Source organism: Lygodium microphyllum, chromosome 10 (assembly GCF_053477565.2).
Source record: "Lygodium microphyllum isolate KBCC chromosome 10, Lygodium_microphyllum_v1.1.10, whole genome shotgun sequence".
Taxonomy (NCBI): Eukaryota; Viridiplantae; Streptophyta; class Polypodiopsida; order Schizaeales; family Lygodiaceae; genus Lygodium; species Lygodium microphyllum.
Window position 1 is genome coordinate 12,542,829 of NC_141144.1, and position 144,179 is coordinate 12,687,007.

A 144,179-nucleotide genomic window follows, 5' to 3' on the forward strand; every position below is an offset into this window, starting at 1 on the left:
AACGCCACAATCCTCAACTTTAACATCATTCACATTGGTGATCATACAATGTAAAAACATAATAGCAATTGCTCCTCCATCAAATCGTATAAAAAGTTCCATTCTGCATCTATGATCCATGTTACTATGTGTTATCTTCAATAGAGAGTTTTTAATGATAGCTTTTGAAATTAATGTGAACTAAGAAGTTTTAGCAACCTGTCAATAATATTCATGGATAATGTTCAAATTCATAATATTTTGGGTCATAATTACTCCAAGTCAATTTGTAACTTAACTTTTGCATTACTATGTGAAATTGTACATTTTAGTCAAATTGAGCTACTATTTTTATCTACTTACGCTAATTGTTGAAGATATGTAACTAGAGTAGATTTTGTAGTAACTTAGAAAGCTAGCTTTGTAATTTTTCCAAAGACCTAATTGTAAATAGAAAATTTAGATTTCCATGCTTCAAATGCCATCATAGGATTCCCAAAGTGTTAAGAAGAGGATTGAGAAGTGAGATAAGAAAGTGCAAAAGAGAGAGAAAATTGCAAAGAGAATATACGATGAGCGGAGAGAAAGACTAGAAATATATGAGAGGAGAGAGAGAAACCATGAAAGCTATGAACAAGAAGGTAAGATGAAGAGATTGTATTTGTATTGTTGTAAAGTGATGAAAAATTACAAGTATGCTAGTCTAGTGTGACAATGAATTATTAATAAGACTATCCCAAAAATGTGTCTTTCTAGCTTCCTACAATCCATCCCTTCTTGAAGGTTTTTTTCCACAAAAACAAAATTACAATGGCTAAAAAAGATAGATAGAATAGTGTACTATTCTTTTTGCAGCTATACAAATGATGGAAAATGAATGAGCACAATCAAATATTTTGATTATCAAATATTTTGATTGAAATGAAGAAATAAAGAGAAGCCTCTACCATGTACACCATTTAGATGTCTTCAAAAGATGATTTGAGCCTTTAGATCTTCAAGAAAAAGTCCATGTAGTTAGTAGACAACTTGTTAGAACAAATAGGCCTTGCTAGATAGAAATAGTCATAACTCTTGAAAGAGTAATCCAAATGAGGCATGCCACATGTTAAAATGTGGCTCTTGAAAAGTACATTGATCTTATGTAGGGGGCGTTTTTCAAAAAATTAGGAAAAATAAAAATTATTCTAAAACAAATTGTTGTTTAAGTCCTGTGTGCACCAAAATTTGCTTGTTTGGAGCTATGCTTCCAATAGTGCATCCCTTAAATATGAAAACTCATCTAAAATAGAACCGAGTCTCTCAGAAGCTTTTACGAGTGGCAAACCTCTCCATTTAGTTAAGTACTCAGTAATAGATTGGGAATCAAGCTTCTAATGTTGTCCTATGATCTCCTCAGGGATGTATTCTATGAGACCTTCTTCATCAATGGAAGGTAGACTGTAATCATGGGAGGTAGCACATTACGAATCTTAGTGGAAGAGGTTAGTTCCAATCTATATGCCAAGTCTCCTATACGATTCAAGAGATTATAAGGTCCATAAAATCTTTGAGCAAGTTTATTACTAGAACCATCTTTCAAGGTAGAATAATGAGACTTGGGTACTTTCAATATAACCCACTCTCCTTCTTGGAACTCCATGGGACATCTCTTCTCATCATCATACATCATATGCTCTTAGTTTTTTCTAAGATTTTCCTTGCATTATTGAAGAAGGGTCTGCATCCTTTCTAATTCCTCTTTCACATGAGGGTTTATCTTCTCATTGAAAATGAATGTGGATAGGGGTGGATAGGGCCAAGCCTTAAAGGTTGAAACTCTGATACTAGCATGGGTAGAGTTGTTATAAGAAAACTTAGCCACGTGTAACTAGGAATCCCATGTGTATTGCACATCATGACAAAAATGGTAAAAATAGGTCTGTAAGCACTTATTTACCCTTTTTTTCTAGCCATTAGTTTGTGGATGATAGGTTGTAGAAGAAGTTGACTTACTAACCCATAGAGCTGAATATTGCCTTCCAAAAGTTACTCATGAACTTTGTGTTCCTGCAAACTATATCTTCATGGGAATAAAATGGATTGCTTTTGCAAGTTTATCCACCACCACATACATCCTATTTCATCCCTTTTTAGTTATATGCAAGCTATGAACTTTGTGTTCTTGCAAACTATGTCTTCATGGGAATAAAATGGATTGCTTTGGCAAGTCTATCCACCACCACATACATCCTATTTCATCCCTTTTTAGTTATATGCAAGCCAGTAATAAATTCCATGGTTATATGCAGATATTTTCCTTTAGGAATAGGCAATGGTTGTAATAAACCACCTAGCTTATGAGTACTATCCTTATTTTGTTGGCATGGAATGTACTTTTAATGATGTAATTCTTCACATCTTTCCATAATTCCTTCTAGTGAAAGCTTTTGCTGATTTTATTATAGGTCTTAAACACACCAAAATGTCCCCAACTATAGGCGAAGAATGCATCTCCTCTATAATTTTCACCCTAAAGGGATAAGTAGAGGGAATAACAATCATGGCATTGAGCTAGATGAGACCATTTTAAAGTTGAAAATATTAATTTTCTTCCATTAATACTTGTTATACTTGTTGAAATGCATGGCTGAGCTCATCATCCAAAAAATAGGCTTCGTGTAGCTCTTCAACTTATTCACTATGTAGCGTAGTCATGGTTGAAACCTTACATGCCCACATCCTTGAAAGAGAATCAGTCACTATATTATCATTGTACTATGTATGAGTGATATCAAAATCATAATTTTGTGGGGTAACCACCCACCTATGCTGCTTAGGAGTGAGATTTGACTAGGTAAGGAAGTACTTTAGGACCATGTGATTACTTTTGACTCTAAATTGGTTTCCATACAAATAATGACACCACTTCTTGATTGCATGAAGAATAGCCAATGTCTCTTGGTCATACATATTCCATCACTTTATCTATTTTATCACACTTTACTTCACAATTGAATCAAAATATTTAGGAATATTCTTTTCCCATTGTATAGAATAGTCTAGCACCTTGCAAATTCAAAGTTTTGGCCTCTCAAGCACGAATAGGTCCAAAATAAGGTCTCTAAACCTTGTAGCAACCTGGATATGACCTGCAGACCACAAATTGCCATTTGCAATCACCTATGTAAGCCATGGTATAAACTCTAAAAAACACTGCAACACATACAACCAAGTGAATAATGCTACTAAGATGGCTCCTAGTACCATGTTTCTTTGTCATAACCTATAAGCAATCTATGTATGACCTAGAATAACCTACAATATCTATAAATGGCTAAAAATATGCCCCAATAAATGCCCAAGTGCCTAGTTACTTGTGCAAGTACTTGTACCTTGCTAATAAATGTCAAAAGGGCTTGGAAACAACATGTAATCCATGTAATCTAATCAATAAGGGCCATGTTTTAATGCTCTTTAGATAAGATATTCAAGTCTTCAATTTCTCCACTTGTGGTACCTATGCCAAGGATAAAATGGTGGTGCGAGCTCCATACATGGGCTTTGAATCATATCAGGAGGTGGGAAAAGTTCCCCATGGGTCGATTGGTCACACTCTTTTAAGATCTTTGATAGCGAGGCAGGGTCACCTCTCTTTTGTCCCACTATCTTCATCTGCATGCACCTTTTTCCTAGGTGGGTATATATATGGCAAGAGCATTCTACTCTATGAAAATAGGGATAAAATGCATTATTGAAATAATTCTTACGAGGATTGATTGAGAGTCTTACCATTGCAAATCAGTGACTCACTGATTGCAAAAATTACCCATTACAATTTATTTCTTGGGTACAAGAGAATCAAAAGAACATATTAGGGTTATGCATTAAAGCATGCAAAATTGGATACATGGTTGAAAATGGAATGGAATCAATGCTAAGAATTCATTTAGAATCATTGATTGGCCTAAAGAGGTATTAGCATTTGATCTATGATTTATTAGAGAGCTCAATAAAACAATATCTCTCATCAACAAGTGGATAAGCTTGAGCAAGTTGATTTCATTTAAGAAAGGTAGATATCTAAAGTTGAGTGACCACCTTCAACAATCTTAGTCAAATTTATAATTCCTACTAAACTACATACTTGTTTTGTAACCAATATTTATATGTTTGATCCCCACATATATGAGGAGGATGATATATGTAAGTAGAGATTTAAGACATTTGCATTCACAATATCTTTTATTTCATTAGAGAACAATAAATAGTATGATCTAGGCTTTATTAATTGTACGTGCTACTAAGAATGTGTTATTTCAAAATTTTAGATGCCTCTATCTTAGAAATTGATCAGAATTTATCCTCAATTTCTAACTAGCCAATATTTACAATGACTTGCTAAAGTATATGGTGATAGAGGTTGTGCTACAAGCACATGACAAAGCATTGTATGCCATAAGCATAGAGGGAGGTGTTTATCCAAGCTAGAAAGCTATAAACAATGTACTTGCAAACCATTAATCAAGTGAAGGAGAGGGGGTGTATTCATAGGCATGCTGGGGAGCATGCGGTCAACTCATTCTTTTGGCTACTTGTCTCTTTCATGCCAACATGTTTCCCTGTTTGTTCTTCTTCTTTTTCCCATAACCTACTCTTATCCTCTTGCTCAACCATGTTTTACTAACATGGTATTAGAGATACCACCCTTGTGGCTGTAAGGTTGTGCATCTATCATTTAAGCAAAGGATTGAAGACCAGGCGCAAGAAGATGAGTCTCCTTGAAGAAAGTCCAAAAACCTTAGTCATTCAAGCAAGCATTATGGTATATCGGACCCATTTAACTCATTAGTGTCATTCAATTTTCATTTGATAGTTGTGATTTCTCAAAGAAAATGGGTAGCTTAAGGGGTTTAGTTGTGACAAGTAGAGGGCTTGCTTAGCACAAGGGGTTAGCTTTGAAGTCCTTTAAATAGAGAAGGAAGAATAGAAGACCCAAGCCATTAAGAGCTTTGGATCACCTACTGCTCAAGAGGATTTAGACCCTAGTCAACTTGTCTTAAAGTCATACATGGGTCAATGATAGCAAAAACAAGTCATGCCCATCATAGAATAAGGCTTGTCTCCTTTCTTTAATCATTCCTTACTAAGGATATTAACTTTAATGAAATAACTCCCCAATCACACTATCTATTCTTCGAACCCGTTCAACATAGTCCTTGTTCACATTGCCCTCTTCAAATACATTTCTACACTAGTGAGTTTTTAAAACACTTCAACACAAGCCCTATTAACACAAATTGGGCAAAAATTTTGTCAAAAGTTCACACTCATGAGAGAGGCTAAATTGAATATTGTAAAAGCATAAAGAGGTGTTTGTATGCATGTTTTTTTAGTGATCAAACTCTCTTGTAATATTCAAAAATATCCTCTTTATTTTTTGTAAATCAAGTTAAACATTGCCACATGAGTCATAGGTGAGATCTCTTCATTCACCAAATGTCAAAAATTGAAGCAGTGGCAAAATTCAATGGTGATGGTTCTCATACATAGAGGATGAAAACTGTGTACCATCTCATATGCAAGGACTTATGGGAGTTGTTTAAAGAAGTGGAAGATCCTAATAACTTACAATGGAGGAGAAACTTCTTAATTCACAAACAAAAAAATAAAAAATTAATCACTTGATGGACTTTTTCATATTGGACTTAAATACATTTTATTCCTCAACATCACTCATCAACAAATTTAAAAGCTTAGAGGTTCAACTCTCATCCATCAGAAAAGATATTGAAGAAGATGAATCAATAGTTGTGCTCTTAAATAATGTTGATAAACCAGACAAACGCTATGAACACGCTGTGGCTATACTAAGGAATGTACCTAATAGAAAGCTAAATGTAGTAGAAGTCCCTTTGTACGAGAAAGAAAACAAGATTGAGGCAAAGACCCAAGAGACTACATCGAGACCCATAGTATTTGCACTCTATAGCAAAGAATATTTCAAGATCGTTCGGAAGACATGCGGAAAATTTGAATACAACCAAGCACTTCAGCTCCTGTTTGGATTGTGGACAGTGGAGCTACACATTACATGACTCCTATATAGGACATCTTCCGTACCCGAGCCCCTGCAGCCGGGCGGGTCCGTGTAAGAAACAACTCCTCAGTCAAGATTCAGGCACAAAATTGCATCAGTTTTGCCACTGATAAGGATCCAGATCTGGCTACGCTGAACAATGTATATCATGTCCCTCAGCTTGGGGTGAACTTGTTATCTATTCAGCAGCTTTGCTGGTTGGGGCGAGCGGTTTTCTTTACAGCGACCATAGTCAAGATGCTTGACTCTCTGACTAGTTTAGTGATTGCTCGCAATGAGGCACAACCTAATGGCCTATACCACATGACACTTTCTGACCGAGCCAATAGCCAAGGGCTCTGTGTTCCATAGCTTCCAGGCCTTAGCCATCTCTCAGGAGCCTACAAACAATGAGCGTCTTTGGCATTTTCGCTTAGGGCATCTTGGTTATGACTCACTTTATGAGTTGTCATGCCGTGAGCTGGTTGAGGGCCTTCCACGCTTGAAGCTTGCTTGAGATGTCTGTAAATCTTGTCAGTGCGGGAGCAGCACCGTACCCCATTTTCCTTAGCATTCCTCTCATAGAGCTAAGGCGCCTCTTAGATTGATTCATGTTGATCTTTGTGGACCAACATCCACTGTTGCCTTGAATGGCGCACTATATTTCTTTTTGATAGTGGATGATCCTTCTAGATACTTGTGGGTGTACTTCCTCAAGCATAAATCCGATGCTTTCACATATTTTTCTACTTGGGTGTTGTTGGTTCATAACCAAACTGGTCGTCGTGTCGGTTGCATGAGGAGTGATAGCAGTGGTGAGTTTGTCTCCCACAAGTTCTTCGAGTTTCTACAACAACATGGCATTTCTCGCCAACTCACCTCTACCAACTCCCCTTCTCAGAATGGAGTTGTAGAGCATAGGAACCGGACAATCATGGAAATGGCACACTCTATGCTGTTTTCAGCAGAGCTTCCTAAGCGCCTTTGGGTCGAGGCTGTTAACACTTCGGTATACATCCTTTACCAGTGCTCAACTGCGGCTCTTACTCAAAAGACCCCGTATGAGTCTTCAGGTGTCGTGCATACACACACACGCCTGACGACAAGATAGGAAAGCTCACTCCCCAAGCTGATCTTCTTATTTTTGTGGGATATTCCTTTGAGGCGAAAGCCTATCATTTGTTCGATCCTCTGACAAAAACAAGGTGATCGTTAGATGGGATGTCGTCTTTGACGAGAGGGATATTGTGCAATCTTTTGCATCAGATTCTGATCCGCTGATTCCTTCTTCCACATCATCGGAGATCGTGCCTACTGAGCCTGGTCTGCTTCCCGCTCCTAGCCTTCCCACAGATTCTTCAGTTCCTAGGCCCCCTTCGCGAGACCCGTTATCTCGCTGGTACCAGCAGACCTTGCAGGATTCGGGGATCCTGCCACCAGATTCCACTATCGAGGGACCTAGAAGATCTACTCAGCTTGCTCCTTAGGCATCATTTGCGTCGCTGTTTACAGCTAATTACATAGCGCATTCTGAGCCGGATACATGGCAGGAGGCTCTTCAGCACCCTCAATGGTGAGCGGCCATGGAGAAGAAGCTCAAGAGTATTGACCAAAATGTGACTTGGACATTTGAAGATCGTCCAAGCCACAAGAAAGTCATCGGGACAAAGTAGATTTTTAGGACTAAGCTAAAAGCTGATGGGACTTTAGACAAGTACAAGGCTCGCCTTATAGTGCAAGGGCTTCGACAAAAGCATGGCATTGATTATGAAGAGACCTTTGCCCCTACTGCACGGTTGAATTTCTTTCGGTTGCTACTCGCGCTAGCCGCTCACCACGGTTAGCCGATACATCAGATGGATGTTAAGAGTGCCTTCCTAAATGGTTTTCTCGAGGAGGTCTATGTGGAGCAGCCACCAGGCTTTCCTTCTGGCAACTCGAGGAATAAGGTATTCCGCTTGCATAAAGCTCTTTATGGGCTGAAGCAAGCGCCGCGGTCTTGGTTCCATAGGATGGATGAGTTCTTACAGACTCATGGATACCATTCTACCCCTTACGACCCGAACTTATATGTTCGATCTATTGTAGAGGGGGTTAGCTATATCCTGCTATACGTTGATGACTTACTCATCACAAGTTTAGATTCTGTTGCCATAGCAGAAATTAAGGCTAAGCTTCAAGCTACATTTGAAATGACAGACCTTGGTTTGTTGTCCTATTTTTTGGGGATGGAGGTAGTTCATTCAGGGGGATGCATTTTTGTGTCACAGTAGAAGTATGCACTTCAGCTTGTAGACCAGTACACTACGGCTCAGACACGACCAATGGCCACGCCTCTTGATCCTACTGTCCACTTGTCAAAGGATACCTTAGGACAGCCCTTCGATAACCATACCTATCGCTCTGTTGTAGGAAAACTTATTTGGTTAATTCACACTAAGCCAGATTTAGCTTACTCAGTTAGCATACTCAGTCAGTATTTCACAGCACCTAGGATGTCACATTGGACTGCATGTCTTCATGTGTTGCGTTATTTGCAGTGCACTTTTTCTTATGGCCTGACATATGGTTCTGGTTTATGTTTGCAGGGGTACACTGATTCTGATTTGGGCAAAAGATCCTGACACCCAGCGTTCCCATAGCGGCTATCTCTTTACCTTGGGCATGGCTCCCATTTCTTGGTCCAGCCATAAGCAGGAGACGGTGGCAGCTTCCACAGTTGAGGTTGAGTACCGGGCTCTCTTTGATGGCACCACCGAGGCCATCTATCTGAGGAGTCTACTGGCGGCACTTCATTTACCATGTGACTCTCCCACAGTTGTCTACTGCGACAACTAGAGTGCCATTGCCCTTGCGAGCAATCCGATCATCACACCACGAACATGGCATGTGGGAGTCCACTTTCACTTTTCCAGAGAGCAGGTTGAGCTAGGTACTATTCGCCTAGAGTTTGTGCTTTCATCAGATAATTTTGCAGACATTTTGACCAAAGCGGTCAACCAGCCGGTTCTTTAGTACCTGCTACCTAGGATCGGCTTGAGTACACCCTCCCCTACTTCTTCAGCTTGATGTGCAGAGGGTGCTTCCCTCTTGCTTTCCCTTCCAGTTTGAGAGGGGGCAACTTCTACTCTTGATAGTGACAGTGATGATGCTTACCTTTTTAAGCCATTACATTCATTTATTCTTTTGTATTGTATTATGGACATTTGTAACTTAATCCGCACTGTCAGGATGACATGATTGTAAAAGGGCACTTGGACAAGTGAACAATTCCCCTGCAAGGGCATTGTTCAAGTGGCACCGTTGCATAGCATATTGCATGAGCATGTCATCTTGCATCTCCCTTTGCATTACCCCATGCATTGACATTCTGTTCATGTAAACATGCATCCATGCGCATTTATTCCTCTTCGGTCTTTTGGAGTGGTCGACTCTAGGATCCACCATATTCGTGGCATAAATCATGGCAGTTCTCCGAAAAGGTGGTTTCCCTATCCTTGCTTGCTTGCTTTGCTTGTCTTGCTAAGCCCACCATCATCTTTTTTGCCTCTACATATATTCACTACATGATTGGCACACACACACACACTTTTATCATCCTTAGGTACTTATCCTAGTCAATGTGAGGGATTGGCTTGCTAATTTTGTGAATGACTTGGGTTTAAAACTCTCTTTATTCTTTCCTATCTGTCACTTAATCGGCCGCTTTCCCTATATTCCTTATGTATTTTCAAAACACTTTTTTAACCAAAAAAAAAAAAACACACAACCAACACAATCCATTGTTGTATCCATCCGCCTTTGTAGGACTTAGTAGGCCCTTGGGCAACCGACGTGCACCCTTGGTCCAATGCCTTGGCGATCACTTGGGCTCCCTTGGTAAGATAACCATCGCCGAAGGACATCGCAGCCGAAGCTGTCCATTGCTGTCTCCATCAGTTGGCGCCTGATTTCCAGCCCTCTTCACGTAGTTTGGAGCTGATTTTAGTCAGGCGACTATTGTTCCTATGTAGACCTGTTGCTGTATAGCTTGCCACAACATCACAGGCTTGCTGCCTACGTTTTCAGTACTTCTCTCCTATAGGCTGTCTTGCCTGCGTTTTTAGTCTTTCTCTCACTTGTTGTGTACGTTTTGTCTTTCTCTCTCCTGTAGGCTATCCTGCTTGCGTTTTTAGTCTTTCTCTCACCTGTTGCCTACGTTCTTAGTCTTTCTCTCTCCTACAGACTGTCCTGCCTGCATTTTTAGTCTTTCTCTTACGTGTTGCCTGCGTTTTTAGTATTTCTCTCTCCTCACTGTTGTCTGCATCAGATCCAGCTTCTCACTGCTATGTTTGTTGGTGTTTGACATCCGGAGGCTACCTTGCTGCGATTCGAGATCTGTTCGGAGTATGACACTCTCTAGCTCATTACCCCTGCCCTGATCCTTGAGATACAGGAGTTCGAGGTTCAGTATTCATTCATCGCATAGTGTGTTTGCTGCATGAGTATCGTATTATTCAGTAGTTATATCACTTCATTTATTCACTGTGTTCATTGTCTTTGAGTTACCCTAACCCTAACTGTGTTCTTTTATCAGTCTGTGCTTTGTCGTACGGTTTCTGTTTATGTTTCTATGTTAGGGTATTTCTTAACACCAAGAATACTCGTGCATCAGGTATAGTTGTAGCTACCACTCTTCAATTCCAAGAAACCTTGCTTCTAATACATCTAGATTGGCTTGTAAGGCTCGCCACATCTCTAACCAAGGAGAAAACTTCCCAATTGCTCTATGCTCTTTTTTAAAACTATGATTGCAATTAAGAGAAAAGAAAGATTCTATTAATAAATCCCCTTGAGACAAAGTATCCCAAAGCAAAGTACAATGTACAAATAGGCCTATAAGAATTGCCAAAATGAAAAATATACTAAAAAGGAAAAGTCTATTAGAAAGCCTGAGTGAATAATTAGTTGAGAGGTTTATAGTGCCAGACTATACGTTAGTGACAATGAAAGAAGGTGCCAAAATCCCAGCTTTTGATAAGCATCTCTCTTCCTCATAATATAAGAACTGCCTAGTATTCTCTCCCATCTCCCGTGGAGAATATGGACAGTCTCTATCAAAATCCTGGAGAGTCTCTATAGTGGATATGTCCAATAGATCTATAGAATGGCTACATCTTGTGATCCATATGTACTAAGCAACAATGCTAGTTTTGAGCTCCCATCTGTGGCAATGCCCCTCAATCCACATTGTCTGTGAAAAATCTCACATCGCAATCATGGTCACTGGTTGCTCCGAGACGAGGCAAGCATGACATCCCTATTTATCCTCATATTCGCGAGTTGGGCCTCTATATGTGACCCAAGCAACTATCCCCCATGTTATAATCATCAACTCTACAGTTTTGTGAAACACCACCCTAAGGGTTCTCCTTTGTACCTCTTGGGCCTAGGCAATCCCAAATGTAGTGTCTTTCTGTCTCCTTTGACTCCCCACATCAAACAAAAGAAGCATGGTCTTTGTTTGTAGCCAAGCCAAGTGTCAACTGCTAAACTCTTGTGCGCTAGTAACCATAGAAAGAGTGCAATATTTGGTCTAAAACTATCCTCCAATCTCCTCTAAAAATCAACAAGAAAAGGTAGTGATATACCTATGTAGTCCAATGTTGAGTCGCCACTTGCCAACATTACTATAATCATACTCTATCTAAATTCTCCTCCCCAATCTACTATATCCAAAACAGGGATGATTCATAGGTATCTCTGCAAATAAATCTCTCTAGACCCACACCCCACAATCCCCATGTAGTCTCTAAAGATGCTTCTCCATTATGCCCAGTATCTCTAGCTATCTATCATGCATAGCTTCAGGTTTGGATCTAAATACCAAGTCCCGTCACAATGAGCCAAAACCCTAATGCTATGCTTGGAATATCCTATGAACTCATCAAAAACCTCTTTCCAGAGACTACCATCCTCCTATACGAGAAATTACACACGCTCTCTCCACTAGTAGCCACCACAGCAAGAAGGACATCTCCTCTAGTGAAAAGCCCAATCCCGGTCTAAGAAGTGCATGTGTCAATCCTCCACTCTAGAGGTACCACCTCCCTTGTGCTCTCCATCATGTCTCTAGCCCCTCTAATGCCACAAAACCCTTTATCCTGTGTGACTGAGTCAATAACTAAAGAAAAGCAAACCACTCACCCACTATAGAAGCTATTAGCAAAGAGAACCTACACCAAGGTAAGCGTATCCTCTCTTTTACGTTCTGACCTCCCTCAGTACACTAAGTAGCTGGTTGACGTGGCTGTGTCAACTTTTTTTCAACAGTGGCTGGTTGTCCTATAGATAGTGATCTCTAAGCCCAAATAATAGCTACAGTAAATCTTACCTCAAAACTATTCCCAAGCACTGTAGATAGATGTGCTGAAAAATCTAGTAGATGCATGGTCCTCCATCAGTAGAAACAATATCTCTAATCTCCATAGCAATAACTTCTTCCACAACTTTTCGCCTGGAAGAAGGCCCCTCACAATACGCCAATGTAATCGTAAAATGTTTTGCCCCTAATATGTTGTGTTTCATTATGAAATGTTTCACCCTTGGGCAGATCCTAGGTGAAACACCACATGGAATATCAGAATAGTGCATTTAAGATGCACATATTCAAAGGTATTTTAATAGATTTTTTTTTCTCCCTTGAAGCAAAATGCAGAGGTGAAATGTTGCACACCAAACATTTATTAGCGAAACATGTTTTGTGTTTCATTTTTGATGAAACACGTTACATGGTTATCATGCTATACTCTTCAAAATCACCACTCCACTTTGACTGTTTGGATCAATGATCCACAAACCACTCCTAGATTTGGACTAAATAATAACATGCAAGACTATTTTAGCCCTCCATGGGCTTCACTCTCTTCTTCACCAAATGCAATTATTGAGGTGTTTCACTTGCCAATGCATGACCTACAAAAGGTCCAACAAGATGTAATATATGACTAGCTAGTAGAACTTGGTTAGCCACTACCACACTCCTCCTCATTGTACTCCAATACAGTCACTTTGACTTATTCTCATAGGTAAAAGTGTCAACTATTGCTCCGAGGTGATATGAATGTCCCTACGACCACCAAGGTACTCCATGGGAGACCCAAGTGGAATTCTCCTATAGCCTCCAATTTGGCTGCTGAATTTCACAAACCGAAAACCCGTGGGATTTGTACCAATTGATAAGAGCTCTGGAGGCTCTACAAAAACCTCCATCCCAGCTATAAAGGCCCCAAGCTCTCCTCATCCCCATCCAAGTAAACAACCCTTAGGAGCAAGGCGGTCTATCCCAGTCTCGTTGCTCCCTGGGCTAGAGAGATCTCCTCAGTCTTTGAACACCCTTTCTAGAGTGTCTAGGACTTGTAGCACGAAAAAAAAAAATTGTAGCATGTTAACATGCTTCCATCCTTTTGATAAAACATGTACACCTTTTGTGCACGGAGGCACTGCTCTGGAATGCCAGCTTTGTGTCTGTCTCTTTGCAGCAACTTAAAACTTTATAAAAAGGTTTATTAAGACTAAATATCATTTCACAGAAAATTTAGTGCACAAAGAGAAACTTTGAGGATTCTAGCCAGTAGTCTCACCTACATTTTGCTCTGAGAATAGCAAACATGTACCTACAGTGTCCTCATACCATCCAACCTACAAACATAGTAGAATATGATGTTACTGGTTGTTGGCAACAATAACATGTATATAACTAGACATGCATGAATTTTAGAGGACCTCAATCTTTACACTAAACTAAATCATACTTCACTTTATGTATCATAAAATTAAATCATCATCTCCGTACCAAGTCTCAACCTTATGTGGAGTCAGTATAGCATGTTTTATTATCAAGAAAGTATGCACGCAGTAAGAGTAAGGTCTTTGGTGCTATGGTGCCAATCCACATCAGCCGAATAGAAAACCTAAAGAAAACAAAAAAGATAGCTCACCTTCATGAAAGCACTTCAGTATAAGGGGTCAAGACAGACTGTTAAATGCATAGCAAAGCTCCCAAGAGGTCAAAGAAGTGTTGCTCTGCTCTGCACATATCACAAGGATGCAAGTAGGAACACTGAGGTGTCAAGACAGATTATGTGAAATGCATAGCAAAGGGATCGAAGAAGGGTTGCTCTGCTCCACTGATATCACAAGGATGCCAGTCCGCGTTCCTTGCGTAAGGTTTTAACAAAGAAATTGTGTCTTCGCATTGCTTTGAAATTCCTCACAACTTTTTGCTATAATCTCCAGGAATATCATGGTTTGCATGTGCTCAGACACTGTCTCCAAATTAATAGTGAAAGCGTTATGTTTCATTCTTGGATTATTACGAGTTGTCATCAAACCAACCTCCCTTTGAGTTTTCTATATGAGGTCTCAAGCTTACTCAAATCCGGAAGATTGTTCTGATTATGCTCCACATACTCCCCACGCAATGAATTTGCAGATCCAAAAGGTGCTCCCAGTCGAATTCCTAGGAATCATCTCACTAACTGGTTGCTTCAGCATAAACAATGCTTGACACTTGCCAGGAAGTGATGCAATTGTCTTACATGCAGGGGCATCCACAACATGCTTGGTGCACTCAACGGCTGGCCCAACATGTTCAAAATCAGAGTATGAGAGCGTCGCATCCTCATCTAGGTCGAATCCTAAGGTCTCCACAGCTTGATCGATGAAAGTAGCACAGGTCTGTATGTCTCCTGTCATGCAGGTCTCCAGTCACACAAGTCTGAGTCAGAGGCAGAGGCAGGCTGATCCAAGCTCAGAAGAGCAGCAAAAACCCTAAAACTAGGGCCTTCTGCAGCACACTCCTATCTCTGGTCTGTCTTGCTCTGCTAGTTTGTGACATGCAGGTCTATCACAAACACTTCACTTAGGTCTTCATTACTGCAGGTCTATCACATTCTCTCTCTGTTTTGTTTCATGAAGAAGCTTAAATTAAATGAGAATATTTATATCATGTTGCACTCTCCTTGTTTCTCTTCGTGAAGAAGTGGAAATTAATGTATGGAGACTTTTACATCAGGCCTTCACACCAGCCAAACACGATGTAACAACTGTCATGAAGCCAAAAGGCTAACAGAACAACACGCGACATGATCATAAATTCTCTAAAAAGCTATCAGACATTAATCCACAAGAAACAAAGGAAGGGGATCATCCAAATGGTACAACAGGGGTGGAGTGAATAATATCCATGCATGGAGCAGCCACCTCTCCAATACTGAGGCCGGCTGAAATCATAGCAGAAATCTGCCATAAAAGCAAGTCTCTCACTCATCCAACATGACTGCTGAGACCTGAGGTCAAATCGAATATAAAAGCAGTTCTAGTCCACCAAATGTGCCAAAGACTAGTCAATCACATGAAGTGAAAGAGGCAAGGAGGATAAGACTCCAACCTAGCTGTGGAAGGCATCTTGCCACGGACAGGCATTCTCCGACCTGTCAGCAAGGTCTACCCTCTGGAAATGAAGTCCCAAACCTGTCTAGCGGCTAGGCAAGAAATGGAAAGATGAACCAGTGTCTCGTCACAAGTACAAAAGATGCATCTGCCTCTAAATATCTTTCGGGCCCCCAACATACTGCTTGTGGGCAGACCCACAATGAAAAGCCTCCATCATATGAAGTGAAAGAGGCAAGGATGATAAGACTGCAACCTAGCTGTGGAAGGCATCTTGTCAAGGACCTAAAAAACGGACAGGCATTCTCTGACCTGTCAGCGAGGTCTACCCTCTGGAAATGAAGTCCCAAACCCATAGTTACCTGGAATGGGGAACGGGAACGGGAATAGGACCCCCTGGAACGGGGGGAACGTCCAAGGTGGGGGAACGGGAACGGGGGGGAACGGCACATGTCTTAAGTGCCCCAAATATGCCCTGCATGACCAAGTTGCCCCAAAGAATGTCCCTCTAATTGCCCCAATACCCCTCAGTGCTCCAAATTGACCCGAATGTCCCAAAATTGACTCGATTACCCCCACAGCTCCAAATTGCTCTGAATTGCCCCAATTATTCTAGTTTCCCTTGAAATTAGACAATATAAATGGATGATTACCTTGGAATTGAGAACAGGCTGAAATTTGATTGTGATTTGCAAGAGTTCATAATGCATCAAATTTGAGCTTTGCATGGACTCCTAATTGGCTTGTGGGTTGTCTTGACACTTTGAATATTCAATGAGAGAGAGAGAGAGAGAGAGAGAGAGAGAGAGAGAGAGAGAGAGAGAGAGAGAGAGAGAGAGATTAGTGTGTGCACATTAGGCAATGGAGATAGGCGAACATGTGGTAGAAGGAGTATGATACAAGCAAAAAGAAAAAACGTGGAAAAATGTAAATTTTTGGTCAACAGGCCTGGAACGGCCATTCCAAACAGGGAACGGCCTAGGGAACGGCAGGGAACAATCCCTGGCCGTTTCACCTCCTCCAAGGATCTGGAACACGTTAAACCGTTCCTATAGGCTGGAATGGCCGTTCCCTGTTTCTATGCCCAAACCTGTGTAGCAGCTAGGCAAGAAACGAAAAGATGGACCGGTGTCTTGTCACAAGTACAAAAGATGCATTTGCCCCTAAATATCTTTCAAGTCCCCCAACATATTGCTTGTGGGCAGATCCCCAATGAAAAGCCTCCAGAGAGAATTTTCCTTGATAGGGAAGCTTTGACTTCCATAAGAAAAGGAGGCTATCACACCACTTAGCTGCACTATCATGAACTGACCAAACTTTGTTAGCTTTTTCAGTGATCCATCTCTTATCATCCACCATTTCGTGGTAAATTTTTTAGCCCTTAGGGTTTCACAAAAGCCCAATCCAACCATGGTGATAAGGGCAAAGAAGCAAGCAAGGGAGAGTGCCTCCGAAGCTCGTATTCCAAGGTCTCCTAGAGCAGCTTCTAACCTCTCAATATTTGAAAATATTGGCAAATGCAGCCAGAAGAATAAACCCTTTCTTGACCCAAGATAACAGCACCCTAGATTGTCTTTTGATACATACAAAGATCAACTCATTGTTGGTTATTCTTAGTCATTTGAAGTTGATTTCCATCATGGGAATGACCAAAATCATGTCTTTTATGGAGATGCTTCTCATGAAGAGTAACATTACTCTTGTTGCTCAATTCAACTACATGGAAGACTTGTTTATTTTGCTTGTAGGGATGGATGGATTTACTTGTTTTGAAGAGCAATCGATGAATTTATTTGAAGATTTTGAAGACATTTCTGCTGCCCCAAAGACAATGATACCTTTGCTTGAGGGGAACATGGATATAAAGATTGATGCAACTATTGCAAGCAAAGTCAAGGAAGAAGCAGATCAAGAGGACCAAAAGAACAAGAATAAGAAGAAGAATCAGAAAAATCATGAAGACTTTGAAGTGGCAAACAAAGTGAAGTACAAGTACAGGAAGCTAGACAAGAAGAACTACAATGAATCAAAGATCTATGTCAAAAGAAATGCTAAAAACCGCAAGGGTCTCACGGTCCTTGATCCTATTTTTTACTGACTTTTTTAGCCTTGTAATGTCTAGCCCAAATGTCTTTATCATAAGCTTGTAAAACTCCTCATGTAGCCTTGTACTACAGCCTCTGTAAGGCCCCTACTACAGCCTCTAGATGTCCATCATGTTTGTGGTACCCACACTTAGCCTTTTTTGCGGCCTTTTGTGCGACAACCTTTGGTGTTTTGCCATGTTTATGGTGTGCCCACACTTTGTAGGTGTTACTTTCACTAAAGCCTTTACACACTTTATACTTTCTGGTTGTGATTGAGGAGGGGTGTTGATATATTAGCAATCACACCTAATGTAGCCTCTTTGTATGAGGCAATTTGGGATGAAGACATGCAAGCTGTAAGAATCCCACATGCACAGAAAGGGTAAAATGTACCCATCCAACAACTATAAAGCATTGTACTTGACTACCACTTTTTATAGATGAATGAATACATGATGATGCTTTTCTTTATCAGTTAGTGTCAGTCTTGTACTTATCAGTCCTACACAAGATTGTGTTTATGAGTCCAAGCTTCCATCTTGGAACCTAATTCACTTGTGTAACAGTTGTGGTCTTTAGTCAATGTCATCATGAGTTTAGTCTATGCTTACAAGCCGCCATAGCCATGCTCTAGATCGTGCATATTTAATAGGTGGATCGTCTGAGTCATAAGAAAGTCATCAAGACCGAGCGGATTTTTATGACCAAGCTAAAAGCTGATGGGACTTTCGACAAGTACAAGGCTCGCGTTGTAATGCAAGGATTTTGAAAAAAGCAAGGCATTGACTATGAAGAGACCTTTGCTTCTATTGCACGGTTGAAATCTTTCCATCTGTTGTTGCACTCACCGCTCATCATAGATAGCCAATCTACCAAATAGATGTCAAAAGTGTCTTTCTAAACAATTATCTGGAAGAGGACATCTATGTAAAGCAACCACTTGGATTTTCTTGTGCTGATCGGAAAGATAAGGTCTTTTGCTTGCGGAAAGCTCTCTATGGGCTGGAGCAAGCACCATGGTCTTGGTTCCAAAGGATGGATGAGTTTCTTTGAACTCACAAATACCATTCTATCCCTCATGAACCAAACTTATATATCTATATCACTTCAGAGGGGGTTAGCTATATCTTGTTGTATATTGGTAACTTACTTCTTATTGGCTCAAATTCTGCTGCCATGGCAGAAATTAAGGCTCACCTTAGTTTCACATTTAAGAGGTCAGTTGTCTTACTTTTTGGGGACGGAGGTTGCTCATTTCAAGAGTCATATTTTTATCTCACAACAAAAGTGGACACAATATCGAAACATGTAGGGTTGAAGGTCTCCCATAGGGGGTAAGAGACATAAGGCTGTAGAGAGATTGAGAGATGGAGTAAAATGAAACTAAGAGAATTTAGAATATGGAAGATTTATTGTAGATGGATAGAGGTAAAACTGAGTGATTTCATTTCATATGGCTCAACAAAGCAATCAATTTGTAATATATCGGATAGATCAGATAGTTATGCCCAAGACAGAGGCATATACACACATTTGGCAATATAGCCCAACACAAATTGAGACTATGATTCAATATACACACTAATACATAAATAATCTTTGCTAAACATAATCCAAAAGTTGTAGGTAACATCTCAAAATATCATGCATACACCAATTTGCTGATGGAAGATAATAGGTGGCACCACCGTAGACAAGACACATGAATAGGAATATATAAATCCCTATAAATACCCTCTATAGGCCTTCAAGTTCACTTTAGCCCTATAATTACAATCTTATTGCACCAACAAAATAGGGTATAGATGCTACCTCAAATCCAAGAAAAACTCTATCTTTGTTCTCTATACTGTGTCTACCAAAGATCAAGAATCAAGTAGTAGAACTCAAAAGAAGCCCTATTTGAGCATCAAATCTCCATTTCCAGTTTGCTACCTTGTTCTTGACTGTTATTTACAGCCCAAAACAGTATACATGAAGAGCATAAACCCATCAAAACTCCTCTTTGATGATAAGGAAGGTTTCATTGATGTTTGGGGCCAAGAATGAAGTGAGAGATCACCTCAAAGACCACGTAGGAGATGAAGATCTTCAAGAACAGCTTATTGCGTTGTCTTCCCTTGTTTTCCCTTGTTCAAAACAATCCCAATACTCTCCTCTCTCCTCTCCAGTGCATGAGCCTCCAACCCACATACTTTCTTTGGCTCTCTCCCCACCTTTCCCTTGCGTCATCTCTTGGTTAGAATGCGATCTCCTTTACCTTTGTAGCCACATTGGACAATAGCCACCCAATTAGTTATGTCAATGCCCCTAAAACAGTATTGAATGGTCTTGTTGATCTCACACTTCATTCTCCACCACATAGCCTACAAAACAAGTCACTTAACAATACCCATTCTGCTTAGGTTTTACCACCCGGGTTTGAGTTGAGACTGGGAGTTTCCTTGTGATTCCCTGCTTGTTTTTTATTTTGATTTGAGGTTTGGCTTGGTTTATTTTTTCCTTGCCTCCCCTTTTGAGAATGAGCAACAAGAGTCCTCTCTGAGGGATTATTCATATGAAATTGATCAAACAGCCATGATGGATAATGCAATGGCTGACATTCAAATTCATAGAATGTAGGTAAATTGGGCAGAGAAACCACTTGTTGCACAAAATTCAAGTATTTATGCGGCAGCGTGTTAAGAAACAATGTGACTTGATTGTCAAAGGATATAGGAGTCCTTGTAATGGAGAATTCGGCAAGGAGATGCCGATACTTAGCCATCTTGACTTTCAAGTCATCTCGGTCAAAGATTTTGAAGTTGTGAACGTCATGGTCAAGATTTATTTGATAGGTTCTATCTCGAGCCGCATACTAGTCAGTTAAGTGTGCATATCGCTCAGACTCTAAGTCAAAATGCTGAAGCTAAGAATGAAACTTGGGCAATAAGCCGTGCATCATCTCGACGATAGCGGAGGCATTCCTAGCCTTCCATGAGCAGATGACCTTGTATGAAACAAGTGCGAGATCAGGTTGGGGTTTCGACCCTTGCACAAGATTCCATAGGTTCTGTGAGTCAAGAACATGTCTAATCAAGTTCGACCAAGTTGTAAAGTTGGACCCATTAAAACGAGTGTTGTCATTGAATGGATGCTTGGCAGAAGATGAGGTAGAATCGTGAGGTGTCGAGAATGTGGGATAAGATGGTGGTGGTGGTGGAGGTGTTTGATAAGGAGGAGGGGGAAGGGGTGGGTAGGTATCCAATGTGTGTTGATTGATGGAGAGGCACTGGAACATGAATGTTTCCATAAGGTGCTGGTGGAGGTGGAGGCACTACGACATGTAAACCCTGTCTAAATGTCGGCTAGGACACAACATAATGACTAGAGGGTCCACAAGGTATAATGCCATGGAGGCAAACTGCGGCACCAATTGCTCCACACTCGAGAGAGACTAGGGGAAATACCCAGACTGTAATGATCTCGAAAGTGTGTGAGGAAAATGTGGCACGCCACCGGGCTGAGGAAGAGATTAGGTCTTAATGGTTGTGCCTAAGTTTGAAGAACCCCCTGGTGTGGTGAATGAAAATACATGTGATTCTACATGAGAGGCAACATGCGATGCACTTAATGGAGGCTGAAAGGATGTGGTAGCGGAATAAGAGGGTGGGATGGGAGAGAGATTAAATTTATTTGTGATAGATGTAGGTGTGGAAAATAATGTGGGTTCCTTTTGTCCATTAAATGTATTAAATTGAAATAATGATGATGAAGATATATCTACTTCATTTTGACCTTTGAAAACAAAATTGTTTGAAGGAAAAGAAGAGGAAGGAGTACTCACAGTTTGTTTCAACTGCTTACCTAGTCTTGAGTTTATAAATAAATATCTGTCTTCCTCATTACTCATAACCAAAAATTGTTTTACATACGTCCTTGATAAAAATCATCCATACCAATAGGAGAAGGGAAATAATCATTAACAGAATCTGAAATGGTAGATATACTTGGCACTGGAGAGAATAAGTATGAAGGCAATGGAGTGTACCCTATGCGAGTTTTCACTTGCAGATGGCCAGTCCTAAGTGGAGATTTCGCCCTTCCTGTATGTTCAGTAGATCGGTGTGCCAAATCTAAAGGGTGAAATTTAGACTTACCTTCTATTTGCGACTAGGCTTTATGCATCAAAATGAGATCGTACTTAGTTGAGCATCGTACAACAAAGCACAAACTGATAGAAGAACACACTAAGGTTAGGGTAACCGTAACCAGCCTTTCTCCTCGGATAGGGTGGTAAATAACCTGGTTAAGCACTATTTACAGCTATCAACAAGTTTACCAAACTGAAATGCACACTCATATAATCTTGGACATTGGACACCCTATCGGCCCCTAAACTGGCGCCCCTTTCAGTATTTATTTAACTTATTGAAGAAGAAGTTGATGTATAATGGGATTCTCCCAATCCCTTTTGGTATTCCAACTCCTCTTGCTGTCCAAAATGACCAGGAAGTTTTCAATCTGATTTGCCCCTTGATTGGGGTAGTCAATTGGCCTTCACATGCTTTGATAGAGATGGAAAATGCCCCAAATTCATTGATTTGTTGGTTTTCCATGTGAATTTGATTGAAAAAAGCTTCAGTCCTATTGAATCCAAGTCTTGGAGCTTCCAATTTCTAGCATGCTTTTTCTGAGGCTGTTGCTAAACTTTAATTTCTGTTGCAGACTAGGTTTTATAGTAGAAAAATCTGAAATTTCTCAGCCTCTGGTGCAAATCGGATCAGCAGTATCTCCTCCCTCTCTTGTAGGCTGAATACACTAAAATGCCTCTTTCTAGCTTCTAAAGACGTTTTTCAGTCTTACATGGGCATTTTTGATAAGTGGCGACCTTCCCAAATGGTTTTCATGGCATTATCCATAATTAAATATTAATTGTCACTCTTTAAATGTTGAAAATTAATCTAATAATTATTTTGGTGCCTTGAAAAATAATGACTGGCCAATAATTAAATTAGCCAGGCAACTTCCATTCTTGAGTGTCTTTGGTCTATCTTTGACCATCATATTGGCTTTAAGTACTTATAAAGGCCACTTTTCTAGTGTCACCAACTGACACTTATAGCCAAATGAATGACCTAGGCCAACAATTGGCACAAGATACTACCAAGTACCTGTGCGGCATAACTTATCACAACTTTAGCCTTTGACATTTTTTGATTTCCTAAGGTCCTAGGCTCATAAATTTTCTCTAACCCCCCCCAGTTACACTTACATGTGCAACATTCACTTAACCATGTGATAAAAAATTAATCCACATGTTAAGTGAGATTTCAAAAATACGTTTCCTTATGATAGCCCTCCCCCTTAAAATCCTTGCAATCGTCCTTGATTGCACTGCCGGATGCATCAAAAGAAAAATAGCGGATTGGAATTTCTACAAGGCATCATAGTTAACACAACATTGCACACTATTGCTGAACCATTCCATATTCCCAACACACGCTGAAAATTACCAGCCAATTATAACATAATATAAGACTCACAAAGAATCTAAAAAAAAACATTGCCAAATTATCATGTGATATGTCTATTTTTCATGAGCTCAACTCATATGGCAAAATCAAACCATAGCTTAGTATAACCAAGCATAAACCATGTATAAAACATCAATGACAACACAATATATGCTGTTGTTCATGTAACTAGATGTAAACCGTTGAAAACTGAGCATAATCTGATCATAAACTGATCACTATTTCAGACTTACCTTCTACAGGGTGAAATTCAAACTTACCTTCTATGTGCTGCTGGGCTCTATGCATCAAAATAAGATTGTACTCAACTGTAGTGATCTCGTAAGGTCGTGGAACCCCATGGTAGTCCAATGTCTGTTCGGCCATGTTGGGAGCTTGTGAAGCAAGCTGTGAGGCCCACTCCGCTTTGTTTCTCGATGGATTTAGCTCAGATGTGAGAAGTGGTGTGGAAGTAGTGTTCGAAGTCATCTGCCCTTTTGTTGTTTCTGTTTCTTGTGTAAAGCTTTTTGATCAAGGCCTAAGTTTCTCTTAGAGAACTCGGTTTTGATACCATGTGAAGAAATACCCTAACATAGAAAAACAAATAACATTGTACAACAAAGCACAAACTAATAGAAGAACACAGTTAGGGGTAGGGTAATTGTAACCAGCCTTCCTCCTCAGATAGGGTGGTAAATAACCTAATTAAGCACTATTTACAGCAATCAACAAATTCACCAAACTGAAATGCATACTTTACCATATAATCTTGGACATTGGTGGATACCTTGTTGGCCCCAAAACTAGTGCCCCTTTCAATATTTATTTAACTTATTGAAGAAGAAGTTGATGTATAATAGGATTCTCCCAATCCCTTTTGGTATTCCAACTCCCCTTGCTATCCAAAATGACCAGCAAGTTTTCAATCTGATTTGCCCCTTGATTGGGGCAGTCAATTGGTATTCATATGCTTTGATAGAGATTGTAGCATGATTTGTATTTTGCGGATATGTTGAGCGTCATCGATTTGATACAAATGAAAGTACATTGTCCATTTGGCCTGCCGTGAATTGATGTTCATCTCATCATATTCATTCTTCTCCCCTTTAAAGGGATTATGTTGGAACTGAAGAGGCATGGAATAGGGAGATTGTTGTCGAAGAGAAGGCTCAAATCTGCAACATAGGGATGAGGATTAGTGATGGACCTAGGTTGTCAAACACAAGGTCCAGTGGCCTCTAATGTTGACGCCAATTGGAGGTTGAGTTTGTCAGATGTTGAAGGAGCCAAGAGGATGCCAAACGCAAGATGTAGGCAGTGGGGGTGATGTCGCCAAACACAAATGCTAGATGATGCCTGGTTTAGGTGCACTGTTGCTTGATGAAGAAAGAGGCAAAAATTGACAAATTCAAGGTGCACCAGTCTCTTGAGATGATGAGGTCAGCTGATGATGTGATGCGAGGTGATCAAAAGTATCCTCAGGTTGCAAACGCAAATCAAGGGATTGTGTGGATGATGCCAGGTGAGTGGAGGTTGATGCCCAAGTGGAAGAAGTTGTTACATGCCAGGATGGGATGAGTTTTCGCCAGGGTGGAGGAGTTGATGCCAACAGGATGGGCTCCAAACGCAACATGATGTTGAGGAGATAGGGTGCCTAAGGAAGATGACGGAAGGAAAGGAGAGAGATGAAGGTCTCATGAAAAGGAGTGAGAGTGATGAAGAATGAATGGGAGATGCCGATTATATAGGCACAAACAATCGAGAGTCTTGGTCACTGAAGTCTCTCGAATTGTGCTTTGACCCTCTTGGAAGGCCCTAGAAATCCTTTTTGGGGCTAGAAACGAAAACCAAAAATGGGGAAACTATATAGAATGATGTGGTTTCTCAACATGAGGTAGTACTTCCACTTCTCTAGCGATGGACAGCTCTAGTATATAGTGGATCTCCGATGTATTTAGCATGCATCTAGGGAACTATTTGCTGACAATATGTTTTTGAGGAGGTCACTATTTAATGTATGAGTCATTGAAGTTGGTATGTAGATGGATATGGTTTTCATTGCAGCTCAAAAACTATATATTTGCATTAGTGTATGATCATTAGAATATGGTCATCAGAGGCTGATTATCAGATTCAGGTTTTCAGCGTATGGTCATTAGTTTTCAGTGGTATTCAGCTGGTTTTTATGGACAGCGGCTTGTGAAGTAATGCTAGTGATAGTACAGCTATGGTTTGTGCTTTGTTTATCCTTTACTATGGTTGTTACGTTAGAACACTTTTGAGATAAAGTTAATGGATGCATTTGCAGTGGTGCTGACAACGATTAGAATTTCTTTTTGGTTAGTTATGACTTCGTTATGAGGGCTGGAAATTTCAGCATGAGTTGGGCAGTAGCATAGTAGAAGAACAACGGCTGATGTTCTTTGACTATGATGCCTATGCTTTTACCAATTCAATATTAGTTTGTTTTTGTCACCTGGCAGTGCAATCGAGGATGACTACAAGGATTTCAAGGTGGTATGTAAGGAGGAGGTGTATTTTTCATGCTTAGCTTTGGTATTATTAAGTTGTGCACGTTGTGAAATGCAAGTCAGTTAAGTGACAGTGAGACATTAGTAACCACGGTGATTAGTAGGTGACATTGGAAAAAGTTGTAATAAGTTATGCTTGACAAGTAGTAGGTGGTATCTGATGTCAAAACTTGGCATACAACATTTAATTAGCCATTAGTTTCAGTGGTAACACTAGGGAATTGGCATTAATTAATTATTTAATACTGGTTCTAGGCTAATGCGTGCTTAGGATCACTTTGGTGATAAATTGGCATAGCTAATTTATTTGTTGGTCAGTTATTATTTTTCTTAGCCATAAATAAATATTAAATTAATTTGCATAGTTAATATTTTGAAAACTAATTTAATAAACTTCCATGCAAGTGGAAAAAACGTTTTTGAGGTTTTGAGAGAGAGAGAGAGAGAGAGAGAGAGAGAGAGAGAGAGAGAGAGAGAGAGAAGGAGCCGACCATTAAAGAAAACTACATAATCCTTATATACATATGAAGATTCAGCCAAAGCATGCTGTTTATGCTCCACAACACAAAAAACATCCCATTTTCCAGCTAGCATGACTTTCCACAACCGATACTGTTTTCCGCTCGAAGAAATGCCTTTCACATTCCACACATCAATTTTCATGATGAATCACAATTGAAAAGAACTACCGAACTGCTGCTTTTCCTTTCCCTTTTACATCAGTAGCTTTGGCAGCTTGGAATCTCTTCATTTCACCTCTAATAACATCAACAAGATCTGCCTTTTGCAAACCGGCAATGGAAGCACGGGAAGGGAAGTGTTGGTGCTGGGAGCGGAAACCATCCCGAGGAGGCTCAAGCCTCCCAAACGAATCGAATTGCAAGGCAAAATCAGAAGGCCTTTTATCTTCTACTGCCGAAGTACGCGAAGATTGGGGTTTCATATAAAACCCCTTTCCTCTACGTTGAAAGGTTTGAGTAATAGGGGGCGGCAGAAGATGGGCAGGAATGGGGCAAGAATCCTGTCTTACATTACGACGAACCACTGTAACCCAGGAATCTTCGATGCTTCCCTTGCGATTCTTTTGGGCTACTCCAATCACTAGCCCTGCCTTCGGCACCCCCCTCCTCGCGGTTGAGGTAACGACTTCGGGCATGGCCTGTTCTGTAACTTATTTCAATTAAGTGATCTGCAGTCGCTAGCACATCTTGAGGTAGGCCATTGGCGGGAATTTCACCCGCATCCAATCTTTATTGGGAACTGTACGAAGTATTTGAAAGACCAACGATAATACAGGCAATTCGTTATCAAAACGATTGCTACAATTTTTACATAAATAACGAAATAAAAAGAGCTGGAAGAATGTTCTTCCCATCTTTTTTTCCGGCTTTCGCGTGCTAGCGCTAAACGGCGAATTAAGTTCGGAAATATATTTTTCTTATCGAACTGCTCCCTACCACGATTTGGCAATATACCCAAGATTGGTTCCCCAGAGGTTCTGCAACCATAGCAGCCATAAAATGCATAACGTTTTCGTTCAAAAAGGCTCAATGGCGATCCCCAATCTGTCGTTGCCCTGTGCGGTAAGAAAAACACTTTTGCAGGAATGAAAGTCACAAAATAAACTAAAAGAATTCGTTACTTCTTTTTTTTGAGTGCTATGAAACAAAATAGTTTCTTATGTGCTCTGGTCTGTGGATCGGAAGCTCAGCTAACGTGCGCACTAGTTCAGGAGACTATATCAAAAACGAGATTTTATAGCTATATCCGAAGCCAATCGATCGTGAATCTCTATTGTATCTCTGATAGATTCCATCTCTCCGGAGGAATTGCATAAATTAGTTACTTATCCTATTTCCAGGAAAGCACAAGAGAAATATTGGGACCGGTTTCATATAGACATAACTAATTGTCTGACCGTGTCATCGATGTCGAATCTTTTACTGCCAAAGTACGCGAAGATTGGGGTTTCATATAAAACCCCTTTCCTCTACGTTGAAAGGTTTGAGTAATAGGGGGCGGCGGAAGATGGGCAGGAATGGGGCAAGAATCCTGTCTTGCATTACGACGAACCACTATAACCCAGGAATCCTCTTGAAGAGGCAAATTCCGCCCATCCGGGGATGCAAAGCACACTCCCCACCACCATGGGAAACGACCTTCTGGCCATCATCCCGGCCTTGTTGGGAAAGTTGCTCATGATCAGCCACGGGCTTTTGAAACATCTCCGGAGGGAGATGGTATTGCATTTCCATATTTGGGTCCATGGGGCATTGCCCTACCTCCATATTTTTGTTGCATTCCCCAATGAAATGGCCTAACTGGCCACATTGGAAATAGTGTCCTGCAAAAGTACCCCATTTCAGCTCATACACCAACGTTTGCAACCCTGGAACCTCAAAGCGAATCTTCGTCGGGCGGGGTTTCCCTGTATTCCAAAGCATACATGCCCTATTCCGATTGCGGGAAGCCAGCCGAGGTTCTACCAAAACCTCCCCAATGGATCTCAAAACCAAAGGGAGGAGTCTCCAGAGATGGGCAGGGAGATCCACCACCTTGACCCAAATAGGACATACTTGTCTAAGCTCCTCTTGAAACTCAGCCATGGGTCTCCAAGGGACCACATGAACTAATTGCCCATCCATAAGCAGAGGAATGTGTTGCATAATAAGTGCCCGTACTTTTGTAGAACGAAAAAGAACCTCCAAGAACCCCTTCGGGCCATCATATATCTCTTCCACCAGGGGGACCTGCATATGCTCGGAAACATCTTCGGAGCACTGTTCAGAACTGGCAAGCATAGACTGTAGCCAAGCACGAATTCGGGTGATCAAAGGAGTCCTTCCAGTGAAATAAAATATGGCTGCCCTCTCATGGAAAGCAGCTATCTGTTGTAAAACTAGGTCGGTTCCCATTACTGCAACTACTTGTTCCCCATCCGGTAGTGCATTAGCTTTATCCTCATTACAATGGACATAATCTTACATAAGATGATTGGCAGTGGCCAGCATAAACTGTAAAGAACCATCGGGCTGTGAACAGGAAATATGAACCTCTGACTGGGACGAATTCGGGGGCCCAAGACCGGTTCTTCAACCGACATCCTACGGCGTTTGCCCATCTCTTCACTTTCCTGCAACGGCCCAAGTTCATCAGCTGAGGAATCACCATCCGGATCGACGAAGTCTTTGTCATTCCCTTGCCTAATCTATTGATCGAGAAAGGCCATATCTATGCCATTGGATCCTGCAGATTCGCCATTATAGAAGTAGATGGTGATCACAAGACATGTTGCTTGCCCTGTTGCGCGACAGATCTGGAATTTCATTTCGCGTGTTTGGTTTTCAATGACCCAGCACCACCTATCCATTCGTTTGTGGATTATGGGAGATATGTCCTTTATGCCCTCTTTAAGCTCAGATTGTTCCTGCCTATTTCATTTCTTCAGATGGACAGCCCTGTGGCATATATGGCGTACTTGCAGTGCCTTTATTTTTGATTCAGCATCGGGCATCCATGGGCATCCTGCCTATTTCATTTCCTCAGATGGACAGCCCTGTGGCATATATGGCGTACTCGCAATGCCTTTATTTTTGATTCAGCATCGGGCATCCTGCCTATTTCATTTCCTCAGATGGACAGCCCTGTGGCATATATGGCGTACTCACAATGCCTTTATTTTTGATTCAGCATCGGGCATCCATGGGCATGTGGCCCGTGTGCGAGGAATAGTCTTATGGCAAATCTCCTTTATGATGTCAGCGGACCTGGTTCTTCCGGATATTGTTGCTCCCGGGATGGCAATTGTTTGCTTCACTCCAACTACTCCTGTGTGATATGATAGTACTGTTCATGTAATAGGTTGTTCTGTGAGAGTGAGAGTGTGTGAGAGTTTCTCGGATGACTTGATGGTCTGATGTAACAGAAAGTGAGAGATACACAGTGAGAATGCTGACCTGATGGTCTGATGTAAATATTTACTACTTAATTCGATTATCTTCACGAAAAAAAAAGAGAGAGGAGGAGCTGGTGACATGCCCAAAAGAGACTACAGCAGTAGGTGATTGTAGTTTGATGGTTGTTTCAGTTGAGCCACATCATGTTTAGGGTGTTCCATTAGTGCAAACAACTTTCATGGTTGTCTAGATAGGGTGGTAGCTAGTTTTCTCCATTTCCGCGCGATGGAAGTTTGAATTTCATAGGATTGCTTTATAGGTGTGATAGAACCTACAGATGTGCGAAGCTTCGTAGAGCATGCGAGTTGTGACCCTCTATAGTCAGCCCTAACATATGAAGTTGAGGCTAAATATATTTTCTAGTCATTCTTACTTTGTGTTACGTAGGTGCAAGATTAGCTTTGGCATATGTAGTCCACCCTTCCAAAGTCTTATCTTGTGGGGATTGTACTTTATAAGGTACCTTCAAGTTTGATGGACAATGCTATACCAGCCCGCCATTGTGTATCGATGGTCCATTCTGATGGTTCTTGTCATATGTTCTATGATGAGTCCTTATTATTGAATTGGAACATATCCCTCCTGATTTGAGAGATGGTGTTAGGAGCTTAGTTAATCCATGAGCGAGTTTGGTGTGTTTTTGTGGGCTGCACATTTCATTTTTAGTGGCGCTAGTCATTTTGCCATGTTTTATGGGTGATTGGTATTTCTTGGCTAGCCAACTTCATTTTTTGGCTCTCGAGATGTGGAGCAACCTGTTCTAGTTCTAGGGCCTATTTATTGGCCAAGGTTCCTCCTCCTCTAGTCATTGTTAGCATACTTTGTTACTTGTAGGTCCTTGTGGAGAGAGAGAGCTAGTGCCAATGCCCATTTAGCCTATGACTCACTATTGTATTTAACTGTCTCATGTCTTGGTATATGAATTCCATTTCCCGAGCGTTCGTCTAAGTTCTTTCTTTGTAGTGTTCTTTTTTATCTTTGCAGTCTCTCTTTTCTTGTGTTGTGTAGACTATTACAACACTTTCACAAGCTTCCATTGTTGTATGTACTTTCGATAGTTGGCTGGAAATTTCAGCATGTGTTTGGAGTAGCATAGTATGAACAATAGCAGCCAATGTTTTTTGACTATAATGCCTATGCTTTTTCCTGTTTTGTATCGCTTTGCTTTTGTCACATTGCGGTTCAATCAGGGACTTATGCCAGGATTTCTTGGTGGAGGTGTGTCATGTGAATGTGTATTTTAAATGCTTAGGTTTGCATTAATAAGTTGTACATGTGTGGGGTGCACATGTAAAGTGCAAATCAATTAACTCCTATTGAGGGCCTAAGTACCGCAAGTGAGCTGTGGGTGACATTAGGAAAAGTTATATAAAGCTATGCTAGATAGGTGCTTGTGGGTGCTTGCTGTCAGTTTCGGTCTAGGCCATTAAAATGTCCAGTGGTGACATTAAGTGACTAGGCAGTAATTAATAAATTAATGCTAGTCCAAGGCCAATTAATGTAGGGGCAATTAAATGTCCCATGGGGATTAGCACATCAATTGTGTATGGGCATTAGCCAGTTCTTAGGGAGGGACAAATGAATGCTCAATTAATTTTCAGAATCAAATTCTGAAAATTAATTAATTAATGCTGGGAAATGCAATTAGATAGCTGCCAAGTGGCAAAACAGGTTGCCACTTCTCAAAATTACCCATGCAAGACTGAGAGAGGGCTGTTGGGACTGGCTGAGGGTCATCTAGCCGTTTAGATGCTTGTGATGGCTGAGAGGGATAAGAGTGCTGTTGCTGCAGTCGCCAACTGATCTTGGCAAAATTTCCAGCCATTCGAGAAAGCCCTACTAGTAGGCAACAACATGCATTAGGCGACAGTATCCAGGAAAGGTCCAGGAGAGGGTGTAGCTACTTGGAGCCCCTAGACTGCTGGGCGATATCATTTGATGCTGTATTACTATGGACAATAGTTGGGGGATGCACTTTCTTGGACAGAAATCATGACTTCCATAGCAAAATTAGGGTTTCCATAGCAACCTCAAGATCCATGCGCAATTACTAAAGACCTCCTACTTGATGTAGTGACTGAAGGCAAGAAATTTGGAGGTGATTTGAGAGGTAGTTGTTGAGAAACCCGGTCATTTGGTACCTTTCCTTTACTTCATTCCTATTTTGGTTTCCATTTACAGCCCCGAAAAGGCTTTATTTGAATCATTATTTAATGTTTGGCTCAGCTCCTGCCGATTTGCATGCTCCTGCTCCACCCCCGCCATCGTACCAGTTTCCCCCGCCTTCTGCTGCGCCTACTCCCATGCCCTCCCTAGCACGACTCTCTCGCAGCGCTGCCTCCGCCTCCTACTCGCCTGTTACTCCGCCTGTTCCTTGGCGCGACCCCCCAACGCTATATCCGCCTATCCTCTGGTCAGACGCGGTGTATTCTGCGAGTTTCCCCCCCAGTCAAACACCTTGTGCGTTGTCCTCTTTGAGGAACAACTCTTAGCCGTCTGTGGCACAGAGCTGGAGCTTAAAGAAACAACGATCTTTGGTCAGGTAGTAGGTCACTCCCCATCTAGGGCCCAGCTTCGGGATTGGCTTCACTCCATGTTGCGCATTGGCATAGCGTAGATTGCGGAGGTGGTTCTAATGGGCCAAGGGATCTTCATGGTACGACTCACCTCGGCTGACGCTACTTGTGAGTTACTGGCCAGTTCACCTTATGCTTCCACGAAGGGGGTCATTTACATGGTCCCTTGGTATAGTGGCTTCACAGTGGAGGCATTCGCGCTTCACAACAAGTTCCTTAGACACCTAGTTACCCTTCTCTTCCCTGGACTGGTGATAGAGTATTGCTAGTTGGTGGAAGACTTTGGATGGCTCTTCGGCACTGTCCTTCCCGCCTCTTTCATGGACGCAGTGACAGCCGCAGGAGTCCCCAAGGTACAGGATGGTGGACGAGGAGTTGCTGCAATGAGTATCAGGTTATCGGAGAGGAGTGGAGTTGACGAGAAGGGAGGTAGACGCAACAATACCTCAGGAGTGGTTTGCTCCCCCAATATGAGAGCTGATAGAGCCCGGGGAGGTATGGGCCGCTAGGTTTTCACTAGTAGGTATTCCCCTACAGGTGGCAGGTAGAGTGGGCGGCGTTCCACGTGGGACCTTCACCGTGTAGGAGGGGGGGCGTCTGGCTCTTGACAGAGGGTAGCAGGATGAGGGGATACCAGAGGTGATCTTAGCAGAGCTCTGAACCTCCATTATCCACTCCCTCCGCAGCCGATGGGATCAGGTGCAGGGCGAGTCAAGGGTTTGTCAGGAGCTCCGTTGTCATGTCATGTGCAGTTGGGGCAGCTAGGACCTATTTTTCGTGATGCAGGCAGGCAGCCCCAGATAGCTATACACCCCCCCTCCATGGCTTATTGCCCCCATCCCCCTAGACTGCCATGAGAGGCTTGTACATATGATATATCTGTGACTCTTCATTAGCTCCAGCTAGTTTGTTGAGCATGAGCACTTTCTTGTATTCAAGGTTTATTTTGAAGTAATATAATGAGCCACTCTAGAAAGTCTGTGGCTATAAATACGGCATAGACTTCCCTCATTCATGATCCTACACATTCATTCCTTTTGACACCCTATTAGTCTCTTCCATATTCGTGTCTCCTTTCTCCATCCTCTCCATTGTTGTTCCACCCCTTGAGGAGTACGTTATGGTTTGTGGCTTCTACATCCATCTCCAGTTGGTGTCTTGCAGCCTACATCATCTGGCGTTAGCCCTCCTCGCTTGGCGTCATCATCAGGCTTTGTTTGCAGTAGATTCAACTTGTTTACAGCAGCTGGCTGCCGAGTAGTATCCTTGATAGCAGCCTTCATCTCAGAGAGATTTCAGCATATCCTTCATCTTTGACAGCTCCTAAGGAGTGCGCGTCTCTCCCTCTATAGCTAGCCATCCTTTCCTTCACCCTTCAGTATTTACCTTTGATATCCTACTATTGGAGGATTGTGTTTCGCTTCCTTCACTATGTGGATTCCCTATAGGTGCTGGGGCTTGATTTAGATAGGATAGTGCAGTTCTCTTCAAAGCTTCGACTCTGCTGTATCAGCTTGATTCACTTAGCATCATTCATCATCATCTTCTTCTATGTTTTTTGAGTTTCTATTCTCTCTTAATATTTTCTATACACACTTTTTGTTTCTGTGTGCAAACCCTAATGTCTCTCCGGTTTACTTTTACAATAGTCATATTTTGACAATCATCCATTTTCAATTTATTGTGGCTTGCATGCAAGAGATTGCAGAACCAATTGTGCCTAGATTGTTCAATCAAGGGGCAAATTGATTTTATAAAGTGCTAGTCATGCTTGACAGCAATTGTATTGGAGATTGGAGATAAGCCCACTTCTTAGTGTACTTCAACATTCTAGTAATACAAGATGAAAAAATTACCGGAATAAAAGTCAAAGATTTCAGCCTATCCTGAGCTCCATTGAAGGCCTCAAAGCTCACCACTTTTTTTCCACCCTCATCATAGTCCTTTGCTACTCCTTTGGGAGTCAAGTTATCATACATTGGCTGTTGCAAAAAGGGTGCATTTGCTGTATTCACATCATGACCAGCACTATAAGAAGCCTTTGCTTGACCAGCACTTATTTCTTGAACCCCAAAAGCACCAGGGGGTGTAGATGCTTTACCATACATGCCACTTTGTCCCCTAGGATCATGCGAGTGCTGCCATACATGGGTTCATGTGCCATTCTTGGGGCCAATCTGCTGTTGGCTGTCCAACATGGAGTGGAAAAGTTTGCATTTTCAGAGTTGTGTATTTATTGCTTGCTGTAATTTGTGGAAAATAAGGTCATCTACCACCCTTTCCAAGAAGGAAGGTCGGTTTTAGAGTTCCATCCACCTTAGCTGCTACTCTCCATTTGTGAACTCCTCCACCCAACACATGTATGACAGTTTTGGACAGCCTTTGTCGACTGAAATCTGGTATTATTTAGAGCATTGCTAATGTTTGACATCTCCTAAGTATGGTTTATAAACTAAGGAAGAGCCTTGTGAAGTTTGGTAGCCATCCAAGCAAGTATGTGGGAGATACATTCTTGAGAAAGTCAACAGTAGGAGCAGATTGGATGCAGAAATCTGTATTGTAGGGAATGCATAGCTTTTTGGGGCACCTACTTTGAGAATTTGGTTTTGATCTCCTTTGGAGAGTTGTAGGTTGGAAATGGAGCTATATTTTTCCTTTAGAAACCTTGGTGATCTGAGCTACAATTCAAATGTTATGAGGAGTTTTCTGCAGGGCTGTCTTGGTTGACAGGCTTTCAAAAGCATGGAGACCATATACATTTTGTTACGTTATGTTTGGATTTCTCAGTGAATGTTTGCTCAAACTATGGGAGTGACTAATCATGGTGAATGAATTTCCTAGACCAAGAGCATATCATTGAGTGTGAGCAAGTTGATGGGAAAATGTAAATATGCTTTGTTTGGGCCTGAAAGTGTTGGCCGTAGCCGAGTGTTGTGTAGGAACTGGGGGTTATCATGTATCTAGCTGTTTAATATTGTGCAATATTTTAAATCAAGTGCTATAGAGATGTTCAATCATGTTTTAGGATTTTTAAGTGTTCTTAATATATAGTAAAGTCTTGCATTTGGTGTCAGTATGAGATAGATACATTCTTGAAGGTGAACTAGCTGATTAAAACTCTATTTGGACTGTCTACCCTCAATATTTAATTCTAGGTTATGTTGGAGAGTTTTCTATTAGGCTGTGTGATTCAATTTCGCTTTAGGTATCACTTCTGCAAACATGGAAAACATCGGGGACCTCCTCTTGATCATGAGTTGTGGGTAGCATGGCTTTGTATGTAGCACTCATTTTGCAAATGGAGGTATGGATTTGTTGATGTAATCAAATGGGTTTTTGTCGTGGGTGAGAAGCTAAGGTTATTTGAGAAGGAAGTCAGTCTTGCTGTAATAGACAGTGAATAGAGGACTAGATATTCAGAGATAGAGTTCAGAAATCCAGAGCTGGAAAGAAGAGCTGTAGAAGTCTATTTTGCAAGAAGTTTTTAAGTTGTGGCATCTATAGTAAAATTGTAGGTCTATCTCTGAGAGCAAATCTTATTTGAACACAGATGTTCTCATGGTTGGATTTGAATATCAATTTTGAATGCCTTATCTCCTATGGCTCCCATATTTAGTTTTATCTTTCACAACTATTGGAGTATGATTTCTCGAATAAAATGCAGGTTCAAATTGGAAAGAGAGCTGAGCTTAATAGTGTCTATTGATCATAGTGTAAGGAGTCTTACTGATAGTGCACAAATTGGAGATTCACTAAATTGCAGTCTTCAATCTTAAGGTTCTATCCTACATTTCAAGGTTTAAGTTCCGAAATTGATTCATAGGCTTTGGGAGTGTTCTGGCTCTACGGAGTATTTATGTTATGTTACCCTTACAGCATAAAATATGTTTAGCCTAATGTATATGGGGTTCCCCACTTATCATGATTGGGCAAAAGTGAGCTCTGGAATTTCAGATTTGATCTGAATATTGGGCCTATTATTAATCCCAAGTTGATGAATGTTATGCTTGATTGTCTTTGTTGTTCTTCATGTCCTGTTCATGGGTTGCTAATGTAGAATGCAACTAGAAATTGCAGATATTACTAAGGAAAATGAATCTGAAAAACCTTCTCTATTGCATGACAGGTCATGGAGATGCCTTGTATATGATCTAACTTGATGGTAGATCAAATGAAATTCAAATCTTGGACCATCTAGAAGTGAAGTGACTTGAGGAAAACAGAGACTTGAGACTAAATGTTAGGTCAAGATTTGGATGCCAAGATAGAAGAGTTTCAGGTCTGAACTTATGTATCTCTATCTCACCTTGCTCAATGAATTGTTTGTCCCTCTGAAGTAGTAAACCTTGAAGGATGCACCAATGTTAAAACCTTGGGATTTAGTGTGTTGTATCAATTGGGTGAAACTTGGAAACTATGTGTCGAATCTTCTGCAGATTTGGAAATACTAAGATATGCTGAGTTGAGATGTAATTTGAGTTGAGGTTAGGGGTTTAGTTCTACATAGTACATCTGGTTCAAATGCTTCAGCAGATACTTAAGTGTGACACTCTGTTATTCTTTGTAGGGTGGTGTAAGCATAATGGAGGAGGAAAAAGAATATATTCTCATTGAGTTTGAAGATGGGGTTGTCCCAACATGTCATAGTCAGTTTTCTCTTACTGTAAGTGCTAGTGTTTGGGCTTTAAAATAGTGGCTGTAATAGGATTTAGCATCATTATGACTTTGCTTGTGACTTGAAATAATTAATTCGATTGATGCAGACTCCATTACGAATCTTGAGCTATTCTACCATATACAACTCATTTTAAAGTTGATGACAGTGTTCATGAAAATGATTTTGATAACAGATGTTAAAATCTAAAAATTACAATTTTGGAGGGATTTCGGAATCAAATTACAAATATGTGTCCAGTTTTCATGGCTCAAGTTTTGTAAATTTTAAGGCTTGAAACCTTTTTCTCAAAATTCTGGAAACAAAACCTGGGTTGGGTAAGTATGAGGTGCTGTGGTGGGTGAGATCTAATAGAGACATTAGATAGTGCAGCAGCAAGCACTCCATCGTGCTAGGTAAATATGTAGCAGAGAGAGATGTATTCAAAAGCCACTTTTGTAGCATGAAACATACTTCATGTGTGATGCTTTGTAGCTGGCATGGATTTGGACAAGATTCATTATATAAAGGATACGCTTTACCGTGGCTTGTAATGTTGGTAGTATGCATCTAGTCCATGGTACTCCATTTGAGCAAGGAGTTCCTCGCTATAGCATTGGCCCATCCATCTGCCCATTGGTGGGTCTTTATGCTTAAGATAAAACTGGTCACATGCGAACTGAGATGGCTTGAATGAATGCAACAAAGTTGCCCAGTGTCTACATCATGTCCAGTATTGCTACATAACTAGGATGTTGGGACTGAGGCATTCAAATATAGAAAATGAGTGCATCAATGGATACTTTCCATCTACGTAGCCCAATCATAACTACTTTATTTATAATCCAAATTTATGCATCAGTGTATGTCACTCTGTGAAGCAGGTTGAGGTGTGCTGGGGGAGTCATTGATGACGTTGTGAATCAACTAGAGTTAGCGTGTCATACTTATGTCTCGGACTGTGAATCAGTGTATAGGGAGCTGACTACAATGTAACAGACTCAAAACAACAAAAACATATGCTGTTTTTGTTGAAAATGAAGGGTATAGAAGAGAGTGTGTGTGAACAAAGGATGCAGAGCTATAAGCCAAGAGGAGCATTGAGAATGGCCTGAAAAGCTATATTGATGTACATGGGTCAAAGTTCAATGCAATAAAATGTTGTTTGCCAAGTTTCTTTATGCCTCAACTTCTCCATGTTGTAGAGCTCTTATAGTACTTACATTGGTTGTTTGGTATATTTGGAATCCTCCTTAGTCTTAATTTGTCTAAGGTTAGATACGGAGAAGACTTGGATCCAATCCCCCTCCCCCATGGCACGAGGGTGGCACAGTACCAGAACCACTCCCTTCAAGTATTTGAGGATGGTTTCATCACTCGACCCAGTTACATGGAGACATAGCTGCCTCATGGATTGTGCACAGTTATTGGTCAGATTTGCACTTCATTCTACCACTTGAGGATTAAGATAGGCAGATGGGAGGCCATACAGACAGAGGAATGCCTATGCCACTATGTGAGAGAGAGCCAGAGATAGAGGAACACTACATGTGCTGATGCACGGTATATTATGACATACGAGGCAGATACCACTATTTGTTTTGAGAGGGTTCTGGACCCTTGAGACGAATCATATAGTTTGAGGATTAGAGATGTTTGGGTTCCTTCCTCTTGGAGCTCTAGAGGCATATTGCAACTATTCTACAGAGTAGGAGGCCCACACAGCTCGGCTGACATAGATAGAGAGTGGTCACTGACTTTTTCTTTGCTCCACGACCGAGTATGGCACATACCACTACTATTGCCACACAGGCTACAGGTGTATATCATCATTGAACCTCATCTTTTATAGGTGTCCCTTTGGATAGAGCAATGGTACCCAACCGGTCTAGGTGCCCACATCCACCCGGACAAAGGCCTAGACATTCACACCACATACAAATTAGAGCCATCATTGAGCGCCACAGGAGACTATTGCCGAGACGCTTTAGCCATGCAAGAGATACATCTCCTTAAAGGACATACATCTCATTGATGGAGAGTTTTCTTATTTTACTTTTACTTTTAGATCATTGACATATTTTCTTTTTATAGGACACTATTTCACTTTTCAGCCTTGTAGGCATGTTTTTGATCTTTTCTCGTTTCAGATGAGAAACACACCATCATTGTATATATTGCTTTGGTCTCATAGGCCACATTGGCCTTTTAGAGACATTAATTACTCTTTCTTTCTCTAGATCCGTAGTTTTTCTCATGGTAAGAAAGCAAGGTGAGGTTAGATTTTTGCCTTGATAAGATAGATTAGGGTTTGATTGTGTTCATTGTTCTCTATCTTTTCTATTATTTCAAAATTCATAGATGTATTAGTTGAACCATGCTCACGACCTCTGCATGGCTGAAATATCAACTAGTCAAACCAGTTACAATCCACATGGATGAATCTTAACTATTGTCAAAACCATAAGGGGTGCATCCACATGCCAAAACCCAACATTGTTCTAGCCACCAAGGCGAAATAATGGATAAACGGAACATAAACATTCCCTCATAGCAATGTACATTGCATTCCTATACATGCCTTGCAAATATACATCACATCTAAATGTACATTTCATGCACTGCATATATGCCTGTAGCCTTGTAAATGTATAGTTTCAAGGCGAGGTGCAGGTTGTACACATCTGCATACCAACTCATATGGGTAGTACATTGAATAGTGATCCCAATGGTAGAAATATTGTCAACATACAATATCCTGGATACAAACCAAATACATCGGAGGTCCATTGCATAATTGAGTTGTCCATCACCAACAGAGTGGAGGTGGAACCTTCCCTTTGAGCATCATGTAATACTCTAGATCCTCTTGCTTTGTTGAACCTAAATGAGCTTGATCCATTGTGAGCTGCAATCGAAACTCATCAAGGTAAAGCACAACAGTGGGAATGATGTGCTAGGTCATCCTCCATCCATTTGCATCCATTCCTAGGTGAAACAATCTTGAAATTTTACCAAGTAACATAGAAACTTTACCTCGAACTTCGTTTGCCTTGAAACCTCTACTAGGTTCTAGGCCTTTGTCCCTTTGGACCACATGGATCCTTCAAGCTATCACATTGTTGACAAAAATGGTACATTGACTGCAATTATGATACATGGGATTTTGCATTCCACTTGCCATATCTAGATACATTGGGCCTTGCATTCTATGCATAGGTGGCTGCATACCAAATTCATTTTGTCCTTCTATCCCCAGGGCTGAAGCATTACCAGCCATTGCTTGAAGCACCGAATCACCACCAAAGTACTTTGGGTGACCTACATTAGCATGCATACTTTTCTACCAAAAAAGCATTGGATTGGCACTTCCAAGTTGGCCTTGCATATGCGTCAATTGCTCCATTGGCATCATGCTCATCAAGCATGTGTTCTCAAAATTGGAGGCTTCTTCGACAGTCTTTCTACTCCAGGTACCAGCCTTTATCCATGCGTTGGAGATTTAGAGGCTCCATGTCGACGGTAGTCTCCTTGCTCCAGGCAACACCTCATCTTCTAGATTTCATGCGTTTGCAAACTTAGACAACCCTAAAGAATGTTCTTGAACTTTTGTAATTGACATTTGTGACGGATTCATTTGGCACACTAGCATGGACATTGCTATTCATTGCAAGATTTTTTCTTGAGTTTTTGGCTATGATACATGCATATATTGATGGCTTCTTCTATAATTAAAGCTAATATTGTCAAAGATAATGGACCATGTTTCATGTACATGTAATGCTATGTTGAATTTCCAGTTGCATTGTATAGGATCATGAATTATTATAAATTACATTATATGAGTCATAGGATAAAGTCTCATGATAGTTTTCTTCCATCTTGTATGAAACTCGTTTCTATTGTTTTAGGAAACTTTTATGAAACCTATGAAACAGGTTTCATACCTCTTGCTCCAAAAACCCTTGGCAACTTTGCAGCCGGTCTTCTTGAGCTGTCTACATCTGCATTTTCTTTTCTGGCATATCCACACTTTTGGAGACTGCTAATATTATCCTACAGCCAGCCAGATCTGTGTTTACAGCATTCTAGGCTGTCTACACTGCTACAGCCTACTTTCCTGCTGGGTTCCTGATCTGAGTTGTACATAAGCTTGAGATCATGTTAACACATATTGTCCTAGGATATTCACCCATGTTATGTAAGGTGGTGAGTGACTTGGTACCATAATTATGCAGAAGAGTTGGCTACAAACTTTGCTTGGATGTGAGTTGTACATAGGCTTGAAGTCATGCTAAAAATTTATTCATTATCCTTGGATATTCTCCCATGTTATGTAAGGGGCTGAGTGATATTGCATCATCATTACTCTGAACAGCTGGTTAAGTAATTTAAGGATGTTCAATTATTGAGTGGGGCTGTATATCTGAAGGGTCTTCTTCATGGGAGCACTCTATCCACGGAGGAAACCTGGGGTGCTACATCCTTATAAGCATAGGAGTGAAGACGGGAAATGATTTACCAACTCTAAAATTGCCTTGTTAGACATGCGACCTCGGTTATTCAGAACCATTTACCATTGGTTAAAAAATTCAAGAATGTTCACCTTTTGATTGGCATTCTCTGCAAGGAACAATTTTACTGACTCTAAACTCACCACTTCTAAAAAACGTTAGTCTTAGCATTGGATTGCAATTTGCAGCCCTTAACATTTCAAAGACTAAATGTTTGATAATGTGTATGTTCAGGGACTCGACACAATAAACCCAATAATGCAGCTGGAAGATGGCACAAAACTGGTGTGTATGGTTTCACTCCAATTAAATAATTTCTTTATCTGTTTTGATGTAGGACAAGTCAGTCAACACTCTGTCTATTGTACTCAAACTTAAGGTTTGTGTGCATGAATCTTGCATTTTCATCTGTATGTCATGTTAAGGCTTTATTTGGTGAGTGAAGTGGAGTATTTTGAGCTGATAATCAAAATTAGTCTGCAATCATAGTGCCAAGGCTTTCCCAATAGCATTTAATGTGGCTTCAAAGGTACAACCTAAGACTCCACATTATCCATGTACGCTTTAAATGTTGATTTCATGTAAGTTGTCTTGCATCAGTCTATATTTACTTAAAAGCAACATCAGCACTCATTTTTGGGCCCAAATAATTGGATGCAATATACAACTGATGAGTGAACTAGACAAAGACAGATGATTATGGAAATGCTTGTTCCAAACAAGTAAATTGCATTTTTCTTTGACTTTTCCCCTACTTGCAGCAGTTGATGATGTGCTAGATTCTCTTTGGAGTACAAACAGCCATAGGCACTTGTCATCTGTCTCTTTGTCTAACTCTTGAAGTGGACTTGTGCATTCAGTATGCGTATCTCCCTTGTCAGCACAGCCGAAGCATCTTTTTTATTCCGCCTCTTTCTCAACTTCCTTTTTTTCATTGTCACACCCCTTAGGCTTTTGTGCCCTGCTTTTGGTTTGCTTTCTGTGCAATCTTCCAATCATTGAAATCCATCTTTCTCAGAGTTCCCTTAGTGTGCAAAGCTTTAGGAATAGAGGCTGAATTGATTACATGGTGTGATTTAGCCTGTGTGTACGAGTCTATATGTTTTTCAATCAACAGATCCAATCTTGCAGTGATATGGTCAAGATGCTTATTTCCAGAGATCTCCTTGGAAGGCATCATGTAAAGGGCTGCCTTTCTAAAATCTTGAATATAAACTTTATAGAGCTAGTATCCCTTTTAAGATTATGCTATCCCATGATGACTTTTTCTCAAACTCCGAAGGGAAAAGTCTGTGACGTAAATTTATTTAAGAAAATTTTCAAATCTTTGTGTCTTGCCAGCAGTCTTCATTCCTAACCACCAATCACGGGCTGATTCCTCAAGTTTAATTCCCCACATATCTCAACTTGGATATTTTAGAGTTCTCATCTTGAAATCCCGAACTAAGATTGGCAGAAAATGGCAAAGCCTTCTCAGTCTCTTGTTTGACTCTGCTATCAGACCTTTTGAACTTTACATGATGACCCAATGTGAGAATTTGACATGTAGCTTACATTTTCATGGGGCATTCATCTCTCAAGCTTAGCAATCTTCTAGACATGGCAAAGTTCACATTGCTGGTCCATGGTCGTTTCTTATTCATCATCTACTCTTGACACTGCTAATATTGTAATATGGTGGGAACTGAGCACGAATTGGCTGTTTAACAATTGTTTGAGTCAGATTCCATTATCCTTTGATGTATCATTGTAGTCTCATTCAGGGATTTTGTATTACCGAGGGAAATATTTTTTGAGGAGTTTATTAATAAAATTCTTCTCTGAAAAAGTAATACTGAGTTATGGAACATTCCTTCAATCTCTGCATTATACCAGAAGGTGAATTGGTGGTTGTGCTTGGTCCACAACTTGACTATCTATCTTGGCTTACAATAGCTGGACAACAATCAAGTTGATGCACAACGAATTCTCAAGCTCACAACACCCATAGGGACACCCAGCTATGTGTTGTAGGGTGCTTCTTGATTGAGAGATCAAACTAAGGTGCAAACCTAATATTCCCTTTTGTTAAAACTTGTTGATGAACATTCCTTTGTATCTTTTGCACTTTGCAGAAGATTGGCAAAATCCAAACCTTGCCAGTCCACTGATACTATTAAGTTTGTTTACTTTTTTATTTCCGAAGAAACTTATGAAGCCAATTGGTTCTAGAGGTATGTCCATTACTTCTTTGGTAGAAGATTTGAAGACTTTTATTTTTCTTTGGATGCTTGATTCTAGCATTTTTCTATTCCATTTCACTTCCTTCTTATGCCCTCATGGTGTAATGTTCCAATCATGTTGTCTTCCTGGATCCACAAGCCTCAACAAATTCAATATTGGTTGTACTAGGGTATGATTGCACTTGACATCCTCCCAAAACTCCAAGCTTTTAGAATTCATTGCATTTTTGGCCTTGAATAGTGCTATGGATCGACCTTTTATGTGTCACTCCTTTGATCTACAATGTGGTACACCATTCTTTTGCCACGTATGCGAGGTATTCTTTGTTCCTTGCTTTACCAGATGCCTTTCATTGTCAAAGCAATGCGGATCACAAACATCTTTAAGAGTGTATTGTCACCTTGCAGGACCCATAGATGCATGGCCACAAGATTCACTTGGTGCAGATGCCTTTGGAATAAATGATATGTGACTAGTTGAAGCTATAGATGGTGCATGTGATACTTGAGAGCTCGATGGCATAACAAATTGAGCTCTCTTTGCTTCTTAGGAGTTGCATTAGAATAGACTTGTATCTCATAACTTGACTTGTGCAAAAAGTGAATATGAACTTAGTTCAACTTGTATGATGGTATGGGCACGGTTCACACGCCCATATATGAGATCCTCCACAACTCCTAGGATGTTCAACATTCATCTCATACCACGAGGATCATTCATCAGACCCATGGTTATCACATCCTCGTAAAGAAATGCTTGTCTACAAAATACATACACAAGCATAGGACAAACACACAAATTGATAAAGAAACACAATTAGGGTTTGGGTTAGCATAGAGATAATGAACACAAAAGATAAAGAAATTGAATATTGAATGAATAACTACAATGCTCAACGCAACAAACACACTATACAAGGTGAAAATTGACCTTCAACTCTTGTATCTTGAGGACCAGGCAAAGAGTATGTGCAGAAGAGTGTGTCGTACTCTGACAGATCCCTAGACAGATCCCGAGACACAACTAATAGCCTCCAAATGTGACAGCAGCAGCAAACACAGCCTGAGATGGCCGGATCAATGTCATATGTGCAAATAAAGGTTCAGATCAGCAAAATATAGATAAAATAGGGATGGCGTGGCAGATCAGGGCGGTACAATCTGTTGTGTTTTGCAGCCTGCAGGGCAGCAGCAGATCAGGCTGTTTGACGGCAGTAGATGGCTGGAAAACAGTAAACGCACCTTGGACAGCAATGTGCAGCAGTTGTTAGGTGGTAGATAGTGGATGGCAGGCTGGAAACATTCCTGAAGGCTAGAAGACAGGGCACTAGATGGTAGACAGCAATGATGGACATCTCTGATTGAGATATCCTCTGCGAATGGGATGTGGACAGACACCTACAAATCAGAAAAATGACAGTAAGGCTGACTGGTGGGCAGCCTGTCTATTTATAAATGGTTGGGTCCTTCTAAATTAGGGTTTGGGTTATGGGACATAGACACTCTCAACTAGGAACACATGTCTTTTAATAAAAGTTTTTGTGAATTGATTAATTAAGCTTATTTTGGGCCTATTTTAAGTGGCTAATCAATATCTAATGCATTTTGAACCCCAAAAGTGAAATGAGAAAGGGACTATACTAGTCTAAGCCCACATCTTGTTCTTTTCCCCAAGGTCTCTTACGCCAAAGCAACCAAGGCATTGGGCTAATGGTGCACGATGGCTACTCAATGACCTATCAAGACTATAGAGACAATAGCTATCTTACCAAGGGGGCCAAGTGATCAACCCAGAGAGACTAAGGCATCAAAGAAAGGGTGCTCATCAATTGCCCTATGGCTTTCTAGGACCTACAAAGGAAGATGGAACCACAATGGACTTAAAATCAAAAAGTTTAAAAAGGGCTTTGTAACCTTTGTCTTGATTTAGCATTAAGTGTAGGTTTTCAAGTTGTTTTCATCCTATTGAGATATTCATTCTGCTAGGGAAGAATAAAGGGATGGTCAGACCCAAGGCACCACAAAAGAGACAAGCTATCTCAACCACTTCTAGGTGTTGGTGATGAAGAAAGTTACGGAGGATATGCAATGAAGTGGAAATATAGGTGGTAGCAAAGGAAGATTGCCCTAGGACATTGCCATGTGAGGTGCTGCGAATGGATCCAGAGTCGACCATCTTTGATTGGAAAGGGATGAAGAAAGTTACAGAGGGTATGCAGTAGTGAAGTGGAAATATAGGTGGTAGCAAAGGAAGATTGCCCTAGGAGATTGCCATGTGAGGTGTTGCGAATGGATCCAAAGTTGACCATCTTTGACTGGAAAGGGATAAATAAGGAGAGATCCATGCTTAGAAGAATAGAATGCTGATGCATGGGTCTATACAAGAGGCAATGCAAATCATCATACTCATGCAAAATGCTATGCAACATTGCCACTTGGACGGTGCCCTCATAGGGAAATTGTTCATTTGCCAAGCGCCCTTTTACAATCATAGCTATCCAGAGTATGCGGATAATGATACAATGTACAAATAATAAATGTTTATGAAGCACTGAATGAACCAAAATCGTGTTACTCTAGATGTAGCCACCGTGAGAACGCTAGGTGTTGAGATCTCTAGTCTAGTTCGAATCAGTGTACCCTTGCAAAAGCAAAACCATGACCATATGTCAGACCATAAGAAAAAGTACACCGAATATATCTCAAATTTCAATAGATGCATACAAGCAATCCAATGTGACATTTTAGGTGCATTGAAATATTGACTAAGTAATGGGACAGAATATGCAAGGTCTGACCTTATATGAATCGACCAAAGATGTTTCCCTACAATTGATCTTTAGGTATGCTCATTGAAGGGTCACCCCAGGAATCCTTAGAAAGCTTCATAGTGGGATGAAGAGGCATGGCCACAGGCCGTGTTTGATCAATGCAATACTGCTCAACTAACTAAAGGGCATACTTGTGCTCTGATACCATGTAAAGAAATGCTCATCTACAAAATACAAAAACGATCATACAACAAACGCACAGACTAATAAAGAAACATAGTTAGAGTTAGGGTTACCACAGAGACAATGAGCATAGAAGATAATAAAACTCAATAATGAATGAATAATTACAACGTTGAATGCAGTAAATACACTATGCAAGGTGAAAACTGACCCTTGAACTCCCGTGTCTTGAGGACCGGGGTAGAGAGTATGAGGTGTCGTACTCTGGCGGATCTTGAGACATAGCAAACAACCTCCAAATGTGTCTGGCAGTGTTGTGCTAAGAAATGCACTTAGCTACTTAAACAACCCCAAAACATGCTTATTTTAGGCTTATTTTAGCCAAAACCCTAAAATGGGGAGCGGATCGAGAAAGTTAAGTGGGAGAGGATCTAGAACCCTAATTTTCTATAAATTGGCAGCCAACCCTCCACTCTTTTACAATCTCGTTTTTGCAGGTTTCAGGTGTTACTAGCTTGCTACCCACACCCCGGTCACGGAGGACATCTCAGCCCTTGCTGTCCATCATCGTTCCCTACAGTCTGGTGCCTGTTTCCAGCCCTCCGCATGCTGATTGCTGCTATTTCTGCCTGGCGACTAACTGCTGTTCATCTGCACTGCTGTCGTACAGTCTTGCCACGCTAGCAAATTGCTGCGTTTGCAGGCTCCAGCTGCCGCCTTGATAGTTTTCTCTCTCGTGCAGGCTCCGTTTTTAGTCTTTCTCTCTCCTACAGGCTGTCCTGCCTGCGTTTTTAGTCTCTCTCTCTCCTGCAGGCTCCGTTTTTAGTCTTTCTCTCTCCTCACTGTGCTGTCTGCATCAGATCCAGCTTCTCACCGCTGCGTTTGCTAGTGTTCGACATCTGGAGGCTGCCTTACTGTGATTCGCGATCCGTTCGGAGTACGACACACTCTCCAGCTCATTATCCCTGCCCTGATCCTAGAGATACAAGAGTTCGAGGTTCAGTATTCATTCACTGCATAGTGTGTTTGTTGCATGAGCATCGTATTATTAGTAGTTATATCATTTCATTTATTCACTGTGTTCATTGTCTCTGAGTTACTCTAACCCTAACCCTAACTGTGTTCTTTTTATCAATCTGTGCTTTGTCGTATGGTTTCTGTTTATGTTTCTGTGTTAGGGTATTTTTCTTTACATGGTATGAGAGTCTGGTACTCTCTGAGAAACCTAGGCCTTTTGATTTGAAAGCTCTTCGCAAGAAGCAAGAACAATAGTAGGTTTAAATGACTTCGAATGCATCAACACCGATTCAGTCTCTAGATCAGGCTATGCCGAGAACCGAGTGAGAGTGGGCCGATCAACTTGCTCCACAAAGTTCCGACATGGTGGGAGAGACATTTGAGTACATGAAAGAGAAGATAGGCAAGCTGACCTCTGAGAAATATAAACTGATCATAGCCTATCGACAAAAGAAGATTGAGGAGCTCGACTGAAGGATTGCCCTTCAAGAAAAGCTTCTAAATGAAGGTATGCATGGATTTCACTCTTCAGATGTTGCGTGTAAGTCTGATGATGTTGCAGGGCCGTCGAGACCTCCATTAGGAATGGGCCCCTCTCTTGGAGAGCAAGATCCAGAGTATGTTCCATTTTTTCAGACTCTTCCGTCCTCTCCGGTGCAAGGTACTTTTGATTCATCTTTTGTGCCTTCTTCTTTTACCTCTTTTGTTTTGCAATACATTGGTAGAGATCATGTGGAAGAAAGAGTCCAGTTTGTTGACTACGGAAAAGGTCCTCTAGAGGACCAATTCTTGTATGTTAACACACGTCGCGGGGATTATAAGAAAAAGCCAGGTAACTCTTCTTCTCTCCTTCCTTCTTTTCCGTCTACTTCACATAATCAGAATGAATTTGGTGTTTCTTTCACTTCATTACATGGTGTATCATCATCTTTACAGTTTCATTTTCAGTCTTTAACAAAAAGAATCTGCACCTCATACACCTCACTTTCAAAACCCATCCATCCCATCACATTCTTCTGCTGCTTCACCACTTCCATTTATACCATTTACATTTTCATTTCAGACACCTCATGTCGCATCACACATCATTCCGGGGGGTTATGGAAACATAGGCACATCCTTTAGGACCTCATCCTGACCTTAGCCGGGTGGTGTTCCACCTACCTCATACACACTTTCGGGATCATTGCAGCCTGGATATCCCACTCAGTCTCTCGCGAAGTGTGGATCAGTTGTCTCCACAGTTTGCCTCTATGGCATTGCCTAGTGGACCTTCTGGTCATAATGCTGTGTCCCGGCCTTACTTTGGACAAGGCTACTGTGTCCCAATGCCTCCACCTACACCGGCACCTCATGGAAACATTCATGTTTCAGTGCCTCCGCATCAATCGGCACTCATTGAACACTCACAACCTACTTCTGCCTACCCACCTCTTCCCCCTCCTTCTTACTCTGATCAGACACTCTCACCTTCACCATCTTTCCCACCATCATCTTACTCCACCCACCTGACACCTCATGGTTCTAGCTCATCTTCTGCCAAGAATGCATTTAATGATAAGACTCGTTTTAACGGGTCAAACTTTACTACTTGGTCGAATTTGATGAGACAAGTCCTTGATTCACAAAACCTATGGGATCTAGTGCAGGGGTTGGAATCCCAACCCGATCCCACATTTGTTCCATACGAGGTCGTCCGCTCATGGAAGGCTAGGAATGCCTCCGCTATTGTCGAGCTGATGCAGGGGTTATTGCCAGAGTTTCATTCTCAGCTTCAGCATTTTGACTTAGCGTCAGAGCAATGGGCACACTTGACTGACCGCTATGCGGCTCGAGATAGGACCCGTCGTATTAATCTTGACCAAAAGCTTCAGCTTTTCAAAATCACTGACCGGGATGAATTGAAAGTCAAGTTGGCTGAGTATCAGCATTTCCTCGCTGAATTCTCCACTACGGAAACTCCCAAGTCCTCTGATAATTAGGTCACATTGTTCCTAAATAAACTCCCCAAGAAATACTTCAATTTTGTGGAAGGAATAGTTTCAAAGCCTACCATGCCTACATTCTATGAATTTGAGTGTCAGCTGTTGCGTTACGCACGGTTGTTCAATCAGTTTCATATGAATTCCTCTTTAGAGGGGGCTCTTCTTGCTCATTCTCAGAAAGGGCAACAAGGGAAGGGTAAACCAAACCAAAACTCCACTCAAAATCAAAATCAAACTCAAAAGCTAAATCAATGTGGGGATTCTCAAGGAAACTTCCAGTCACAACTCAAACCTGGGTGGCAGAATATACCTAAAAAGAATAGGTATTGTCAACATTGTCAAAAGGCTGGCCATTTTGACGACGAGTGTCGATAAAAGGCACGAGGCACAATACCAAAACCTAAGTCTTAGACCCCCGCCCCTCAGTCGGGTAACCCCCAGCAAGGGAGGCAGAGTGATGACAAGGGGTAGTTTAAAGGTCAGACTCACACTGCCACCGCACAGTCATCTCAGTCGACAATGTTCTCAACTCCAGAGGGCTTGTCTGACTGGTCTGCAGAGGCCCATATTATCTCCATAGAGACATCAGATATGAGTCTCGTCCACATCTGTGAGTTGCCTCTTGACGAGGTTACTGCAGAGGCCCACTTGTCACAGCCGAGCACTTCAGCTTCAGTTTGGATTGTGGACAGTGGAGCTACACATCACATGACTCCTATAGAGGACATTTTTCATACGTGAGTCCCTGCAGCCGGGCGGGTCCGTGTAGGAAAGAACTCCTCGGTCAAGATTCAGGCTCAAGGTTGCATCAGTTTTGCCACTGACAAGGGTCGGATCTGGCTTTGCTAGACAATGTATATCATGTCCCTCAGCTTGGGGTGAATTTGTTATTTGTTTAGCAGCTTTGCCGGTTGGGGCGAGCAATTTTCTTTACAGCGACCATAGGTGTCAGGTACGAAAAGTACGGTACGATAAAATACGGTACTAAATGGTAGCTTAAGATTTTATAAGGTGCGGTACGATATTAGTACGAAAAAAAAATTAACTTCATTATTTTGAACTATAGATGATAGAACAGATCTTTAAAGTCTAAATAGCAATGCTATTGGAGTATATAAGATGAATACTTGAGGGTAACACGCCAAAACCTCTATGGCATATACCGCATGCGCAACATGTGCTACAACTTACAAGTACATACATAGGAGTGGATACATCATACATGAATGATCATACAAATAAGAGGCATGTATGCTTGAGAGAGAGAAGGTTGAGAGAGAGAGAGAGAGAGAGAGAGAGAGAGAGAGAGAGAGAGAGAGAGAGAGAGAGAGAGAGAGAGAGAGAGAGAGAGAGAGAGATGGGCTCGATGTATAAAATTTTTTCCAAAGTAATGGCGAATTGGCTCCATAAGCATCTTCCTGCCATTGTACATCCTCTTCAATATGGTTTCATTAAGGGCCGAAACATTTTGCATAATATCTTGAATGTGCAACTGGTTATTGACTATGCAAGGCACTCTAATCAGGAGGTGGTATTGATTCAATTGGACTTGGAAAAGGCTTTTGATTATTTAGACTGGTCTTTCATTGCAGACCTTATGTCTACTAGGGACTTTGGTACTCGGATGGCTCGTTTGATCTACACCATTAGTGTTGCGGCTTCTTCGCAAGTTATGCTGAATGGTGGTGTTACCGAGCCTTTTGTCCTTGCACGCTCTGTGAGACAGGGTTGCCCTTTGAGTTCTCTCTTTTTTGCCCTTGCGACTCATCCAGTTCTTTCGATGTTATCTCATATGGTAGCTTCTACTCAGTTGGCTGGATTGTCTCTTCCTTTTGGACAGCACTTCATTAGTCAATCCTTGGCTGATGACAACTTTATGATTTTGCGTGCGGATAAGGATAAGCTTCGCAAAGCATTAGATGTTTGGACTCTCTTTGGTCATGCTTCTGGTCTTTATATCAATGCTTTGAAATCAGCCATTCTCAGTTGCACAGAGTCAGATTTGCAGTCACTGGACTGGTAGGGAATGGTTGTTTCCCGTGGTTCCATTGTCAGGCATCTTGGGTACCCTTTGGGTGTTGATGTTTGGCCGAAGCAACTACTAGAGTGGATTTAACAGAAACTGACAGCTAAGTTTCTATATCGGAAGTCACAAGCTTGGCCTTTCCATGTTCGCCTCAAAGTGGCTCAGACAATTATGTTGCCAATGCTCACTTATTTCTTGCCATTGCTGCATTGGACTACCTTATCAAACTGCTTCCAAAGGTCCCTTCGCCGTCGATGTTGCAACACTGGAGACCAATTTCTTTGATGGGTTCGATGTATAAATTCTTTTCCAAAGTGTTGGCGAATCGGCTTCACAAGCACCTTCCAGCTATTGTGCATCCTCTTCAATATGGTTTCATTAAGGGCCGCAACATTCTGCATAATATCTTAAATGTGCAAATGACTATTGACTATGCGAGGCACTCCAGTCAGGAAGTGGTATTGATTCAATTGGATCTGGAAAAGGCTTTTGACTATTTAGACTGGTCTTTCATTGTAGAACTTACGTCTGCTATGGGTTTTGGTACTTGGATGTCCCGATTGATCTACACCATTAGTGCTGCGGCTTCTTCACGCGTTATGCTCAATGGTGGGGTTATAGAGCCATTTGTCCTTGCACGCTCGGTGCGGTAGGGTTGCCCTTTGAGTCCTCTCTTCTTTGCACTGGCGACTCACCCGGTTCTTTCAATGTTATCTTCAATGGCGGCTTCTGCTCAGCTGACCGGATTGTCTCTTCCTTTGGGACAGCACTTCATTAGCCAATCTCTGGCTGATGATAGCTTTATGATTTTGCGTGCGGACAAGGACAACATTCGCAAGGCATTAGATGTTTAGACGCTCTTTGGTCATGCTTCTGGTCTTCACATCAATGCCTTCAAATCAGCCATTCTTAGTTGCATGGAGTCTGATTTACAGTCATTGGGCTGGCAGGGTCAGGTTGTTTCCCGTGGCTCCATTGTCAGGCATCTTGGATACCCATTGGGGGGTTGATGTTCGGCCAAAGGAACTACTGGAGTGGATTTCACAGAAACTGGCAGCTAAGTTTATGTATTGGAAGTTGCAAGCGTGGCCATTCCATGTCCGCCTCAAAGTGGCTCAGACAATTATGCTGCCAATGCTCACATATTTCTTGCCATTGTTGCCGTGGACTCCTACTACTTTGAAGGCTCTCACTTGCCCCATTCGTTTCGTGTTATGGAAGAAGGATTCATTGCACGCAGGTATTTCGTGGATTTCATGGTCACATACATGTACCCCCAAACGCCTGGGTGGTGGAGCTATTTTGGATGCTGAAACTCATATGCTGGCTCTTCGTTGGTCTCTTTTTCGCGCTATGTGTGTGGATCATCACCCGTGGACCATTATAGCCCGTTATTTTCTTGAGGACAACGGGCTTCGGCATGGTAATACACGACTTCGGTACTCCTGGTGGCATGTCCTTAATGCAGACTCTCGATTTTCCAGTCCCTCCTCCTCTCTGTTACTACATTTGGTCGGCTCTTGGAAAGTGGTGCTCCAAAAGGCGCGTTGGCATCCAGTGGGGGACCGCTTGCATACTAACTCCTTTCAACAACTGGAATTGTTGGCAGTCTCGAGATTACTTTCATGGGAAGACAAACATGAGCTCAGACCAAGATTTAACCGCATGGCCCGTTTGGGTGTGACTTTAGTTGCGGATGCCACCCTTGCCACTCATAATGTCTTCGCATTGTTTCGTACTGCCAGGAGACTGTTCAGGATCCCGCGGGCAACCCTTTCCTGCCCTGGCTGTGGATCGTCCTTGGCAGGACTGGGACCTTGTAGGCCGGTTGAGTCTGGAAAAGGCCTCTACTAATCAGGTGTATCATCTTCTCATTAAAGATCATCAATGGCTGGGTGTGAAAGCTAATACTGTATGGGGATTGCGGAAATCTCAGTCATGGTGGAAGGCAACTCTGATGGAGGGCTGGTTGAATAAGACACCTTTCAAATGCAAGGTCTTTCTTTGGTGGGTGATGATTGGTGGTCTTCCTCTTGCCTCGACCCTTTCCAAGCGTAGAATCTGGAACGGCAATTGTTTCTTCTGTACCACTACTGTGGAATCGGCCCGACATCGATTTATTTCTTGTCCGCTCGCCAAGAATATCTGGTCACTCTTGTCACAAGTTTGGCGCGCAGTGGTGGGGTCCTCACTAACCCCTTTCGATTGGGTTTTTGTGCGCCCAAAATACCCCACACCGCCACAGTTGCATATGAAGATCTTATTCCACTTTTTCAAATACTGGGGATGCTGACACATTTGGACCACACGGAATGCCTTTCTTTTTGATTCGGCCTCTAATGTACCGAGACACATTGCCCGGCTTAAATTTCTCTTGCATTGGCAGATAGATCTCATTCGGCACTCGGACTTGCTCCCTCGGGAGGACTTGCTTCCCTGGCATATGGCAATTTCCTCTGGGTCTTTGCCATGACTTGTGTAACTTTTTCGTGGCTTAGTACTGGGATTTTACACACGTTGGCCTAGGGCCCTCGTGTATCTTGTAATCATGTAAACTTGTACCTTTTTTTCGTAATTAATACAATTACCTTTTACGAAAAAGAGAGAGAGAGAGAGAGAGAGAGAGAGAGAGAGAGAGAGAGAGAGAGAGAGAAAGAGAGTGGCTATTGTGACTTAATCCTTCGCGTTGCTTTTGTCGAGGTTTGAACGCTTATGCAATCTTGCTTTGCGTCAGCGCACAGAGCTGAGGCACACACACACACACACACACACACACACACACACACACACACACACAGAGATTAAATGATATATTAACGTCTACAAAAGGCCAAAATGGCCTATGAGACCATGAGTTACAATCATGTGTATGATGGCACAAACTGTCTAGGCAAAATATGTAGCACAAAGCAAAATAAGAACGGAAACTAACTATGGCTATGTGTAAAACATAGAGCTCTATCTAGTAACAATGAGCTCCAAATGGTACAATCTCATGTGGATATGCCTAGCTCTAGCTCGAGCAATAATCCCCTGTATCCAACTATGAAGGTGTCGTTGGTTTGTGTGTCGAGGCCTAGGAGGTCTGGATCGACTAAGTTGAATGGCTTGATCAATTAGTACTCCTTGTTTGTGTGTGGAGTATGGCGGTGAGAGAGGCTCTCGTGTGGACTGTGGCTATAACTATATTGAAGTCTTCTGAGTCTCCTTTGCAAAGAAGTCTGTGAGTTGCCTCTGTGAAGGGCCTCGGTGTTCTGGAGCGGCTGTACTCCTAAGGCGCATGTCACGAAGCTGTTGTATCTCAAGAAGAAAGAGACCAAGGTATCACTGATCGGTAAAATCCATGACTCTGGATAGTGGTCCAAATCTGTCTCTAAAGAGATGATGGAAACGACCACGGACCTCATAATATGCTGGGCAGCGGCAGATATAATGCTCTTCTAATATGCTGGGCAGCGGCAGATATAATGCTCTTCTGTCTCTGGCTCTAATCGGCATATCTGGCATATGTGCTCCTCTGGTGGGATGGATCTATATTTGTCAATCTCAATCTCTAGCTGATATGTGTGTATGTGTGTGTGAGAGAGAGAGAGAGAGAGAGAGAGAGAGAGAGAGAGAGAGAGAGAGAGAGAGAGAGAGAGAGAGAGAGAGAGAGAGAGAGAGAGAGAGAGAGAGAGAGAGAGAGAGAGAGAGAGAGAGTTTTGGAATCAGAATCTGGTTTTGCTATGGCAAATCGGCAAGAATCTAATGGTATCGATATGGCCTTTCTCGATCAGTAGATTGGGCAAGGGAATGACAAAGACTTGGCCGACTCGAATGGTGATTCGTTGGCTGATGAACTCAGGCCGTTGTTGCTGGATAGTGAAGAGATGGGCAAACGTCGTAGGATGTAGGTTGAAGAACCGGCCTTAGGCCCGAATTTGCCTTAGTCTGAGGTTCGTGCTTCGTGTCCACAACCTGATGGGTCTGTACAGTTCATGTTGACCACTGCCAATCATCTTATGTCGGATTATGTCCATTGTAATGAGGATAAAGCTAACGCATTACCGGATGGGGATCAAGTAGTTGCAGTCATGGGTACCGACCTGGTCTTACAACAGATAGCTGCTTTCCATGAGAGGGCAGCCATATTTTATTTTACTAGAAGGACTCCTTTGTTCTCTAGAATTCGTGCTTGGCTGCAGTCTATGCTTGTTAGTTTTGAACAGTGCTCAGATGATGCTTCAGGGCGTATGTAGGTTCCCCTGGTTGAAGAGATTTATGATGGTCGGAAGGGGTTCTTTGAGGTTCTTTTTCGTTTTGCAGAAGTACGAGCTCTTGTTATGCAACGCATTCCTTTGTTTAGGGATTGGCAGCTAGTTCATGTGGTCCCTTGGAGGCCCGTGGCTGAGTTTCAGGAGGTGCTGAGACAGGCATGCCCTATTTGGGTAGAGGTGGCAGATTTCCCTGCGCATCTTTGGAGACTCCTCCCTCTGGTACTAAGAACCCTTGGTGAGGTTTTAGTGGAACCTTGGTTGGCTTCCTGCAATAGGAACAGGGCATGTATGCTATGGGATATAGGAAAACCTCACCCGACAAAAATTCGTTTTGAAGTTCTAGGGTTATAAACATTGGTGTATGAGCTGAAATGGGGTACTTTTGCAGGACACTGTTTCAGATGTGGCCAGTTGGGCCATTTCATCTCGGAATGCGACAAAAATATGGAGGTAGTGCAAGGCCCTATGGATCAAGATATGGAAATGCAAGACCACCACTCTTTGCAGATGATTCAGCAACCAGTAGCTGATCCAGAGCAGCTTCCCCAACAAGGTCATGAGGAAGGCAAGAAGGATGTTCCTCACGTGGGTGGGGAGCGCGCTTTGATTGTGGTTGGGCGGAATTTGTCTCCTCGGGAGGATTCTTGGGTCATTGTGGTTCGTCATAATGCTAGGCAAGATTCTCGCTTGAATCTTGCCCATCCTTCGCCGCCCCCAATCACTTAGACCTTCCAACGTAGAGGTAAGGGGTTTTATATGAAACCTCAATCTTTGCGTGCTCCGGTAGTGGAAGATAAAAGGACTTCTGATTCAGCTTTGCGATTCAATGCTCGTGGAAGGCTTGTGCCTCTTCAGGATGTTTTCCGTTCCCAGCAATTGCAGTTTCCTTCCCGAGCTTCGATTGCAGGTTTGCAGAGGGTAGATCTTGTAGATGTTATCCGAAGTGAAATGGAGAGATTTCAGGCTGCCAAGGCTATTGATGTAAAAGCAAAAGGGAAAGTGATGGTTCAGTAGTTTTTCTCATTTGTGATTGATCATGAAAATTTCTTTATGGAATGTGAAAGATATTTCTTTGGGAGCAAGCAGTATCGGCTATGGAAAGTTATGCTAGCTGGAAATTGGGATGTTTTTTGTGTTGTGGAGCATAAACAACATTCTTTGGGTGGATCTTCTTTTGTGTATAAGGATTATGCGGTCTTTTTTAGTTGTCACACTCCGCATAAATCGGGAGTTATGTTGGCTATCAAATCCTCCCTGCAACTAGCATTGGTTTCTTAAGATACCCGCGACCGATTTGTGATCTTGGAAATATGTTATGAGGGAGAGGTTTTGTGGATTGTAGGCGTGTATGCTCCTTCTAATGCAAGGGAACGTCGTCAAGTTTGGGATGACCTGCACTACCTTGCCATGGCTCGTCAAGGCTTTGTTATGCATGATTTTAATGCCTGTGTTTTTGCAGATCAAGCGACCTCTCCGCATTCGGTTATGGATGGTCATCAGCTTTGGGATGATCTATAGTGCCTCGCTATGGCTCGTCAAGGCTTTGTTATGGGTGATTTTAATGCCTGTGTTTCTGCAGATCAGGTGATCTCTCCGCATTCGGTTATGGATGGTCCTGAGCGACAGGCTTGGGATGCTCTTGCAGTGGCATCTTTGAAACAGGACATGTGGTCCTGGATGTATCTATCACAAGCCGGATATACTTATCGTTCTTTTCAGCATCCAAATACTTGGGCCAGACTGGATATGATCTACATCGGCCAAAGTGATTCCTTTCTTCTTGCAGTCATTGATATTCAGGTGGAAAGACAACATGTTTTGTTAGATCATTACCCTTTGGTCGTGGAAATGAGCCACAGACCTATTCATGCTTCCAAGGCTCTCCTTGCCCATTTGCCTCTTCGGTTTAATCAATCTTTTTTGCAACAAAATCAAATTTTGGAAGGTGTTCAGCAACAATTGATAGCTTCTTTTAGCTCGAAGGTCCTATCTAGAGGGATGGAAGCATGGGCGGTTTTTAGGGATAATACACGAGCGTTATCTCGACAATATGGTATTTAGCTTGCTTCCTCATTTCGAACTGAATTGCAGCATGCTCAATCTTTATTAGCTCATTCCTTGTCTCTGTGTTAGATTGGGGATTAATGATGACTTGCTCACTTGCATTGAAGGCCTGAAAGGCAGGGTCCAATCTCTTCAGGAAGAGGAATATGCAAAATACAAAATGTTGGCCAGAGCCGAGGCTTAACATGATAACAACTGTCAAACTCATCAATTTTTTACTTGTTTGCACTAGAAATACGCCCGGGAAAATATTGTCCGCTCAAAGGATGGGCAAGGTGATATGGTTACTGATCTTGCCTCCATTATTCGGATGACTGTTGACTTTTATAGGGCTTTGTTGGACCCGTAAGAGATTCTTTCCGATGCTGTTCTCTCTGCTCAAACATATATTTGTGACCTGGTTAGTAATCAGGTGAAACCAAAATGGATGGATTTTATGGAAGATGAAGTGGATGAAGCACTATCTCACTAGCCTCGAAGGAAAAGTCCAAGTTGGGATGGGCTTCCTAATGGGCTGTTTTCAGCCCATGTGCAACTGCTTAAGGACCCATTAACTCGCTTGTGTCAGCGGGTGTGGAACTTTGGTATGATGCCTTCAGATTGGAAGATTGCTGTCATCAGGTTGTTGCCCAAGGTTTTCTCTCCGACCTCTTTGAAACAATGGAGGTCCATTTCAGTTATGGGATCGTTATATAAAATCTTCTCCAAAATTATTGCCAACAGATTGCAAGAAGTATTTCTGCACCTCATTCATCCACGCCAATACGGTTTCATTAAAGGTCAGAATATAATGCACAACATTTTGAATGTTCAGATGGGAATTGATTACCAAAGCTTCTAGTCAGCAGGTTGTTATGCTTCAGCTGGATATTGAGAAGGCATTTGATCATGTTAGTTGGTCATTTTTGTGGCAATTAATGTCTACAATGGGTTTTGGGCCCCATATGATTTCTCTAGTTGATACCATCAGTCAGGGTGCTATGGTCATATTGCTCTTAATTGAGGGATCACAGAGGAAATTGCCTTATCTCGGTCTCTTCGGCAAGGCTGTCCTCTCAACCCTTTGCTGTTTGCTTTGGTAACTCACCCGATGCTCTCATTATTGGATAAGTTGGCAACTCAAGGTGCTTTTATGTTTTCCTTAAGGCGGATCATATTAATGTCAATCAGGCATAGTTACCAGGAACGGGGAACGGGACCCTGTGGAACGGGGGGAACGCCCATAGTTAGGGAACGAGAACGGCATTATCTATATATATATATATATATATATATATATAGAGAGAGAGAGAGAGAGAGAGAGAGAGAGAGAGAGAGAGAGAGAGAGAGAGAGAGAGAGAGAGAGAGAGAGAGAGAGAGAGAGAGAGAGATGACACTGAATACGCAAATTAACATCCAACAAAGCTGCATTCAGTGTTGGATGACACTGAATACAAAATTTCATTTCCCGTGTGTGGTCCTCAGTGACTCAGCACCGCATACCGGTTTGTTAGTGGATTATGGGAAATATTGCCAAATTCTATGTATTCAGTGTCATCCTCGGTTAGATATTGCCAAATTCTTCATAGAAAAGACTAGCATCTCTCATGGTAGCACGGTTATTCATGCTTCTTGGTGGCATGCGGTTAATTCTATGAGGCCTATAAAGGTCTCCCAGTCTTTTCTCCTTTCTCATTTGATTGCTTTCTAGCAGGAGGTGCTTCGTTTTGCGGTTTGGCATCCTCTGGATATTCGCAAGGAGAAAAAATCACTACAAGGAGAAATACTGGCTTTCTCAAGGTTGTTGGATTAGCCACAAAAAGATGTGTAGCAAGACAAGTTTAATCGGATGGCTAGATTAGGGTTGAAGACAGTCCGTGATGGTGTTATTCCTAGGCAGCTCCGCGTTTATTTTTTTAGGCGTATTCGTTAGTACTTTAGGGTGCCTCATGGATATAGGGGCATTTGGTTGTCCATACAGGACAATCTTTAGAGGTTCTCTCCTTTGCCCGCGTTACAGCCATTGGATCCATGGTGTCACGGGGAAACTTAATAAGTTATGGCATCTTAGGGATAGCAAAAAGAAGTGTCAGGAAAGATTTATCCAACTTTGGAAGTCTGAGGTTCCGTATCAAGGTAAAGTGTTCATGTGGAGACTGCTCATTGGGGGTCTTCCAATGGGAGAAGTGTTTCGTGCCCAAAAGATCTCTGCAGGTTGTTGTGTTTTTTGTACTACATGTGATGAGACATTGCTTCACCTCTTTGTCTCTTGCCCTGTTGCGAGACAGATCTGGAATTTCATTTCCCGTGTGTGGTCCTTAGTGACTCAGCACCGCATACCGGTTTGTTAGTGGATTATGGGAAATATGTCCTCTATGCCCTCGTTGTGTTCAGATTGTTCCTGCCTATTCCATTTCCTCAGATGGATAGCCCTGTGGCATATATGGCATACTCGCAATGCCTTTATTTTTGATTCAGCATCGGGCATCCATGGACATGTGGCCCGTGTGCGTGGATTGGATTCATGGCAAATCTCTTCTATGTTGTTAGCTGACTTGGTTCTTTCGGATATTGCTGCTCCTTGGCTGGTGATTGTTCGCTCTACTCCAGCTGTTCCTTCTGTGTGATTCATTAGTAGTGGTCATGTAATAGGTTGTTCTGGTTGTTTTGAGAGCCTGCAGGCCTCATGTAAATATGAGACAGAGAGAGAGATAGCATATGCTAACCTGATGGTCTGATGTAATAGAAAGTAAGAGATACGGAGAGAATGTTGACTTGATGGTCTGATGTAAATATTTACCACTTAATTCAATTATCTTTACGAGAGAGAGAGAGAGAGAGAGAGAGAGAGAGAGAGAGAGAGAGAGAGAATTCTCAATATTTCTTCGAGGAAATTTGGGACTTATGCCCAATTTGAGTTCCCATGCGTGAATCTCTACCGAAACTACTAACGTTGTGCAATTTCTTCGACATTGGTATGATAAATTTGAGATTTTGAGTTTTTGGCTTCGGCATGCATTACAAGGTAGATTCCAGCTGGTGGTTACTGTTGGTATATGTCTTGAGGTGACATTTCTGCAGAAATTTGGACTGTAAGGTACAAATTTCTTCAACTTCTTTGAAATTATGCGAAGAAATTTGGAGGTTTTTCTAGACACGCATTCCACTGTAGATAACGTGTCCTGAGGTGACATTTCTGCAGAAATTTGGACTGTAAGGTACAAATTTCTTCAACTTCTTTGAAATTATGCAAAGAAATTTGGAGCTTTTTCTAGATACACATTCCGCGGTAGATAATAGGTGGTGCAACAACATTAATTTGTTATGATAGTCAGATTTGGCAGCAAATTTTGGGGATTTTAGGTGAAATTTGGTGAGACTCAACATTAAATTGCTCCAAACTATTTCTTTCGGGCATGCATTTCAAGGCAAGTGTGGTACAACAGCGTATTGCTATAATCTGTAGGCTGATTGTTGATTTGTGCAACATTGGGCACATTTGTCAAGATTTGTGGGAGTTTAGTACTTGCATTCTAATCCTATGTGGGGATTTTTGGTACTCTGCATTTTATATTCTATACTTCAGCATTGAAGTATTTGGCTGCAGATTTTTGTGTATTGTTGAGAGCATGGCATGCCAAGGGTATAATGATCATAGCAATATCCTTGGTTGTTGGGTTTTACTCATGCCTATACTTAGATAGGAGTATCGGTGATCCGTGGCACGACACTAGGGTACTTTTTACTCTCCGTAAGAGGTTTTTTCCCCTGGTCATATTACTTGTTGTTTGTGTATTTATGTTACACAGTTCGGTCACTCATCACACATTACACACTTTAGTGTGTGAATAGACCTTAAGGCACTTACACAACCCTAAAGCCTAAGGGTTGTACATTTGTACTTTGTCTTACACACTTTGAATCTAATCGAGTGTTAAACTGTGTTTACACTCTTACTCTCTCTACTATCTACACTCTGTGTGGTGAGCTCACAGCTGCCATCTCAGATTTAACATTTGGGATCTGAGCATAAGGTTCAATCAAGCAGCTCCCATGCTAGCTGCAACACCAACCATAGCCCATTCAACAACTCCAAGCCAAGCTTGCCAGCCCAGCAAGAATGGCCCCCAAACCTTTCTCCTGCAGGCAGTGCTGCCTGACTGTCTGTGCCAGTGTCGACAGCTCCAGCTATTGCGCTGCCTTGTTCTGCCTCCCTGCACCGCCTGTTTGCCCACCAGCTTTGCCAAGCTTGCCGGCAGGTTCTGAATTGCTCTGCCAGGCCTGCTTGGGCATTGACAGCTCCGCCACCAGCCCAGGCAATTCCACCTGCACTTTCGACAACCATTGCTCGAGCTTGGCTCGTTTTCGGCTTGTTTTCATCCGTCACACGTATATCTTATAATTTTATTCAAAAAATTAGAGCTACAGCAAGGGGCTTCTATAGGGAAAGGTCTATTTTTGCTACACGAGGTGCCTTCGTGCAAAAATTGCAGAAATTTGTTGGAATTTGAGTCAGAAAATTCGGGGCTTTTGCATGTTTGGCAGACATTGGCATATGTACTGAAGTTTCAGTCTGAAATTGACTGAAATTGTGCACATTGGACAGCTAAATTTTGGGGCTTTTGTGTTTTTAGTGCTGCTGAGAATCTGCAAAAATTTCAGCATATTGAGATAGTAGTGGTCTAGTGTAACTCAGTTTAGTTAATTACAGCTTGGTATTTGCTGTAATTTCTGGAAATTTTCAGATTTCTAGGTTAAGACAGCTTTGGTTATTACTCTTGCACATTTTGGAAGAGTGACATTCATCATGGCCAATCAAGGATAGAGTGATGCTTTCACTTATGTATCTAAAGAGGATAGATTGGATGGCAATAACTATTCTCTAAGGTCCTTCGTGATGAAGAATGTACTTGTTGTGAAAAATCTTTGGGATTATGCCAGGGGGGAAGAGGTTCGTCTTGGAGATATGGCTTTTGCTACTCCTCCACAAGGAGGTCGTGGTCAAATGCAAGCTCCACCACCCCAAAGAATAGTTGCACAGAAGGCTTGGGACACTAGGGATACCCAAGCATTGTCACTTATTACATTTGTAGTTCGGTAGTCTATAATCCTGCATATTCGGTTTGCAGCTGCTACGAGTAGCATGGCTTCAGGAACTTCACAGAACAATAAGTAGGGGGGCACGCAAGCCAAAAATGAAAAGTATCATTATTGTAAAGAACCAGGTCATTACATCACGGAATGCAAGAAACACATTTTCAAGGAGAAAAAGGAGTGTGGAATGTTTGTTTCAGATGCACCTATTAGTAGATTAGCCAGCTTAGGTGCGAGTTTGTGCTGTAGAGGCTGTGGCATTTCATGTAGTATTTTTTTGGCATTTTTTGGTGCCCTTTTTTAGGGATGGGGAGCATTTAATGCTGGCCGACTGCATTTATTGCTCCCCCCATTTTATGCCTATATGTTGTTGTCGGCTCCTCCTCCTCATTTGTGTACTTCAATCATCACTTGTGGATTCTTTTGGGGAGAGAAGAGCCGGTGCCAGGGTGTTCACACAGCCAGTGATTCATTGTTGTATGCTGCTGTCTCGTGTTCATTATGGATTCCGTTTCCCGAGCATACATCTGAGTTCTCATCTTTATTTGTGTTTACTCATTCATTCTTTCTCTTGTATTGTGTTTCAGTAGTTTTTTCAGCATGTTGTCTATGCTTCCATTGCTACATCACTTCTGATAGCACCTTCTATTGCTATTGCTATAGAGTCCGTGCCGTTGGTTATTGACCGTGACTATTGTTTTTACACTTGTAGTTATGATTCTTCTAGGACAGATAGAGCATTCAACTCTACAGAGGATGCTAGCACTTGGTTCTTTGGCATTGATGCTTCTAAGCACATTATATCCTGCATGGATTTGTTTACCTCTATTGTTGCAGCTCATGTTGGCAAATCTGTGCAATATGCCAACAATGCATCTTATTTAGTTAGAGGTGTTGGAGAGATCGTCTTGAAAGCCATTGATGGCTCTACTCTTCGTTTATAGAATGCATTATATGTGCCAGGAATAAAGAAGAATTTGCTATCTATTTTCTTCTTTAGCAAAGTGTGGAATGCAAGTCAAATTTGATGATGATAAATACATGGTCAGGGATAAGGAATTCTTGACTTTGGTACTTATTGGCACATTATGTCACAGACTTTATGAGTTAGATGCTCATTCGATTGACTAGTCAGGTTACTTGGCATCTACTATAACTTCTGCTATGTCACACGCAGGGTTGTGGCATGCTCGTATGGGACATGTTAACTATGGTAGTTGAATGCTTATGCAACGTACTCAGATGTTGCAAGGCTTACCTCTCTTGGAGAGGCCTCTTGAGTATATTTGTGAGGGGTACATTTTGGGAAAAATGCATTGGTTCTCTTTTTCTCGTGATATTGCTTTTAAGGTAACGATGAGGTTGCAAATTGTGCATTCGGATGTGTGTGGACTTATGCAGACAAAGTCATTGGGTGGATGTTAATATTTCGTCACCTTCATTGATGACTTTACTCGTTTTTGTTGGATCTATTCATTGGTGAAAAGTTAGAAGTGTATGATGCATTTTTGGCTTTTATTGCACTTGTGGAAAATCAATCTGGCTATCAAATTAAGACTGTCCAGTTGAACCGAGGGGGGGGGTATATGTCTTCCTTGCTAAATAATTTTTTAAAGCAAAAAGGCATTGGACATTAGTATACTATTGCATATACTCCACAATAAAATGGGTTTTAAGAAAGGAAGAATCTATTAGCATTGAAAAATATAATGTCTTTTGAGGCTTGGAACAGTTGTAAACCTTGGTCACTTCCCTACTTTTGGGTATCTTGCATGTGCTCACATTCCCAAAGTATTGAGAAAGAAGTTGGACAATAAGGCTATCAAGTGCATATTTGTGGGGTACAGTAGTGAAAGAAAAGGATACAGATTGTATGATTTTGGATGAAAAATCAGAATTATCTCTTGCTGGTTATGACACATATCAGACTGCAAATGATGTGTTTGAAGGGCTGTTGCCTATTTCTTTTGGTGATACAGTTGGAGCTTCATTAAATGACAAAATGTTCAGCCAGCTGCTCCATTTAATAATGCAGAAATTCAGCCTATGGCTGATCTGAATATTCAGCATGATGCTGAACTTGAGGTTCATCAAGAGCATCTACATAATTAGGAGGCTAGAGAAGTACCTAGATGGTACTTGCAGACTCTATTGTTGCTGGCCATACTCGAAGACAAGCACGTCTGCATGATCATGCTAATACTATGGAGTTTGTTATGGCAACAAATACACTTGACGATGATGAGCCTAATTCGTTTGAGGATGGACGAGTAAGTGTGCATTGGATAGCAGCAATGCAAGCTGAATTTGATTCTTTCATGAAGAATCAAACATGGGATTTAGTTACATCGCTTGTTGGAAAGAAAGCCATTGGTACTAAATGGGTCTATAAGTTGAAACAAAAAGTGGATGGATCCATTGATAAGTACAAGGCGGGGTTAGTGGCAAAAGGCTATGCACAAAAGAAAGGCATTGGTTATGAGGAGACATTTGCTGCTATATCCGGTATGACTACTATCAAGTGTTTGGTTGCATTGGTTGCCCATTATGGTTGGATTGTGCACCTACTTGACATTAAAATTACATTCGTACATGGGGAACTTCAGGAAGAAGTGTATGCTCAACGGCCCATGGGTTTTTGCAGTTAAAGGATTCGAACACTTGGTATGCAAGCTGAAAAAATCTTTGTATGGTTTGAAGCGAGCTCTAGGAGCTTGGTATGCCAAAATTGATGCCTTTTTACTCAGATAAGGGCTCATTAACTGGCCATTAGAGTCTACTCTTTATGTATGCAAAGAGGGAGATCCTTTCTAGTCATTTGTCTTTATGTGGATGATCTTCTGCTCACAGGGACACATGTTGATCAGATTTTAGTATTTAAGAAAAATTTACAGCAGAGTTTTGAAATGTCAGATTTGGGGCCTTTGCATTATTATTTGGACATTCAGTTTATTCATGATATTAGAGGCATTGGATTGTCAGTGTAGATATATTGGTGAACTGCTTGAGAGATTTGGCTTCCAGGATTGCAAGTTGGTAAGCACACCAATGGAGATTGGACTTGAGCTGTCTTTGCATGATGATAGTGACACATTTGACATTCATACATATGCTCGAGGAGTTGGATGTCTCATTTATTTATGTAACACAAGGCCAGATATCAGTTTGCGATTTCAGCCTTGAGCATATATATGTTACTTGCAGGCCACTAGGACTCTTGGATTGCTTTATGTCGTCGAGAGAGGGGGGGGGGGGGGGAGCTGCAATTACATGCTTACAATGATTCTAATTGGGCTAGAGATTTTGATTCTTGTTATTCTACATTTCTTTCTTGCTCTTCTCGTATTTCTTGGCTTAGGAAGAAACAATTCATTGTTGCTACATTGTCTTGTGAAGCTGAATATGAGGCAACTTTCACTATTACAGCTGAATGTGTATGACTGAGACATTTGTTGGTTGATCTTGATGTATATGTCACGGAGCCTAGTCCTTTGTCTATTGACAGTGAAAGTGCCATTGCAGTGGCACGGAACTCAGTGGTTTATGCATGTACGAAACGCATAGAGATACATTGTAACTTTGTCAAAGAGAGGCTATATGCAAGGGATATCAGCCTTGTCTATTGTGCTAGCAACAACAATGTGGCAGACATCTTCACCAAAGCTCTTGCTTGCAACAAATTTGAAGCATTTCACAATGCTTTAAATTTGATCTCCTTTGGTGGATGATCCTTGTATGTTCACTTTTCACTCTAGGGGGTTTTGTTGGGTTTTACTCATGCCTACGCTCACATTAGAAGTGTCAGTGATCTGCAGTAGGACATTGGGACACTTTTTACTCTCCGTAAGAGAGGTTTTTCAGGAGGCAAGCTTTATGGCACCAAGTACCCATTGTCGAGTTTCATGGTGCGCAACCTTCTTGTGGCAAAGGATTTGTGGGACTATGTCATTGGTGATCTACAACGACTAGGAGGTCTTGCACCTTAGACACTTAAGCATAATGCTAGAGGACAAGTTGCTGATACTGGTGTTGCTACCTCTCCTCCTCCTAGCGAGGATTAGTAGAGGTGGAACTCGAAGGATGCATAGGCACTATCTTTCATTCCCTTGTCAGTGAAAAGGGCTATTATTCCGCACATTTGTTCTTATAGGATCTCAAAAGCTGCTTGGGATGTACTTGAGTGCATGTTTTCAATACTTAATGGGGCTAGGATATCTTATTTCGGCAGAGAGCTAGCTAATGTGAACATGGATGAGGGTGATAGTATGATAGATTACCTTAAACACATATAGGATTTGTGTAAGTAGCTACTTAATGTTGATGAAGTTGTTCAAGATGCAGAATTGGTAAGCATCACATTGAACTCTCTTTCTGAGTCATATCTTGCTTTTCACATCTCTTTGATGGTTTTTTTTCTTGGGGGGAAGGGGGGGGGGGTGGAGACAGCCCCTAAGTCTCTTGCTGCAAGAGGAACAGACTTGGAAGAATGTTGTATTGAGTTTGGGTAATGTGGCTTTGCTCTCGATATAGAATGGCAAAGGGAAAGTCAGACAAAATGTGAAAAATCAGCAAAGGTTAATGTTGGACAGCCATCAAATAAGGCCACCCAAGACATAGAAAAGGCCAAGAAAAAAGAAAAATGTCATTATTGGAAGAAGCCTAGTCATTCCATTGATGAATGTAGAAAGTGATTGGCCAAAGAGGACTCCGGTTTTGGCTATCCAAGAGCCAACAAATCTATACATGGTGATGCTTTAGCCAACTTTGTGGAGGAGGACTATGTTGGGTATTTCACGTACACCTCACTTATGCCTACGCTCACATAGGAGTGTCAGTGATTGGTAGGACACTGGGGCACTTTTTACTCTCGGTACGAGAGGTTTTTTCCCCTAGACTTATTGTCTTATGTCGCATGTGCTAATGTCACACACTTACGGGCACTTATCGTGTTTGGGTGTGAACACCCCCTACAACCCTAAGGTTTAAGGGTTGTACCTTATACTTTCCGACTACACTCTTTCAGTCTTTTGCATTGGGTGTCAGGCTTCACTCTCACACTGTCTATTGCACTCTAAGTTGAGCTTCGATCCTCTCTCCATCTCACATTTTGTATGAGAGCATTGGCTCTATTCGGCTTAGCTTTGCTCAGCATCAGAGCAGAGTTCTTGCTCAGTCCAGCAAGTTCACCATAGCAGCCATCACTACCCGGGCAGAAGGTCGTCCTGCACCACCAACTCGACTGCTATCTCGCTTGGAAGCGATGGAAGGGCTACCCATCTATGCTCTCCCAGGGCTTACATGCTGCTTGTGGCAGTGCTCGCCACGCCATCTGTCCACCAGTGTTCTGCCCTCTCCCACACCCGTTAGTCACGCCGCTTGCGCCCATAGCACTATCTAAAATGCTGCCTGTCCGCCTTGTGCCCTCCTGTCAGGGTTCAGACCCTCGTCAGTAGCGTCGCTTGCTAACTGTACCTGTGCCTCCTCTGCACCATGCTCCCAGCGATGTCAGTTAGTCTCCTGCACCCGTTAGCCAGTGCAGCGCCGCCAGAGCCACCTAGCTTTCAGTAACGCTACTCCTCAGCAGCGCCAGACCATGCCAACTACACATGAGCTTTGCATTCGTTCCTATCTTTGCATCGATTGTCTCTAGCTTGGCATTTCAAAGGTATATATTTTTGCAATTTTACCTTTTTAATCTAGATTCATCTCTGGACAAGGGCATTCTACTTGTGCAGGTGACAGTCTGCTTGTAAGATCCATGGTCTGCCTAGCAATACTTGATAGCTAGGTCGACCTGCAAACCTAATGACCCTAAAGTCTAGAATGCATTCTACATTGGCAACCGTCACATGGACTTTAGTAACGCAACCTTGGGGTTGTCTTAAACTGTCATCAGCCATTTGGAGGATCGTGGAGGCATCTTTTTTTATTTCTAATCCCAGTCTCTCCATCAATTCCAAACTCATAATGTTGACAGAGGATCCTGTGTCCACTATAGCATGGTCCACTAATATTCCATTAACATATGCTCCTACCCTCAGACAATGCTTTTCAGCAAGCAAGATTGCATGCCTATGTGCACTCCCATGGAGCCAAGCTTAAAGTTGTCTATGCATGATGATGAAGAGATGTTTGATGTTGCAATTGATAGTTGAGTTGTTGGCTATCTTATTTATCTTTGCAACACACACTTTGACATTTAGTTGCAGATTTCTTGGGAGGGTCCTATACCCATTCTTTATGACATTCAAAGTGCTATTGCAGTGGCACAGAATCATGTGTTTCATGTGAGTCATGTGTTTCATGCTCACATGAAACACATTGAGGCACATTACCATTTTGTTAGAGAGGGATGCTATGCAAGAGAGATCAATTTGGCGTATGTCCCTGTACTGAAAAATGTTGCAGACATTTTTACCAAAACATTTCCTTGTAAGGAGGGACAACACAAGCAAATGTGTATAAGGTTAGTAAAGTGTGGCCCGAACTAGGCTATGGCTATCTTAGAGAGATTGGCCTAATGGATTGTGAATAGATTCACCTTTAGCCTCTGGGCACGTCGAAACCGAGACAACATGTCCTTTCCAACAATTTTCCTTTGATCTTGGAAATGATTCATCACTCGATGGATGCCTTTAAGGCCGAGCTAGGGCATATCCCTTTGAGATTCAATCACTCCTTCCTATCACATGATCAGATCTCAGAATACATGCTGCAATTGATAGCCTTGTTTGTCTAGAGCTTATGGAATCCAGCAAGCATCTACATTTAATGCTGAATTACAACATTTACAATCCCTATTGGAACACTCTATCTCCTTGCAGCTAGTTGGGGACTTATCTGATGAACTGACCACTTACTTAGAATGATTGAAATGTAGAGTGCAAACTCTCCAAGATGAGCAATATGCAAAATATAAACTAATGGCCCGTTTGAATGCCTTGTATGATAGTAATTGCCAAACTCATCAATTTTATGCTAGGCTTTGCTAAAAATATGTGCGTGAAAATATTGTGCGCTTGTTGGATACATAGAATGAAGTGGTCACTGAGCCTCATTCTATAATGTAGATCTGCCTCCAATATTATAAATATTTATTGGGTCCTTAGGACATTCTTACTGATGTGGTTTGTGTTGCCTACAATAGTGTTTCGGGCATGGTGCGTGACCAAGTGAAACCTTAATCGGTGGACTTTATGGAGGTTGATATCACTGAGGAGGAGGTTGAATGGGATGGCTTGCCAAATAAATTATTCTTGACATACATGGATTAGCTTAAGGACCCATCGGCTTGTCTTTGGTAGCAGATTTGGGAGCCATGTTGCATGTCCTCATATTGGAAGATTGCTTTGCTTGTTATCAAAGATTCCCTTGCCTCAAAACTCAAAGCAGTGGAGGCTCATCTCTATTATGGGATCCCTATATGAAATTTTCTCCGAGATCATTGGGAATAGGCTACAAATTGTTTTCCCACAGCTGATTCACCCAGACAGTATGGTTTCATCAAGGGACGCAATATTATGCCCAATATTCTCAATGTACAATTGGGGATTGATTATGCAAAAGCCTCTGATTAGCAAGTTGTTACAATTCAATTGGATATTGGAAAGGCTTTTGACCATCTCAGCTGCTCATTTCTATGACACTCAATGTCTGCCATGGGTTTTTTACCTTGAATGGAATCTCTTATCGATACTATCAATACTAATGTTGCGGTATGCATTGCGCTTAGTGGGGGAGTGACTAAGGAGATTGCTCTTACTTGCTTGCTTTGCTAGGGATGCCCTCTTAGTCCCTTGCTATTTTCCTTTGGTGGCACATCTGATACTCTCTCAATTGGATAAGTTAGCTATTGATAGTGAGATAGTTGGATTGACTCTTCCTAGTGGAGATGATTCCTTTATGTCCCTCAAGGCTAAAAGATCCAATTTCGAAAGGGCCATGGCGGCTTGGAGACTTTTTGGTCTTGCACATTAATGCACAGAAATCTACTTTGATCAGTTGTACTCAAAGAGATTTGAATATTTTGGGGTGGGAGGGGTTGTGGTTTTTCAAGTTGAGATAAGTCAACACCTAGGTTATCCCTCAGGGATGGACGTGGATCCTCATGCTTTGCTTGATTGGATGTCTTCTTACTTACATGGTAAGTTTCAAGGTTGGCCTCTCCATGTGTGATTGAAAGTGGCCGAAACAATAATGATCAGCATGATTTCATATTTTTTTCCATTGCTTTAATGGACTCAAAAGTCGTTGCATGAGCTACTGCAGCCTATCTGCTTCATGCTTTGGAAAGAACAAGGAGATCGATTGGGCCAATTGTGGGTATGCTAGCAACACGTAACTACGCTAAAACATTTGGGTAGTGCCACCTTGTTGGATCTCAAAATCCGCATGAAGGCTTTGAGATTCTCTCTTTTACAGGCTTTGTGTATTGAGCATCACCCTTGGACCGATATTGCCAAGTTTTTTTATGGAGGATGTTGGCATTTCCCATGGGTGCACTACTTTCCAGACCTTGTGGTGGAATATCCTAAATTCCACCCAACCACTTAAAACTTTTAAGTCCTTTCTTCTCACCCACTTGATTGCATCATGGCAAGAATCTCTTCACCTTACTGTTTGGCAGTCTCGAGATTTCAGAATGGAAGCCAAATTTTTTGCAAGCAAAGGTTTTGGCTACATCCAAGTTACTTGATTGGCTAGACAAGCAACTGCAAAGGGCTTAATTTAATAGGATGGTGAGATTGGGCCTGAAGACAATCGAGGGTGTTGTTATCCCAGGTCAAGCAAGGGTTTATTCTTCTGGCTGCATTTGCCAATATTTTCAAATATTGAGAGGTTAGAAGCTGCTCTAGGAGACCTTGGAATACCAGCTTCGAAGGCACTCTCCCTTGCTTGCTTCTTCGCTCTTACACCGTGGTTGGATTGGACTTTTGTGAAACCCCAAGAGCTAGAAAATTTACCACGAAATGGTGGATGATAAGAGATGGATCACTGAAAAAGCTAACAAAGTTTGGTCAGTTCATGATAGTGTAGCTAAGTGGTGTGATAGCCTGCTTCTCTTATGGAAGTCAAAGCTTCCCTATCAAGGAAAATTCTCTCTGGAGGCTTTTCATTGGGGATCTGCCCACAAGCAATATGTTGGGGGCCTGAAAGATATTTAGGGGCAGATGCATCTTTTGTACTTGTGACAAGACACCGGTTCATCTTTAAATTTCTTGCCTAGCTGGTACACAGGTTTGGGACTTCATTTCCAGAGGGTAGACCTCGCTGACAGGTCAGAGAATGCCTATCCGTTTTTTAGGTCCTTGACAAGATGCCTTCCACAGCTAGGTTGCAGTCTTATCATCCTTGCCTCTTTCACTTCATGTGATGGAGGCTTTTCATTGTGGGTCTGCCCACAAGCAGTATGTTGGGGGCCCGAAAGATATTTAGGGGCAGATGCATCTTTTGTACTTGTGATGAGACACTGGTTCATCTTTCCATTTCTTGCCTAGCTGCTAGACAGGTTTGGGACTTCATTTCCAGAGGGTAGACCTTGCTGACAGGTCAGAGAATGCCTGTCCGTCTTTTAGGTCCTTGGCAAGATGCCTTCCACAGCTAGGTTGGAGTCTTATCATCCTTGCCTCTTTCACTTCATGTGATTGACTAGTCTTTGGCACATTTGGTGGACTAGAAATGCTTTTATATTCGATTTGACCTCAGGTCTCGGCAGTCATGTTGGTTGAGCGTGAGACTTGCTTTTATGACAGATTTCTGCTATGATTTCAGCCGGCCTCAGTATTGGAGAGGTGGCTGCTCCATGCATGGATATTATTCACTCCACCCCTGTTGTACCATTTGGATGATCCCATTCCTTTGTTTCTTGTGGATTAATGTCTGATAGCTTTTTAGAGAATTTATGATCATGTCGCGTGTTGTTCTGTTAGCCTTTTGGCTTCATGACAGTTGTTACATCGTGTTTGGCTGGTGTGAAGGCCTGATGTAAAAGTCTCCATACATTAATTTCCACTTCTTCACGAAGAGAAACAAGGAGAGTGCAACATGATATAAATATTCTCGTTTAATTTAAGCTTCTTCATGAAACAAATCAGAGGGAGAATGTGATAGACCTGCAGCAACGAAGACCTAAGTGAAGAGTTTGTGATAGACCTGCATGTCACAAACTAGCACAGCAAGCAGACCAGAGATAGGAGTGTGCTGCACAAGGCCCTAGTTTTAGGGTTTTTGCTGCTCTTCTCAGCTTGGATCAGCCTGCCTCTGACTCAGACTTGTGTGACTGGAGACCTGCATGACAGGAGACATACAGACCTGTGCTGCTTTCATCGATCAAGCTGTGGAGGCCTCGGGATTCGACCTAGATGAGGATGCGATGCTCTCATACTCTGCTTTCATCGATCAAGCTGTGGAGGCCTTAGGATTCGACCTAGATGAGGATGCGATGCTCTCATACTCTGATTTTGAATATGTTGGGCCAGCCGTTGAGTGCACCAAGCATGTTGTGGATGCCCCTGCATGTAAGACAATTGCATCACTTCCTGGCAAGTGTCAAGCATTGTTTATGCTGAAGCAACCAGTTAGTGAGATGATTCCTAGGAATTCGACTGGGAGCACCTTTTGGATCTGCAAATTCAATCGGAACAATCTTCCGGATTTGAGTAAGCTTGAGACCTCATATAGAAAACTCAAAGGGAGGTTTGTTTGATGAAAACTCGTAATTCTCCAAGAATGAAACATAATGCTTTCACTATTAATTTGGAGACAGTGTCTGAGCACATGCAAACCATGATATTCCTGGAGATTATAGCAAAAAGTTGTGAGGAATTTCAAAGCAATGCGAAGACACAATTTCTTTGTTAAAACCTTACACAAGGAACGCGGACTGGCATCCTTGTGATATCAGTGGAGCAGAGCAACGCTTCTTCGATCCCTTTGCTATGCATTTCACATAGTCTGTCTTGACACCTCAGTGTTCCTACTTGCATCCTTGTGATATGTGCAGAGCAGAGCAACACTTCTTTGACCTCTTGGGAGCTTTGCTATGTATTTAACAGTCTGTCTTGACCCCTTATACTGAAGTGCTTTCATGAAGGTGAGCTATCTTTTTTGTTTTCTTTAGGTTTTCTATTCGGCTGATGTGGATTGGCACCATAGCACCAAAGACCTTACTCTTACTGCGTTCATACTTTCTTGATAATAAAACATGCTATACTGACTCCACAGAAGGTTGAGACTTGGTACGGAGATGATGATTTAATTTTATGATATACATAAAGTGAAGTATGAGTTAGTTTAGTGTAAAGATTGAGGTCCTCTAAAATTCATGCCTGTCTAGTTATATACATGTTATTGTTTCCAACAATCAGTAACATCATATTCTACTGTCTGTAGGTTGGATGGTATGAGGACACTGTAGGTACATGTTTGCTATTCTCAGAGCAGAATGTAGGTGAGACTACTGGCTAGAATCCTCAAAGTTTCTCTTTGTGCACTGAATTTTCTGTGAAATGATATTTAGTCTTAATAAACCTTTTTATAAAGTTTTAAGTTGCTGCAAAGAGACAGACACAAAGCTGGCATTCCAGAGCAGTGCCTCTGTGCACAAAAGGTGTACATGTTTTATCAAATGGATGGAAGCATGTTAACATGCTACAAATTTTTTTTTCGCGCTACAAGTCCTAGACACTCTAGAAAGGGTGTTCAAAGACTGAGGAGATCTCTAGCCCAGGGAGCAGCGAGACTAGGATATACCGCCTTGCTCCTAAGGGTTGTTTACTTGGATGGGGATGAGGAGAGCTTGGGGCCTTTATAGCTGGGATGGATGTTTTTGTAGAGCCTCCAGAGCTCTTATCAATTGGTACAAATCCCACGGGTTTTCGGTTTGTGAAATTCAGCAGCCAAATTGGAGGCTGTAGGAGAATTCCACTTGGGTCTCCCATGGAGTACCTTGGTGGTCGTAGGGACATTCATATCACCTTGGAGCAATAGTTGACACTTTTACCTATGAGAATAAGTCAAAGTGACTGTATTGGAGTACAATGAGGAGGAGTGTGTTAGTGGCTAACCAAGTTCTACTAGCTAGTCATATATTACATCTTGTTGGACCTTTTGTAGGTCATGCATTGGCAAGTGAAACACCTCAATAATTGCATTTGGTGAAGAAGAGAGGGAAGCCCATGGAGGGCTAAAATAGCCTTGCATGTTATTATTTAGTCCAAATCTAGGAGTGGTTTGTGGATCATTGATCCAAACAGTCAAAGTGGAGTGGTGATTTTGAAGAGTATAGCATGATAACCATGTAACGTGTTTCAACAAAAGTGAAACACAAAACATGTTTCGCTAATAAATGTTTGGTGTGCAGCATTTCAACTCTGCATTTTGCTTCAAGGGAGGAAAAAAAGATCTATTAAAATACCTTTGAATATGTGCATCTTAAATGCGTTATTCTGATGTTCCATGTGGTGTTTCACCTAGGATCTGCCCAAGGGTGAAACATTTCATAATGAAACACAACATATCAGGGGCAAAACATTTTACGATTACATTGGCGTATTGTGAGGGGCCTTCTTCCAGCCAAAAAGTTGTGGAATAAGTTATTGCTATGGAGATTAGAGATATTGTTTCTACTGATGGAGGACCATGCATCTACTGGATGTTTCAGCACATCTGTCTCCAGTGCTTGGGAATGGTTTTGAGGTAAGATTTACTGCAGCTATTATTTGGGCTTAGAGATCACTATCTACACACCCAGCCACTGTTGAAAAAAAGTTGATGCAGCCACGTCAACCAGCTACTTAGTACTGAGGGAGTTCAGAACATAAAAGAGAGGATACGCTTACCTTGGTGTAGGTTCTCTTTGCTAATAGCTTCTATAGTGGGTGAGTGGTTTGCTTTTCTTTAGTTATTGACTCAGTCACACAGGTTAAAGGGTTTTGTGGCATTAGAGGGGCTAGAGACATGATGGAGAGCACAAGGGAGGTGGTACCTCTAGAGTGGAGGATTGACACATGCACTTCTTAGACCTGGATTGGGCTTTTCACTAGAGAAGATGTCCTTCTTGCTGTGGTGGCTACTAGTGGAGAGAGCATGTGTACTTTCTCGTATAGGAGGATGGTAGTCTCTAGAAAGAAGTTTTTGATGAGTTCATAGGATGTTCCAAGCATAGCATTAGGGTTTTGGCTCATTGTGACGGGACTTGGTATTTAGATCCAAACCTGAAGCGATGCATGATAGACAGCTAGAGATACTGGGCATAATGGAGAAGCGTCTTTAGAGACTACATGGGGATTGTGGGTGTTAACTCCCTCTTAATGCCATGTGTCTCACAAAACTTTCTGAACTCATTAGAGACATTCTTCCCAATTTTCCATTCTTATAGCTTTTAACTTAAGCCCTTTCTATGTGGTAACAAAAGCATGAAACCTTCCAACACATCAGAGTCTATTGAATTCATCAATAAAAGTGACAAAGTACAATGCACCCCCATTTGAATTAACAGGCATAGTGCACACATCAGAGTGTACTACATCAAGAGCATTGGACTTCTTAACAACACCAAAGTAATAAGGAGACTTCACATGTTTTCCATATATGCAATCATTACAAAAGTCAAGACCAGAGCCTTTTACATCAAATCTCCCTAAAGAGGAGAGAATCTGAAGGCCTTTCTAGCTTATATGGCCAAGTGTTTTGTGTCAAAGTTCCATCTGTAAATAAACTTCAACTACAGCCAAGAACTTGCCTTGTAATGCTTTACAACGCAAATAGTACAAAGTCCCCTTTTTGTTGCCTTTAACAATCAGCATAGAGCCCTTGTGGACCTTCCAAGATCCACCATTAAAGGTAGTAAAATATCCTCTTGCATCAAGCTGCCCAACTGACAATAGACTTTTCTTTATGCCAGGTACATATTTGATATCTTGTAAAATCAACTCTTGGCCATTTTCGAGAGCCAAGTGAATGGTATATACACCCTCTATCTCACATGCATAGTTGTTGCCCAAGTAAACCTTGCCAAGGAAACCTGCAGTGTATTTTGAAAATGAATCCAAAGAGGGAGTAACATGAAAAGAGGCACCACTGTCCACTATCCATTATTGGGACAGCCCATCATGAGCAGAAAGTAAAGCATCAATTACCTCCTTTTTGGTAATGGGCATATCACCTGCTCCTACCATAATATCTACATCATTACATGAGGCTGCAACGAGTATCTCTCCAGTGTCAGAGAGTTTTTCAATGACCACACTAGATGCAACATTTGTCTTTGCAACTTCTTTTGAGGGAGAGCTGTCATCATCTTTCTTGTCATCCTTTTTCTTTCCTTGTGGTTTCTTTCTTTCTTGCTCTTTCTTGTAGTATTGACACTTGGGCTTTTGATGCCCTTTACGCCCACACTGATAGCAAGCAACATCCTGCTCTTTGCCCTTGCTTTTACTCCTAATTTCGCCTTTATTTGCTGTACTACCCCTCTTTTCTAACTTGCCTCTAAGATGATAGGTTGAACCACTACTTTCTCCATTGGACTTTTTTTAAATCTCCTCATTGAGAATAGAGCCCCTATCACCATCAAAGGTTAAAGCATGGTTGTTACTAAGTGAAACAACCAAAGACTCCCAGTTATCAAGCAAAGTCATCAACAAGAAAATAGCCATTAGTTTATCATTGAAGGGCTGCAACAAACCAGAGTCTTGCAACAGACTCAAAATCCCTATGAAAGCGCTCAAATGCTCAGATGCTGGCTTAGACTCATCCAACTCCATGTTCACAAGCTTGCATATGAGATGTAGTTGATTCACTAGAGTTGTATTTTCATAAGTATCCATTAAATTTTTCCATATGGCATAAGCTAAATCAAGATGCTTAACGTCTGTAAGTATATCATCAGATACAACCATTTTAATATATGCAATGGCCTTTTTGTTTAGTCAGCCCAATCCTCATCCTACAGGCTTATTTTCCAAAAGAGCATCATTACAGTCCTTGAGAATCAAAATGCCTTGCATCCTGTCCTTCCACAGATTAAGGCCAATGCTATCAAACCTCTTGATTTCAAGAAGGGATTTAGTGTCATTGCTACTAGAAGCATTAGTGGCCATTGTTCAGGAAAGTGCCAAGTACCAATGCTGTATTTTATGACAATTAATAACAGGCTGAATTTGCAGCTAATTTCAGTCCAAAATTTTAGGAAATAAGAGCAAGATTTGATCCAAATACATGTTCAGTTGTAGAAAGAATGACTTTCATCAATATAACTAAAATTTCAGTATACATTCCATGCATACATCACTCTAAGGTGACTCCCACTTCAGCAATATCACCAAGGATACATCTGTAACAATGCCAGATCTGCAAATGATCACTAAGACTACTGAACATAAATATTCAACAATACATCAACTCAATAGGAGTTGCCTAATATGTATACTACATACATATGTGCCCAAAAGCACTTTTGATACACATAAAAACACCGAAATTCTTTGCAATTTCTTCAAAATCTCACAAGTGGGAGATAGTGAACTCGAATTATATTGCTTACAGCACCAAGATTGCTTCAACAATGTCCCTAAAGTGCATTTCATACATCAATTTTGCCAATATCCACAATTCAGCAAAAGCTCCAAATTTTCACAAACCAATCTGCTCCAATTGCATTAATAAATGTTCTCGAGAGCATAAAACATACAAATTTTGCAAAAGCCCCAAATTTCTCGGGTCCAAATGTGCACCAATGTCAATAAATTCGGCTCAGCTGACCTAAATTTCATTGATACATGAAAAGCCTCAAAATTTTCAAGGGCAATGTCCCCAAAGTGCATTTCACACATCAATTTTGCCAATATCCATAATTTTCAGCAAAAGCCCCAATTGCATTAATAAATGTTCTCGAGAGCATAAAACATGCAAATTTTGCAAAAGCCCCAAATTTCTCAGGTCCAAATGTGCACCAATGTCAATAAATTCGGTTTAGCTGACCTAAATTTCATTGATACATGAAAAGCCTCAAAATTTTCAAAGGCAATGTGCACAATTTATGCAATTTTCAGATCCAATGTCGCTGTTATGCATGAATGGCATCAAATCTGGGAAAAACCCCAAACTTTAGGTAGAAATCTGTAGACTGTGCTTACATGTGCGAATTGGGGCTTCGGTAGATGTGCCAAGTCACCAAAAAAAAGAGAGAAAAAGATCGAGTTGAGAGTCGACCAACAGTAACGTGCTCCCACTTGGTCTCCGCCAATTGTCGGGTACGCCTACCGTTGGTTGGGTCCATGTAGTGTTCACAAAAAACCGAGGTTTAATGTAAAGTGAATTGCAAATTAAAAAAAAAAACCTTCAAAATTGAAAGAAGAAGGTTTAAAACCTCAAAATTTAGAAAAATTTTAGTTATAAAAATGGCAAATACATGTAATTTGATTTTGAAATCCCAGCAAAAAATTGACTTAGAGGTTTTTGTATCTGCTACAAAAAATGTTTTTCGTGGATACTGGCCGTCCATGCTATCCGTCAAGTGTTGCTGCTTGTTGTCACACTGGTCAAAGTTGACTCCTGCCTGTTTTCACTTGGTCACGAGTGTCGCTTGTATGGTCAAAATGGACACCTGCTGCCCTTGGACACAACTGACTACCACATGGTCAAAACTGACCTAACACCTCCTTGCCTAGTACACACGAGGCTGAAAAGTGACGACCTGACTCCTTTGCACATGCACGCTAGAACTGGTTTGTACTGTCCTCAGGAAGTGCGCACACTTTTTCCGTGGCTTTGATAGCAAATTGTTGAGATGAGTGTGCAAAGGAAATGCGAGACAAAAGTGAAGCAGGAGTAGTGTTGATTGTGAGAGTGAGAGAATCCCAAGATGAGTATACCGGCTTGTCACAATACACAGAGAATAAAATGTATTTATATGTTAGGGTATAAATAAGGGTTTGTTCACACCCATATAAGTTTATACACACGAAGATTAAGGGACTTTAGACCTGAAGGGACTTTACACCCAACAGTGGTGGAGGGGGGATAAATAGACAGAAATAGGTTGAAAATGTCTAATGGGTGTCGATTGATACAACGGCACGGGAACATGAATGTTTCCATAAAGTGCCAGTGGAGATGGAGGTACAGGGATACAAAAGCCCTATCCAATGGTCAACCAGGGCACAACAAAATGACTAGAAGGCCCACCAGGTAATGCTATGGAGGCAAATTGTAGTACCAATTGATCCACACTCAATGAGGACTAGGTGGTATTCCAAGCCGTGAAAAACCCAAAAGTGTGGGGATGGAGGGATGAACCTCCATCATGGAGACACCACCCAGCTAAGAAAAAGACGAGGTCCTAAAGGGTGTACCTAGGGGTGAAGAGCCCCCTGTGTGATATGTGCAAACATGAAAGGTGCACTTAATGGAGGCTAAAAGGAAGGTGCAACAGAACTACTGGTTGGGGTGGGTGGGAGATTAAATGGATTTGTCATTTGTATGGTAGTGGGAAATGAGTTAGGTTCCTTTTTTCCATTAAATGCAAAGGATAGAAAAAGATGATTCACCAAAATCAATTTGACCATGAGATGTAAAAGCTAAAGGAAAAGATGAAGGAGCACTCACCAAAGATTCTTGCAACTTTTGCTTACCTTTTCTTGAGTACAACTAGAAAAATCTATCCTCTTTGGGGTTTATGAACCTATACTTCGTATGAAGAGTTTCTTAATCACGAGTGTCACCAATATCTTGCAAAAAAGAGGAAGTAAACTCAAAAGATTAAGTAGTAATATGCATACCTGACATAGGAGTGAATGAAGGTGAAGTATATGGAAAATATGAAAGAGGTAAAGATGGAGATGATGGTGGTAGAGAGAAAAATTACTCCATGCCAGTTTCCACATCAAGATGGCCAAAGTCTGTTGTGGAGCTTCTGTCCTTCCTGCAAAATCATTAGGCCGGTGTACTGAATCTAAAAGGGAAAACTTAAATGTACCTTCAATTTGCTATTGAGCTCGATACATGAGGATGAGATCATATTTGTCTCGTGAGATCTCGTATAGTCTTTGGACTCCATGGTAGTCCAAAGAAACTCTGGCCATGTCAGAAGGAGGAGCAAGCTGTGAAGCTTACTCCGTTTCATGTCTCAATGTGCTAAGCTCAAGAGCATCGTGATGATGTGGTAAAGATGTGTTCGAAGTTATCTTGCCCTCTTGTTGTTCATGCTTCTTGCGAAGGGCATTTAGATCATAGGCCGAGGTTTCGTGGAAGAGAACCTTGCTCTGATACCGTGTGAAGAAATACCCTAATGCAGAAACATAAATGAAAGCGTATGACAAAGCATAAACTCAACAAAACAGAGTTAGGGTTAGGAAAACTCAAAGACAATGAACTCAAGTATGAGGTACAAGATTGGGCTGAATTTTGAATGGAGGGAAGCCTACCTATTTATAGAAAGTTTCAGCACCTCATACCTTGCTCCGTTTCAAACTCTCTCGAACCATGCACCATTTTAGGGTTTTCATTAAATAAGCATTTTTGGGGCTTGTTAAGAGGCCAATTCAGCATGTAATGCTTAATTTAGCTCCTCAGCTTCCACCCAAATGTTATAATCTGGATGAGTAATTATCTCTAATCATGATGTTTGTGTTATTGGCCATGACTAAGCCAGTACAGCAATCAGGTCAATCAGTGGTCTGTGAGTAACCTTTTGTTGAGCTTGTCTATGCGTCAAATCAAGCATTGTACTGTGAAATATTGTATGTCAAATTGCTGCAACCTACTCCAGTAATAAGTTTGTAATCTGGAGGACTGACTGCACTTGGATTGTTATCTAGCAGCAGGCTATAAAACATTTTGTCACCTTGGCAGATGTAAGACCAGTGCCACTTTGGGTTTTGGTTTTGATAAGTCTCATGGACTAGAGGTTCAGTCATTCTAGAAAGATAGAGGACAATTCCTGCTTTAAGAATTATACTAGGTTCACATTGTTATGCAGTTCTGCTAATAAGCTCTCCTCATTGCCCATTTGACTCTATTGTGTTCCTCTTCCCATAGCACATGCCACAGAGTTTTCATACAGCATTATTTATCATTCCAAATGCATGACGAATAAAGAATTTTAACCAGCATTTTGTGTACTGGATGGTTTGCAGAGGATACTGACATGAAAGGAGAAGTCCAAGGGGGCAAAAAAGAGACAGTGGTAGAGAGCAATCCACTCTATTCTAAAGGAATCCTTGAGAGCCAAGCAAACTTAAAGAAAAGAGCACAACCTGTTTGTTGCCTGCAAAAAAGGCTGAAGTTTCGAGTTCTTTCTGACAATGATAATATGAATTTTTTTGTATGAGATGCCTATAGATCCCTGGAGGCTTTCACTATAGATTGAAGGGTGCATTCATGGAGTTTGTGTGCTTGTATAGCCAAGGCGATGCAAATATTTTTGGCAGATTACGTATCTATACCTATGAGATAGGCCTTGTGACTCAATCTTTTGGATCCTGGAACACAAAAAGTGATCACAGGGAACAAAAGGAAAGCCGCATTATGCACTAGTGTCTCCATGAGATTTCAGCGCGTTATTGGGCACTTTCTCTATCCACGAGGACAGCAAGCAATATACACTATCGTTTGGAAATGACCAAGGTATCGTATGGACTAAAATACCGCTGGAAGATTCGACATCACTTGTTCATCCATCTTTGCTACAATATATGGGTAGTCCACATGGATGCTCATAAGCATAGCAACTGTGCCACTTTTATAATGCTAGCAGCACTAGTGAAGCTCATACACACACACACACTAGTCATTCCAGTTTTAAGATTACCGTCAGACCCAACCTCTCGGAGGGCAATTTCAAGTGTACCTCGAGTTGCCCAATGCCAGTCCTCAATGCATGTGATTTTTATATTTGCGTATAATGAGGATCTAATTGATAGCTTCAAAAAATGCCATTGTGAGGGTGTTACATGCACGTGATGCAAAGCTCTAGCATTCAATGTCTCAACTAGTTGCCTCACATTTGCTTAGATCAAAGCTATATTGAAACATCGGCAAGTAATCTATTGGGGTTCTTTTAGAGCTAGTCAAACATGTCCACAAAGTATACTTGTGCACCCTTTGAGAAGGAAGAGAAACATGTTTAGACACCATATTCTTCATGAGGTCAAATGAGTCAAATGTTTTCCAACTAAATATTTTGACATCTTATATATGTTTGCACATGCATGCCCCCACACATGCACGTGTGCATGTGCACCCACAAAGTAGAGTAAATGATGATGTGTAGACATTACGACATACCTCATAACATTGGACTTCTACTTAGATATGTACATTGATTATGAGGAAGGATAAGGTATGAATATTGTTTGCGGTTCAGCGGTGCTGGTGATGGATGAGGATTGTGATTTTAAAGTGATCTCCATAAACTAGAATGATGTAATTAATAATGTTATCTATGGTTGTCCATTAGATTTATATGATTTCAAGAATCAAGGTATTAAATAACTCGATTAGTTTGGAGTGCTTTTCATCTTTGATCTTTTAGATATGAGATTTGAAGCCTATGCATTGAGATCATTGATCAACTTGAAATACCAATCCTCAGAAAATGTGACTTGTAAATCACATAAGCTATATATCTCAATGAATTGCCCTATATCATGAAATCCATATTATTGAGATACTTTTGATGTAAAGGAAATGTAGACTATGTGGAAAGAGTAAGTTTTTCCTCTACAACAACAAAATAGAGCGACTATCAAGGAATATATTCACAAACCATGACAAAGTATAAGCGATTCAAGAGTGGCGTCAATCTAAATATGACAGATATGAGGAGTTTTACTAGCTTGATTGAAAAGGAGCATATTGAAATTCTTTAATTTAGAATGTCCTTTGATTAATCTAAACAAAATAATTTGTTTAAAGTATGAGAAATGCCATGAAGCCTTTGGCACATTAAATTTTCATGAGCAAGTTGTAAAAGTAGTAGTGTTTGCTGTTTGTCACTAGATGTTACTCATTTATTTGCACTTTTAAGTGATTTGACTATGGGCAAGTTGTGAATAGCAAAGCGCAATGTACAATTAGATTGCAAGTAGCTTGCTCTTTTTGCAAGTGGCATTAGAGTAATATCTAAATTTGAGATCAATTAGGGTTTCAACGAAAGAGCCCAAGGATAAAATATTCTCAATAAATCAGTAAAAAATAACATAAAAATTTTGAATATCCTAGCATTACCTTGAGGTAAGAAAAGCCATTGGCCTTAGTTATGATTGTGAAATGAGCAATTTTAGGTTCCAAATGAGATCAAAGGACACGATCCAAGATGGATGAATCATATCTGATGAATGAACTTTGAAAGAAACAAAGCTAAGAATCATAAGGCTAGTTCACCCTCTAGATAAGTGCACTTAAGAATATAAGTTCACCCCTTGAATGGCTCATGTAGTGACAACCAAGGTATAAGCAATACAACTATTTATAAAAGACATTGATTGCATTGCTCAAAGGATGATGGTTCTTGTAGTTGGCTTATGTATTGTGGCAATCCTTAGTGTGCTTGAATTTGTTACAATTCTTGCACTTGGGTTTCCCTTTGTTTTTGCATTCTTGCTCCTTGTATTCAAATTTTCCACATGTCTTCTGAACGATCTTGAAATATTCTTTGCTATAGAGTGCAAATACTATGGGTCTCGATGTAGTCTCTTGAGTCTTTGCCTCAATCTTGTTTTCTTTCTCGTACAAAGAGACTTCCACTACATTTAGCTTTCTATTAGGTACATTCCTTAGTATAGCCACAACGTGTTCATAGCGTTTGTCTGGTTTATCAACACTATTTAGGAGCACAACTATTGCTTCATCTTCTTCATATCTTTTTTGATGGATGAGAGTTGAACCTCTAAGCTTTTACATTTGTTGATGAGTGATGTTGAGGAATCAAATGTATTTAAGTCAAATATGAAAAGTTCCATCAAGTGATTAATTTTTTATTTTTTTGTTTGTGAATCAAGAAGTTTCTCCTCCATTGTAAGTTATTAGGATTTCCACTTCTTTAAAAAACTCCCACAAGTCCTTGCATATGAGATGGTACATAGTTTTCATCCTCTATGTATGAGAACCGTCACCATTAAATTTTGCCATTTCTTCAATTTTTGACATTTGGTGAATGAAGAGATCTTACCTATGACTCATGTGGCAATGTCTAACTTGATTTACAAAAAATAATGAGGATATTTTTGAAGATTACAAGAGAGTTAGATCAGTAAAAAAAACCTGCATACAAACACCTCTTTATGCTTTTACAATATTCAATGTAGCCTCTCTCATGAGTGTGAACTTTTGACAAATTTTTTGCACAATCTGTGTCAATAGAGCTCGTGTTGAAGTGTTTTAAAAATACAATAGTGTAGAAATGTATTTGAAGAGGGCAATGTGAACAAGGACTATGTTGAACGGGTTCGATACTGTGATTGGGGAGTTATTTCATTAAAGTTAATATCCTTAGTAAGGAATGATTAAAGAAATGAGACAAGCCTTATTCTATGATGGCCATGACTTGTTTTTGCTATCATTGTCTCATGCATGACTTTAAGAAAACTTGACTAGGGTCTAAATCCTCTCGAGCAGTAGGTGATCCAAAGCTCTTAATGGCTTGACTCTTCTATTCTTCCTTTTCTATTTAAAGGACTCCACAGCTAACCCCTTGTGCTAAGCAAGCCGTCTACTTGTCACAACTAACTCCCTTAAGCTACCCATTTGCTTTGAGAAATCACAACTGCCAAATGAAAATTGAATGACACTAATGATTTAAATGGGTCCGATATACCATAATGCTTGCTTGAATGACTAAGGCTTTTGGACTTTCTTCAAGGAGACTCATCTTCTTGCACCTGGTCTCGTCAATCCTTTGCTTACATGATAGATGCACAACCTTACAGCCACAAGGGTGGTAGCTCTAATACCATGTTAATAAAACATGGTTGAGCAAGAGGATAAGAGTAGGTTATGGGAAAAAGAAGAAGAACAAATAGGGAAACATGTTGGCATGAAAGAGACACGTAGCCACAAGAATGAGTTGATTGCATTCTCCCCCGCATGCCTATAAATACACCCCCTCTCCTTCACTTGATTAATGGTTTGCAAGTACATTGTTTATAGCTTTCTAGCTTGGATAAACACCTCCCTCTATGCTTATGGCATACAATGCTTTGTCATGTGCTTGTAGCACAACCTCTATCACCATATACTTTAGCAAGTCATTGTAAATATTGGTTAGTTAGAAATTGAGGATAAATTCTGATCAATTTCTAAGATAGAGGCATCTACAAGTTTGAAATAACACATTCTTAGTAGCACATACAATTAATAAAGCCTAGATCATACTATTTATTGTTCTCTAATGAAATAAAAGATATTGTGAATGCAAATGTCTTAAATCTCTACTTACATATATCATCCTCCTCATATACATGGGAATCAAACATATAAATATTGGTTACAAAGCAAGTATGTAGTTTAGTAGGAATTATAAATTTGACTAAGATTGTTGAAGGTGGTCACTCAACTTTAGATATCTACCTTTTTTAATGAAATTTAAGCAAAAAATTATCCTAATTCAAGTAGCTCAATGAATAAAATGACCATAATAATGTGTTAATAAGGGTAATATAAACTATTGATTATTCTTAGCATAAAGGTGATGAATAGAAACTCACTATTATCACTTTACAATGAGACATTTGTGTGACAATGCATTAGCAAAAGGTTTGGTAATACTATAAGTGTTCAAGAAAAGTTTTAATGAAACTCAATATGTAGGTTATGCATTGAGAATTAAGTTGTAATAAAATCTATAATAGATCTTAAAATTGTAAAAGATCAAGATTTTAAGTTGCACAATTCATTATGATGATGATAAATATAGGGAATACTAGAATAAAATAATTTAAGAAATGTAGTCATTTCTTCACTAAAGTTAGGACCAAACATGATTATAACACTAAAAGTTTGAATGCCTTATATGGTAGCAAATCTTTAGGAATACAATGCATGATTTGATAGGATTTTCTTTTTCAACTACTAGCTAATTTGTTCTTGATGAAAATGCATAAGGTTCTTAGGTCGTAGATGAAAATGTATACATTAATTTGGGTCTAGTTAATAATCATGATTGAGGTTGAAATTCTGTATATAATATCATAGAAATCAATGAAGCAACTTAGTAAAATATCTTGAAGGTTTTATATTTCATTTTACATTTTTAAAAGTTTCTTAGCTCACTAAGAATTGACTACAATTTATACTTGCATTCTATATAAAATGCTAAGATGAGAATATTTTAGCTAACTTTGTGTAAGAAGCTATGAAGTCGCATTTTTGAGATGGTTTTACTAATAATACCTTGTCACACTAACATACACATATAAGGTGCTGAGACTTGTAATTTTTCATCACTTCACAATAATACAATTACACTCTCTTCACATTACCTTATTGTTCACATCTTTCATGGCTTCTCTCTCCTCGCCCCTCATTCTCTCTTACTTTTTTCTCTCTTCTCTTAGCTCTCAAGCCTCTTCTTGACAAGTGATATGAGAACCATTGGTCATTGATCTATTTGGTCATAATCTTAACTTAGATTTCCTTCTCATATCAGTCACACTCTGGCTTTTCAAGGACAAGGTGTCCACCTCTTCAAGTGGGCAGGTGTAGAGACCAAGGAGATTTCAAGTGCAGAGGATAGCCTAGTCGGAGCTAAATGGAGGACATGGAGACCAAGTTAGAGGCACAATGGACAAAATGCTAGATTGCGGTCAAGAAATAAGCCATTCTGGAGGTAAAATGATTAAAGAAAGGGAAATAGGAGTTAGCAAGGGTTAGAAGTCCAGTTACTTTTTGCAAAGAGACTTTCTCTTTCTTCTTTCCTTCAAGCTTTTGTGGAGCTTTCATGGTGGATAGCCATTGATCACTTCTCTTACTTACAAAATCCATTATCTCTCTGTCAAATCTTAGGGATAATATTCTTCAAAGCTAGGCAACCAAGCTAACAAACACTAATCATCCATTGCACATAGGATCAGTTCGAAATTTGCACCTAGGATCAACCATTGCATAGGAGATGAACTCGAAAATTGTACCATGTTTCTACTGCTCCTCTTCCACAGTCCACAGAAACCACTAATCCCTTCTCTACAACGTGCATAATCATTGGATACTTGCTTGACATAATTCTCAACAGGGTTGAGCCAAGGTGCATGTCAAGGAAGATAGTGGGACAAAAGAGAGGTGACCCTCCCTCACTATCAAAGATCTTAAAAGAGTGCGACCAACTGACCTGGGGGGAACTTTGCCCACCTCCCGATATGATTCAAAGCCCATGTATGGAGCTCACACCACCGTTTTATCCCTCGCATAGGTACCACAAGTGGAGAAATTGAAGACTTGAATATCTTAGCTAAAGAGCATTCAAGCAGGGCCCTACTTGATCAGATTATAGGGATTACATGTTGTTTCCAAGCCCTTTTGAGAGAATCACGATACTAGGTCATACATAGATTGCTTATAGGTTATGACAAAGAAACACAATACTAGGAGCCATCTTGGTGGCATTATTCACTTGGTTGTATGTGTTGCAATGTATTTCAGAGTTTATACATGGCTTATATAGGTGATTTCAAATGGTAATTTGTGGTCTCTAGGTCATATCCAGGTTGCTACAGGGTTTAGAGACCTTATTTTGGATCTATTGGTGCTTGAGAGGCCAAAACTTTGAATTTACAGGGTGCTAGACTATTCTATACATTGGAAAAAGAATATTCGTAAAATATTTTGATTCAATTCCAAAGTAAAGTGTGAGACCTCATCTCGAAGAATTATTGTTAGCTTTGTTTTGAACCAGAGTTCCCCATTCAAATATGATGGTAAGAAGTTATAGCCATTTTTGTGATAGGAGATATGCTCGGATTGCACTTTGACAGTGAGAAAATGGTTAGAAATAAGGGAAAGAACAAAGCCAATGAGGATGCCCAACAACAAATCAAAGGGGGGGCGTGAAGCAATACTGGAGCCACATCATGATAAAGAGGAATCACATGAATATGGTGCATATAGCATGTTAAATACCACACTTTGTCAACATAAGACCAATCATTCCATCAAACATAATGATCTTATTGCAAAGTTAGATCAACTGGTTGAGCAAATGGTTTAGTCAAATGCCCAAACTAAGGAAGTCATGGAGTATATTGGCCCACTCTACTAGGACTCCTTGGAGAAATTTATTACTTTCACTAAAGAATCTTTGAATAAGCTTAGTGCTCAAATTTTCATACTTGTGGCAACACAAATGGCAAACAAAGAGAGTAGAGATAAGCAATCCTTTCAACAATCATTTTAACCTTTGAACCCTAATGCACAGTGTGGTATCATTGGAAAGAACGATATACTACATACCATTTATGAGATTGGGAGACATCTTTTAGGGCTAATGAACTCATATTGAGCATTCATGTGTCCAACCCTTCTCCAAGATCTAGAAATCAGGCATCTATTCCTCTAGGAAGGTTTCAAACTAACTGTCACAAGAGTGCTTCTAATATATTTAAATAATGGGATTGCCATACATTTTCACACATTGGAGCTCTCTCTCTCTCTCTCTCTCTCTCTCTCTCTCTCTCTCTCTCTCTCATCCCCCTTTGGTAGCTATATGAGCACGTGTCCCCAAGATTTTTGGAAGTCTTTTTAGAAAGGGAGCTTTGTGATAAGATAGTGATGACTAAATATAGTGGCCATTCATCTTCACTCGCAGATTTGGAGGAGTGGACCTCAAAGTTAGAGCCTTTGAGATTTTTCCTAGTTCTGATAATCAAAAGATCCACTTTGCTGCACTTAACCTTGAGGTCTTTTCTCATATATGTTGGAGGTATATTAAAAGAGAGAACCAATAGGTTAATAGTATCAAAGATGGCTTGTGTTTGTATCTCCCATAGAGAAAGAGAAATTGGCTAGAAGGTAGTATCAATTGGACCAAAGAAGCATATATATTAGAGATTATATCAACCAATTCTTAACCTTACCATGTATGTTAAGAGTGTGAGCAATAATGCAAAATTGCATAAGTGTATCTATAGTCTGGAGCCTAATTTGTGAACTAATGCTATGTCCCAAAAATGTTCCACACAATTCCAACCTATTGAGTTGGTTGAGAGATATGCTCATAAGGACGAGAAAAATATCCCTATGCAAGCTTCCTTTGGGTAGTGCGGAGCTATTAATAGACAAGCTAACTTTGGTGGCAATTATGGTGGCCCCAAAGTCCCCACATTTCATGCTTTAGGGTAGCAAAGTGCTTCAAAGCCAGCAGCAGCCAACCACAAAATTGAGCCTAGACAGGGTGACAATAGATATAATGTTGGGGGTAAAGGCGCCTCTACCTAGCCGCCCGTGTATTACTACACTGATAGTCATCGCCACTGCACACTGCAGGTGGCGGGTGCTCATCACCGTCACTTTATTCTTTATTCTCTTAGTGACAGTTTGAATAAAGGAAGGCCTGGTCACACATTGTGACTGTTGGAGTTCCCATTTCTAGTCTCTCCCTTTCTTGCTCTTGCTCTCCCGCCATAGCTCTCGAGTCCAACCTTTGATCCGTCGCTCCCTTTCAACTAGTATTAGAGCTTTGCTTTCCGACTCTTGAGCTTGGTTTGTGGCATTCTCAGCATCCCATCGACTCCCTACTTGCATTGGGTCTCCTTCCCGGCAGCCATATCTGACTCCTTCGAGCTCCCGTCACTCCCCAGCTTCTCGAGCATCTTCTCGGCATTGTTGGGCACCTTTAGGACATTACATCAGATGTATTTGATCATTTTCTTTAGGGTTTACTTCAGTTCTCAGGTCTCACAGGCTGTAAACAAGATTGGGGCAGCCACCATTGAAGCTCCCTTGCTTCATATCTCACTTGCCTTTGAACAAGACTTACTGGAGCTCGTTTGAGGCCTTCCTTGGCTTTAACCGGACCCCTCAGAAGCTTGGCCACCATTTTTTGCAGCCCCAAGACTAGCATTTATAGTTGGCGGAATCACGCAGTCCTCCCATATGTGTCTTCAGCATTGACAGTCACAACAGTAGCTCTCCCCCTCCATTGGCACTTGGAAAGGCTCCATTTCGAGCATATGAACATGCTTTGATGCTTCGTTTTGATGGTTGATATATTGGCATAGCATTTGGACTAATTTAACATTGCTTTGGGACTGTCATAACAGTCCACAGGCAGTTTATGATAGTGTTACACTGGCATTTGATGCTACAGCTTGTTTGGCATTGTCATTTGATGCCCGGTTGGTCCCGTTTGATGCCCGGATGTTAGGGGAATGTATGCGTATTTTTTGGCTACCATTTGGAGCTGATTTTGGTGTTGAAATTCTCAGTTTTGAACAGTAAATCACTGCTGTACACAGTTGGGCTAAAGTCATTTTACCCATGCATACTTATGCCTATGTTTTTTGGGCTATGTTTCGGACATATATGGTGATGTATTGACACTTGGGGCTCGACATAGAGCTTGGTTTTGATTCGGGATCGTTGGTTGAGCTTGAGCTCGCTTTGCAAAGCATTTGGATGCTCCGTCTTGGATGTACTTATGGCATGTATGTTGCTTATGTCTGACCGGTCTTGACATGCTTAGCCTATGCCATTACTATATGCTAGTTACATTGTTTGGATCCTATTGCTACTGGAGCTCGGTCTTGGCTTGACCTTGGATTCTCAGAGCTTACTTGAGCTATTTATTGTCTTGCCAGAGTTGTATCTTGGGATGTACTTGATGTCTTACATGCTTATGGATGCTACACACGGATGCTCTATCGCCTACATGTTCGGGATTACTATTGATGTATTGTCTTGGACTTATGTCATTGGCATTGTGTCTTGCCTTGGCTTGAGCTCTTGAGCTCGTACATACGGCTTTCGTGCCAGTGGGAGCATTCTTGAATGCTTATCAGACATTGAGCAGGTGGTACTTTTATGCATTGAGCCGTTACATGCTATCGAGCACAGACACTTGAGACCTTGGGACTTCTTACCTTTTGGGATGATACATCATATGTCTTGGTTCACTATATGCTTATGAGCTAAGTCTCAGTTTTGGATCTGTATCTTTGTGAATTGACACATACTTGTGTCAAGTTTTGGTACTGGCAGATGTTTATATGACATACTTGGGTGTTGGATTCATGCTTATCGACCGTCATATGCTTATGCTATGCCCGCATGATGGCGGCTTTGGTCTTGGCAGCATCTGATTGCCTTGGGATCCGATTTTGGCACTGTTAGCTCTCTTTTACTGAAATCTGAAATTTATTATAGCAAGCATATATGTATGGACTGACATGGATTTTTCATGCTGAAACACTCTGAAATGATATACTTTCACTAGTACTTGGTGGGTAGCAGCTTTGGTTCCACTTTCTTCGCCATTTTTCCTAGATTTTGGTGATTTTTTTGTCATTTTCTGCAGTAAATAACAAGCAGTTTTGAACTGTCTACAGTCTTCCAGCCTGCATTATGGCGAGTTCGTCCACTGATCATGCTATTTTCAACATCACTAAGCTTGATGGTACGAATTACTCTTATTGGAAGAGCTAGATTTGGCAGGTTTTGGTGCAGAAATCACAGATCAAACCTTTGAGGTTAAGCGGGCATCCGCCTGCAACTATGCCAAATGAGGAATGGCTTGAGTTTGATGAGTTATGAAAGTCCACTATTGTATTTTCTCTCACAGAACAGGTTCACTATAATGTCTTTGAGGAAGAACAGAGTGCATGGCAGTTGTCGGAAAAGATAAAAAATCTCTATGAGAAGAAAAGTCCAGCGAGTCAGATGGCTGAAGTAGCTTATGGATCTGCGCATGAAGGAGAATGTGACTATGTCTGCTCACTTGAGCCAGTTCCATGCTATACTCAAGAACTTGACTTTGCAGGACATCACTTTTGTAGAGGATGTCACTCCTCTTTTCTTGCTTGGTACTCTTAATGAGTCATGGGATATATTCCACACTACTGCATTATGTGTCTCTACTGCTACCTTGAAATTATCTGATGTTGAGAGTGCTCTTCTGTAGGAAGAGGTTAACCGTAAGAATTTGGAAGCCTCTCGTGTGTGGCTCATGCTATGACAGTTAGAGGCATGAATGATGGATATGGAAAGCATGGCAGTGGTAGTAGCCGTGGACGGGATTCTCTAAAATCTCGGTCTAAATCTCGTGGGAAGTCATGTAGCAAATCCCGTGGTAGGAATGTAGATGTTACTTGTCACCAATGTGGAAAAAAGGGCCATATTAGGCCACAATGCCATGAATTGCACAATGAAAGGCGCAAAGATAAGGGGAAAGACAAAGTGCAGGATAAGTCTTTTGATCGCAGCATAGTACCTGCAAAGTCTAGTGTTAAAATTGAAGAGATCAATGTTATGCAGCCTGAGAATGTTGATGATGATGATTATATCCTAGCAGCCTCTTCTAGTGCTTCGCAAATGACAGAGATACACTCTATGTATGCATAGTGTTGGCTCTTGGACTCAGGTGCGTCCTTTCATGTGACGCCTTGCCGAGAGTGGTTTCATTCATACCATACTGTTTCGGGTTCTGTGCACTTAGGTGATGACAACTCTCTTGATATTGTGAGCATTGGTGATTTAGGCTTCAGTTTCCTTCTGGCAGTAATTTTGTTATGCAGGATGTACTTCATGTACCTGCTTTGACACGCAGTCTCATGTCAGTTGGACGCTTGATGACGCAGGATATCATGTATGTTTTGGAGACTCTACATGAAAGATTACTCGTGGCAGACTTGTGATTGCGAGAGATGCCAAGGCTAGCAGTCTCTACCCCTTGATTGTATCAGTTTCTTCCCTTGATCATGTTTTGTCTGTGGGTTCTATCCCACATGTATCTCTTTGGCATGCCTGTTTGGGCCATATGTCTTTGAAGGGAATGAAAATGCTTTCTAGTTTGCAGTACTTACCGCCCCTTGATTATGCATGTTTTGATTCATGTGAGCATTGTCTTTATGGCAGTCAGACTAGGTCTACGCATTAGAAGTTTGGTAGGCCACGCATGAGTGAGCCCTTGGCATTGGTACATTCGGATGTCTGTGGGCCCATGCCTTGTCAGTCTATGGGTGGTGCAAAGTATTTTGTTACGTTCATAGATGATTTTTCACGGAAAGTTTGGGCTTATCCCATTAAGCTGAAATCCGATGGCTTGGTTGTGTTTTAGAGATGGCTTGCATTGGTTGAGAACCAGTTTGGGTATAGGCTAAAATGCCTAAGGACAGATAATGGGGGTGAGTATGTCTCACGTGCTTTTGAGCAGTTATGTGATGAGAGGGGTATTAAGCATTAGTTGACCGCCCCCGACACACCCTCTCCCCCCCAGAATGGTTTTGCTGAGTTGATGAATAGAACCATCCAGGAGCGTGTACGTAGTATGCTTAGCCATGCAAGCTTACCACAGAGTTTTTGGGCTGAGGCAGTTAGTACAGCTGTGCATGTCATAAACAAATCACCCTCTAGTGGTTTGGATTTCCAGGTTGCAGAGGAGGTATGGATTGGAAAACCTCCCTCTTATGCGCATCTCCATGTCTTTGGATATGAGGCATTTTGCCATGTGCCCAAGGACAAGAGAAGTAAGCTGGATCCCAAGAGTGTCAAATGCATTTTCCTTAGTTATGGGGATGTAGGCGAGATGGGTTATTGTCTCTAGGATCCGCATGCGTGGAAAGTCATCCACAATCATGATGTAGTCTTCCATGAAGACAAAATGCATAGGCAGCCTAAGAGAGTTGTTGAGTTTCGCAAGGTCATATTTCAAGAGGAGTCGAGAGCTCCTGCATAGCCAGTTGGACAGCCTATAGCTGCAGCAGATGCTCATGGTCAGAGTGTTGGACAGGCAGTTGGGCAGGCAGTAGAGCCTGTCGTGAGATGGTCTACTAGAGACAGACGTCCACCTGATAGATTTCAGCCCTCGATGCATTATGTCTTGGTTATAGATGCATAAGAGCCTTTCACCTATGATGAGGCTATGCGTAGGGGTGACAATCACTCTTGGGAGAGAGCTACGTAGTCTAAGATAGACTCCCTGCATAAGAATGACACTTGGGATTTGGTTTCTTTGCCTACGGGCAAGAAGGATTTGCCATGCAAGTGGGTGTAGTGTACAAGCTAAAAATTACCCCTAGACACCCCGAGCCAGTATACAAGGCTAGATTGGTAGCAAAGGGTTTTAAGTAGGAGCATGGTGTGGACTTTGACGAGATCTTTTCTCTTGTGGTTAAGATGACCACCCTGCGCTTAGTCTTAGCTTTGGTTGCTCAGCTTGACTTGGATTTATACCAGATGGATGTCAAGATGGCTTTCTTACATGGGGACTTGCATGATGAGATTTATATGGAGCAGCCTAAGGGCTTTGCAGAACCTGGCAAACAACACGTAGTGTGCAAATTGAAGAAAAGTTTTTATGGCTTAAAACAGGCACCTAGGGAGTGGTATCATAAGTTTGATGCCTTTCTGCAGTCATAGGGCTACAACCGGAGTGCTATGGATCCGTGTCTCTACACGAAGAAAGTCCATGATGGTTCTTTATTGATTTTGGTACTCTATGTGGATGATATGCTGATAGCACAGAAAGCTCATGATGGGCTAGATGCTCTTAAGGCTCAGCTCAAGAAGAGCTTTGAGATGAAAGATCTGGGACAGGCCGCTCACATACTTGGTATGCGCATTAGATGCGACAGGCATCAGGGACTCCTCTACTTGTCACAGAGGGAGTACATTCATAAAGTCCTTGAGCGCTTCTACATGCAGGACGTAAAGCCTATTGACTGTCCATTGCCTTCTTATAAGAAGGTATCACAGGCTGATTGTCCGTAGACAGATGAGCAAAGGGCCGAGATGGCCAAGATTCCCTATGCATCCGCAGTGGGTAGTCTTATGTATGCCATGATAGCCACTCGTCCAGATATTGCCTTTGCAGTTGGTGTTGTGGCATGCTATATGGCTACACCTGGCAAGAAGCATTGGGATGCCATGAAGGGTATCATGAGGTACCTGAAGGGCACTGCAGATATGTGCAGATGCTATGGCAACCAGTATACAGGAGTCATGGGGTACACTGACTCTGATTATGCAGGACATGCAGATAGTAGAAAGTTCACTTCCGGCTATGTATTCACCTATGCTGGAGGTGCTGTTTCTTGGATGTCCAGGGTGCAGAAATGCACGGCCCTTTCTACTAGAGGCCAAGTATGTTGCAGCCACTGAGGCTTGCAAGGAGGCCATTTGGTTGGGTCGTTTCTGACCTTGGTATTGATGCTATCCCTACACTGCATTTGGATTCTATGAGTGCTATTTAGTTAGCCAAGAATTCGGTCTTCGATGCAAAGATGCAACACATTGAGGTGAGGTATCACTTCATACGTGGGGTCATTGAGGACAAGTCTGTTGATCTTGTCAAGATCTCAACTAACTAGAATCCTGCAGATCTGCTCACGAAAAGCCTCTCTATAGAGCGCTTTGCCTTCCTTAGGAGGTTGATGGGCGTGGGATGAGATGACGTCTTTCCTCATCCTGTTGTACATGTGTACATGTTGTACTGTCTTTTTTCTTTTTTCTTTTTCTTTTCACTCCTCACTAGGGCATATTCACATTTAAGTGGGAGGTTGTTGGAGGTAAAGGCGCCTTTGCCTAGCCGCCCGTGTATTACTACACTGACAGTCACCGCCACTGCACACTGCAGGTGGCGGGCGCCAGTCACCGTCACTTTATTATTTATTCTTTTAGTGACAATTTGAATAAAGGAAGGCCCGGTCACACATTGTGACTATTGGATTTCCCATTTCTAGTCTCTCCCTTTCTTTCTCTTGCTCTCCCGCCATAGCTCTCGAGTCCAACCTTCGATCCATCGCTCCCTTTCATACAATACCATTTTAGAAAATTGTAGAAATTTTATACCCATAGATCTTTTTAGAGAGTGAAAAGAGAAGAATCTATGTTTCAAGTGCGATAAAATGTACATGACTAATCATGCATCTAAGTGCACTTATAAAAATGCCAAAGCTAAGAACTATAACATGATTGTACTTGAGGATGTTGATGAGGAAATTACTGAGGAACCAATTGTGAATGCACAAGCTAAATTTGAATATCATGATGAGGATCTTAAGCAATATTAGTTTCATGACCTAACTAATGGATTTCCATTCAACCTCAATGGATATATTCCATTTAATCTAGGTGGGACGGATTTGCACATTGCTACCACTACACTTTGTTCTCTCCATGGATGCTTTGACCGTTGTAGGATCCCTAATATACTCCATATGAAAGATACCCTTTATGGGAAGGATGTGTTTATCTTAAAAGAGAGTGGTAGTACATAGTTTTATAAATAAGTTAGTTGTTGATAGAGACTGAATTATCTTCCCACTTATTTTTAGCATCCCATAATAGTTCAAGTAGCCAATGGTAAACATAAAATTAGCACCAAGATATGTCCATAGGTTCATATACAATTGATTGAAAACTATGAAGCAAAGATGAACCTAATTACCTTGGAAATGAGGCCCATAGATATAGTATTTGGGTGTGATTGGCTTATGACTTTAGGGAGGATTGTTATGGATTTTCCGTAGTTATACTAGCATTGATGAGAAGACTATCTATCTATAAGAAATCCATAGTAAGCCAAATTTTTAGCCGAATCCTAACCAATTGCTGGAAAAAAGCATTGCACTCCATGAACCAAGGTTCACTACAATCACTCCAATCAAACAAGAAGCCCTTGTGGGACACCTCAAATGGAGCTAGCTGATGCATTGAGACCTCAGTTGTTGTCAAATTAGGACCCCGAGCTTGCAGATTGATTCTTGTGGGGACAGTTAGTACCTTCCGTTACAGGGTGGACTCTGGGAGACCTAGACGATAGACCCCGTACATTCTCATGAGTGTCAGGCAAAGCCATCTAGGATAGTTCCCCGATGAACCACTAAAACGTGCTACCAAGGAATTGTTAGGCATGCATGTGACACGTGGTATTAAAGCATAATTTAAATTAAAAATATCTATGGTTTTTAAGACCAATTGTTCTAAGTAATAATCAGCCTGCTAATTGTTAAGGGATAAACTTTAGCAGAATAATGAAGCCTAGAACCAGTTCCTTGTTTTTTGAGCAATATACGCATCTACAATGAACTCCATAGATGACAAGTGAGAAGAGAAATAATGAGGATACTTGATCACCTATACGATCCATCCCCCAAAATCATGAAAGAAGATGGTTTTGGGATGAGTGTTACTGTTACATCAAGGCCAATCAATTCTTCAATATGCAGACTAAACTGAAATGCCTTGAATGGATGGAAATTTTAAAAGTAGTTGAGGCCTTTATCTTTTGTCCGTCCAAAAAGAATCCACTTACGATTACCAGTGGTCGGCAGATATGTCTAGACAATTATGTCTATGACAAGGTACTGAAGGTAATCCTACCCGACATGACTATAATCCAAGGATGTCACAAGTATCGAGATTACCGTATCCATGGTTTTCCAGATCTGCCATTTCCATAGTATAGGTTTTTGGACATAGACAAGAATTGGCCTACTTTCTTCTACATGAATGTAAATGATATCCATCCCTAAAAAAGAAAGAAATAATGATATCCTTTTTTGGAAATTGTACATAGCATCCAGTCTATCCTATCGATGCTGATGTATCTCTACTTGTAAAAATTTGCCATTTGTAAAAATCTTTTACTTATAAAAATCGTAGCTTATGGCTACTGATAACAAAAGATAACAACAGCTAGATTTTGTAAAAATATTGTATTTGGCCCATCATTGTTTCACAAAACTAGTAAGATATATTAATGTGGAAACGAAGCTGAAAATTTTAAAGCGCTAAGCTAATTCATGAAACTTATGAAAACCCATGGTAATATAGCTATTGCTAGTCCAACTGAAATTCAGGAGAAGAAGTATCTCCTTAAGCAGGTTAAACCACCGGAATTCGATGGCAAGGGCAAAGACATTAAATTCAAGGTAGAGATTTGGATTGAGACCATGGAGGACTACTTTACTGCTATAGGAACTACCCCTGCTAATAATTAGGCTATGATCACCAAGTTGAAATTGACCAGTGAGGCACGCTTATGGTGGAAACAATAGTGTAAAGACCACAGACTTGCTAAGACAACTAGTACCTGGGAAAAGCTTAAAGAAGCTATGCATGGTCAATATTTGCCACCAGCTTATCACACGCTAAAAATGAATGAGTTCTTTAACTTAAGACAACTGGGAATGAGCCTAGAGGCATATTACTCAAAGTTTATCTCACTTCTTGAATCTATGACTATTGCTTAGTAGGTATCTAAGTTTTGTCATGGATTGAATGCTCCGCTCAACACACACCTTGAATTTGTGCACCCAACTGATCTGCAAGATGCTTTGATTCGCACAGCACCTCTTCTTTAGGAGATCCAATCAAAGTCAAGGAATAATAGGCTCTGGAGTCAAAATAAAGGAACTTCACAAGGTTATGTTAAGCGAGTCCAAGGTCAACATCTACCTAGTCAAGGAAAGAGGGCTAAAACAAATGCAGTTGGAAACTTCATACCTACGGGAAGTAATTCATGAGTACCTAGGTGTTTCCATTATAATAAGCCAGGCCACTTTAAAAGACAGTGCCCAAAGCTTGGCCAAATTCCTCGCCAAGGACAATATAGAGGTCAAAACCAAGCTTCAATTGTAAGAGGAAAAGCATTTGATATAATTCTTAAAGAGCCTGAAGAAGAGGAAAACCCAACTATGGAAGCTGATATGGAGAGGGCATCAGTTCACACCATCCTCCATAAGAAAGGCCTAAATCACCCGTTTTTGGTGATTCAAACACCAGTAAAATATTAGGGTAAGTCCTTTAAAATTCTAATTGATTGTGGAAGCACACACTCACTCATGTCACCAAAGTGTGCCAAGAAATTAGGTATAAATACAATATCTACATCTAGGTTGCTTGTGGAACTTGCCAATGGAAAAGAAATTATGTCTACTTAGCAAACTTGCAAAGTGACATTTAGACTGGGAAGCCATCTCTCTGAAATGGGATTTAGGATCATGAATTTAGGGGCCTATGAATGTCTATTGGATATGGATTGGCTAATCCCCAATGACACACATATTCAGTGCAAAAAATGCAAGGTGAATTTTCGAAACCTAGAGGGAAAAAAGTGATGACCCAAGGTGAGGTAAGAAAACCCAAGATTCAACTAGCCAAATCATCTCGCATAATAAAAGGGTTAAGAAAAGGATTACCTGTGTATCTCATAAAATTAAATAAGGTTGAGCAGAATAATCAAGATGAGGGAGAGTCATATTGGCTAAAGGAATATGATGACATCTTCCCAGAAGAGTTGACTAACTTACCACCTCAAAAAGAAGTCGATCACAAGATCAGACTTGAACTAGTGGTCGCTCCAATCGCTAAGAGTCTGTATAAAATATCTATCCCTGAAGCAATTGAGCTAAAAGAGCAACTCAAGCAGTTACCGGATCAAGGATACATTAGACCCAGTAATTCATCATGGGGAGTCCCAGTTTTGTTTCAAAAGAAAAAGGATAGAACTCTCCGCCTTTGCATTGATTAGTGAGGTCTAAACCAGGTAACAATCAAGAATAATATCCAATCCCAAGAATAGATGAGCTACTTGATAGGCTATAAGGGGCGAAAATCTTTTTCAAAATTGATGTTCGATCTAGTTATTACCAAATAAGGAGCAAGGAAGAAGATATCCCCAAAACTACCCTCAATACCAGATATGGTCATTTTGAATTTCTTGTAATGTCTTTTGGTCTAACGAATGCCCGTGCTACATTTAACAGATTAATGCAAGACATTTTTCAACCTTATCTTGATGAGTTTGTCCTAGTCTTCTTTGATGACATCCTAACATACTCCAAGACAGATGAAAACCATGAGCTACAATTGCGCATTATGCTGGACATAATAGGATGCACCAGCTCTATGAAAAGAAAAAGAAGTGTGAGACAGATGGAATATCTCGGATTCATAGTATCTATTGAAGGAATCTTTGTGGACCCAGCCAAATCTAGAGATGTTCAAGAGTGGAAACCACCAATGACAGTTAAGGAAGTCGAAAGTTTTTTAGGGCTAATTGGATGGTACAAAATTTTCATAAAAAATTACTCCCTGATAGTTGCATCTCTCACTAATATGCTAAAAAAGTAAACTGCTATTGTGTGGACGCCCGTTGAGCAAGCTAGTTTTTAAAACTACCTAACCTAAGTCAAGAGTTTGAGGTCATAACAAATGCAAGTTCTCTTGCACTAGATTGTGTGCTTATGCAGCAAGGACATCTTGGCTATGCAAAGACTCTTAATGCAATCAAGAAAAGTTGCTATTGGGAAAGACTGAAGCATGATGTACTCAGATATGTTACTGAATGTCTAAGTTGCCAATGGGTGAAAGCTAAGCATGTCAAAATGTCAAGTAAGCTCCAGCCTCTTGACATTCCACAGATGAAATGGGAGTTCATCAGTATGGATTTCGTAGTTGGCTTACCTTCTATTCAAGGAGGGTATAATTTAATCATGGTGATTGTAGTTATGCTGACAAAGGTCACTCATCTTATCCCAGTCAAGACCAACTGTAAAGCTTCAGATATTGCATGACTGTTCGTGAAAGAAATCTTTAGGCTTCATGGATTGCCTAAACAGATCGTTAGTGATCACGACTCTCTCTTTACATCACATTTCTGGAGAAGCCTGTTTGAAGTAATTGGAACCCAGCTTTGCTTTAGCACAACTTACCATCCCTAAATTGATAGCTAAATAGAGCGGGTTAATCATGTTATTAAAGATATATTAAGAGCTTACTATTCCAGAGAACCGACAAGGTGGATACAATATTTTTCCTTAGTAGAATTTTCTTACAATGCGTCGTATCACCAAAGTATTCAAATAACTCCATTTCAAGCGTTGTATGGGCAAGATTGTTTGAAGCCATTAAATTTCTCTGATCCAACCCTAAAGATTGAGGCTTCCAAGAAAATGCTAGAAGACATGGATGATCAGGTCAAAACTATCAGACAAGACATCCAAGTTACAAAAGACCGTCAAAAAGCTTATGCTGATCTAGGACGGCAAGAGCGTATCTTCCAAGAGGGAGACATGGTTTTCATCTGTGTATGCCCAAAGAAGAGTTCTCTGATTGGGAAATTTCAAAAAGTTGAGTCCAAGGTATTGTGGACCATACAAGGTTCTCAAATGCCTAGGAGCTAATACCCACAAATTGCAACTTCCTAATCATGTGAAGTCCTACAATGTATTTCACATTAGTCTTCTGAAAGCTTTAGACAAATCAAGATCATATTCTAGATGACCAAAAAATTGTAATGCCTAGTCAAGGAGCCCTTGAACTCCATCCTGATAAGATTTTAGATGTAAAAGAGAAACCTCTGAGAAATAGAACCATTAGAGACTATATTATCCAGCGGAAAGACTATCCTAAGGAGGATGCCACCTGGATAGAAGAGACAACCCTAGAAAAATAGTTTCCCAAGTTCTTTTTGAGATGAGGACATCTCGATTCCTCCAAGGAGGAAAGGATGTAATATCCCTGCCACCGCGCTTCATATCAAGAAATGAATTCAAACTTGAGGCGTTTAAAAAAATTACTCATCGAGTTGTCACATAAGTGACCGCACATAATTTTCTTGATATCGAGTCTCACATTAAATCAATTTTGCAATCCGACACGAGAAGATGCATCAATGTTCCCAGCAAACAAAAAGTAAAGATGCCTTGTAAATAATATTAAGATGGCTTGATCATATAATTTTTTCTTGCATTATATTTAAATTAACTTTCCCGATTCCATTTAATATGCCAAGAATTGCATTGATTTCATAACTGCAAGACAATTTGCAAAAGCCTTAATCGGTAGATGAAGAACGCGCAAGAACGAGCATGATATTGAGTAAGTTAAGTGTTAAAGAGTATGATGTGACTTTATAAACTGAATAAGTCATGAGGTAAATAGGCCAAAAATCACTAGATTAATTCATTTTGAAGAGAGAGAAAGATTTAAAAATCATCCCCATGCCACCATCCAACAAGTAGGCAATCAAAATGAATATTTAACAAAGTTCAATTGGCTCTTGACAAGTAGCCAAAAGAATCAGTTGATAGCATACTCCTCCTCATGCCTATAAATACACCCCCTCTCCTTCACAAAAAAAACAAGAATGAAGACCTCCTAATGATGGAAAATTTGCTCTACTTCTCATATCCATTGAAGCTTGAGCCTTGAAAGAGGAAAATACCTCACTTCTACCTCATTTTCATTTTCTCTACTCCATGTTATACCTTTGTCTAATATAGCCATATCACTAAGCAAAATGCTGGAAAAAAATTTCTGGACAACCACCAACTCTCTCTGAACTACCACATCAATTTCGCCTAACATCTGATGGCTCCACGAGGTCGCAGAAATTCAAAAATCCCATTTGAAGTAAGGGAAGCAAGAAACACGGCCGATGGAGAAAATGACACAGTCGGAATTGGTGAGACCCCCATTACAACAAACCTGAGAGAGAGAACATCTTGTTGGTTTGGAAAAAATTAACGTTTTATAAGCTTATCGCTTTATTTGGCTTTAAACGATTATAAACACATTCTAATGAAAATGCATATGAACTGTCGCTTAGGAAAATAACTTAAGTAATATAATAATTAACTATTCATTGGAAAAACTCTTTCACTTGAAAAAAGATTATATGTTTATCATTAAGAAAATATCGTAATTATGGTTTATTTCACGATATTTGTTGTTATTTCATTAATGACACATATGATCATAATAACATAAAAATGATAAAGGTGTTTAAAAATGAAATATTTTATAATTTTCTCTTGGAAGTGACTTTCTCTATTTTATTTTTCTAATGATAAATAGATATATGTAAATATTATAATAATTTATGGAAAATCATTTAGATAATATCATGAAATAATCAATGCATTAAATCAACAAAAAATTGTATAGGAAAATATATACTAGACGTGCATAAATTAGGTGTGTGAAAATATAATTTGATATCTAAAAGATAAAATAAAAATTGCACTTATGATTTTTGCATTGCCTGGAATAAAGTTTTTAGAAAAACAATAAGCATTGCACTTAGGACATAACTAAAACAAAATCGATCTTTCTAGATAACGTTGAAAGTTTGGCAAATCAGACATCGTCAATTAAACCATAGAATATGAGTAGAATAAAATAAAAATTATTTTCTTACTACAAACACATGCAATGTTAATAATAATGATTATATTAGCAAGAGCATCAATATCATGAGTCGACTCACGTATGAATCAACGAGAAACCTAACCTAAAATATCAAGAATGTTGAAGTGAAAACAACTATGAAATACTCGACAACCCTGAAACTATCAGTATCAAGAAATTAAATAAATATTGAAAGTTTGTATGACTTGTTGGACACTGATAAGAATTTGTCGATACAAATTCTAAAGTTTAAACAGACTTGGAAAAGCATTTGAAATCCTGCTAAGTGCGGATTAGGGCAGGGCAGTGCATGAATTGCCTGCCATAGGTATAAATGCCCATTTTATCTTTTAGGGCGGAAATAACAATTTTTTCATAAGGATAAAATAGACTTCTGATAATTAATCAGATTCACGAAATAACTTGTGGATCCCGAAAAAGAGTTCCAAGTAGGAAGTGAAAACCTAAGAATAAGGTGGGACCTTAAAAGAGAAACCCTAGTTTTGGGTGGGGTTCTTCCTATGCTAAAAACACTTGCTACTGTTTCTTTTTTATTTGTGCGTGCATTGATGGTTGCACTAGAAAGATTAATTGTGCTTGTAGCAGTTAGTTCTGATTGTAAATATATAATTAGGATAACAAGAGAAAAGATCGTGCTATGCCTCCCCCACGGCTAGACGCAGAATCGTGCTCCAAGGGGGTTTGTTTTGTACCACTAGGAGTAGCTTTGGACCGGACCTAATGGCAAGAGGTCACTCGGTGAGAAATCCGTGTTAGGCAAGAGGAGGCGGGAGTGCCAGGGGGCTCTTGACCGTAAATCTCTCAATCGCTTCTAGGAACTGCCTGACCCTCACACGAATTAGGATGGGATCTTGGATTACCTGGTACTAGTGAAGGGATGAAAATCTTGGAGGGTTTCTTTTCTTTTGCATAGATAGAAGGGATTTTCCGATGAACTGAGGTTTATCTTCTGCATAGGGAGAAGGGGAACATCATTGTAACTAACTTTGTGAAATAATAAATATATAGATTTTTCCAAAATTTTATTTTCTCTATCTTTGTGTTGTGCCATAAAATAACGTGAAGGAACCTGTGATAACGGGTTAATTAATAGAGATTCTTTTATATGCCATAAATTAATGTGATAGGTAATTAGAAAACTAAAGAAAACCATTTGTCGGAAGTGGGTAGGTGAGATCCCTGACGAATCCGTCCTATGAATGGGTGGTCCTAGTAAGCTAGGTGCTTCTTTCAAGAGATTGAACAAAACGTTAATTAGAAAAAATTAGGTAGAGTCAAGCATTGACTTACCTAGGGCTAGGTCTTGAAACCTTGATAAAAAATTATCTTAGGGAAAAGGTGCGGCGACTGTGCCAGAACTCCGTTAAGGTTCCCTAAATTCTAACTAGTTGCCAAAAGAAAGTGTTGCACTCCATGAACCAAGGGTAACTACAATCGCTTTAGTTGGATGTGAATCCCTTGTGGGACACCTTCGATGAAGCTAGCTAATGCATCGAGACCTTAGTTGTCAAAATTAGGACCTCAAGCTTGCAAGTTGATCCTCGTGGGGATGGCCGATACCTTCCATTATGGGGTGGACTCTGGGAAACCTGGACGATAGACCACATGCATTCTCACGAGTGCCGGGGGAAGCTGTCTAGGATAGTTCCCCAAAGAGCACTAAAACGTGTTGCCATGGAATTGTTAGGTAGGCCCATGACAAAGGGAGAAACTCCTATGGTAGAATGAGTAGAGTTGTTATAGGCAAACTTTCACCAAATGGAGCCATGAATTCCATGCATGCTATAGATCATGACAAAAATGTTTGGGGTAGCTCTCAAGCTACTTATTAACCTTTTCTAGATGGCCATCAGTTGAGGATGATATGTTGTAGATGGAGCCAACTTTATCCTCATAGAGCTAAAAATTGCTTGCCAAAAGTTGCTCATAAACTCAATATCCCTATCGTGAACTATGACATGCGGTAGCCCATGTAACTTATTTACATGCTCTGTAAATTGATTGCCTATTTGAGATGTTATAAATTGAGTCTTTATGGGATTAAAAAGGGACGCTTTAGTGAATCTATCCACCACCACATATATGTTGATCCACCCTTTCTTGGTTGTAGGTAAGCCGGTGATAAAATCCATGGTTATATGCATCCATTTGTCTTAAAGTATAGGTAACGGATGCAACAGACCTCTTGGCTTAAGAGTGATATCTTTATTCTACTAACATGGCACACATTTAGAAACAATGTCCTTTACATCACCCATAGGCCTTTCTAGTGAGAACTATTGGATAGTTTGTCATAGGTTTTAAAGACACCTAGATGGATAGTTGTAGGTGAAAAATGTATCTCCTCCATGAACTTTCACTTAAAGTGAGAAGTGCAAGGGATCACAATCTTGCTATGAAACTAAATAAGACCATTTTTAAGCTAAATTTGAGAGTCTTCTTCCATTAACCCTTGCTATGATTTCTAAAATACACAACCAAATTCTTTCTCAACAAACATGCTTCTTTGAGCCCTTTAATCCAATCATCACCACAAAGCTCACTTATAGATGAAACATGTAGAAAATGTCGGATCTAGAGCATGGCTATAGAGGTTGAAAGAGGAAAAGTGAGCTCATAAGGTAAGAGACATCAAGACCAAATGTCACACAAGTGAATTAGATTCCAAGATGGAAGCTTAGACTCATAAACGCAATCTTGTGTAGTGGACTGACAATGACATAGACACTTTGTTGGAACTAGAAAAGTACAATGAAATTGCATTAAAAAAGAGAGAAATTACAATGCTTTATAGAAATAGACGAGGCTGCACTTTCCACCATTGTGCATATGGGATTTTGCATCCTGAGCCCACATTGCTCCATACAAAGAGGATAAGCTGAGTGTGATTGCCAATATATCAACACCCCTCCTCAATTACAACCAGAGAAGTACAAAGTGTGTAGATGCTTTAGTGAGCAACCACCTGAAAAGTGTGGGCACACCACAAACATGGTAAACACCAAAGGCTGTTACAGAAAAGGCTAAGTGTGGGTACAAGCTTATGTCAGAAGCATTAGGGCTAGGCAATACAAGGCTAAAAAGTCTATCAGAATAGAAGGACTGATGAGGTTTTGTCCTTCTCTTGGTGGTCTTCTTCTTCTTCTTTTACTCCATGGTTTTTTTCTTCTTTAATAGCGACTAGGTAGGCCTTTTGGGACCTCTTCTTGGCATGACAAAGTTTCTTTGTGTGCCCAATCCTTTTGCAGAAGTCACATACCAATTGATATTTCTTGTTGTTGTACCTAGTACCTATATATATAACATTTTTTCATCTTTAGAGGTGCTTGGTTCTTCTTTGGATTTTACCTTCTTTTCTTCTTCTATCAGGGGGGGCCTTAATGTCAACCAATTTAGAACTAGGCATGTTGATCAATATAGTTGACACGTTATTATAGTTAAGAGGTAGGCTTTTTAACAACACACCAATACAAATATATTCATCCAACTTAAGATCAATTTCCTACAAGCTGAGTTAAGAGACTTTCCATGTAGTTTAAGTGAGTTTCAAGATATGTATTTGATTTCATATCTAGCCTAAAAAATTCAATAAGTAATCCATACTTGGATGACTTTGATTGTGCACCAAACAAAGTATCTAATCTCTTCTTTGTATCATTAGAGGTTTCACAGGTATCCACATGGTGGATGTAGTTGTCATCCAATTCTAGCTTAATGATGGCATGTGCTTTGTCATCATTCTTTTGCCAAGTATCTGCAAGGTTTGCATCCCGATGCTTCTTCTCCTTGCCATTGGTAATGACTCAAAGACCCTTCTTCATCAGAATGAGCTTGATGCCGATTTGCTAGGTGTGAAACCCGACCCCTTTGAGCCGAACAATTGGAGAGGCTTTGCCCATGCTAGAACAACAAATCAACACCAAAACACTCACATTTGAGCATCAAAAGATTTAATTGTGTCAAGAGACACAAGGAATGTAGTGTCAAATAACACTGGATAAGTATCAATAGATACTATGCTTTCAGGCACTTGAGTTTGATGCTTTGATGCTTGGATTTCTCCCCTCCCTGTTGATTTGATGGGAAATGCTTGCTGGAAACAGCTTCAAAATGTCTTTACTTGATTGACATTGATCAGTGCCCAAGTTGACTTTGCAGTGTGTTGAAAGACACAAGCAATGGTAGCATAAAATTTCACTATACTTGATGCTTGTACTTCAGTGAAAGCTTCAAATCTTCAAAAGCTTTCCAAGGCTTGCTTGTTGGAAACTGAAATCTTGCTAGAAACTTCAATTCTTAGTGGATTAGAGTGGCAAAGGTTTGTTTTAAGTGGAAAGAGAGAGAAAATGAAGGAAAAAATGAGCTTGAAGATAAATGGCTATGGCTACTACCAATTACGGTTTTAGGAGAGCAGCCTAATATTTTGGCTGTAGAAGCTCACCCAGTGGACCATTTGAGTTGAAATTTTTTCTAGAGATAGCTGTATGATAAACTTCAAAATTCCTATGGTATCCCTTGAAATTGTGAGGCATGATGATGATGCCATCAGTTGAACAACAACATGCTAGCTATGGCTTCCTGCAGTACCACCTTTGAGTAATCTTTTAATATCTCTCTGCTGGAGTGGAATTTTCTCAAGACCTCTTAGATGAAGTAAGTACTTATATGACAAAAAATGCCCTATGTTAAGTCATGGAATAATGCTCACAATAGGGAGAGAGAACATGTCCAATTTACAGCATCAAAATTTGTGTCAGATCTATGATTTTCAACAATGTTGGGTTGTATGTTGTACAATGTTAGGAAATTTTGGGCTAGAAAGATGTGCCTTGACCTAAGGAACAACTCTTGAGAATAAAGCTCAAAGAGATATGGTCTGGTTGAAGATATATGGCTACTCCAATAGAGGTAGGTAGGGTGTTGTCTATGGCAGCCAAGAGAGATTGAGTGAAGATGGAGGTGGAAGATGAGGGGTTTATGTCAAGATGAGAAGATTGAGAGGAGCTAAAGGAGTGATTTGTAGAGCTGAGCCATGCCCGAATAGGCTCTAATACCATGTAGAAAATGTTGGATCTAGAGCATGGCTATGGAGTTTGAAAGAGGAAGAGTGAACTCATGAGGTAACAAACATCAAGACCAAATGTCACACAAGTGAATTAGGCTTCAAGATGGAAGCTTGGACTCATAAACACAATCTTATGTAGTGGACTCTGACAATGACACAGACACTTTGCTGGAAGTACAAAATTATTATAACATTGCATTCAAAAAGAGAGCAAGTACAATGATTTATAGAAATAGACTAGGCTACACCTTCCATCACTGTGCATATGGGATTCTGCATCTTGAGCCCACACTGCTCCATACAAAGAGGCTAAGCTGAGTGCGATTGCCAATATCTCAACAACACCTTGGATACCCACATTCAACCACTATGTTATCCTTTTCATTGGTATGAAATATGTTAAAATCATAATTTTGCAATGTAGCCACCCATCTACATTGCTTAGGAGTAAGGTTAGACAATGAGAGAAAATACTTAAGAAGTCTATAATCACTTTTGACTCAAAACTAGCTACTATATAGATAATAGTGTCATTTCTTAATTGCATAAAGAATAGCCAACATCTCTTGGTCATACACATTTAGTTCCATCTCCTTTTTTGTGAGCTTGTGACTTTCAAATGCAATGATTCCATGTTCCTGAAGCAAAATTACACCTATACCCCATCCACTTGCATCGTATGGGATAGTGAGCTCTTTAGAAAAGTCAAGGAAAATCATAGGAGTTGAAGTAAGCAAATCCTTTAATTGATTAAAGATTTGATTAGCTGTAACATAGTGTATATAACAAATCTTTGATAGAAAGAAGATAGACCAATAAATGCACAAAGAGAAGTGGTGTTTTTAGGTGTTGGCCACTGTCTAACACACTGCACTCTCTTAGGATCAGCCTTAATTCCTTCCTCATTGACAATGTATCCCAAGTCCTTTAACTCAATTTACATAACTAAATAGTTGGTTTCCTTAGCAAATAACCTATGGTACCTTAAAATAACAAATACCTTCCTTATATGCATTAGATGATTCTACAACAATTTGCTATAGCTAAGGATATCATCAAAGAATACCAAAATAAACTTAAAGAGAAAAGTGAAATATTTTATTCATAAGGACTCAAAGGTGAATGGAGCATTGGTTATCCCAAATGCCTAACTAGGTAATGGTAGATCCCTCTATTAGTCCTTTAAATGTTGTCTTTATTTCATCACCCTCTCTCGTACAAATATGATGGTAGCTTGATCTCAAATCCATCTTTGTAAAGTACTTTGCTCCCTTAAGCTCATCAAGTAAGTCATCAAGTCTAGGAATGGGATAACTATTCTTGGCAATGACTTTGTTCAGGTCCATGTAATCAATACACATCCTAAAGGAACCATCCTTCTTCTCGACCAACAAGACTAAGGATGTTTAAGATGAAAAACTAGGCTCAATATCCTATATTTAACAAATATTTGATCATATTTTGCAACTTTTTCATGTTTGCACTTGAAAAGGTTATAAGGTGACTTATTTACTAGCTTTGAGTGAGGCTCTGAATGTATGGGGTGATCTATTGCTTTCTTGGGAGATGGGGGTGTAGACATCTAAAACAAGTCTCTAAGTCTCTATACTCCTCTAGAAGAGCTTTCAATATTTAATTATTTGTTGATTGCATGGACTAATATGTTACCTCTTTATCTTTAAAAATATCTATGAGCACTTTTTAAACTCCTTTTTTAGTTGCTTCGTTGTAATAATCTGAAAATCTAATTTGTTATGGATTCTATTCTAATGAATGAGCTATTTCTCATTGACAAACTCCATGTAAATATAGAAAAAATCCATAGTAATCCTTCCTAATTGCTTCAGCCAATTGAAACCCAATACTATATCAATAGGTCCCATCTCTAGAGCAATTAAGTCCACCCACGCTTCATAATTTTCAGCCAAGTGTTGTGGGACTCTAGAGCACATCTATGTGTCTATCTCTTTATTACCATTGCCTACCTAAACCTTTATGGAATGTTGTAATTCGGTGGAAATACAATGCAATTGATCCATTACTTTCTTATTTACAAAAGTATGTGTATTGCTACTATCCACCAAAATGTACATAGTCTTTCCATGGATATTTCCTTGAATTCTTAGTGCATGTGGGCTCCTAGAATTTATGCATGCATCCATGGATATCAAATAGGATGAAATGGTAGTAGACAATGGCTCATTATTATATTGTCCACTTGGATGAAAATGTATGTGGCCACCTAGATCAAAAGAAAAGCCTTCTTAAGGACATAAAATTAGTCTTACCCACTATCATAATCAAAATCCTCATTTTTAAACATTGTCTATTATATGTGGAACCTCCTCTTCATCACCTAACTCTTCAATGATAAACATGATGTGCACTTTAACATCTTTATATACACACTTTGAAACATAGGCCTTTCTCCTTGCACTCCTTGAAAATATTCATAGGAATAAATTTCTATTGACCTAGGGTTGTTTCTTGGCCTATCTTTACATTGTTCGCTCTCCACTTTGGGGCTGACTCCTATCATAAAATTCTATTGTTGTGCCTAGCTACATTAAAGGTGCATAAGTTGGAGCTATGGGATTGCTATATGACACATTCTTACCTCCAAAAGTTTCTCCAAACTCTCCTTGTTTTATGATAGCTTTGGTATGTGGCAAAAGTTTGCTAAATATTTGCATCTCTTCTATACTTGTGAGCATACCTCTCAACCAACTCTATTTCTTAAAATATAATAAAGGGATTTTGAACCATAACATCTAGTGATAGACTAATTTCTAGCCCACAAATATATTGTGTTATCACTGACACTCTCTAGATACATGGTTAGATTTAAGAATTGATTGTTATACTCTCTCATAGTTAACCTCCTTTGGTCAAGTTGATACCATCTTCAACTTTCCTTTCTTTATAGGTGAGAAAAACATTTGGGCTATTTGAGCTATAAAATCTTTCCATCCATGAATTCACTTATTTTCCCTCTTCATATACCTCCACCATGTATGCACAAAGCCTTCTAGATGGAGGGTAGCAAATTGGATTTTTTGTTCATATGATATGGATAAATGACAAAATAAGAGTCTAACTTTGACGTCCTCTCTTTTAGATCATATGGGAAAGAAAAATGCCAATTATAGTTGGTCATAACAATCCTGTCCCAAAGTTCTTACTCAATAAATGCTTAATATCTATTAGCAAATTCTTATACATTGTAATGTTGATCCAAATAATTTTCATTGGGACCCAAATTATTAGAGAAATTCATTTCTAATGCAAGCTAAAATCTACCTAAAGAGTTAATTCTCGACCCTTGGGACTTTGTCACATAAATGCTTGCAATGGGTTCCTCATTTCTCTAAGAAGGCTCTCAAACCTCATAACTACTATTAGGGATAGCATGCTATGAATTTAATTTCAATGGCTAAAAGAATTGTCTAGCTTTAAACTTATTTCTACTCTCCTTATCAACCAATTCTAATGCCATTAATTGAGACATTTGGGTTGTAAGCTCATCAAATGATTCCTTAGTGTATTGGGCCATACAATTAATAACCTCTTTTGTTTGACAATTCAAGTGAGCCATTTTCTCTACCATTTGATCAAATTTTTATACCAATTCAAGATGTTTCACTGAACGTTGGGTTTCATGATTACATAAGGTTGCATTGAGAGTGCTATAAGATCCATGCTCTTTCAAATCCTTATAATGGTCTTCTTGAGTTTGCTCACCATAAAGTCCCTAGTTTACTATTATGCATCCTCATTTTCCTTGCTTTTAACTCTATTACCAACTATTTTCAAGTGCTTTCCACTAGGCCTAGTATCACAAAAATGGCAATAACTTTTGGTTCTAATGTCCAAATGCTAAAATTTTCAATTCAAATTGAAGGCAACAATGGCCTCTTTGAGGTGAGCTATCAATTTTGCTAATAGAATAAGGATACACTATTCTAAAAGTAATTGCATTGCAATTGCCCTACTTTCGAGTAAAAGCAATCTATATACCCTAATCGAGGTTTGTAAACTTAATATAAACTATTATGGGGCATATAGCCATTGGGTACTATATTGGAAAAATTGTATTCCACTTGTAAGAGCTCTATAGTACCCTACAATACCTATGTACCCCCTATAAATAGTATATAATTCCTTATTACCTATCACTTGTGACAACCTATGAATTCCATGCAAAGACTTGAAAATACATTGTTTCTTTAGCAAAGATCTTATCTTCAATTGGTGCGCAAATCGGATGATGTATGCATACGTAGTGAGCCCCAGAAGGTCCCCAAGAACAAATAACTCTACTTTAAGCTCAAAATTCAAGAGAATAGACTTGCACAACATGAGGCAAAAAGACCAATTGGGTACAATCTCCCCCCATGCCTTGTGTGAGCGCTCCACAAAGCATGTATTTAATAATTTATTCATCTCCAAGCTAAAAAATAGCCCAATTTTTACAATTAGAATGCTTTAGCTTTTGTATTTGCTTTTGTCCAAATAAAGAATAAAGTGGTTGGGCGGCCCAAGAGTCGGACAGTGCCCAAATACAATGTCCAATAATGAATATTTAAACCGCGCACCCATGTGCATACAAAATAATAAATATATGTCAAGCACTTCAATAAATAAACGCGCCTAAATAAATATTAGTGCCACGCCTAAGACACGCGCCCATCAAAAATGATAATTTCTTCTAAATAACTTGAATACATGCTATCGCCCAGTGCTTCCCATTGCCGCCGCTACCTGCTTTACACATCAACTAAAGCATTCACAATTGTTAGAAAATAATAAAATTAAACCGACAAAAGTGAATACCTAGCAGTCTTCGGTTACAAAATAAATAAATAGGTTGGAACTATGTCCTAACCTTAATTTAATACGAGTATGCACTCTAAACTCATAAACGTCCATTAATTTAAATATGTATTTTGTGGAATCACCCATTATAGAATCACCCACTTGCACATTAAATTAACGTGACGCCCGAAAAGGATAGGCATCCCCGTCAACTTTTCGCACAAGGAATCCACCTTGTGTACGAGCCCCGAAAAATAAATATAGTTTTATAGAATTCACTGCAAAAACCTTGCGGAATCCACCATGGAATATGCCTCCTTGCATCATATCCCCGAGGTGGGATAGCAATTGTCCTCAATTGCTATTAGCTCAATGTGGAGTGAGCAGTGAGGGATAAGCACTTAGGTCATGAGTGTGCATCCATTAGGCCTCTTCAACAGGATGATTTTTAAACTTTACCAAATATCTTGAATATCTATAGCCAGTTCTAGTGGTCATATAATCAGTGTTTAAAATGGTTTCAGGTTCAAGGATTTCAGTTTCTTCTTCTAACAAATGAGGATTTTCATAGACAAGGTGGACAAGTAATTGGCCTTTGAAAGATCGTAACAATTTAATATGAAAAATATTGTGGATTTTCCAGTGTTGGGGTAGTTCTAATTTAAAGGCATTGTCATTGATTTTGTGAATGATTTTGAAAGGTCCATAAAATCTAGGAGCTAACTTAACAAGAGGGTGTTTCTCAACACTTTGTAATCTTCTCTTTTCAATGTGTAACCAAACATAATCATCAACAATGAAATTCATAGCTTTCCTTTTCTTGTTAGCTTGTTTTGTATATGATTGCTAGGCTTTCGCAATTATGTCTTTGACTTCAGCAAAAATAGTAGCATACATATTGGCAATATCATTAGCAACTTTAACTTTGTTTGACAATAAGGTAACATGTGTAGGCAATCTTTATCCATAAATTTCAAAAGGTGATTTCCGTGTAGCTGTATATGGGGTGTTATTGTATGCAAATTGAAGTAAATACAAGTGTGCATCCCATGTTTGTGGTTTTGAAATTGTGTATGCACGTAAAAGATCCAAAATTGTACTGTTCGTAGCTTCTGTTTGTCCATTTGTTTCAGGATAAAATGTAACTAAAAAAACAATCTTTGTACCTAAGTTAGCAAACAAAGTAATCCAAAAATTATTACAGAATCTAGAATCACGATCGAAAATAATGACTTTTGGAAAATACATGGTTAGTGAAAACAGTTTTCAAAAACAATTGAGCAGCTTGAGATGCAATTAACATTTTCTTGCATGGAATGAAATATGATTGTTTACTAAACCGATCTACAATAGTCCAAATCATATCGTGATTAGCTTGAGTGTTAGGCAAACCAGTAATAAAATCCATTGAAATATGTTCACATGGTTGTTCTAAAATTGGTAAAGGCATTAACAAACCATATTGCTTACCATGGTGTCACTTAACTCTTTGACAAATTAAACATTCAGATACAAAGTTAGAAACATCAAATTCCATTTGTGGCCAATAAAAATCTTCAACCAATGTACGTAAAGTGGAAATAATACCTCTATGGCCTTGATATGAGGGACAATGAATTTCTTGCAACACAAATTACCTAAATGGAACAGTTACACATAACCTTTTCTCATAAAACATAAATCCATCAGCATAAGACAATGAATCAATTGGAATCCAATTATTTGCAATTAATTTATTCCAATCAGCTTGAAAACTTGGGTCTTGATCATAGGTATCTTTCATAGGGATATGAGAATCAAAAGATATCACAGAGATATTATGAATAGTTGGTCTTCTACTCAAGGCATCGGCAACAACATTTTCTTTTCCGAGTTGATATTGGATAAGTGGATGAAAACTTTGAATAAAAGTAGCCCATTTAATATGACGGTCAGAGATTTGTGGCTGACTAAGGAGATGTTTGATACTTTGTTGGTCAATTTTGATCATGAATTCATTAAATAGTGTTTCCATTGTCGTAAAGCTTGTACTACAACTAGCAATTCCTTATCATAGGTAGAATACTTGAGTTTAGATGGTTTAAGTTTGCAGCTAGAGTAGGCTATGGGATGTGAATCTTGCATAAGGATAGCTCCTATTCCAGATCCACTAGCGTCAGTGACTACTAGGAATAATGGCCTATTAAAGTTAGGGAGTTACAATACAGAAGCATGTGTTAAGGCATGTTTCAGTAAATCAAAAGACTTTTTCTTATTTTCAGACCAATGATACACAATACCTTTCTTTAATAATTTTGTCAAATATAATGCAAGCAATGAAAATTTTCTCACAAATGTTCTGTAAAAGCTAGCAAGACCTAAGAAAGAATGTAATTCATGCACATTTTTAGGTATCGGCCAATTCAAAATTGCTTCTATCTTTTTAGGATCAACTTTAATACATTCAGATGAAACAATATGTTCTAAGTATTCAATGTGGGTTTGGAAAAAATCACTCTTTTTAGCGTTAGCATATAATTGATTCTCTTTTAATAATTTAAAAACCAAGAATAAATGTTCATAATGCTCGTTCTCATTTTTACTAAAAACCAATATGTCATCAAAGAAAACAATGACATAATGCTAATGCTTCAAAAATATGTGATTCATCATACGACTGAATGTGTCTGGTGCATTAGTTAAACCAAAAAGCATAACAAGGAATTCATAATGTCCAAATTGAGTCCTAAATGCAGTTTTGAAAATATCATATGTGTCCAGTCGTACTTGATGGTATCCAGATTTAATATCTATTTTGCTAATATTGCAGCCCCTTGTAGTTTATCCATCAGGTCGTTCACCCTAGGGATCGGATATCTATTCTTGACAGTGATCTTATTTAGTGCATGATAATCAATGCACATCCTATAGGTGTTATTTTTCTTCTTGACTAACAGAATATGTGCACCAAAAGGAGAACTACTAGGTTTCACAAGTAGTAGGACAATCAATGCTTTTGCAGACAACAGTCCACCATAGCGATGCTCTGTCCACTAAATGATTAGTGACACACTTGAGTTTGTATTTTTCAGCATACTGTTCTTCGTGGAAATAATCATCAAACTGATTGATAAAAGCAAGAACAGTCTTTTCATCACGTAACCCATTAAAAGTATGGAATTTGAAATTTCTTTTACTTATCTTGGCTTCTTTCGGGATAATTGTGCTTTAAGTATCGCATCGATCGTGCGTCATATAGCATCTTCGGGTTGCGGTCCATCTTGATTGACAGTAGATCGTTGAAGAGTGGCCAATTGAGCTTGCAAAGTTTGGCATGCTCTTCGTTTCTCTTTCTCAAATGCTCAAAGATAAAGAATTGAAGCATTGCATCAACAATCTCCAAATTCTATTCTTGTTAACAAATAAGCTTCAATGCTTGAAATCTTTGCACAAACTTGAAGTACCAATGTTGTAGATGAACCTCAAGACCAAGATATGGATGAATCTTCCTAGAATTTAAAGCTTGAAGCAAGCTTTAAAGGCTGCCCTATTGTGTATTAGGTTTCACGAAAGAAAGATGAAGAAGAGAAGCCAAAGGAAGGTTAATTTTAGTGGAAAATGATGTAAACTTGATGCTTGATAAATGCTTGAAGTGATATTCTGAGAAAAAGAATGAGTGATACTATTGCTTGATGCTTATTGCATTTCTTAAAATAATCTTCAACAAGTCTCTAGATGGTCCAAACTTGTAGAGAGATGATGATAATGGAGAAACACAAAGATCTTTGGTTAGGAACTTCCATGGAAGCTTGAAAGGGAGAATAAGAAGAAGAAGCTCTCCAAAAAGTAGTCGTAGGTTAAAACTCCTTCTAACTCTTAGGAGTCCCTTTTTATACAAAGTATATCTAAAATTTGCTTGGAAGTTGGTGAGACAACCTGTCATTTTGGTCCTCCTACCACCAAATTTGTCTATAGCTCCTATGTAAAGCTAGTATGCTATCTATGGAGGTCCTATTAACTACTCTGTCAAAGTTTGTACCACTATACTAAAGATTAACTACATTTTTTAAAGGTAATAGGTCAAAATGGACATGAAAATGGAGTAAAGGCTAAAGCTCCAATACTGCCTATTAGATTTAAGATGAGAAAGAAAACAAAAAGAAGGGAGAGAAAGTGCAAATGTGAGAGAAGAGTGCAGAGAGAAGAAAAAAAGACTAGAGAAAGAGAGAGAAAGACAAGAGAGGAGGGAGGAAGCAACCATGGAAGTTGAGTACAAGAGAATAAAGATAAAAGAGACTTCTATTATTACTAAAATGTGAAAAAAACTTTATTACACCTTTTATACCAAGCAAGTGTAGGTGGTATTTTTCTTATTTTTCTTCAAGCCAAAATACTAATTTCTACTTGTCTTTCCACTCTTTATATAATTGTCCTCTATCTCAACTTGTGTAATGTAATTGAAACAAATCTTGTAATATACCCAGATTTTTCTAACCACCATCACGCACAACCACACCTTATTTTCACCCCCTCTCATGCGAGCCACTCAATTTTTACGTTTATTTCTTTACGCACACGTGCGCGCGCACGCACGCGCACACACACACACACACACACACACACACACACACACACACAATTTACACACAATCAACTTGAATCTTATTGCTTGTTGCTAATGAGAATGAGTAACATAAACCACAAATGACTTTATTAATGCTAAATGTGAGTCATTCTTAGGGAATTAACTAAGAGATTAAGGTTTTGATAAAGAGCCCAAGATATAGAATCTCATCAATAAAATAACCATCAAAATAGATGATTTTTATTATTGACAATATATATCCTTGCATGTGCATGCACACACACACACACACACACACACATACATATATAAAAGAAAAAAATATCGTAAAGAAATCAAAAAAGAAAAAGAGATTTGATTAAGCCTTTGGATATAAGGGGGCTAGGAAGGGACCCCCAATAGCAAGCCATGCTGAGTGGGGCACCAGAGCCCCCCCCCTGCTTTTACAATTTCAAATCTCAACTCACCTTGGAGGAGAGAATGCTGAGAGTGAGAGTGAGAGTAAAAGAGAGAAAAAAAGAGAAGTGAGTGAATTTCCTCTATGAGGAGATAGCGGCCATTCGTGCATCATCATCCTAACATTCTTCTTAGGAACATTGCCTTCCTAACATTCCCCTTCAACCACCATGGCCCCACATAAGCACATCGACATCACAAGACCTTCTTCTACATCTAATGTCGAAAATATGATCATCAATATCATACATGTTTATTATATTATTTTCAAAACTCCTTAAATAAATATTATTATTCAAAAATTAATCTTCAAGTTTCTTTAGAATTAAATTAGAATTATTTTCTCTCTGTTCATTTTTTATGATCATTAATTTCATTAAATTACTAAATATTAGTAGTAAAATATGTTTAAAATCATTAAAAACTAACCATTTAGAGTTGAAAATATAAATTTAACTTACTTAATTGATTAAAATTATCATTAATTACTTAAAATTTAATGAAAATTTAATATAAATATAAGAATTATAAATAAATAATATTAAAATTTAAAATAAAAAGTTCAAGATATTTGCTAAATTAGTAAATAAATCTCAAAAAATAAAGAAAATATAGATTTTAATTTTATAAATTTACTAAGAAAATTTCAAAAATAATTTAGAGTTATCCATCTTGTAAAAACACTTTTTGATTAAAACGTTATAAAATAATTAAGTAATATTAGTATTTTTGTAACTTTAGTATTGAAATGATTTAGAAAATTACGTTCTTTATGAATTACACATGTTTCAATTACTTTTTTTGAAAATTAGCCAAACACGATCGATCATCTAGTTTTCATTTTCTTATTTTCTAAGTAATTCAAAATTTAATCAAAACATCTTAGTATTTAAAAATGTGCATTCACATACATATAGATGAAACTCAAGTTGTGAGTTGATTATTATTTGAAAGGAAGTTATTGGGATTCCATGAAGAAGTCATCTTAGTCTTTGTCTAGAATTGACTAATTTATTTAATTATTTTTCTCGATTAATTTTAATTGAAGTAAAATCTTGATCATGATTCAAATGAAGTCCCTACTTTCGACAGCCAGATGGGATTGACGTGTCGTGCCATCCCCAAGGCTACGCCCAAAACTCTACACTTAGAGTTGTAATAAATTATCTAAGGTGACTAACCACTACTTCGGTATATATGGTTGTCCATATAGGAAGGTTCTCTCTACGGAGGGCAAGAACCAACATGGCTTTGGTTAAAGAATATAATCTCATACCCAGTCCTTTGATAGGGAAGAAAACTTATACGAGTCCAACATGGTTTAGCATTGGAAGGCCTGAGACTCGCTTGAGATGAAAAGGATAAGGTAGCAATTTTATTTTGGGTTTGTTTTGCTCTTTAGAGCAGTTATAATTATGAAAATAATGTAAATATCTTATTTTTCAGAGGAATGATTTTATGTTTGTGTTTGAGAATGTGATAACAAATCCTATTTAAAGATTAAATAAGAAAGCTCTCTTTATGCATTTCACAATGCGAGTAGCATGTTTGCTTAGATAACTAAAATATGCCACATTTAAACATGGAACTGAGTAGACTATCTTCTTGATGAAACTATCCTAGTTAAAAAAGTGGTTACTCCCAAAAATTAGGAAAAGGTAGTAAATCGTGACCATCCTAGGATCAAGTCGTCCTAGATCCAGTTTAGCATCATTTTAGGGGACCAATGTGAGACTAGGCCTTATGGGCAGAGGGGTCATGCTCAACTGCTCCTCTTTTCTCATTCTCATTGAGCTAATTGTGATGTTTACCTATCTTGAGTCTTTGATAGCTTGCACAATAGTGATCGTCTTAGCTCAATGCTAGAATACCATTAAAAAGACTGTAGATGTGTCAGTAGGGACCTAAAGGTTGATCCTCATAGAATGAGGCCAAATGCCTCACTTTTAAGGTAAATTTAGGGAACACCTAGTCGCCTAAGCCCACATGCTCATGAGTAGCACGAATGGTGCTAGCTAGGATCAGATCCCTAAACAACTACCAAACTATCCTCCCTATGATTTAGGGTTGGTTATGTTTCAAATCTGTTACGTTATTGTTGCTCTATCCAAATGATGTTTGCAAATATAATAATCTTAGAAGCATTCTAAGCTTTGAAACTCAAGCACCATACAAAAAGGCTATATTCAATATATGTTGAATATGCTTCTCTCTTTCTCTTTCTTGTTTTTATCCCTCTCATGTAGGGCATGTATGTACTTGATCATACATAACGTATGTGACCAATATATCTATCATCTCATCCAAAGCCTCTTCAAAAGTGGCACATAATCCATGCATTCATAACTAAGTTGGACATCTTTCTCTATTTGGATTTAATCATTGACCACATTCTCTACATTTGAATGATCTCTCCTTGTATGTGTCATTTGTACATATTGTATATTCTTCCCCTTATACACATTCGGCCCTTTTTCCATTTATTATTTTTTATTTAGAAGTTACTTTTATATTTCCCTGGTGGGTAGTATTCTTAGACAAAATTGGTTAGAGTGGATCCTGGTCTATGATGGTGTTTGTATGGACCTTGACCATTAGATTTGTTATTAAATGGAAGAAAAGTAATATTGATTAGGAATGAATGCAAGAGATGTATTTGATTAATGTGATTAGGACCATACAATCTAAATCTTTAATACACATGATATGCTTACATATTTTTGAGTGATCCCTCAAGCCCTCCTCGCACATGAACCCCCCTTAACTAACTTACCCTTTAAATAGAAAGTACTAGATTGAATTTTTTACTAATTTTGGTTATTTTTGGTGGACTAAATAATTGATTTGGTATGATTTTTGATTTATTTTGGAATGATTTGGATAGGTTTGGATTGATTTTGATAGCTCATGATATTTTTTGATGAAGATATGAAAGGGAAGTGGCACCCAGGAGGAAGAAGCTTGGCGGTGAGAGCTATGGCGGATGGAGAGCAAGAGAAAGAGAGAGTGAAACTCAAAGTGGAAACTCCAGCAACCACAATGTGTGGCCAGGCCTTCCTTTATTCAAACTGTCACTAAAAGAATAAAGAATAAGTGATTGTGACGATGGGCGCCGCCACTTGCAGTGTGCAGTGGCATAGGTACTGTCAATGTAGTAATACACGGACGGCTAGGTGAAGGTGCCTTTACCCCCAACAACCTACCACTTAAAGGCGAATTTTCCCTAGTGAGAGAGAAAAAAGAAAAGACACTACAACATGTACGCATGTACAATAGGATGAGGAAAAAGACGTCATCTCATCTAATGCCCATCAATCTCCTGAGGAAGGCAAAGCGCTCGGTAGTGAGGCTCTTCGTGAGCAAGTTTGTAGGATTCTGCTCAGTCGGAATCTTGACAAGGTCAACAGACCTGTCCTCAATGACCTCGCGAATGAAGTGATACTTCACCTCAATATGTTTTGTCTTTGCATGGAATACCGGATTCTTGGCCAACTGAATGGCACTCATAGAATTTGAATGTAGAGTAGGCATAACATCTGTCATACCAAGGTCTACAATCAAACGGCCTAACCAGATAGCCTCCTTGTAAGCCTCTGTGGCTGCAATATACTTAGCCTCTATAGTAGAAAGAGCTGTACACTTATGTGCCCTAGACATTCAAGAGGTAGCCCCTCCAGCATAAGTGAAAATATTGACAGAAGTGGACTTCCTACTATCTGCATCTCTTGCATAATCAGAGTCTGTGTACCCTATGACTCCTGTATCCTGGCTGCTATACCAAAGACACATATCTGTTGTGCCCTTCAAGTACCTCATATACCCTGCACAGCATCCCAATGTTTCTTGCCAGGTGTAGCCATATAACGTGCCACAACCCCAACTACAAAAGCAATATCTGGATGGGTGGCTGTCACGGCATACATAAGACTGCCCACGTGGCTGATGCGTAGGGAATCTTGGCCATCTCGGTCCTCTGCTCCTCTGTCTGTGGACAATCATCCTGTGAAACCTTCACATGAGAAGGTAATGGACAACCAATAGGCTTAGCATCCTGCATACGGAAGCGCTCAAGGACTTTATGAATGTACTCCCTCTTTGACAGATAGAGTAGTCCTTGAGATCTATCGTATGTAATACGCATACCAAGTATATGAGAGGCATATCCCGAATCTTTCATCTCAAAGCTCTTCTTGAGCTGAGCCTTAAGAGCATCTAGCTCCTCATGAGTTGTCCCTGCTAAAAGCATGTCATCCATACAGAGTACCAAAATTAGTAAGAACCATCACGGGCTTTCTTCGTGCACGGATCCATAGCATTGCGGCTGTAGCCTTGTGACTGCATGAATACATCAAACTTATGGTACCATTCCCTAGGTGCCTGCTTCAAGCCATATAGACTCTTCTTTAGCTTGCACACTAGGTGTTTCTTGTCAGGGTTTGCAAAGCGCTTAGGCTGCTCCATGTAAATCTCATCATGCAAGTCCCCATGTAAAAAAGTCATCTTGACATCCATCTGGTACAAGTCCAGGTCAAGCTCTGCAACCAAGGCCAAGACTAAGAGTAGGGTGGTCATATTGACCATAGGAGAAAAGATTTCATCAAAGTCAACACCATGATTCTGCTTAAAACCCTTAGCAACTAATCGAGCCTTGTATGCCGGCTTGGGGTGCCCGGGGGTACTTTTCAGCTTGTACACCCACTTGCATGCCAAAGCCTTCTTACCCTGAGGCAAGGAAACCAAATCCCAAGTCTGATTCTTATGCAATGAATCAATCTTAGACTGCATAGCCCTCTCCCAAGAGTGACAATCACCCCTATGCATAGCCTCATCATAAGTGAGAGGTTCTCCTACATCTGTAACTAGTACATAATCCATAGAGGATGCAAATCGGTCAAGAGGTCATCTATCTCTCGTAGAATACCTCAACCCAGGCTCTGCTGCCTGACCGGCATCCTGTCCAATATTAGCGTGTCTAACATCTGGCCCATGAGCATCAAGTGATGCTGCACGCTGTCTACTTGGCCGTGGAGTGGGCTGAACAAGAGCAGGTGGCTCCTCCTAAAAGATAACTCTGCGTACCTCAACCACTTTCTCAGGTTGCATATGCATTTTGTCCTCATGAAAGATGACATCATGGCTGCGGATCACTTTCCGCACCTATGGATCCCATAGATGGTAACCCATCTCTCCTGCATCTCCATAGCCAATGAAAATGCATTTGACACTTTTAGGATCTAACTTATTGTGTTTGTCCTTGGGCACATGGCAAAATGCTTCACATCCAAAGACATGCAAATGATCATAAGAGGGGGGATTGCCTGCCCATACCTCCTCTGCAACCTGAAATTCAATGCCACTGCTAGGTGATCTGTTAATCAGATGCACTGCAATAGTAACTGCCTCAGCCCAAAAGTGTTGCGGTAAGCCAGCCTGGCTAAGCATGCTACGGACCCTTTCCTAAATGGTCCTATTCATACATTCAGCCATACCATTCTGGGAAGGGGTGTAAGGGGCGGTCAACTGATGCTTAATACACTGCTCATCACAAAACTGCTCAAAAGCACGTGATACATACTCACCCCCATTATTTGACCTTAGGCATTTTAGCCTTTTCCCAGACTGGTTCTCTGCCAATGCAAGCCAACGCTGAAATGTGTCTAGGACATCAAAACAGAGGCTGCCAGACTTGGCACCTCTTGCAAGCACAAGCCTACCACGAGTAATCTTCCATGCAGAGTCTCCAAAAGATACAAAATACCCTGCATCATCAAGCTGTCTAGCTAACATAAGGCTATGAGTCAGCGCAGGTACATGGCGTACATTATGCAAAACAAAAGAACTGCCAAAAGGAAACAGCAACCTAACATCTCCAATGCCCACAATGTTAAGAGACCTGTCATCACCAAGACGCACAGAACTAGACATGGTACAATAGGTATGAAACCAATCTCTACAGGGTGTCACATGAAATGACGCACCCGAATCCAAGAGCCAGCACTGCGCATACATAGAATGTATCTCAAAAGCCTGTAAGGCATCGCATGAAGAAGCTACAAGTATGTAATTGTCATCTGAATCAATGGCCTGCATGACATTAACCTCTTCTATCTTCACATTAGACTTTGCAGGTACAATGTTGCGCTTAGAAGACTTTTCCTACACTTTCTCTTTTCCCTTTTCTTTGCACTTATCATCACGCATTTTATGGCACTGTGGCCTAATATGTCCTGCTTTTCCACAATAATGATAGGTAATATCAGACTTCCGTCCACAAGACTTATTGCAACCACGTGACTTAGACCTGGACTTCTAAGAGTCCGTGCCCTTATGATCATTATCATGCCTACCATATCTGCCACCTCTAACGGTCAATGTATGTAAAGAGCGGAAAGCATCATTGTTTCTCCTGTTGATTCCCTCAATCAATAAAGCACTCTCACCATCTTTGATTTTCAGCCCATCAAGCTTGTTCATGCATATGGCAATACAGAAGACATCCCATGATTTAGGCAAGGTGCCAAGCAGAAACAACAGGTGCAAGTTGTCTTTGAACTCAATACCCTGTAACAACAGACTCTTCATGATAGCATAAAACTAACTGAACTAAGATAATAGGGAGGTCCCCTCCTTCATACAAAGGTCCATTAACTACTTCAGCCAATACATCTGTGACGCAGGACTTTGCTGTGCATAGAGCTCTTGAATCTTCTCCCATAAATCCCATACACTCTGATTCTCATCTTCAACAACATTATGATGGACCTCTTTTGAGAGTGACAAGATAATGGTAGACTTGCATAACTCATCAACTTCCATCCAAATATCATCATCCATATCCTCGAGTTTAACACCCTTGAAACGCAAGGGTTTAATCTGCAACTTCTGCACCAAAACCTACCATATTTGGGACTTCCAATACCCAGAGTTGGTACCATCCAACTTGGGAATGCTAAAGAGAGTTGTGTCTTTCAGATGACCAACCATACTATCCCAAATCAAAGCAAAAAGGCAAAATTGCAGGTTGTTGTAATTAGCAGAAAATGCACTAAAACCACTGCTAAAACTGGCTGAAAGAGTGGATATCACCAAGAGAAGCACCTGTCCACCAAATATGACCAAGATAACATCAAATAGTAAGCATTACCCTCATAGAAGTGCCCGAAATCTGCAGAATTCATCTTGTTGTAATAAATGACAGCAGTATGTAAAACTGTCCCAAAATGAAGCAATTACTGATACATATGTCACTGCAACTACCAAGTAGCAAGATACATCCAATAGTGAGTGTCAAGGGGCAATAAGGTACCAAGAACTGTCAAACCAATCACTTGTCAGGCAAGAGACATCTCATAGGTCTAGAAGTCATGCATGTAATGGGTCTCGGGATAAGAGAAGAGACGAAGCACAAGCACAATTGATAGAGCAAGAAGCTCAATGCATAGCCATCCAAGATGCATACAAAACTGACAAACCTATGACAGAGATAGGTGCCTGCCCCAATAGGCGTATCAAATCAACCCACTACAGACTAACTACAGACATAAAGTTCTCAAGAGAGCAAATGCATGTAATTGTCCCACAAGCTCAAGCTCAAGTGTAAATAAGACTCTGTGTATATCTGAATATACCAAGAGTCTCCCACTGGAAGTAAATTCAGATGCAAAGAGAACAAGCAATGCTCGAATACATCGAATACATAGCATCAGACATGCCAAATCCCAGTAAGATACATCCGGAGCATAAATCCCATGCTATCTCAAACCCGTAAAGCATAAGCCTGAAAGCATTCAAAGAGCATGTAACTGACAACCAAATGTAATGCCCAGTAGGTCCAAAATGCTCAAATACATCTGAAGACGAAGCTCCAAGTAACTATCAAGCATGGGCAAACCAAGTGGCATCTATCTCTAACCAAAGCATAAATGCAAGAAGCCTAAATGTCAAGTAGTAACAATAGGCATAAACCATCCAAAGCATGCCAACTGAAGCCAAATGCTAGTGAACAACGACCAATTCGGAGCCTAATCCAAGCTCGAAAGCATTCCAAAACCAAAAAGAAGCATTTGCTAATCTCCAAATACATTGGTATGATCATTCAAACCTCCAGTAAGCACCCCATATCCAAGAACCAATGCATATACCAAATAAATGAGCTTCAGCCCACTATATTACATTAGCATATTTATTGTTAAATGAAGCTCAAACGGTGCCCAAATTTGCTCCAAATCAGTCCCAAAGCATAGACATAGCATCTCATAATATACAGGCATCATTGAGCATCGATAGGCATCAAACGGACAATGCCAAGAAGCATCAAACAGTAAATATCAACTGCTGCCCTATTTTGGTAGTCCTGGGACTATGTATACAGTAATGGCTAAATGGGGAAGCACTCAAATTGATCACCAAGAGCCAAGCACTAATGCTAGGGAGTCCAACAATGATCAGGAAGGTTGTCAAGAGTGTCAGAAAGCCGGGGAAGAGACGGAAAATGCCAGGAGCAAGTCATCCCAACCCCCTAAAAATGCGCCCCATTTTGCATTGGCTATTCCTGGGGTTGGGGGTTCTTCAACAATGTTTGGGAGCACTTGGAAATGTCGAGGGGGCTCCGATGCAGCCTTGGAAGATGCCAATGAAGGTCCGGAGGCTCGGAGAGGAGGCAGGAGATCAAAACATACCTGCAAATGAAGGTGCCATGGTTGCCATTGAAGCTTGGGTTGAAGCTCTTCAAATTTGGGCTAAAGAGAATGCCGGTCAAGCTCCAATGCCTTTGCTCTGATACCAATTGAAAGGGAAGTGGAACCCAGGAGGAAGAAGCTTGGCAGTGAGAGCTATGGCGGATGGAGAGCAAGAGAAAGAGAGATAGTGAAACTCAAAGTGGGAACTCCAACAACCACAATGTGTGGCCAGGCCTTCCTTTATTCAAACTATCACTAAAAGAATAAAGAATAAGTGACTATGACGGGCGCCCCCCACCTGCAATAGTGTGCAATGGCGGGTACTGTCAGTGTAGTAATACACGAGCAGCTAGGCAGAGGCGCCTTTACCCCCCAACAAGATATATCAATGTGATAGGTTCTGATGATGTTATGATAGCTTCTATATGATCTTGTTTGAGCCTGTTGAGCTTCTGTTTTCTTCTGTTTTGCTATGTTTTGTTTGAGTTAGTGAGGTTGGGACATTGAATAATGAATTTTGAAGTTGTGTGATAGCTTATTGAGTGATTTATGATGGGTTTATTTGGCTTTATTTTAGTTGAATGTTTGTTGTTTAGTTGCAGTTGAACCTCTGTAAACCTTCTGTAGAGCTTATATAAATCCTCTATATGCTCTTGTAAGTATTCTGTGATATGAGGGTGTACTTTGGGAAAGTTTTCTAACTTTGGAAAGGATAAATATAAGTTCAAAAGAGCTCAAGGAAGTGGAAGAATTAGCTGTTGAAGACTGAAGAGAAGACTGGAGTGAAGTGACAATAGTGAGCTATGAAGAGACACTATAGTGGCTCTGGTGCCCTTTCATACCTCCCATGCCTTTTGGAAGGGGCATCCATGACCTAAGAAGGATTATTATGAGTGATTATTAAGTATTTTAATGAGGCAATGATGTACTATTGAAAGAGTATTAGTGAGAGCAAGAGAAAGTGTCAGAGATATCCAATTCTATCAAAACAATGTATCCTTCTATGAGAGATTGAGAGAGAGAACTATGAAGACAATGAAGATGAATCATATGTGATTATTTCCATTTAAAAGTTATGTATTCTTTTGTGTTTCTTGTTCTATTGATGGATTCTATGAAGATGTTGAAGATTATGGTTGATTCTATCAAATCCGTGGGAGATATCTACTATGATACTGCGTGAAATTTTGTTCTTTTCCTTGTTGTGGTTCTCTAAAGAATGAAACAAAAGCTTGTTGATATTACAAGATAGATTTTCTTATAGTAGAAACCCCTTTTCCTTGGTGTTCTCTTGGGGCTCCATGTTTCTGGTGCACATCTGAGGAAAACTGCCATCAACAAGCATTAGAAAAGGCTGAAAATGAAGGAAATGGCATTGCCAAGAAAAGAAGAATTCAATGGATGTTCGCAAAGTTCCTTCTTCCACTAAACAGTTGGAGATTCTCATTACCAAATCCACTTTCTACAAGAAGTTCATCCCACAATGGTGGAAACATATTACCATCATGATGCAGGCTCTATGTGGCGGACTATATTCTCTTCCTATTGAAGCAGCAGAAACTTGCATCTTGGTGGCAAATTGTTTGGGAACAAACTGAAGTGTAGAAACAGAGAGAATGACCATCCATGGAAGATTTGGCATTCATTGAGAAGTTTCCAAATATCATCAAGTAGAAGATCATGAAGAAGCTCCAAGAGTTGTGGTCAGTGGAGGTTCACGAAAACAAGAAAGAAAAGAATTGGCATTTGTTCGTGGATGTTCAACAACAGGACACGTGGGATACTTGGTGTTCTAACAATCTTCTATTTGTCCAACTGGCAACCCATTGGAAGTTGGTAGACCTAGTATTCTTTACAACATACACTATTGAAACCATCAAAAGCTAGCATTACTATGATGATGGCACTACAACAATGCTTAGACGCATGAACTTTTGACACTTCAAAACCGAATACCTTCCTCTGTGCAGTGACATGAGAGCAGAATTCAAAGAAGTAGAAAAGCAAGAAGTAGAAGAGATGTTGGCCAGAGAGTCCTCCAGAGACTGAAGTCCCTCTCTGATTCTGTTCTATTGAGTACAGACCAACTGGTTGGACCTAACCCTCTGATTAATGACACAATCAAGATGCAAGCACTAGAACGAGTCTAGAGGTACGCGAGAAGAGAGAAGGAAAAAATTAAGGCCAAGAACGAGCTTGCAGTAGAAGCCTCCTTTGACACCTTGAAAGCATTCTTTACAAAAGTCCCCATGGCGACTCAAGGTCCACTTCCTAGTCAAATTCGTCTTGGAAATATTGATGACAGGCCAAAAAATGCAGTCCCATTGCCAAATTTTAAGGCAAAGTACAATGAAGACCCTAATCTTCATGTAGTAGAGTTTATGGTAGCATGTGTGGCTAACAATGCCAGAACCCTCGAGCATTGGTTAGCAATATTCCCTGCCACTTTCAAGGGCGTGGCATTTCAATGTTATGAGAGACAAGCAGCATGAACTTTTGGCACATGGAATGACCTGAAGTTGGCCTTTCTCACCAAATTCAGGCGTGAAGGTTTTGAAGAGCGGATGCAAGAGGAGTTCATGAACCTAAGTCAGTCCTCTAGAGAAAGAGTAGAAGCTTATGTCTCACAAATGGAATCCATCCTGAAGAGATGGACCAATCATCATTTGGATGAAGGCATCCAGAAAGGAGTATTCCTCAGAGGCCTACAACTAAAAGTTCGCAAGTTCGTGGAATTGAGAAGACTAGTCAATCTATGAGCTGCAGCAGAAGGTGCAAGACTGTATGACGAAAATGAAGCAAGGTTGTCAATGACCTCAAGAAGAGGAGTCTTACCTCCTCCCATGTCAAGAATGGTATACCCACCAAATGCAGTCCCAAGGACAGTTCCCTACCCCTTCCCCCAGATACAAATAGTGCCGCAGTACAATGCACCTAATCCACAGTGGCCGTAGACGACAATGCCTCAAATGATGGTTCAACCACAACAGCAATGGTCTCAAACAATTCCTCCAATGACAAACACTATATTAGGAAATTTGGAAATTCTCAATATAGTTAATATTTTGCCACATTATCAAATCTTGTCCTCTTACTTGAAAGTGGATTCTACCCTAATTACTATATAGGTTGTCTTTCCAAGTCCCACTTTGAAGCATGGGTTAAGATTTAGCCACATGACCAAAGCTTTACCTCTTATTTGAAAGTGGGACTTGGGAGATTCCCAAATTCTCTAATATGGTGTTGAATGGTGTTAACCACACAAGAAATTTAATCAGGCCCACCACAAATTGGTCCTTGTGGCATGTGCATGACATTCAAAACTTGAGACTTTTGCAAGATTATCTGACTGATCTAGCACACTACCATCATCTTGCTAGTTGACTGTAGTAGACAAGCTCAATAACCAAGATGAAAGGAAATATTGCTAACTCACATCTACACTAACCACCATCTTGCAGCATACCATAGGCTAATAACCAAAGAAAGGATTGATCCCACAATATGCCAACACCACATCGATCTAGAGCCTGATGCCAAACCTATGAGGAAAAGACAAAGGCATATGAATCCCAATTATTCTACTCTGGTGAAGGCTGAATTATTGGAGCTCCTTGAAGCTAAGTTCATTTATCCCGTGGCTAACAATAAATGGATTTCGCCCATTGTGGTCGTATCCAAGAAGAACTAGAAACTTTGAATATGTGTGGACTTTCAAAAGTTGAACTCGAAGATGAAGAAGAATCATTTCCCTATCCCTTTCACAGACCAACTATTGGACACAATGGTAGACCATGAGCTCTATTCCCTCTTGGATGGATTTAGCAGATACAACCAAGTCCAAATCGCAGAAGAGGACCAATCCAAAACAACCTTCACAACAAAAAGGGGAACCTATGCTTACAGAGTGATGTCGTTTGGGCTCTATAATGCTCTTACTACCTTTCAACGAGTGATGATGGCTACCTTCCAAAACCATCTACATGATTTCATTGAAGTGTATCTTGATGACTTCTGTGTCTATAGCCTAATCCATGAGCATTGGGGACACCTAGAGCAATGTTTTTACACATGCCAAGAGTATGGGATTTCTCTCAACCCCAAAAAATGTGTTTTTGGCACCCATCAGGAGTTCTTCTGGGCCACATTATCTCTGCGCAAGGGATCGCAATAGATCCTGCTAAGATTGAGAAGATGCCACCTTGACATCCCCAACTAACCTTAAGCAATTGAGGGGATTTCTTGGCCAATGTGGGCTATTATAGAAGGTTCATTGCATTCTTTGCAACAAATTCAACTCCTTTGCATAAACTCCTAATAAAATATGCCTAGTTTACATGTACCACTGATTGTGACGAGGCATTTAATATCCTGAAGTAGTGTTTGATTGAAGCACCCATCCTACAACCTCCTGATTGGATGAAGGAGCTTCATGTTTACACTAATACATTAGTTGAAGGCCTAGGTGTAGTCTTATGCCAAAAGGGCCCCTCTAAATTAGATCAACCAATCTATTATACAAGTTGGAAAGTAACCAGCCGAGAGTGGAACTACACAGTGATAGAGTTTGAGTGTCTAGCAATGGTGTTTGCTTTGGAGAAGTTCCAACATTATCTATTGTCGATGCAATTCAAATTCTACGTGGACCATAAAGCCTTGTCCTTCCTAATGAACAAAGCAAATGTCAAAGGATGAATGATAAGATGGTTGCTACTGTTCCAAGAGTTCGATTTTAAAGTGGTCACTAAGCCTGGCCGTTTTCATGTCCTAGCCGATAATTTGTCATGGATCCCTCAAACTGTAGAAGAGGACCAGGATGATCCGGACCTCCCTGATGCTTCCTTATTCTTGGTTGAGACTATAACTCCTTGGTATGCAGACATAGCCAACCTCTTGGCAACTCAAAAATATCCCCCTGGCCTCTCTAGCAGAGAGAAGAAGAAGCTTTTATTGGAATCAGCCCCCTACACCTTGCTAGGTGGTGCACTGTACAAGAAGGGCAAAGATGAAGTCTTGTGAAGATGTGTTGTAGGAGAAAAAATCAGAATAGTATTGAAAGCATGCCATGACGAGCTATGTGGAGGACGCTTTGTAGGAGAAGCAATATCCAGAAAGGCTTTACTCATAGGATACTGGTGGCTAACCCTCCATAAGGATGCCTATGACTACTGCAAGAGATGCGATGCTTGTCAACGAATGGGAAAGCCTACCAAATCTAGTGCCATGCCCCTGCAACCTATTATTCTCCTAAAGCCATTTGAGAAGTGGGAGATTGATTTCGTGGGCCCCATTGATCTGCCCACCAAACCGAAGCAGAACAAATACATCCTGGTATGTATGGATTATGTCACCAAGTGGTGTGAAGTTAAAGCTCTGAAGCATGATGATGGCAACATCGTAGCTCTATTCATGTATGAAAACGTCATCACCCGTTTTGGCAGTTCCCTAGAGCTGGTAAGTGACAGAGGTACTCATTTCGTTAACAAGATCATGGAAGAGTTAGCAGAGCTGTACAAGATCCGCCACATCAAAAGTCTACTCCTTATTATCTCAGAGCCAACAGCCAAGTCGAAGTCATCAATTGTATCCTCTGCTCAATCCTAACACAGAAAATTACTGCACATCGTCGCGATTGGGATGATCGACTCTTACAAAGGCCCTCTGGGGATACAAAACCTCTTACAAGGCTGCTACAGGACACACCTTTCCAATTGGTGTATGGCACAGAAGCCGTCTTTCCTATTGAGTTGGAGTTTCTCTCTTTGCGAGTGACCATCAAAGAACGCCTCGAAGATGATGAGTCTCTCCAGTGCATGGAAACCACTCAAGCGTGACGCAAGGCCTATCATGACAACTTCATCAAGCATAAGGAGTTCAAAGAAGGTGATCTCATCCAGGCTTACGATTTTCAATTTGGCAAATTTCCAAGCAAGCTCCAATAACCCTAGTGTATCCGCATGCCTCATAGCTCCTCTTCCTGGTCAGCAGCTTCCACACCGAACAGACGTCTATTCGGTTAGTCATAGAAAGATATATCAATCATGGGAGAAAAGGACTTAGGTCCCTGTCATGCCGACCTATTCTTCAAGAAAATGCGGAAACACCTCGGGAGTAGGAAAGAAAAAAAAAACAAGAAAAAAAAATAAACAAATTGCTATGGGAGAAAAGGAAGCAATTCCCTTGGACGAGAAGCTGGCTGTCGAAAAGGTGGTAACACCCCATACTTCAGGATAGTTGACTCACCAGCAAAACTTTTTCAGATACAATTTCAAGCCACCTCCCTTGGTGCACTGTCCCTGTAACTTCATCAATCCGTCTGACCCTCTTTAATCGACGATCTTTTATACAAATCATCAAAGTACTAGACGTGTTGGCTACCGCCTTGGGTACGCCTCATCTTCAACATTTGATGAAAATAATAGACAAAGCGATCTTCATCGACAACCCCTTGAGTGATGTGAGCTTTCATCCTAACCAAATGGGGATGTGAGTATAGTCTACCCTTTGTATCTATCAATGAGCATGCGACAGAGGGTGGGGTGAGTGACCTGTCCTTTCCCTTCAATTCAAATGAGAGGTGAGCTATGTGGAATGGAGTGTTGCATGCACGGGTTGGGCTTCTCAATGCACAAAGCACAAATTATTCTTGTGCACTGCACTATAAGGCTCCTTGGCCTTCCTTCTTGCACCATATGCCGGCACAAGGCGGGGACGCACAATTGCACCATCAAATGCACACAATGCATACAAAAATTCTGCACAAGCGCAAGTGTGGATTACATCAATGGGTGTAAGGAACAGGTTGCCCTCCTATATTCTCAAACAGAGTGTGTGACAGAGGGGGATTAGAGTGTGACTGGTGTGTTCTCAAAACAATCATTGAGAGGTGAGGATCGAGGGACGTTACGACAATTGGAGTCAGGTACGTTCTCGTTTTCCTATGCACACGGGATGGGTCTCTACCACCATCATAAGCTACATCACCCTGTTCTGTACACTGCACGACAAGGCTCCCTAGCCTTCCTTCCTGCACTGTCGTATGCTAACACCGAGTGGAATGCATGAATGCACCATCAATTATGCACACTAGCATACTCTCTCCAAATCATTTTTTCCTTGTTCAATTTTAAACCGGGCATGAGTTATGGGATTTTATGCTTATTCATTGAGCGATGGGCATCATGGAGCGAGTGACTGTTCTATCATCCTCTTGAGTGCCCGTGTTCTATCATCGACGGACTTTACCGATGACAAAGCTACCTCCCTAGGTATTGTTGCGTGGTCCCTGCCATACTAGATGTGTTCTGTGACGAGCCCTTGTACCTCTTGTCAATGGCTCCAATCTTCCTGCATTAACAATGACAGTTCCCTTCAACCATCTACGAAATGGGCCAAGTGTTCCTAACCCTACCTTTCTATTTGCAAGAATATGTTATGTCTTAAGTATGGGGACGTCAGCGTCCAATTGCTTGACAAGTCCTAGGCCGTGTCGATCAATCTACCCTAACCGGTAAGGTCTTAAGCATGGGGATGCGTCCCTATGAGTCTAATGTGCATACCCCCTACATATGTCATTAACCAATCATGCGTGTCTACCATGTACTAGTTTTTCCTTGATGGGGTCCCTTCCCCACACACCCACCCTCGTATTCCCTATTGTCGAGGCCGTTTCCCTTGCGGTTGCTTTTATTGCGCACTTCTTCCCATTTTCTATGTGAACACATCCTCCGTTCACTAAACTCCTGATCCAACCTTATAACCCTATTCATCCCTTCGAATGACACACTTTGCCTTTTTACATCCCCCTGTTTCGAGTTACTATTTTTGCGTTATTAATTTTTTAAGCTTTTATCGCACAATTGGGTGTATTTCCATGCGACCACACTCTTATTGCTTCGAAATAGAGATTTGACATATGCGCCCTATCCTACATCTTTCCCTGGACATTTTTCCTTTACCCACTTTAAATTTCGTTGTACGGTTTTTCGGTTATTAATTTTTGCACGTGAGCATTTCCTAACCCTTCGGAACTAAGTTCTAGTGTCTTGATAGTTCTCCTTTTGGTTGCCCTTCGTTCTGGTGCCCGTATCTTCTTATATTAATTATTGTGTCCCATTTCAGGGGTGATTTTTTAGTTTTTTCCATGTGAATGGGTCTTATCTTCGTCAGAACTGTGTTTTGACATGAAAGACCTATTCGACATGACTTTTTGCACCTTTTTCCTTTTTTCCATGCTTCATTTTGGCGAACAGATTTTTCGATATTAATTTTCGTATGCATTTTCGAGCCCGATTTTTATCTTTTTCCCATGTGAACGCCTTGTCTTCTTCTCGAATACCCTGTTGCACTTTTTCGATGTCTTGCCCTTCACTTTCAACACAGTTTTCTTTTTTACAGCATTTCGTTCTAGCGCACAGTTTGGATTTTATGACATTTTTCGTCCAATTTGCACTTGTCGTGCCTCTTGTGTCGCACGTGACTGCCCGTTTTTTTATTTTTAATAATGAAGTTGCATCCATTGCGTCATCTCGCACCCCTGCCGCCATCCCAGCCTCGGTTGCTTCACATCCACACTAATTTTTTTACCCTCGCCACACACACGCGCTAGGACGGCGATAGCACCCCATTTTTTCTTTCTTTCTTTGAGTAAGTGAGGTTGGGATATTGAATAATGAATTTTGAGGTTGTATGATAGCTTATTGAGTGATTTATGATGGGTTTATTTGGTTTTAGTTGAGCTGAATGTTTGATGTTTAGTTGATGTTGAACCTTTATAGAGCTTCTGTAAATCCTCTGTATGCTTCTGTAAGTGTTCTGTGATATAAGGATGTACTTTGGAAAAACTTTTGGAAAGTATGAATGTAAGTTCAAAAGAGCTCAAGGAAGTGGAAGAAGTAGTTGTTGAAGACTAGAGTGAAGTGACAGTAGTGAGCTATGAAGAGACACTATAGTGGCTCTGGAGCCCTTTCATACCTCCCATGCCTTTTGGAAGGGGCATCCACAACCTAAGAAGGATTATTATGAGTGATTATTAAGTATTATAGTGAGGCAATGATGTATTATTGAGAGAGTATTAGTAAGAGCAAGAGAAAGTGTCAGAGATAGCCAATTCTATCAAAACAATGTATCTTTCTATGAGAGATTGAGAGAGAGAACTACGAAGACAATGAAGATGAATCATATGTGATTATTTCCATTCAAAAGTGGTGTATTCCTTTGTGTTTCTTATTCTATTGATGGATTCTATGAAGATGTTGAAGATTATGGTTAATTCTATCAAATTCGTGGGAGATATCTACTATGATGATGCATGAAGATTTGTTATTTTCCCTGTTGTGGTTCTCTAAAGAATGAAATAAAAGCTTAATAATGTTACAAGATAGATTTTCTTGCATTAGAAACCCCTTTTCCTTGGTGTCTCTCTTGGGGCTCCAGTTGATCATAGAGCTGCTCTTGTCTAGCTATATAAGAACTCATCTCCAACTTTTGAGATGTACCAGGTGTATGCAAACTTTCAGCTATGATGGTAGACTCCATTATGCGAGATAAGGTTTCATGTGGATACACCTTCATGGTTCTGTGTAAATAAGGGAGTAGGCCAACTTCAAACTTCCTTTTCTTCTCTTCATCACTGATCTCCATGAAAGGAGTAACCTTGAGAAGAGTAGATCAAAACTTGTCCACATAACTAGTGATCTTCTCATGCTCTTTCTGGCCTAGCCAATCCCACTCCTTCTTGACATCATTCTCAAAATCAGGAGGCAAGAATTGAGCATAAAACTTCTTCTTGAACTTTTCCCAAGTCGTGGATTTCCTTGCCTCCAAAATGAGAGTCAACCACCAATTGCTAGCAGTGTCTTTCAAGTGCATGCCTACATGCCTAAGCTTGGACTTTTCTGAGAAATTACCATCAAGAAAAGCAACTTCAAATTTCTTGACAAAGCCTAATGCCCTAGCAAGATCTCTCTTACCAAAGTAAGAGTCAAACTTTATATCCTTATCCCCAGACTTGAAAGTCTTAGTCTTCTTAAGCTTGCTCCTCTTATGGTCCCTCTTTGTCTGTTTGCGGATTGCACGAGACTTAGAACCAAGACAATAGGAACTAGAAGATGATAAGGAGGAGGAGGAACTTGAGTAATCAAGGGAGTAGCTAGTTGCCGAGGGAGATGACTTCCTCCTTATCCACCTCACTTGAGGTGAAGTCTTTTTACTCTTCTTGACCCGAAAGTCCTTCCTTCTAGGAAGCTTCTCAGTAATTGGATACTTTCCACCTTCACCATCGATTGGTGCAATGGTGTTTCCTCCAGTATCACCATCTTTTGGAGGATCCGATCCTTCATAAGTAGCTTCTTCCCTTGCCGTTAAGTTGTCAATCAATTGACGTACTTCGAACAAGCTACGTTACTCTGTCAATTGAGCCTGTAATTACTCACTCATAGGCACTTCATCAATTGCCATCTTTATCTTCTTCTTGCAAGGATCGCCTTTACTTTGAGAAAAGTAAAGAGACCTACTCTGATACCACTATTATAAGATCCAAGATACACGCTCGACCTTATTATATACTTAAAAGATTTATGGTGAATATTATGCTGGCACAGAGAGAGAAAAGAAAGATGTAGAGAGAAAGAGAGAGAGAGGTAGAGAGATTGGCAACACACTAGGGACTGGAAGATGGGCTAGTCCCCCCCCCCCCCCCCTTGTGGAGATATATTATTGACAAGGAGCAAGCTCCTCCATTACACATAAACCAATTCTTAACTTGTAGATCTTGGGAGTTGGCACCTTTTGATCCTTCTTGAGACTCTCCTTATCTCCTACACAATATGTGTAGGGATCTCCTCTTGGAGCTTGATTTCAGCAGAGCTTCCGTAGCACTTGCACAACTCGACGGTTGGAGAGCTTGAACTTACATAGATCTTGCACGGTATACAACCGGCGAGCGCTTGCACAACTAGGAAGTTGGCTCCTTTGATCTTCTTGATTTCTCTTCTTCTCTCCTACACATATCTCTTCTTGGTGCTTGATTTCAGCAGAGCTTCCATAGCACTTTGTGAGACTCAAACAACCTTCTCTCCTCCTCTTGCATGTATGCAAAGTGTTGCTTCCTTCTCCTCCTCCACGCCCAAGGAGGGCCTCCCTTTTATAGTTTTCAAGAGCTTCTCTTCTTGGAGAGAGACTTGAGTGCCAAGATTGAAAGAATGATCTTCATGCAAGACATGGTTGTTCCAAGACCTACGCTGCAACACCAATTTTGAAATATCTCTCTGTGCGTTGCTCGAATGGAAAAATGTCCAACACAAAAGTTGTAGATCTTGTCGTTTCTGATAACACAAGTGAGCTATTTTTAGAGATCAACTTTCTATCACGAGATATTTTAAAAATGGATTCATCATGTCTATTTTAAGAAAAGTAGCTTTTTAAACTCTATTATTAACTTATGGTCCGTGCAACCACCTTGAGCCATAGATAAGGAGAGTTCATTGGATTGCTTTGGGCCTCAACCTTAAGATTGAATTCCATACAAAAGCTTGTGTCATCTTAGACCTTAGAAAGAGAAAATCACTTCTCTCCTCACTTCTAGAGGATCACGTCTCTCGTCTTCCTTAGTGAGAGAATTACCTCTCTCATTTTTTCTTAGTGAAAGAATCAGTTCTCTCCTTAATTCATTAAGAGAGAAAAGACCTTAAACCTTGACTTGTAAGGGAGAGGATGATCCTAAATGAATGCAATGCTCATTACACACAAATAAACGTTCCCAAGCATCCTCGGATGCACACGTAAATACATATACACAATGCTAATGCTTCTTAGAACTCAATCCATCTTCGTTTATGTATAACTCCTTGGTTCTTGTGTACACTCTTACACTTGGCAGGCACTTCCTTCCCCCTTCATAACTTGTCCTGCCTGTACTAGATATCCCCGTCACAGTGCTCTGATCACCCCATAAGTGATGCACTAGGGATACTTATCTCTAAATGGTCTCATGGCCATGCTAGATCATCATCAACACTTAAAGAAAAGTGAGACATTAATTTATTGACATAAATTTACTAAATAGAGAATGCATAAGAAGCAATCAATTTAGTGACAATAGCTTCAAATTTTTGGGCTTTGACAAATGACTTGCTCAGAGGTGTCATTTGCTACCACTAGAGTATCAATTGCACCCTCAATCTCTTTAAGCTAGATGAGAAGATGGAAGCTAGCAATGTTGGCATGCTGTCCAATGGGAGCTTTATGAGGATGATGAAGGTAGGATCCCCCAAAGAATCCCTCCCCATCACCACCACTACCAGTGGCCTTCATAGATGAGGTCACCTTGATAACAATCATTATGGCAAGCTCCTTGGTTGCGACCTCCACTTCTTATGCTATGTTCAATGGCTTGGGCTTGGGATCTGGGGCATCTTTTAATTAACAACCTACATGGCCCTTCTCCTTGATTGGGACAACAAGGCAACATCTTGCTCATTCAGTAGAGGAGGACAAATGTAGCAATCTAAGAGAGGAGTTGGTGACCTAATGCCTCAATCCCAAGTGCCTTGTCCTCTTAGGTGGTAATTTTTCTATAGAAGGTAGGAATCAATTTTTTCACATACCTAGCTAATAGCTTTTCGAAGGCATCATCTCCATTTATATACTTCAAGAGGTTAATCTAGACCCAATCCTCCTGGAATCCCTTGAATGATGCCACATACTCTCACAAGTGGGTGTTCATGTATTTGATGGACCCTTTAAGACTGGGGCCCCATAACCAAGTATAGTGTCATAGAAGGAGATGGAAGGGTTAACAACTTGGAAGAGGTCTTCCCAATCTCTAAAATCTGCCATCTTCAAAAAAGCCCTAATGTTGCTTAGTTTGGAGTTCATGCTTACACACTACAAATGGGAAGGGATTTAAAACATGGGTCCCAAGGTGAGAGGGAGGTACAAAGCAAGCTACAAAAAATGAGAATGAGAGACTTGTAAACTTATATATATATATATATATATATATATATATATATATATATATATATATATATATATATATATATATATATAAAATTTGAGATAAAGGCATTAAAATTTTAAAAATTGAATAATTAAAATATAGCCACCCAAAAAATAACATTTGAAAAAGAGAAAATTTTACAAACAAAACAAGAACCATTGTAATGAAAAAATATAATATATAAATTTTCATTCTCAATTACATAATTGAATTACACATGGATCTTAACTTTACCCAAAGTCATAGATACCGCGAAGGACTTATTTATTATTTTTTCCACTTTGAGAAAAATAAAAATTATTATGCCTTCATCAAAACATAGAATATCATAGATGAACTCAAACAAATGCACCTTCCTACCTCCAACTTGAAAGCTAAAATGATCAATATCAACACTCCCCATCAAAGTTAGATATTCACATATAATAGACAATCTCCAATACATGATCATTGAGACTTTCTCCACCAACTCATTTGATATACAAATATCAATATGGAAGGTGGGCCCATAATCTTTGTTAGACTCTAAAACGACCCGGTTGCTTGCTTTTTTATCTACTATTGATAATGGAAGCACATATACAGTGAAAGTTGTGCAATCACAAGTACTAAGCAAAGAATGCTTCAACTACACCTTTGCAAATATACATAGAAGGATAACGATGCAAATTAGCATCCTTGAAAATATGCATAAAAACACGAATTGGAACAAATCGAGAAAGTCCTATATATCTTTTAGCTTTGTACAACTTCACAAAGTTGTGAATATCATTTAACATTTTTAATGCTAATAGCCACGTGGACTATTGACCACCATAGATCGGCCACTTGATCAAGTCAAATGGTAGACAAGGAAGAAGTTCAAGAGCACCATACATGGATTTAGAGATGTAGGCACCAAATACTTATACTCATAATATAAAATTTTAGAGTTGAGAAGGCTTTGCAAAGACTTCCCAGCCATAAAGTTTTTGCCTAAATCAACATGCAAAGGTTCATATGTTCCAATTAGGCTCCTCAAGGGTTCTTCCTCTATTAAATTTGATGAAAAAATATATGTACAGAGAGAATATACATGTAACTAGATAAAATTCATGTTTACAAAGTAAAAAATGTTAAAAAATAGTTTATTACCATGGAAACTCACAATAAGATGGGAATACATGACACTTATGAGGGGGGGTTAGGCTTCAAATCTTTTGCAGTGTAAACATGTTGTCCTATTGCAACTAAACATTTGTCTTGAACCTCCTTAAACCCAAGCAATCTACCTTTCCAATGATTCTTCAATAAATCACAACATCTTACTCAGTGAGGGCCTATTTCTCTTCATTACATATGCATCCATGAGTCTTCTTGAATGTTGCTCTTATCCATTGTCCATGCTCCTTCTTTGTATTATGAACATAAATAGCCTCAATGAAATCTCAAGGGCACTGTTGATGACTTGGAGATGCCCTCAAAATGATTCATCAAGAAGAAGCTTGTCATTCTTATGATTGAGGAAGAAGGCAAGGAGTTGACTATAAGAAAGGGAAAAATCATGGCTATGAAACACCAACTGACAAGGGTGCCTTTATAGCTATGACTATGGTTGTGGAAGAAAGGAGGTAACCTCCTTAAACCTGAGCAATCTACCTTTCTAATGATTCTTCAATAAATCACGTCTTAGTGTGTGATGGCCTATTGCTCTTCAATTGCATGTATACCTATGAGTCTTTCTTGAATGTTGCTTCTATCCATTGTCCATGCTCCTTCTTTGTATTATAAACATAGATAGCCTCAATGGAATCTCAAGGATGTTATTGATGACTCGCAAATGCCATCAAAATGATTCAGCAATAAGAAACTTGTATTTCTTATGAGGAAGAAGACAAGAAGCTAACTGCAAGAAAAGGGAAGAAAGGTGGCTATGGAGCACCAACTGACAAGGGTGCCTTTGTGGCTATGGCTATGGATATGGAACAAAGGAGGTAGTGGAAATATTTGATGGATGGATATGTGTAATGTAGAAGAAGAATGCCAAAACAAGAAGTTGTTCTCAAAGAAACACACAAGAAAATCCTTTATTTGATTATACACAATATGAAATGAGTTTTTTGGGGAAAAAGGGGCCTTTTGGGAGAGAAAGGAAAAATTTTAAATTTTTCCCACTAGCTTTGGATGGCATGTGGGACGACCCACCTAGCATGGGGAACAATGTTGTCAGAGGTGGGGGGAGAGGAAGGGGTGTGGAGGTAGCAGGACAAGCCTACTTGTGGTGGGCCCAAGGGGGAAAAGGGAGTGGATCAAATATGCACACCACCCCTCTCCCATTGGTCCGCCTCAAATCTCTTGTCATTTGAAGAGTCATTAACTCTTAAGCTAAAGGCCCCTTTTTTAGTCTATATTTTCCCTAATGTATTTTGTATCTCATGACAAATGTATAAATCTTAGAGCACCAAATTTTTGGATTTTGTAAATAAAACATAGTGTCAAGATTTCTAGTGTCCCAAATTTTCATGGATATATCAATGTGAAATATGTGATCCATATGTTGTAGTGATGAATATGTGTTTATCTATTATATATTATACATAAAAGTAGGTTGCATGTGAGAGATATGGGTCTCATGTGGATGTTCACATTCCATGTATTTGGATGACTGGGTGTAGCTTAGTGTCAATCTTACATCTCACACACAGACACACACATAGCACATAGACAAGTAAGGCTACTCTTCTTTCTTTGTATGGTCCCCCTTATACAATTTAGGCAGTTTCTATGCCAAGGGTAGATAAATAAGCTCTCATTGCTAGCATGAAGTTAGAATGGCTAGAAGTTGTAGTTATATGTGTGTGCATGTATCTTTTAAAAAAATTCTTTCTCATTTTTGTGTAGTGTGTATGGATGTGGAAGTTATAGCTATTGTATGTTTTAGGTTTGGGTATGGGTAGGCATAGAGCTATATTTTACACTATATATAAAAAGTTGCATATGTGTACACTAGAGAAGAGTTAAGGCCACTACCTTCCTATCCTTTAAATCATCCCTAAATTACCAAAGGTAGATACTGGACTACCCAAGTATTGATCCACCAAAAAAGTAGTCACAATAAGACCTTGGAGACCCTCTTGTTTCAACATGAAAACAACTAGCTATTTAGCTCCATTAATGGGTTTGCATCACAATAATGGCACTTGGCCCATAGATAATTCACTCAATCTAATGGCAACCATTCTAAGACATCCACCAACATAGCTTTTCAAACACAACAATCTCTTATAATATTTTCTCAACATTGAACAATGTCATTGTGTAATTCTCTCTATATTTTGCATCATACATCACTTGAAGAATTATATTTTTAGCTATGTTGTCTTCC

The 144,179-nt window shown here is 40.2% G+C and overlaps 1 protein-coding gene across 6 annotated transcripts; it reads left to right on the plus strand.

The window, feature by feature from the left end:
• The first annotated feature begins 13,929 nt into the window (after window positions 1–13,929).
• Window positions 13,930–83,135, plus strand: LOC148029716 (uncharacterized). 6 transcript variants are annotated; one of them, XM_087686023.1, is made up of 8 exons: window positions 13,930–14,240; window positions 14,315–14,519; window positions 14,623–14,753; window positions 36,241–36,393; window positions 36,682–36,777; window positions 41,517–41,567; window positions 74,271–74,328; window positions 82,013–83,135. In XM_087686023.1, the coding sequence occupies exons 4-8, from the start codon at window positions 36,352–36,354 to the stop codon at window positions 82,204–82,206; spliced, it is 441 nt and encodes a 146-aa protein (XP_087542149.1). In that variant the 5' UTR covers window positions 13,930–14,240; window positions 14,315–14,519; window positions 14,623–14,753; window positions 36,241–36,351; the 3' UTR covers window positions 82,207–83,135. The 6 variants fall into 6 exon arrangements, with proteins under 6 accessions (XP_087542149.1, XP_087542150.1, XP_087542153.1 ...); XM_087686024.1 differs by having other exon boundaries at window positions 14,341–14,519; XM_087686027.1 differs by lacking the exon at window positions 14,623–14,753.
• Window positions 83,136–144,179: the final 61,044 nt, after the last annotated feature.

Coding starts and splice junctions, on each gene's coding strand:
- LOC148029716 (XM_087686025.1), top strand. CDS start 36,352: ATGTTAGGTCAAGATTTGGATGCCAAGATAGAAGAGTTTCAG. Junction 36,394..36,681: donor CCAAGATAGAAGAGTTTCAG/GTCTGAACTTAT, acceptor TATTCTTTGTAG/GGTGGTGTAAGCATAATGGA. Junction 36,778..41,516: donor ATAGTCAGTTTTCTCTTACT/GTAAGTGCTAGT, acceptor GTGTATGTTCAG/GGACTCGACACAATAAACCC.